At 38.2% G+C, this 144,179-nt stretch overlaps 2 long non-coding RNA genes across 4 annotated transcripts; one reads left to right on the top strand and one right to left on the bottom strand.

The window, feature by feature from the left end:
• Positions 1–25,428: 25,428 nt before the first annotated feature.
• On the bottom strand, positions 25,429–96,490 carry LOC134478097 (uncharacterized). 2 transcript variants are annotated; one of them, XR_010050489.1, is made up of 4 exons: positions 95,782–96,490; positions 90,374–90,659; positions 34,302–34,427; positions 25,429–32,701 (listed from the first exon to the last, which is right to left on the bottom strand). It is a non-coding gene; the product is annotated as an uncharacterized LOC134478097 (long non-coding RNA). The 2 variants fall into 2 exon arrangements; XR_010050488.1 differs by lacking the exons at positions 25,429–32,701; positions 34,302–34,427 and adding an exon at positions 77,407–78,222.
• A 57-nt stretch (positions 96,491–96,547) lies between these two features.
• Positions 96,548–131,655, top strand: LOC106027794 (uncharacterized). Of its 2 annotated transcripts, none has more exons than XR_010050487.1 (4): positions 96,548–96,682; positions 103,439–103,526; positions 113,403–113,511; positions 129,914–131,655. It is a non-coding gene; the product is annotated as an uncharacterized LOC106027794 (long non-coding RNA). The 2 variants fall into 2 exon arrangements; XR_010050486.1 differs by lacking the exon at positions 129,914–131,655 and adding an exon at positions 114,822–123,401.
• Positions 131,656–144,179: the final 12,524 nt, after the last annotated feature.

Raw genomic sequence — 144,179 nt, 5'->3', positions numbered from 1 at the left:
TCAACATGGATACACATGTATCACTGTGGTATGGTGATTTTAATTCTTCAATAAGGAGATTAGCCTACAGTTTTATTTTTAGTTGGGTTCTTCTCTGGTTTTTGAATCAAAATAATATTTGTTTCCAGAAATGATTTTGGAAGTATTGCTTCCCTTTTTATTTCTTTAAAGAGTTTCATCATTAGTGGCATTAGTTCTTCTCTGAATTTCTTGTAGAACTTAATAGTGAATTCATCCAGGCCTACACTTTCGTTTGTGGGTATATTTTAAATTAGATTTTCAGTTTTACTGACTGATATCCTGTTATTTAGAATTTTTACATCTTCTAAATATAGAATTTTTACATTTTCTTGATTTAGGTTTGGCAATTCAATTGTGTTGAGGTATTTGTCCATTTTTTTTTCTGTTTTCTGTCTTATTAGAATATAGGTTCTCTATTAGACTATAGTGTGTTGATGATCTTCTAAATTTCTATAGAATTTGTTGTGATTTTCCACCTTTAATTCCTAACTGCTTGAATTTGTGTTCCTTTCTTTCCTTTTTTGATGAGGTTGGCTAATTGTTTGTCAATTTTATTTATTCTTTCAAAGTATCAACTTTTTGACTCATTTATTTTTTGTATCGCTTTCTTAGACTCAATTTCATTAATTTCTGCTCTGAACTTTATAATTGCTTCACTCATATGAGCTTTGGGTTTGATTTTTTCTTTTTCTAAAAGTCTGAATTTCAACATTAGGTTATTTGAATTCATTCTGTTTTTCTGAAGTGGGAGTTTATTACTATATATTTCCCTTGTAGGACTGCTTTCATTGCATCCCATAAAGTTTAGTATGTTTATCAGCATTATTGCTTAATTGTATATACTCTTTAATTTTCTCTGTCATTAATTGGTTGTTCAGAAGTCTGTTATTTAATTTCCATGTGTTTATGTAGGTTTTGTGATTTCTTTTGTTGTTGATTTCCAGTTTCATTATGCTATAACCAGATAGTATGAATGGCATTTCATTTCAATTTCTCTACATTTATTTAAACTTGTTTTGTGGGCTCTATTTTGGAGAACATCTCATTTGCAGCTGAGAAGAATGTGTATTCTGATGTTTTGGGGTACAACACTCTATAGCCATTCATCAAGTCCATTTGTTCACAGCTTTGGTTTGATTCTGATATTTCTGTGTTGATTTTTTTCTCTAGTTGATCTATTTGTGAGAGTGGGGCATTAAGGTCTCCCACTACAATTGTGTTAATGTTTATTTGCTTTTCTTGTTTGTTAGTATTTGTTTTATGTAGTTTCATATACCTGTGTTTGGTGCACATATATCTATAATTGCTATCTCTTCTTCTTGGAGATTTCCCTTATTAAGTACATAGAGATCTTTCTTGTATCCTTGATTGGTTTTGGCTTAAAGTTTACAGTTTTTGCAAATACAGTAGTTACCCCTGCTTTTTTCTGCGTATCTGTGGCATGTAGGTTGTTTTCCATCCTTTGACATTTAGTCTATGAATTTCTTTTTGGGTTGAATATGTTTTCTGTACACAGAATACTATTGGATCTTGTTTCTTGATCCATTCTGCCAGTCTGTTTCTTTTGATTGGTGAGTTAAGACCATTTACACTTACGGTTATCACAGATATGTATTGGTTTGTCTTTTATGTTGTTTTCCTGTTGTTGATTTTCTTCCTCCCCTATTTAACTACTTACCTTGCTCAGTGATTTCTTTCTATTGATGCTTATGTGTTTGTGATCTTCGTGATGTTTTTCTAATATATCCTTCAGAGCATTCTGTAAAACTTGATTGGTGGTCATGAATTTCTTCAGTTGTCCTTTGTCATGGAAGTATTTTATTTCTCCACTGATTTTGAAAGATAGTTTATGCAGGGTAGATCAATTTGGGTTGAAGATTGTTTTCTCTTAGGGTTTGAAATATCTCACTTCAGGCTCTCCTTCATTTGAGGGTTTTGTGTGAAGAATTCTGCTGTGATTCTGATAGACTTTCCTTTATAGGTGTTTGTTCTTTTTTCTAACTGCCTTTTCTATTTTTCCTGTGCTGAATATCTATGATTTTGATTATTATATGCCTTGGTGTAGAATTATTTTTGTCATGGCTATTTAGAGTTCTATAAGCTTCATTAATTTGTATGTCAAATCTTTTATCCATGTTTGCTATGTTTCCTGCCATTATTTCTGTGAAGAGGTTTTTAACGGCTTTTGCATTGTCTCCAACTTTCTCACTGACTCCAATCAATATTGTGTTGCTCTTCTTAGCTTCATCTTGTAGTTGTTAGACTGACTTTTCATGATCTCTTGCTATTTTTAAGATATCTTTCTTTTCCTGATTGCTAGTCACATTCCTGTTTCCTAAGTCTGATATTCTATCTTTGCCTTCATTCAATCTGTTGAGTAAATTTTCAGTGGAGTTTTTAATATCTTGGGTTTCTGTTTGGATATGTTCCATTGATTCCATTTCTTGTCTATGTTGGGCATTTGTGGTTTCCATCATTTTCCTAATATCTATTTTTTTATCTCTTATCCTTGAATGCTTTCATTTTGGTTGTCATTTCTTTTTGCACCTTAGGTATTATTTTTTTCTATAGCTTCTTCCATTTATTTTTTTTAAATTTCTGCTGCTATCATTTCAGAGGGTTCTAGGGGTTGACTTCTGATTTCCTGTACCTGTTTGCTCTGGACTTGTCCTGAACAGGCTGGATATTTGGGGTTGCATATTGCTTCTTCTTCTTGTCATCTTCCACTGCTTATTTTATTTTATTTCATTTTATGTGTTGATGCTTGTATATTTTTTAATATTAGATAGCTTTATCTCTGTTGTCACAGCTTTCCCAGGAGATATCTGTTCCCCAGGATATCTTTTAGACATAGGTGGTTCATGATCTCTGTGTCTATCCCAAGCCAATCTTTCCAATGTATTAAGAATCTGGAGTTGCCATCTATTTGACTCAAGACCTATTCCTTTGGTACTGTTTTATGGTGATGGTTGTGACCCTCACAGTGTTGTCAGGCAGAGGAGAAAAACTGATTATAAAAGATATGACATACTGCCAAAGTAGTCTAGTTAGACATAACAATAGACTCAAGTACAGCCTGGCTACTTACAGACCATGGTAACTATTAGCCGGATATCTTCAGCCATAGAAGCAAGTTCTACAGTTATATAATTCAGTTTACACCAGTAGCTTGTATGCAAAATTTTCCACCTTAGTAGAGTAATTTTATCCTGCTGTGTGTGTGGGGAGGGGGCCTAAAAGGGACACAGGGTAGGATAGAAAGGAGGCTGAGGTTAAATATTGCAGGAGCAAGGTTGGCATGCATAGGATGGTCGCCCAAGTTTTGGGTAATTTTAGGACACAAGAAGGAAGAATTGGAAGAGATAGCCTAAGAGTACTGAAGTGAATGTGGTAGAGAAGAGGCAGTGTTTACTCACATGAAAATATCATAAAATCAAGTGATATCATCGATGAAAATGAGGAGGAGGAGGAGTAGAATAAAACACAAAGAAAGCTTAGAGATCTAATGTGTGAACAAGAAAGAAAGGAAGGTAGAAAAGAGAAAGAAAAGAAAAAAGAGAAGAAAAGAAAAGAAGAAAAAAAGGAAAAATAACCACTCACATGAAGAAAAACAACAAACATACAGAAAGAAAAACAAAACAAGATAAAACACAACAGGGAGAAAAAGAGAAAAGAAAAGGGGGGAAAACCCAACAGCAATAGCAACAAAAAAACAAAACAAAACAAACAAATGGCAACAAAAACAAGCAAACAAACAAACAAAAACCTTAACTCAGTCAACTACCAAGAGGAAAATCCACCAGACAGAGAAAAATAATAGTGAGATTCCTCTAGTGTCTATGGTGCTGTGGTAGGTTCAAGTCTGATCCCAGAATGTGTACTCTAGCCAAGACTGCAGGTGGATTTGTGCAAGGCCTGGAGCTGATCTTTGTTTCTGAGCTCTGGGGAGAAGATTTACTTTTGTGACTGGAGTTCTCCCCAGCCATTTAAAAAAGAATAAAATAATAAAATATAAAAAAGAAAGAAAAGAGGGTGACCCTGCCCACCCATCTCTATCTAGCATGTCATTGTCCCCAAGCACAAGACTGGTTCACCCAAATTGCCACATGCTGGCTTGTGTTATTAATAAAAGTCTGTTTCAGACTTTTATGTGCCACTAGTCCTGTCTGTCCATTACGTTCAGTCTAGCCAGGGTCCTACTGTGTAACTGGCATTTCTGTTGGTTTCTGGTCCCTGTGTCCCATCAATGGAGGGAACAGGTGCCAGTCTTGGATTTGCTTCTGGTCAGTCACAGCAGCTTTGGGTCACTGGTGAATGGGGAAACAGGTATTTGACTCTCACCAAGGCATTTAAAAACACTTTAAAAAACTACAGTGAGAGGTGGGCAAGATGGCAGGATAGTAGAAATGGCCGTCCAGGGCCTGGGATTTAGCTCAGCAGCATAAGCACCTCCCTGGTAAGGGAGAGGTCATGAGTTCAATCTCCAGTGTCAAAAAAAAAAAAAAAAAAAAAAGACAAACAAACAAACAAAAATGGCTAATTACCTAAGTAACTGCAGCCATACAAACAGTATGTGGAAACAACATCTATAGCAAAAGGGCCTATGATAAATCACTAAGAGAGTACCAGGCTCCCAGCATCATTTTTATTAACTTAATAGCACAAAACTTAGAAACATGAGTAGATGGGATTAGAGAAGCAGACACAATTTGTCAGTCTTTGCTCAGTTAGCAACTATGCAGAAAAGGTAAGAAAAGAAAAAAGAAAACTACATATAATCCATGGTGGTAATTCTTCATTGTACTATTTCAACTAGTCATGTCTTTGAGTTTGGATTGTTAATGTTATCCTTAAGAATAAATGGAAAGGAGCCTGCATATTTCAGAGCCTAGTGATATTGGAATATTTGAAATGGGGAGAGTGACAGAGCAAAAGGGAAATGACCCTTAGGCATTGCCCTGTGTTTACTCTGAAGTTTTACTTAGAGGAGGAGAGTGGATGACCTGCTAGGAGGAGCGTGGGACCATAGCATTATGTGGCACACTAGAAATTATCCAATTTCAGTAAGACTTTAGACAAACTCATCATTGTGGCTCAAATGCAGAAGACAAAATTCTTAACATTAGGAGGTTAGGATCCCCATTTTGACAATGGTATCACCCTAATTTAGCTGACTTTGAGTCCTGATAGCTTGCAGGCCTAACATCAATTTTGTCACAAAGGTGAATTATTGTGGCTGTATAATGACCATGTTCATTCTTTAGAACACTTCTATTGATGAATTATTAATTCTGATTTTATGACTTTTATTATGAGTACTTAATATGAAAAATATCAAAATTAAAGTATTACATTTTAATATTTATTAACTGTAAAAAAGCATCAAAATTTTCATTATTGACCTCTTTTTGGTGTACAAACCTAAAAAATAACAAAAGAAAGAAATTCCTACACAAAGTACAATGAAAACACCAATAGAAAGCTACAAAAACAAATAATCTTTGTGTCAATTATCACACCTAAGGTAGTCTTCATACATGAAAATAACACATTCCATACGTACATATTGCTCACACTCATAGCATATGTATTTTACTTTCCTGCCCTTTTTCTAGGATGTACTTGACATCTTGCTAGTCTTGCTGTTTTGTAAGGAGGTTTTTATTATAATATACAACGTGCAGTTAGCAGGAACATAAGATATCAATAAGGTAAAGTATTAAATTCTTAATACATATTGCATATTGCACAGTTAGAATAGACATGAAATATTTTCACATCTGCTATGCACCTGTTTACAAAACTTAAAAGATAACATCAGAAATAAGTTCCTATATGAACTACAATGAAAATACCAATAGAGTTCTACAAAAAGTAATCTTACTTCAATTATCACACCCAAGGCAGCCTTCACACATCACAACTGAATGTTACACACACATATTTCACTTACACTGAAAGCACATGTTCTTAGCTTTCCTTTCCTATGTACCTGGCCATTCTTGGCAACTCATTTGTCTTGCTGTTCTGTCAGGATCATCCTCCTATATCATACAATAAGCATTTAGTGGGAAAATAAAATGCCAATTAAATATAATGCAAGGTATGTAATGGGTGCTTAGAATACATATCAACATTTTCACATCAGCTATTAACTTCCTTACAAAACCTAAAACATAGCATCAGAAATAAAAATCAATGTGAACTACAATGGAAATACAAAAGTCTACTACAGAAATAACCTTTAATTGTCATGCCCGAGGCAGTCTTCACACATGAAAATGACATGTTCCATACACAGGTATCACTTATGCTGAGAGCATTTTGTTTTGTTTTTCTGTTCTTTCCTATAGGGCACAGTTGACACCTTTTTGGTTTTCCTGTTGTTGTAGTATATCTTTGTGATGCTGCATCCACCGATTCAACTGTCAGCTCACCAATGTGCTCCTCAATTTTTTTGTGTAGCTGCCTAGGCAGAAACATTTTGTTTTTCTTCTACTGTAAATGATCTCTTATGAATTCCAGTTCCAATCCTCTAAGAAAATTTCTCCATGATATATTATTCTTCTCAGTTCTTTGTAAACTATCGAACTTCTTGTGCCACACATGTTTAGAACCAAGTAAAACACAACCATTGACTGACGCTTTGTGTTTTGAGTGATCATTTTTGCTGCATAACTCACCAATAACATCTACTCCACCTTTGGCTTTGTTGTAGAAAGTTACCATCTCAGAGTTCTGTTTTGTTGAGGTTTCCCTATCAATATTTCCATCACAGCGCAATGTTGACATCAGCAGAATCAGTTTCTTTTTCTTTGCCATATGTGAAGCCAATGTTGTATCTTTCTGAAATCCAAAGATTGTACTACATAACTCTCTGTTTTGAAATTGCAAAATTTCATTTGGAATTTCTGCTGTTCTTATTTATAGTTCATACACTGGTTAATTGATACTATGTTAGCAAATAATGAGCCAGTTGTTGAATGTCAGGTTCTGATTAGTTTGAGAGATGGGAAAAACAAGTCTGTTCACATCATTTGGTTTATAACTATATAAATAAGGACCTGGTAACTGAGTTCCAGGATAAATTTCTAAACTGAGAGCATAATAAGTCTTTGCATCTACAAAAGCATACATTTTATGCCATATTTTGAAGGTTTTAGGGGGCATACTGCCTAAAGCTACAGCAACCATGAAATGCTACAAGATTTTCATCAATAGTCATGTTTTTAAATAGTGTATAAATTGGTTGACAATTAGCCACAAATTTTTGAAACCATCAGCAGATGACACCCAGATTATCAATTCTTTTTCTTTCTTGGTGTTTGCTTTTGTCATCAAATATCAGATAATTCTGAAGGAAACCAAATTTCAGTGTCATTCTTATTCTACAAACCTCAAGTCCACACTCATTGCTTTTCCACTAGTCTTTTACATTCCTGTGATTACCATAAGAAAAGCCCTGCTAAGTACAGCAGATCTATGAACGCTTTCAGTTCAGCTAATCAGGTGTCATAATAAATACATTTTTCAGTATGACTATTGCTGCATACAGAATGTTTTATGTGTATTTCAGCATTTGTGTATTTCATAACATCTTGTAGCATTGCATCTGTTATAAACAATTTCTAACATTGAATGACAGTGTTGACATTCTGTCAAATACATTTCATCCCTGCCAAGATCCTTCCTATATTTTTGGGTCTTGTTCTAACACTGGATTGTTCCATTTGGTTGTGTAACCATTTTATACCATTTCTACTAGTCAAATAGGTATTCACATTGCTGTTTTCATCATCTGAATCAAGAAGTTCTGCATTCTGTATTTGTATCAGTTGATTCTTGCTCCATTTCACTGTTACAGGAACTTTGGCTCACATGGTCAATATCAAAGTCATTATTTTCTTCATCATTCATTCATGAATGATCAGATGATTCACTTTCAACCTCCTTCAGAACTTGCAAATCTGGTTTTTTAGGAGCCATTGTATTGAGCTGGGCTACTTTTACCAGAAAAATCAAAAGAAAACTTTTTTAAAAAACAAATCCTAAATGCTCAGAAATTTAGCAATGAGCATTTCAAGAATAAAACTCGCCTGTTGCTGCTTTGGATCTCCATTTACACACTTTTCCATTTGCTTGCCAAGTGAGTGAACACACAGATGGTTTTTTGCTTTCCCTAAGCACAGCTACTGTGAGTCATGCCCACATTCCACTTATCATAAAATACATGTTTACAAAACAGAAGAATGGTGTGGGTGGATTTTACCCTCTGCAATGATCAGGTAAACATATACAAAACCTGTTAAACCATAAGGAGGGTAAAAAATTTCAGTTTGACACTTTTATATACACCTTGCTGTTCATCATACCAAGTGGGTAAACATAAGATTGCTTCTTGTATCTCCCAGGCACAGATACTGAGACTACTGAGACACACAGATGGCTGCTATAATGATAACATGCAAATTTACAGTAGAAAAGAATGGGTTATTATAACCCAAAATTATGTCCCCTAGGAACCAAATACATAAAGAACATGTCATGCACACCTCAGAGGTCAGACATAATCACTGAGAAGATCAAGAAGAGGGTGGTTATGACCTTGGTTTACTTATCTGTAAACTGAGGGTAATGATGTTACTTGGCTTAGAAAGTTGCTATGTGAAATAAGTGAGTTTATGTACATAAGATGCTCAGAAGAGGAAAAGGAGTACATTGACTTTCATTCTTCATACTATTATCATCACATATTATCTTATAAGTATTTTGTCTTAATCAGAAAATATATTTCTCTAGTAAACTTCTTTTTTATAATTCCTTCCAAATCTAAGTAAACTCCAAAACTTAACATTCAGAACAATATTATGTATCTATTCAATTGTTTAGGTTCACACATTTGCCAAATAACAGATTGATACCTGTTTCTAAATTCATTAGCTAAATCTTTCCCAAAGCATACATTTGGAAATTATTAAAAGAAAGCATAGACTTTTTTCCTTCCTCTGGAACTATACATCTATTTTTTCATAGTTATTCAAACTTGGATATTAGGTATCTAGGAACATTTAAATCCAGTAGACAGGTCTTGGTCCTTCCTGTATAAACGGTATCAACTATGAGTAGCAAATACACTCACTGTAGATTCCCGGAGCGATCTCTGTGAGACAGTCATGAAAAGATGCTGTCCTGGTCCTGAATCTTTAACCACTCGGTTTCTAACCAGCCTTCATATGTTACAGATTTTTTTTTTTCACTTTTTATGATGTAATCAAGACCAGTGATCACAAACCCCATTTAGGTGTTTGAATAAAAGGGACAGAGATTTTAAGTCATATGTGACTGTCCAAGACCACATGTGTTGATTCAATAGTGAGGTTAGAATTGGTGCTGGCCCCACTGGAGGATCCTCTGAATCATGCCAGTCTGTGCTCTCTAAGCTTCTGTAAATCAAGATGCACTCTGAGATGGAGTGGGCACTGAGAAGTTCAAGTGCTGTCCTAAAACAAGGAGAGACCATAAGAACTATCCAGAAGCGACACAAGTCATCTACCCTTTTTTCAGAGTATACCACCACAAATTTTCAGAAGAATGGAAAAGTCAGGTAGAAGTATTGAAAGCAATCACATGGAAAGTACGAGGACATTCCTTTGTGTCTGACATATGTGTTTTCATTGTCAATGATTTTGTACTTGCCACTCATTCTGTTTCCTATTAGTAAATGGTAACCTCATATGGATGGCATTTTTCTTTGCTGCTGTTTGGAATGGTCAAGGTCACATTCCAGAAAAGGATCGTTGCCTTGCAAAGCATAGCATTCTTGAGGAGAGATAAAGGGAAAGTTAATATTTGAAGATGTGGTCAACTTCTTCAATTAACAAATTTGCCTATCTTCAACTGTTGCTGTAACTTTGTTCCTTTTCCCAGAAAAGTGTCAATGTGAAACAGGAATACACTGTCTCAGACCACTAAAAGAAAAGTAGTTTCATAGAATTCAATCTAGTTTTTCATGTTTTCCGTTTATATTCTAAGGATGTGTGGGTTTTATATACCATCTACTGAGTGTCTATTTTTAAAATGCAGTGTGACTTAGACACATCCTGGCATTCTTTCTCTTGACAATGCTGGCGAGCAAGGGAGACAGTGAGGAGGAATCAAGAAGGATGTCACTTGTGGCTCCTTGTCACTTGTGTTCAGGGAATCTCTGAATTTCAGAGCCAGATAGGAGGTTGAGAGGATATAATTCAACCTGCTCACTTCTGTATCCAACTGAGCAGTAAACTGCATAAGAGCCCTAACAGTTCTACAGCTCTGCTTGGATGTCTCTAACGAGAGGAAGCTGAATATTTCCAGGTTAGTACTAAAACCTGGATGGGCACAGTTTCACTGTTTTGAAAAAGTTATTTTCTTATGTTGACCCTGTTTGACTGTTTGTAACATTCCCTCCTTTGTTGTAGTTCTACCTTTAAGGTAATGTGGAATAAATCCCACATTTGAGTGAAGAGGATCGTAGCTTTGAAACCAGATGGCCCGAACCTGAGTTCCTCCACACTGGCCCCTGGAAGGAATTTAGAATTCTATCTGGCACTTTGGGAGGCATACAGTGCTAACTGATAGCAACATTATTTTTACTATTTCATCTCATGTATCAATTATTTTAAGAAAAGTAATGTTGTTTCAAGTGCTATATTGAGTACATTCTGAAGGTATTTTTAACACGTGCCATAACTGGTAAATAATATCTGCCAAGGGTAGAATAAGAAAAAATGTCATAAGTCATTTGTCACCTATGCCCCAACCCTTCCTCATGATTGTTCTTTAAATATCTAAATTAGGAACTTATCCCATCTCAGCATCCTCACCTCCAGAATAAAGCATCTGATACAAATATTGTAATCTATAAATTCTAGAATGTGCCAAAAGATGAATCTGGAAAGCATACCTGAAATAAGATTAAAGTCGTTGCAATGGAGTATGTCTTATCTTTTGAATTATTATCTCTAAATACCCATGTATGTCATAACTAATGGAAAATCTCTCCTAAAACATCATTCTTCACTTTCCACAACTTAATAATGAGGTCATTTTTCTCCTCGCTACATAAACATACAGACACCCCTACACTAATTTTGTTGTTGGGTTGTAGGATGTTATGTTATGGAGAGAACCTTAGGTGGTGGGTCAGGGAGTATCAGGACTGAATTATAAGCCCCATAAATTTACATGTTCAGGCCCTAACCCCAAGTATGACTGTATTTGGAGTCTCTGGGAGATAATTAAGGTTAAGCGGGTCTAAAGGGGGGCAGGGGCTCGTGCAATATGACTGGCACTTTTACAATAGAGACAGACAGCAAAGGGCACATGTGGTCAGTGATGAGGTTAGCATTTACTAGTCAAGGAGAGAGATTGCACCAGAAGCCAGCAGTCCTAACACCTCAATATAAGACATTTAGTCGCCATAACTGTAAGAAATAAATTTCTGTTCTTTAAGTCACTCCACTTGCAATGGTTTTCTATGGAAATTGTAGCAGATTAATACATATTACATGAATTTTGAACCTAATTTTGCTACCAATGAAAAATGTTGTCCTAAAGTCTTTTGCCACAACAAATGTCAATACTGAGAAGTGTGTTTCCCTTGAGAATAATTTTCACATGCCGCCCGTGGGCTCCTGTCTGGAGATGGATGTTCCTCTGGGGATGGCAGGAAAATAAGTGCTGTGGGGGACACTCTTATACCCCAATTGTGCTTCCGATGGAGGCTTCTTGACCCCAGAAACAGTTATCAAATACTCAAAGGCAAATATATCCTTGATCCTTGAATCTCCAACTTCAGTCTTTTTTGTAGTTACCACACCCCATCTCATTTTATTTCACGTAATTAAAGTAACAGATCTTATTCTCACCACAAAGACTCTGTTTATTCTTCCCCTACAAAAACCTTCTAAAGGAATCTATTTTTTAAAGGGGGGGATGTAAAAGAAGCAAAGACAGGTGCTTCTTTTCTAGGTATTTCAGAAACACTCCTTATTTAAAGTTTCTTCAAAATATTCCTGAGATTTGGGTGTATATTTGATTAAAAAGAACCTCAGAAGTATTCTGACCTTGATATTCAATCAATTCAGTGCCCTAGTATCTACTAAGCTTCTATCTGTAATAGTCATAATAATAATAATAATGTATTTGTACCCACTGAGGGTTAAAGAAATATTTAGGATAACTAAGTGCAATAATAATAGCTCCCTACTAGAAATATGATATTTATTTCTCTCCTAAGACACTTTAGCCCAGCGATATTACTGTCCATACACAATTACTGCCATCATTAAGTGTCCTTCCATCTGTGGACTTCTCTAGTTACAACCAGAATGTTAGTGTTGGAAGAAACCTTGCAAACTAAGCCTTTGGCTGTGTTATTGGTATAGGAAAGACCTTTCCTTTCCTTTCCTTTCCTTTCCTTTCCTTTCCTTTCCTTTCCTTTCCTTTCCTCTTCTCTCCTCTCCTCTCCTCCTTCTCCTTCTCCTTCTCCTTCTCCTTCTCCTTCTCCTTCTCCTTCTCCTTCTCCTTCTCCTTCTCCTTCTTCTTCTCTGTTTGTTTGTTTGGTGCAGGAAATTAAACTCAGAACCTTGCATTTGCCAGGCAGGTACTGTGTCACTTAGCTGTTTCCCCAGGCTATAGGAGAGATTTTTATCCACTCTGTCTTAATTTTTTTCCCAGTCCTAGAGTAAGAAAGGTCCTTCTCTTGCAACTGATAGGACTCAGCCACCCACAAAAGGCTGGCTCAAGTTAATATCAGGAGCGGATAGGTGTGCATAAGAAGGAACAAGATAGGATCCTTCATCTGTTAGCTTGGTCCTAAGTGACCCTTAGCTAGAGTTTGGATCTTTTATTTTAATTAGTCTCTACCCATTTGTTCTCATAAGCCAATTGATTAATGTCTCAGATTTTATGATTACTCAGACTAATTGAATTAACTAATTTATTAAAACATTTCCCCAAAGGAGCAAAAGTGATTTTCTTCAAAAATAAAAATTGATCTTATTAGAGCCAACTAATATTTAGAACAGAACTCAAGTCAAAGGACGCCTCTGGGTTTGGAACCTGATTGCTTCCTTAACTCCAAAATACCTCATCCAATCCCACTTCAACTAGACAGTCTTGTTGTTCTTCCTTATATTGTTCTTCTTTAAAATGATCAAAGTATTGTTACCAGCTTTTAGATTGGAAGATATACTCTCTTGCCATTGGACAGGCTATATTTAAGTGAACTAATGGGTCATCTACATTTGGGATTTCCACTTGTGATGCTCAACGAGTGATTCTGTTACTATGGAAGGAAAAATGCTACAGTTTTTGGGAGCATAGAGGTTGCTCTCTGGTATAGTGAGTATGACTTTGATAGTCAGAGCTCAAACTGATGACCACTTACACATTCTTTGTATGTATTGGGCCAGGTTATGGGGAGGGGGCAGAGCCAGGGGAATTGGTACATGAATCTACATGGAAATAAACTTGACTGCTGTGTTCTAATAAGAACACAGGCCCTGGCTAATAAAATAGAGAACTTCATTAACTTCCTCAGGGCAGGATTTAGTGAGCCAGCATCCGAAAGTCTGCCCCCACTCAGTACTGGTGATACATAAAACACTTTATCAGCTGAATTATTTAGCTGGACCATTAGCAGTAAAAAATAAAAGTTAAAAAAATTTAAAATGGAATAATGGAGGCATTGTTTCCTTATCTGACTCTCTTTGCAGGTATTTTGGCTACAATGATCTGTAGCATAGCCTAATTCTCAGAGTTAATGAAGCTTATACTTAGGACCTCTCTCTTGTAAAAGCCCTTTAAAAACCCTTACAGACCTTGAAAAACCTGTAGCAATGTGTTAACATAGCTGAATATTCGTATCAAATTTGACTCCAGTTCCCACTCTATTTTGCTTTTAAGGGGTTGAGGTAAGAATGGGGGGGGGGATTTCCAATGAGTTTTCAGTTGTGACTAAATTAATCTTTAAGTCTTTATTCTGATGCCTAGTTATGTATTTGCAATTTAATTTTTTTTTAATTTGGAAATCCACACAGTGAGACCCTGTCTCAAAAACAGAAAATAAAATATGTAAGTAAGTAAGTAAGCGAGTAAAATTTTGAAATCCCAAATTCTTTAGGCTCCATAAAACTTGAAGGCAGATATCCTTAGATTAGATTTAAGATTTTTGATAGTCACATAATTACATTGTTCTTAATCTCATTTCTTCTTTCCCTTCTATCCTGATATTCAACAACTTCTATATCTATGTAAATACATATTATATATCATATCTATTAAGTGTTAATATGTAAAGTACTTGGTTTTCCTTATTACCCATCATGGTCCAACACAATTCCAACCTAGAAAAGGGATAACAAATGGAGGGAATCCTGAGAAAATAGTGAGTGAAGGGAAGAGGAAGAAAAAAAGAGGATTGAGAATGCTGGTGAACTGATAAGTCCTCTCGTGTGTCCTAGCACTGGTGGAAGTGTCTCAGAAGCGAGAGTCCTCACACTTGGCAGGTCAGAGGAGAGCATGCATATCAGTTTTTGTGTGCTTTAAAAGCTGAAACAAAACATTACTAGGTTGGTAGAGAAGCTAAATGAGGTTGCTGTCAAAAGTGGAGGTGGGGAGTAAAGAAAAGGGAGGTGACAGGATGGCGAGCTGAAATGAATTAAGGAAAACACATGGTCATTCCAAAAGGAAACAGGGTTACAAAAAGAGATGGAAAAGCCAGTACTTCCAGGATGAGGCTTTCTGTGGGGCCCAACGGGAAGCTGGGGAGAGAGGTGAGGAAGCTGGAAGAATACGATGGAAGCCCAGGTTACCTGACAAGAGGAAAGAGGGCTGAGGGAAAAGCCAACTGTAGGGAACAAGAACAAGAGGTCACGTTTTTCTTGGCATTGAAATACTTTCAAATGAGTTATTTTTCAAAAGTTTCCAAGGAGGATCCTTACCAGTTTCCAACCTCCATTTGGGATTTGAAACCTACAGGAAACAAAGACCCTTCCCATGACCTCTTTTCTTCCTCTCTAAATTAAATTTGGATGCAGAGAGCTGGTTAGCAGAGGCTGGAGCCTTTTGCTGTGCCTGGAAGGGTGGCCTCCACCTCGTTCTGGGATAGGGTCTGGTTCTGCTCCCAATTAGCTGTTGTTTTGGCAAGTTGGAGATGTTTTGGTTTTTGGCAAGTTTTGTAAAGATCTGGCTTTCAAGTGCTTTCATCTGTAAAATAAAGTTTGGATTGAATCGTTGGTTCTTAACTTGGCAAGGGAGTGGGAAGGTGGTCTAAGATGCTTTTTGGAAAAGAACTGGAAGTTATAAAACTCCTGAGAAACATGCACATAAGCTTATTCACGTGTAATGTTGTATGCAATTCTGAGGATTCATGGATTCTGCAGTATACAGTTCTTCAAAGCAGTTTTCTTGCTCTAAGAAGAATTACCTTTCTTTACCCTTTTGAACTCAGGCATTGACCAATGGAAGGTACGCAGAACTGTGACACTTCTGGTTTGAAGAATGAAGTGCACTGCTCTCTTTTCCTTCTGCTCCTGGCAGTGGCTTTTGCCCCTGTCCCCAGCCCATCTTGGATTATCACGTAGCATAAGTAAGAAAAACACTTTTGTTAAGCCATTGAAGTCTGGGAGTTTCTTTGTGACCACAAAGTAATTAGCCCACCCTGAATGATACACTACCTTATGTCTATTCATAGCTTCTGGCACTTTCTGAGACTGAGGTTAACAATCCTGAGTCTACATACTTCTAAAGTCTTTTTAACTCTGAAAGTCTTTGAGTCTGTGAGCTAAAACTTAAAAATGCAGATATATATGAATGGTTTGAATTCCTGCCCCGATTCGCTAAGAATATTTGAGTGACATGTCTCACTTAGAGTCAAGTTATCAAACCCAGAAGTTAAATGAAAGTCTCACTAGGCCAGCTTCACAAGGCAGCAATGTGTCAAGGGATTGACTGGGGACTTCCAGGAAGTCTCCAGAAACACATCAAAGAGAAGGGATCATGCTAGTGCTTGTTGAACTATGAGGGCACCCTGATTATAGTCTCAGTTGCAGAAGAAGAAAAGAGAAATCAGGAAAACAAAGGACATATGTCTTAAAGCTTTAAATGACAAAAGAAGTCAAGAGGCAGGATGTCTGCACTTTGTTTCTAATTATAGAACAAAAAGTTTAAACAGAGATCTCTATTTGGAATTCATCTGCCAGTTAAAATTGTCTTCCAAGTTATTATCGGCAAGGAAATGGACAGCATTCAAATCTTTCCCAGTAATGGGCTTGCATTTAGAGATGTTTCACATGTGTTTAATTCATTGATCAATTTTACCTTGTCAAAACAGAGAATGGCCAGTCAAAAACAGGATGAAGCTCATTAGAGAGATGCACGAGATAGCACAATGGAAAGGAGAATAAACAGGCTGCCCAGAAATAAGGAAACAAGAGGCTATTCAGGAAGCAAGCGGAAATAGCAGAAAATGATACAGTGGTCATGGTATACACATAGCTAGTGGATGTTACTGCCTCGGTAAATGATACCAAACAGGAAAAAGAAAAGGTTATTCATTGCTGGGTGGTGGTATTCACAATGTAGGGCATAATTGAGTAGTCAGAAAAACAAAGGAATCTCCTTTCTCTATTCTACATGGCCTGAGATCTTCCCAGTTGAATATTTCTGAAGTCAGGTTGTGTCTAATTGACAGATTTAATATGGGATAATTTTCCCTGATCTCCATAGAAGTAATTGATTTGATGGGACAGTTTATGATTGAAAGTGTGTGTGTGTGTGTGTGCACGCGCGCGTGTGCGTGCGAGAGAGAGAGAGAGAGAGAGAGAGAGAGAGAGAGAGAGAGAGGGAGAGAGACAGAATACAAAAGTGGAGTCTAAATAATAAAGTGGTAAATGTATTACATACAACAGAAAATACAGACTTAAGTTTTTCAAATGCTATTTATTGACCACATTATACCTTCATATAACTCAAAAGATACAAAAGCAACATAATAAAAGCGTATTCCTCACTCTTGTCTCCCAACTGCTAGTTTTCCCATCAAAAAACTGTATTACCAGTTTCTTGAGTACTCTTCCAGAGATAGTTTGTATATTTACAACTCTGCTCTTATTTATTCAAATCTTAGACTATTGTTGATGTTTCTCTATATTGTTTTTCTGTTCCTGCAATTCATATATTTTAGAGATTATTCTCACGTAGTCTATCAATAGTTTCCAAATCTTTCATAGTTGAGTAGTATTCTGGTTTATATATGATTTATCTAATCCATTTCCCATAATATACACCTGGGCTGTTACAAGCGTCACACAGAGAATGTCATTGTATTCATACCATTTGGTAAGCACAAGGAGGAAAAACTTTGGGAATGCAATCACTGTGCCAAAGGCTATATGCATTACTATATTTGTAGATATTGCTTAGTTTTCCTTCAGATAAATGGTATTCTTTTTGATAATATATGAGAATATCTATTCTCCAAGTCCTTTTCCATATGATATATTATCATTTGTATATTGACTATTTTATTAGGAAAAACTGGGATCTTAATATATTTCAAGAGACTTTTCATTAAATATATTCATGTGGTGGACTGACAACTGGTGGTCAATTTATAACACCTGTCTGAACTCAATCAGCATGGTGCTGAGTGTAGATGGCCCACCTGAGAATTATTGCCAACAACATAAAAAGGAGAAATGGAGAGGAAGATGTGGTGTTGTTGGTTTTCCTGGAGGAGCTTGTGGAGCTTCTTTCCTTGGTTGTTCTCATTGTCAGAGGAGCTCGGGACCTTGCTGTTGCTGAGAATGGCTGAAATTCACTTTGGGGGAGCTCTGGTTCATATTTCGAGAATTGTTTCCCGACTCTGGAGGGGCGCCCCCTGGCTTCAGTGCAGATCCCTCAGCCTACTGGCACTTTGATCTTTGGGCCTTCCAGTGCAAATCTGTGAAACAGACTTGACTGAGTCATTGTTGTGGGCTCTAGGCCTCCAGTTGGACTTGCAGAGGCATTTTGTCACGGGCTCTAGGTCTTCATCCTGGACTCCTGCAGAACATTGCTATGGGATCCAGGTCTTTAGCTGGATTCTTTGGGTCTTTAGTGTGTAGACAGATTTCCTGTACTTTTTGTGTTTGACTGTTCGGGTGACTATTATAAAATAATTCTAAAAATTATGTGTCCTGTATTAAATTGTTTTCCTGGTATACCCTGACCATAACAATTTGGAAAAGTATATTGGTCATATGTATATAGTTCAATACCAACTGTCCACAATGAATGCAATCATTACATACTGCAAACATGTATAAATAAATATTTTTTGAAGAAAATAAGTAAAAAGAAAGAATTCTGAAATAAAATCTTCACAAATTAAGCACATTATATGACCCCAGTTCAAGACACAATATAAGACCTACAACCCGGAAGCTCTTTTTTATGTCTATTTAATTCATATAGCTTGTTTTCTCTTACCATAATGTTATGTGAAATAAATCAGATATACAAACTTAAATATTGAATGGTTTCTCTTATATGGAAAGCCTAAAATATAAATAAGGAGCAAAATAAAAGATAGATAATCAAAAGTAGGGAGATAAATCTTTCTCAAATGGTAAGGGAGACAAGAAATAAAGGGGAAGAAAGGGAACAGAAGAGATGAAATAAGAATTAAAATGGGTTATGTACACACAAGGAATGAAGATATGTACTGCAAATGTGTACTAATAAAATAATAAAATAATTTTAAATTGGCTTAAAAGTGTGAAGCATCTTTTCATGAATTCAAGAGTCATTTACATTTCTTTTTCTATGAATTATGTGTTTGTATATTTTTGCCTTCTCTTAGGTTAAGCTGTTGGTGTTTTTTCTTCTTGATTTTTAGAAGTTATTTTTAGCAATATGGGAATTTCAGTCTACTATAGGAAAGCTATGATTGTTATGGTGGAATTTATCAACTATGGCTGACCCCTCAAAGTGAATAGTCAGCCTCTGGAATTCTAGAAATCCAGTAATGAGTCAAACAGTTCAGTGATTGGTATAATGAGCCCAGAGTCTTCTGCTATAGGCCAGAACATGCACAACCAACTCCTGCAGTTTGTAAGACTGATCTTACTCTCCCCCACCTCCCTCCCTGTCAAAAGCTCCTGACAAGTGGGTTCTTCGGCCAAGTAGGTGATTTATCCTCAAGCATCAACCAAATGTTTTTTAGATCATCAGTAAATGATCTGACCTCGGTAAGGAAAAGGCCTTATGAATCAGAAATATCCCAAAAGATTCAAGGGCAACATTTGTGAAGAAGCCTCTCCCAGAAGAGAGCTGCCTCCTGGCTGATTTCTAGGGTATTCCCAGACCTCCTTCCCTGCTTTTTTGAAACCCCAGTATCACTTTCTGCCTGGAGGCTCTGGTTCACAAAGAGCCCCCTGAAGCACTTACACACTGGCAGGGGGTTTCCCTCCAAAACAAAAGCAAGCCGGAGTTTCAGGTTGTGTTTTGTTGCCTGCTCTCCTTCACTGGACAATAACCTCGCACCACATGCTTCCAGCAAACACTCATCACTGGATAAATCATGTGATTCTTTCTGTTTACTTAGAGGTACTGGCCTGGCAGGGGCCTCTGATTCAGCCCAGCATGTGCAAACCAATTTCAGAGCAGTTTTCAGCAGAAAGAGGAACTAACTGGTGGAGGCCACTGAAGGCAACTTATTCCTTTGGATAGAAGATCGGTCAGGAAGCTGAAGTTTAGCAGAGGTTAGGAAATTGCCCAAAGTGTGTTCTCCAGACTCCAGCCTCCTTTGTGGTTCCCACACAGTGGAGGAGCCATATAAGAAATTTCATCTCAAAAGTAATTTTAGGTTCATTTACTATTTCAGATTCTGGAATTAATAAAACACTTTTACCTTGTGCTTTGGCAAGGCCTCTGATTGAATTATTTTAAGTCTGATTTTCTTTTCTGTTTTTAAAAAAAGACTCTGATAATGTGCGGAAGGTGGGGGTTGCTTTTTTAGGGCATGAACTCCAGGTGCAGAGCAGTACATCTGAGTGTGCTCGTGAACTGCCTGTGTCAGAATCCCCTGGGCTGGCCGAGTGTGGACTAGCAGATTCTCCTCCTGGTCTATCCCAGTCCCAAGGAACTAGAATTGAAGAAAGTTATGCACCAAAGATGTGCTTTAAAAGGGAGCTGGGTGTTCTACAGGTGATGTTATATTTATTGGTTTTGACAATTATTCTTCTACAACACAGACACCACCCCCAAACCCTAGCCCCCAAACCCCTAGTACTGAGGATTGAGCTCAGAGCCTTGGCACTGAACTCCATACCTATCCTCCACCCCTTTAAAAAACAACACCAAAATTTTTTTTTAAACATTGAGACAAGGTCTTCGTAAATCACTAAGTTGCCCAAACTGGGATAAAACTTGCAGTCCCCCTGCCTCAGCCTCCCAGTGTTAGAAGGTTCTAATACCAGCTTAAAATGACAATTTTGATGAATTAGAAGGTTTTTTTTACTGAGCATTGAACGCTGTGCTACAACATGAAAATCTTTTGATCTGGAGAGGACAGAGTTTTCACTTTATTCCACTTTTTTTGGTCTGGTTAGCCTCCTTTGACCCACTTGCTGGATAGTTTTTTAATATAAACAGGCACTGCATTCAGTTTTGTTTTGGTTTTGAAGTTCTCGGCCATTTGAGAGTCCGAGGAGGGCAGATGTTCTGTGGAAGGAAGATGGCGCTGAAAATACACCAGCATAGCAGATCTGTGACCACGCAGAGCTGCAGTGGCGTAGGATGGGCAGAGGAAGTGCAGGAGTGAACTGAGTATTTTTCTGGGCAATTATTCAACCAAACCATTACTTCACATTTCCAGATGTCTAACTCTAAAGCCTGGTCTTCCCTTTGCCTCAGGATTCAGATTCTTACTTCTGAGGAATGAACTGGGAACAGAGATCCCAGTACAAGTCAGAAAAGCCTATCACTAAAGCCTGGGGGAGGGTCAGTCAGCATCAAAACATCAGCGCATCAAAAAATAAGGGCAATGCTGAGGGACCAGAGTCATTGAGGGGCAATCTTCTGCAGACCCGTGCCCAATGTTGGCACCAAATTGAAGTACTTTGGTACAGGGGCCATAATGGCTCAGACACTCCCAGTGGTGACCAGAGTCAACCAAAGACCAGAGGGTTCAAAGTCTCAAGTATTGTATAAAATAGGGTTCTCTCAGCTGGTAATGAAATACTAATACACACAGTCCTCAACAATGGGAATTCTCATCAGGCACATCAACAGACATGAGGATTGGTAACCTCAACCATAGTGGTGGCCCAGTGACTTCTTGGCATGTTGCTCTTGCCACGGTTATGGGAATAAGATGGCTGCTGCTGTCAGTCCAAACACATGCCTCACATGGATCTGTCCAGAGGCAGGATGGAACGAAGTTTTACTTCACATACCTTTGTTTTAATTAATAAGGAAGTCCTCTACCCCTCAGCCTAAGGTCTTAGAATCCCCTGTTACAATTCAATCCTATAGTTGGGAAACATGTTAGGTCTCCCATACTAAGTACAGCATAGATTAATCATTTGTCTAAATTTGGGGAAGGGCCCACCCTCCTTGAGTAGATTCCTCTCTTGCACTTGGGCACAATCAGGGATTTTATCAGCAAACAAAAGCAAAGTATAGTAACATCTGAGTAGTCCACAGAAGGTAGATGAGAATATTAAAGAAATCTTGCATTATCTCTGATAAAGAGTTCTTTTCTAGTGGCCAAGAATTTATGGTTTGCCCTGGAAAAATGCCCTGCTGAGATAGTCAAATTTAATTTGATTTTAGAGAAAAAAAAATGTGACATTTCTCATGTTAGTGGTTTTTTGGTTTTTGTTTTTTTGTACCGGGGATTAAACTGATGACCTTGTGGTTGCCAGGAAGGCACTTATGCCACTGAGCTAAATCACCAGCCCCACATGTGACTGTTTTATTTTGTTACTACCTGCGAGTAAATTCATACTTTCTTATGCTAAAGGTAGAAACCTGGTTTGCATCACAAAATATGGGATGTTCGATAAACTCCAGGCTGATCAAAAAGTCCTTCCTCTCCAACTCTTCAGTGACCTCCGTGCTCACCTTCATTCTGCTACAAGAAATGTGGGTTTGGCTCATCCACATACACTGGCATTTGCCAGTGATGGTTTCTATAATTTCTGAGTTTCTGAAACCTTCTATATGGATGTTTTCATTTTTTCTCCTGAAGCTCATAAAGCCAGGGAAGTCTTCAAAGGGCTCTGTGTATTCAGCAACTTTGATATGTTGTTTGTCTTTCAATCTATCTCACTCTGGGTCTTATCTCTTAGAAAGGGAGATTACTAACACAGACACTGGGCTGGAAACCACTTCAGTGACAGGTTTAAGAGTTTTAGCAAAATAAATAGAAGAGGCAAAAGTGTGTGCAAAACAGCAGGCTGCAGCTCAGCTGGGGAGACAGAGAGAGAGAGAGAGAGAGAGAGAGAGAGAGAGAGAGAGCTGAAGTCAAAACAAAGCAGAGAACTTCTTACCATACTGTAGAGATTGTGTGGGAGGGTGGTTGGGGTAGAGACAAGCATTGGTATTTCCTTCTTACCAAACATTTCTCTCCTTTTATAGAGACAACTGCTACCCTGACAAGGGGGCCACCATACCTGTTAATCTGGTTTATGATTCATGCCTTCAAAGAACCCCAGAAGTTCCTCTTCCTGTTTTCATACCCCAAAAAACCACACAAGTTATAAAATCACACCCTCGAGTTTCTCTTGATCTTGCTTTTTTAGGTCCACTTGAAATCTTTTCTTTGGATGTAGAAGAATCAGAACTGGCATAGTACATGTAAATTTTAAGCAACTTGAGACCAGGAGAAGTTTACTTATTTTTCTGTGTTCTTAGTATTTTCCAGGATAGTATTGGAAAACTATTGAATGTTTCATAGATGGTAATTACAGGATTGAAAGAATAAACAGAAGGAGAAAATTTCTGTCTCAAAAGATCAAGTTAGAATATCAGATCATGCCCAGGTATCCATTTAGAAGGAAATTTAGCTATTTGTCATTTGAAGAACAACCAAGTATAGCCTAGTTGTCAACAAAAGAGTTCAAAAACTGAAATCTTAGTTATTTCATTCCCAAAAAGATATGGCTGATTCATGTAGTACCTATCATCTCTACCAAAGTTCAGAAACCCAGAGTGAAATTTGAGTGACTTTGGGAATGAGAGGACAGAATGACTCCTTTAAGGAGAACCAGACTGGTTGTGATGTTTTGAAGGCTTTCACACAAAGCCTTGGCTCATGACCTTCCAAAAGGGTGCAGAGACCATAGGACCTATTGTTAGAAATTTAAAATATGAATCAGACAGAATTTGAACCCTGTTTCCTTGGCTCACCTGTATCCCTGTATTACTTTGTCACTGATATAGCAAAATACCTGTGGTCAGCTAATTTATAAAGAAGTTTCTTCAACTCACCTGTTGGAAGTTTAAGGAATGACACCAGATCAGCTCATTTTGGTGACAGTTTCCTGGCAGGAGGGTACCCTAATGTTAAGAATGTAAATGGGAGCTGGATCACTTTGCCAAACAGGAAGCCAGAGAGTGATTCAAGGGTCAGCCTCAGTCTTACAGTAACTCATTCTGGTTTTTTTGTTTTGTTTTGTCTTTTGTCTTTTTGAAACAGGATCTCTCTATGCGGTTCAGGTTGGCCGTGAGCTCACGTTGTAGCCTAGGCTGGTCTCGAACTTGCAATGATCCTCCTGCCTCAGTCTCCAGAGTACTGGTATTACAGGCGTGAGCCACCACGCTGGGCTCAGCAACTCATTCTTAAAAGAACCAGAGGTCTTACAAAAGCTATCAAATCCCTTGTAAGAACAGACCTTTTGTAATCTGAGTACTTTACATTAGGCCTTTTTTTTTTTTTTAAGGTTCCACCACTTCTCACATGTCCAAACTGAGGATCAAGCCCCCAAAACATGAATCCTTGGGGAACAAATCACATCCAAACTATAGCTGAATATATATTACTACTCTCCTTTCCTAAATCTTTGTTTCCTCATCAGTAAAAGGGGGCTGTACAAGGCATCTGTGAGAATTAACTGAGATAATATAAGCATTTAGCACAGTGCCTGACAGACCACTAGCTCTTATAAATGGAAGTTGTCAACATCATCATTATTGATATAGTTGCCCACATCAGAACTTTGTAGAAAAAAGAGATTTGACTTGGAATCATTTCGGATCCCCTTTTTCTGGGCAATGCGTCCTAAATCCATGAAAATTCATTTAGTTGGCCATTGACTTCAGTCTTCTCAGTTACTACAGATGTGAGCTGAGGTTGGGTCAGTCAGGGACAAACCTCTAAGAAAATGTTGTCACCCTGTGGCCTTGTCAGCTCTGCCAAATGACAGTGTTTCTCTTCCTTAATCTTATTTTCAAAGGGACACATAGAGGAACATTTGATTATAGTCATACTGTTTATCCTTTAACTACTAAACCCACCCACACTTACCAAGAAAAAAATGACAAATAATAAAAGGCATTATATTAAAAGATGGATTTTCCTGAAGTTGCCAAACCTACATTAGAGAGGCAGATAAATCAGAGCTTCAGTTCCCATTTGTAAAATAGAGAGACATAACACTGTTTATCTAACAAGGTGTTTATATACATATATATCTCCTACTAAAGAGATTAGGTACTCATTAAAATAGTATCTGGCCCCAGGATTCTAGTGGTTATTCTGTACCACCCAAGACATTCCCAAAGCATGCTAATAGTGGTACTCCATGTGCCTGGGGTGTGTTAGGCCATCCTCTGTGCCCATCCCATAGGTGAAGTAGCTCGACTTCTCAACAATCCTACAAAATAGGAAATGTTATCACCTTCCCCCACCCCACAGATGTGGAAAATGAGGCCCAGCAAGACTAGGTGCCTTATTTAAGAACTCACGACTGGTAAATGGCAGCAGGTGTTCGTCCCAGCCTGGCATTGTCAGAGCTCCTCCTGTGGGCCACTCTACCAGGGCTCCTCTGCTGGGAAACCATCCAGGGTTGAGGGAGAAGATAAACTCACCTTCTTCCCTTCCAGATTGCAGAGTGGCCTAAAAGTCAGACATCCTCAACACGTCTTAAATGAAGTCAGAAAAAGAGCCATGTCCATCCACAGGAATTTCTCACTGCTCCTACTGGGACAAAGTCTAAGAAAAATTGATAAAACTGTATACTATTTTATTAGTATACAGTATTTATTTTTTATTTTAAAGAGAAAAAACAATTAAAACAATGATACAGAATTTCATATGAAGATAATAGGAAATTAACAGTGATTAACACATTGTGTACTGTTACACTCAAAGTAATTGCACAGATTACAAGATGGAGGCATGCAAAAATAATATAAGCATGAACCATTCTTTTCAGTGAACTGAAATAAACTAGCAATATAATTATCTTAGCATATATATATATATATTCTCTTCCTTTCTCCTTTCTCCCATTCCAATTTGTTCTTTGAGCAGTTTTTTCCCCCTTTCACAATATCTATTGTAGGTTTTGGATCTTTTTTACTCTTACAGTTTCTTACATTATGGAGACGATACAATGTTGACACAAGTGAGTCTAATTTATTTCCCTTGTAAGAATGGTCTCCAGTTGCAGCCATTTACCTATAAAAAAATCTTCAGTTTATCCTTCTTTTTAGGTGAGTAGTACTCCATTGTATAAAAAGACAATGTCTTCTTATCCATTCAGTTGATGGACATTTTGGGTTGTTTCCACTGTTTAGCTATTACAAATTATACTACTATGAACAAGGGTACACATATACTTCTGTGGCATGTTTTTGATTCTTCCAGGAAAATACCCAGAAAGGGGATATCTGGATTGAATGAGACCTCCAATCCTAAGTTTTTGAGGAATCTCCACACTGATTTTCATAGAGGTTGTACCAGTCTGCACTCTCCAAACAGTGGAGAAGGGTTCCTTTCTCCGCACAGCTCTGTCATCATTTGTTGTTGACTGATTTCTTGATGATAGCCACTCCTTCTAGGGTGAAATGAAATTTCAGTGTTGAGCTTGAGGTTTTTTTGTTTTTTTGGTTTTGGTTTTGATTTTTTTTTTTCTTTTTTGGTTCCAGGGATCAAACTCACAACCTCACACTTGCCATAATAAAAAATAAAAAGAGTAATAAGATCCAAAATGTACAATATACATTGTAATAATGAAAGGGAAAGAAAGTGATAGAAAGGAAAGAACAACTGGGATGGGGAAAGGAGAAAAGGAAGAAAGTAAAAGATTATATGAGTAGGTACACACGTGCAACTGTATGTATGTATATGTGTGCAGATAGATAACTACACTACTAATTCTGTGTTAGCTCATCAAAAAGAATAGTTTGTGCTGTAATTGATTATTTTTGTACTAGATCTTGTAACTTGAACAACTACTTCTAAGATAACAATACTCAATATGTTAACTAGTGTTAATTTTCTACTTTTTAAAAAATTTCTGTCATTTCTTTTTTGCTTTTTAAAATAAAAAAATCTATTCAATAATGCTGTAAAAAAAAAGAAATCTCAGTGTCATTTTAATTTATATTTTCCTATCGATCAATGATGTTGAACATTTTTTCATGTATTTGTTTGCCCTTGGTATTTCTTCACCTGAGAAGAGTATATTCATCACAGATGCCCACTTTTGAATTGGGGTTTTGAATTTTGTGGGCCTGATATTTTTTCAGTTCTTTATATGTTCTAGATAAAAGTCCTGTATCTAGGGGACAGATGGCTAAAATTTTTTCACATTTTGTGGGTCTTCTTTTCACTCTAATGGTAATTTTTTTTCATGTGCAAAAGCTTTTTAATAAAATGAGATCCTATTTGTTGATCCTTTGAAATATTTCCCATGCATTTTGGTTTTTATTCATGAAGTCTCTGCCTAGGAGATTGTCTTTGAGATTTCTATTTTCAATTCTAATGGATTTAGTGTTTCTGTTTTAATATTTATATCCATTTTGACTTTAGTGCATGTGGTAGGTATGGATGTAATTTTAGTCTCCGTGGAAAGCTAGTTTTTCCAGCACAACTTATTAAAGAGGTTATCTTTCTTCTGGTGAAAATGTTGGCTCCTTTGTCAAAGATAAAGTGGCTGAGTTTGTTTGTAGTCATTTCTGCACTTTCTCATCTGTTTCACTGATCTTCAGGTCTGGTGTTTTTTTTTCCCAGTACCCTGCTGATTTTATCACAGTAGCTGTGTAGTATAATTTCAAACCAGAGATTGTAATGCCTCCTGTCTTGTCTTTGTTGCCCAAGATTGTCTTTGCTACCCTAGTCTCTTCTGTTTCCAAATGAATTTTAAGAATGTTTTCTCTAGAGCTATGAGGTATGCTAATGGAATTTTGATTGGAATTGCATTAAATCTTGTACAACAGTTTTGAGAATATGGCCATTTTCACAGTGTTGGTTCTTCCTATCCATGAGCAAGGGATACCTTTCCATTTTCTGATACCCTCTCTGATTCTATTTGATCTCTTTTTTCAGAGTACTGTAATCTTAAGTGTATAAATTTTTTACTTCCTTTGATTGATTCCTAAGTACTTCATTTTTTTGGATGTTACTGTGAAGGGTGTAGTTTCTCTAATTTCTCTCTCAGTGAATCTGCTGTTTGTGTACAGGAATGCTATTGATTTTTGAATGTTGACTTTCTATTCCACGATGCCACTGAATTTTGTTATTAATTCCAGAAGACTTCTGGTAGAGTTTTAGGGTCTTCTACGTAGCATATCATGTCACTGGAAAATAATGATAACTTAACTTCTTACTTTCCTATCCTAATCTTTTTATTTCTGTCTCTTGTCTAATTGCTCTGGTTAATGTTTCTAGAACTATATTAAATAGGAGTGGTGACGGTCGACATCCTTGTCTTGTTCTTACTTTCAGATTGAAAGCTTGCAGTATTCGTTCATTGAGTATCATATTGACAGTTGACTTGTCATAGATGGCTTTTGTCAAATTGAGGTAAAGTCCACTTCTTCCAATTTTCTGTAGGTTTTTTTTTTTTTATCATGAATGAGTATTGGACTTTATCAAAAGCCTTTTCTGCATCTATTGGGATCATCATGTGATTTTTGTCATTGACTCTGTTGATATGGTGTCTTACATTTGTAGACTTGTGTATGTTGAACCATCCCTGCATTCCTGGAATGAACCCCACTTGGTCATGATGCATAATCTTCTTGATGATTTAATACAAACTATTTGCTAGTATTTTATTGAGGACTTTTACATCTATGTTCACTAGGGAGGTTGGCCTATAGTTCTCTTTTTCATTTGGCTCTTTTTCTGGTTTTGGTATCAGGACACTATTTGTCTCCAGGAATAACTCCAGGAATGAGTTAGGGACACTTGCTTCTCTTTCAGCTTCATTGAAGAGGCTGAGGAGCGCTGGCATTAACTGTTCTCTAAATTTCTTGTAGAATTCAGCAGGGAATTTATCAGGATCTGAGCTTATTTTGTTAGCAAGTTTTTAATTACATTTTCAATTTCATTAACTATTATTAAGTTATTCAAAAATTTTATGTTTTCTTGATTCTCTTTTGGTAATTCATAAATTTGCAGGAATTTATGTCCGTGTCTTCTGTTTTCCATCCTATGCAAGTAAAGATTTTTGATCTTCTGAATTTCCGCAATATTGCTAATGACTTCACCTTTTTTATTCCTTATTTCATGAATTTGAGTTGTTTCTTTCCTTTTTTTTTGTTTTTTGTTTTTTGTTTTTTGTTTTTTGATAATGTTGGCTAGGGGTTTACCGACTGTGTTGATTCTTTCAAAGAACCAGCTCTTTGATTCACTAACTCTTTATATGGTTTTCTTAGTCTCAAATGTGTTATTTTCAACTCTAATCTTTATAATTTTCTCCCCTGTATCAACTTTGGGATTGACCTTCTCTTCTTTTTCCAGAAGTTTGAGGTGTATCATTAGATTGTTTATTTGTACTTGTTCTGTTTTCCTGATGTGAGAATTCAGTGCCATCAATTTCCCTCTTAGGACTGCTTTCATTGTGTCACAGGTTCTAGTGGGTTATAGTTTCATTTTCATTTGACTGTAGATAATGTTTAGTTTCTTCTATAATTTCACATGTGATGCACTGGTTGTTCAGGAAAGTGTTACTTAATTTCCATGCATTTAAAGAGATTTTTGTGGTGTCTTCTGTCATTAATTTTCAGTTTCATTGCATGATGGTCAGATAATACGCATGAGATAATTTCAATTCCTTTGCATTATTTAAGCACGTTTTATGGCCTAGTATATAGTCTATTTTAGAAAATGTCATGTGTGCAACTGAAAAGAATTTGTGATCTAATGTTGTTGGATAGAACATCCTATAAACATCTACTAAGTCCATTTGTTCACAGTTCTGTTTGGTTCAGTTCTGTTACTTCTTTGATGACTTTTAGTCTAGTTCATCTATCTCTTTGTGACCATGGGATATTAAGATTCCCCATTACAATTATGTTATTGCTTATTTGGTTTTTCATGTCTGTTAATATTTGCTTTTCAGAGTTAAGTGCTCCCATATTTCATGCATATATATTTATGATTGTTATCTCTTCTTGTCGTCATCCCCTCAGCACAAGTATGTAGTGACCTTCTTTATCTCTTTTGGTCATTCTTGGTTTGAAGTTTATATTGTCTGCAAACAGAATAGCTACCTTGCTTTTTCCTGGTTCCTGTCACATATGGTATTGTTTTCCATCATTTAACTTTTAGTCTATGAGGTTCATTTAGAGTTAAACGTGTTTCTTGTATATTTCATATTGTGGGATCTAGTTTCTTGATCCATTCAGTTAGTCTGCTTCTTTTGATTGATGAATTAAGGGCATTTACATTGATGGTTATAACTCATACCATAGTTGCTTATCTTTGTCATGTTATTTTCCTACTGTGAGTTTCCTATATTTCCTATCTGATTAACTGCTTGCCCTGCTTAAAGGTTTCTTTCTATTGTTGTTCTTGAAATGGTGCTCATCTCTATTTCTGTCTAGAATATCTTTCTATACCCTTTGTGGCATTGGTCATGAATTCTTTCAGTTATTCTTTGTCATTAAAGTATCTTATTTATCCATTAATCTTGAAAGATAGTGTTACAGGGTACATCAATCTGCATTGGAAGCTGTTTCCTTTCAGGACTTGAAATATTTCAATTCAAGCTCTTCTTTATTTGAGGGTTTGTGTTGAGAAGTCTGCCATGATTCTGATAGACTTTCCTTTTTAAGTGATCAGTTTCTTTTCTCTAACAGTTTTCAATGTTGTATTGAATGTCTGAGACTTTGATTATTTTATGTTTGGGTGCAGATTTATTTTGGTTATGGGTAAGTGGAGTTATGCATGTCTATCAGTTTATTTTCCCATGCTTGGGAAATTTTCTGTTATTGCTTCTGCAAATAGTTTTTTATATCATTTATGTTGACTCTTGCTTTTTCATTGACATAAATTATTCTTATATCATTTTCTTTGTGTCATCTTATATCTATTGGATTATTATTCCCTGATCTTTTGTCATCTTCAAGCAATCTTTCCTTTCATCATCAACAGCCATGATCCTGTCTTCAAGGTCTGAAAGTCTGTCTTCAGTTTTGTTGAATGAGTTTTGTTAATTTTTAATGCAATTTTTTATTTCCTGGATATTTGTTTGAATCCATTTCATGCATTCTTTTTCTTTCTTATACTGATTATTCAGCTTCTATGTACTTCCTATCATCATCTATTTTTTATCTATATTTAATCTAGATTTGTTGAGCAAGTCCTTCATAAATGTTGTTGATTCTCTTCTTACCTGAGAGATTATTTCTGACCTAATTTCCTTTATGTCCTCATGGATTTGTTTCTTTACTTCAGTTGCTATCATTTCAGAAATTTCAGATGTGTGCTTCTAGTTTCTTCTATATTGATATCTCCTGTACTTGTTCTGGTTGAGCTAGAGGTCTGAGATTGATTGCATTTTGCTTTTTTGTCTTGTCATTTTCAATTTCAAAAAACTTTTTATTTGGTTTTCTAAACCTGATCCTTGTACATTTTTGTAGTAGGTAGCTAACTCACTAGCATCAAGGCCTCTCTAGGAGAAGTCTGTTCTTCAGGGATATCTTGTGTGTGTAAATTCTTGATTTTTGTCTGGCCCAAGGTCCTACCTTCCCAATTAATTAAAAGTAGGACATTGGTATCTTTTTGGCTCAGTTCCCAGTCCTTTGATGTGGGGTTGTGGTGAAGTTATTACACAACAGCTTCCCAGTATTGTTACAGAAGGGAGAAAGACTGATTATAACATATATGAAATCCTAGCTAAAGTAGTAAAATTGGCAATAATCATAGCATCAAGCACAGTTTAGAAACTGACAAACTGTGCTAACTCTTGATTTTATATGTTAGCCCATAGGAGCAAAGTCTACAGTCATATAACAGCACCAATCCTAAATTAGGAGTTTACATGCAGTGTCTCCCCTTGGTAGAGTGGGTTTACCTTGCGGTGGGGAAGTTTATGGAAGATGGTATATACAACAAATATACCTGGGAAGGAAGTAGAAGCAAGCCTGGAGGACAAATGGTGGACACACAGGGTTTGGGAAACTAGAGAAGGTGGAAGAAAAGAAAGAATGAAGGAGTATTCGAGGGATTATCTGAATTGGTCTCTGAGTCTGAGGGATGGGATTTGTTTTCTGTGGCCGGGGTTCTCCCCAGATATTTAGAAAAGAGAGAAAAAAGGAAAATGGAAGAAAGAAATAAAAAAGACAAGAGAGAAAACAAAGAAAAAAGAAAATTGAGAAAAAAGGGTCAGTAACCAAGTGTTGGTTTCTTCTTTTGCTGGTTGCTGGTCCCCACCAATAATATTTTAAAAACCTCTGTTAAAAAAATTTTTTGAGACAATATTTCACAGTGTGATCCTGTGAGATCTCAAACCTGTGCTCCTTTTGCCTCAGCCTTCCTGGTACACTCAGAATTACAGGTATGAGCTCACCACATCTGATTTTAAAGGTTCTTTTGGAAAGAAGGATCCACTGCAAAAGTCAGAAGTCTAGGATTTCATGATAACAGCCTCAGTTTCAACCTGGGGACACTGTGGCTTAGTGGAAAGTCTCAACCTCCTAACTTTAGAGTCGAACTCATATTCTGGCCTGGGCAGATTTTGACCATGTTTCTTTGAACCTTAGTATCCTCATCTGTGAAAAGAGATTAGTTAGTAAAACTTATACCTACAGTTGTTCCAAGAATTAAATGAGATAATGCCTAGAAGCCTCTTGCACAAACCAGAAATACTGTTCGTTGCTGGTAAAAGAACTTCACACTCTCCACTTCAGCCATCTTGCAGAGAGAAAACTCCTACACCAAATATTCTCTTAAATACTTGAATCCTTTGGGCCATCTCTCTCCAAAACTGGTGACCAATCAATTCAGAAATCAGGCCTGGCAGCCACCAGCTCCTCTAACAGTGCCTTTCATCAGTTTCATCAGTAGACATGAAAGTGCCCCAGCAGAACAGATCTCTGTAAATGGAACTAGAAGACTGGCTAGAGTTTATGTTCTGTACAAACCGTAAGCTAGGAATGTGACCATCTCCTTGCCACTTGCAGCTCACTTTCTCATCTGTAAAGTGGGAAAGAGAAAATATTAGAGTAAATGTCACTGACGACGCATGCACATATTCTCAGACTAGTAGTCTTTTCCCTTCGTGCCTCCAGGATCCCCAGTTCCCAGCTGGAGAGCTTTGTGACTCTGGTATGGTGTTACTAGATTTTCTGGGGAATGAGGAGGGAGGAAGAGAAAATAATACTCTAAGATGAGTCTCCCAGTCCCCAGTGAACTAACCAATAAAACAAAATCATGAATCAATCTCCCTCTCAAGAAAAAGAAAAATATCTCTTCTGGGCTTCCTGCAGCAGCAAAGTAAAAGTCTTTCATTTCAGAGCCAAAGTTATTTGTACAGTCTTGATGTCTTTTCACCCAGAGTGCATCTCACAGACAATAGCAAAAGCAAAGGAAAGACGAGCTATTGTTTTGTTGTATTTATATCTTGATGGAGGAAACAGCATGAAAATATTATTGAGGAAACTCAGTAACTCTCATCCAGGGTATGTGTACAGCTCTGGTGCCAAAGGCAGCAAGGACAGATGTCGGAGGACATGGTCCCCCTGGAAGAGCAAACAGAGAGCTTGCTGGAATTACACAAGGGAAGGTAAAGAGCCCAGGAAGAACCTCTCAGGGTCCTGCCCAGCGAGCCTCTATCCAGCCCTTGAAACTTCTCCCTGGGCATTAACACAAACACCACTGCCTGAGAGGCTGTGGAATTTTGGATGCAGTAGTAATATCTCTTTTCTCAGTTTTTTCATCTTTGGAATGGGAAAAATAATGGTTAACTCACAGGATGTGATAAGAATTAACAGTTTCATACATGCAAACTACATAGATAGGCATAATTTTTCAAGTACATATAAATCACATAAAACGTGATATAAGTACTCACTCTAAGCTAATAGTCTCATTATCCATAAGTCCAGGGAAGAAAAACTATGATCTTAGGCTGTATTCATAATTGCCCACTGTCATCTTAGGGAGCCTATGAGGTTGAATTTTTGTTGGCTCTGTTACTGAACACACTTCCACATAGATCCTGATTCCATAATTGAGCAGCCCCAACTCTCCGTAAGGCTGAACATTCAATGGGTCAGGTGAGTCAAGGATGATTGGTGAGGACTATGGTCCTGCTCTGGGTAATCTGTGGATACTGTGTTGTCCTGGCCTATGGGACGTTTTAAGCCTCATAATTATTGTCATTATTTTTGTCTTCATAAGTTGTCCTTATTGCCAATGTCATCACTGTGGACAGCTAGTCAGAAGAAAAGTGGATATTTGTCATTTTTATAACTCTAAGTCTTCTTCATCCAGTCATAAAATACCAAAAGATGACCAGTACAGTAATAATCTTCAGCAAACTGATTTTAAGGGATGTAGAGATTTTTTTTAGTTGACATGAGATTCACAAACCTTTTTAATGGCTGGATAATATTCCAATGTATGAATTTACTGCCATTGTTTATCTATTTTTCTACCAGTAGACACCTACACTTTTCCCCCATATTTTGGCTACTGTGAGTGTTGGTGCACTGGTATCTGAATATTTTCAATTCATTAGAGCAGTACCACAAAGTCATGTATTAGATCTATGTTTAGCATTTTGAAAACCCACCACAGTCTTCTCCGTAGCAGTTGTACCACTTCACACTTAATAGAAGAATTTTGATGTTGGAAAGTAGACCTGGTAGATGAAATTTTGCCCTTTGTAACTCGGATTGGCAGGTGGGGTGCAGGGACTCTGGGGGAAAGAAAGACAGTAGATTAGAGATTCTTAATTCTTTAGTTGCAGGAAGGCAAGAACTCTGCCTTTTGCAAAGCACATTCTACTAAACTAGGGAAGAAGTACAAAGAGGGGAGAGATCTATGAATGACTTAATGTAATCAAGTCCAAATTGTAGGCCATTCCATAAGTGATTACATATAGATAGTTTTTAATCTTTATCGCTTTCTTAAAAGAAAAGAGTGGTATTCTTCTACATTTAATTGTGGCAATAATAGTCCACAAGTATTTGTTGCCTGTTCTACCATAGTCAGCTGGAAGGGAAGCATGGGTCGGACTCCCCTTGGGGGTTCACAGACAGTTCAGGCACTCGAGAAGCACCCGCCTTAAAGCCAGCCCAGTGGGCAGGAACATTACTGGAGGAGCTTCAGCAATGTAACTCTGAAGAAAAGCACAGGGGCCAGGGCTGAGGAGGTACCCTGCCTGCCTGCCTGCCTGCCAGGGAGAACAGAGTGTCAGCAAGACAGAGCAAGCCCTGAGGAGTCAGGGGCAGGGTCTGCCATTCTGTACAAGGCATTGATCGAGGTGGCTCTCGGGATCCAGCTATGATTTTGAGGTCCTTCAGGATTTATGTGCTGGAAACAATTTCTAAACTCCTAAATTAATGGTGTTTGAAGATGAAACATTTTAGAGGAGATTTCATCATAAGGGATCTGCCCTTATCAGTCAAGATTGATCCATCATGGACTAAATAGATTAGCAGTTTATTGAGGTAGTAGCTTTGTCACAAAAATGAACTCTCTTTTGCCTGCTATGGCCCTCTTCCCCTTATGATGCCCTCTACCCTTTCAAGACTCTGCTGAGTCCCTAACAAGAAGAAGGCCTTCACCAGGTGTGGTCCCTTGACCTTGGACCTTCCCGCCTTCAGAACTGTGAACTGAATAAACCTCTATTTTTATAAATTATCTAATCTGTTATATTTACTTATAGTAACAACAAAATAGACTAAGATGCCCAGAACTCATTCTTCTTATGTGTTGTCCCACGGAGTGTGGTGATAGCCAGAGTGGAAAAATATAGTCAGGACAAGCAAAAAGAGCCTTTTTGAACTGGTTCCTACCAAGGCTTTTTGAACAGGTGTTTGTATAATTCTTGACTTGACACAGATGTCTTTGAGAAACATATTGGCATCCAGAGAATATTGTAAAACCTGTAACATGGCAAATATAGCCTTCCTCCTTTGAAGATAGTCACAAAAGTTCATGTTCCTTGCTATGTTGTCCAGAACTATAATGAGAATAATTGCATCTGAGACGTAGTAGCAATCTGTTTCTCAGAAGGAGCTACTTCTCATTTCTTTGAAACACTGCAGCGAAGTAGGAAGATATGGAAATGTCCCCATAGGGCTTGGTGGGTCCGAAAGCCCTTAAAATAGTCTTTTTAGCCAAAAGTAACTATTGCTGGCTGCCCTCACCCTTCTGGGCTGTGCACTCCCAGATGTGGGAGATCTCCTGCGCATTTGAAGGACTCCCAGGCCCAGGCTGGGGGATCTTTAAGATTAACTCCAAAGCTGTTCCTGGTAGATGAGGAAGTTCCTGCTAGTTTTACTCCAGAGTGCTAAGGAACTTAAGTCTCCTGACCACTACAAAACATCAGAGGCCTCCTTCCTGCAGTTTCTTTGTTCCCAGGTATCAGTGTCTGCTCTGTCTCTTGAAATAGAACCAGATGCATAGAAGTCATTTCAGAGGCAGAGTGCCATCAGGGTGAAACAGTTCACCCTGCTTCCCAAGGCACGACTCTGCAGCTAAATTCGAAAAAATTTCTTCCCAGCTTGAGCCTACAGGGCTGACTGTTGATAAGGGCAGTACATTAAGAGAAATTTGGAGATGCAAATTTTGGGCCCAGGATTCTGCCTACATGCAAGAGCTTTCCTCTCCTATGGGTTCCCTGGGCAGAAGTTAGTGAGTTGACGAGAGTTAGGGTCTCTGCTGAGCAGGACAGTCAGACTCTGACCTGCCCGCCCTCCTTCCCTGTGGGAGCTGCACAGGCTCTGGACCGGCCTGACCGTGGCTCCCTGCTGACCACACCCCGCCCGCAGGGCCCGCAGGCAGCCGGAGCTCTTTCCCCTCCCGCAGTGTGGCCCAGTGTTTTCGCTCTCCTGGCCCTCTACCCCTTCCTTCCCTTTATAGGCGTCTCTCCCAAGGCTCTCAGGACTGCAAAGGAGCAATGCAGGGAGTGCAAAAGTGAAAGCACGCCAGCTGTCAGGAGCAGCAGGGCCAGCGCTTCCTGGGAACCCCGGGCACCCGAGCACCCCCGGTGACCTCCGGCCTCCTCCCTCGTTGCCTTTTTTTATACATAACAAGCCAAGAAGATGAGAGAAACAGACACGGAGAGAGAGAGCCCCGTAAAGTTCCCTGTGGCTAGGAAAGTCCGGAAGACAAGAACCCCCTGGCTGTTCCAGGGCCACCCTGGCGAGGGGCGGACGAAGGGTCTCTGCGCCTCAAACCCAAGCCAAGGTCTGAGCGCTCAGTGGGTGACACAAACGTCTGTGCTGCTTTTTGCTTTTGACCGAAGGCCGCAAGAGGTGACGGCGCCAACGCTGTGCCGGGCACTGCCCGCCGGCCCTGCCAGGCGATGCCCGCAGTGGGGCGCGGGCCTCAGTGTGCCCCCGCCAGAGGACGTGCGGGGCGCGGGGACGCCGTCACCTGCTCGCGGCCGGCCCACCCGCCGGCGCTCCCTCCCGCTCTGGCCCGCTTGTCTGCGGATCAGCCATCAGCGGCTGTCCCTGACTCCCAGCCGGCTGCGGGCGGCGCCGAGAGCCGGGTAAACAGGCCGTTCACTGTGCGGCCGCCGGGGTCCAGGTCCCTTAGCAGGCGGGAAAGATCCGCCCTGTGGCCGGCTCCGGCGTCGTTTCTTCCTCTTCGCAAATAGAGCCATTTACACTTTTTTCTCCCCGGTTGCGAAGGGAATATTGAGAAAGCAATTCATGTACTTAGGCCGCCTGCAGTACGAGGCAGGGACCTGGGGTGGAAGGGGCGGATCTGCCCACAGGATGGTGGCCCTGGGGTTGCTGCCACAGCAGGGGCCTTGGTGCGCAGTGCTTCCGCTCTCTGGTCCCCAGCGCATCAGCTGCGCGCATCAAGATTGCTAATCTGTTGGTTTCTCCGTTTACTGTCAAGGGTTGATTTTGTTTTGCAGTTTTTAACTGCCCTATAGACAAACCCCAAGGAGGGAAAACACCAGTGGAAACTAGTCATTTGAAGAAAACTACAAGGAAGTGTTGCAATTTTGAGAACAGCCAGTGCTGCTGGTGTTGATAATGCCTTTTCGGTGGGTTTTTTTGTTTTGTTTTGTTTTGTTTTTCTGCAGCAGCAGCCGCATGACTCAGGAGGGCTTGGGGTTTCCTGGCACTGGACTTACTAGATAGTAATCAGTGAGGGAGGGTGGGTTTATGGATCTGTGCTCAGAGGGGGACACATGCTTGGCTGAATGTTTTCCTATTACCATCTGGAAATGCTTAATAGTTTTGTGTTTTTTTTAAAGGACCATACATCTGCATTTTTCGCTGAGCTCCACAAATTACTACTACATAATTTGTAATTTGTGGTAAGATTCATATTCGTTTGAATAATGATCTGAATAGGTTCCTATTTGAGATAATCGCCTGTGGTTAGTTGCTGGAGTGCTGAAGGTGATTCTCTTAATTTTCAACTATATCTACCATAGTTGTTCTGATCAATTAATATTCTACAAACTAAACTAGGCCCCCAGGTACTTAAAATGTACACTCATCAAAGATCTAGTGATTTGCATAACAAGGTTCTCATTTGTACAACTGTTGCTTCTCTTTCCTTTTCTACCCTAAAATGCTTAGCTTGCAGATCTGGAAGGTGAAGAGGATTAAAATGGGCACACCCTGGCAAAACTCTCACAGTTGGAGGGAAATGTGTTGTTTAGTACTTGGAGCCCTTGTTAGAGTGCTGTATGCCTTCAAAATTCTAGGTTGAAGCCATAAACCCCAGTGTGACTGTATTTGGAAGTGGGCCTTCGAAAAATGATTAGATTTGGATGCAGTCATGAGAGTGGGTTCCCATGATGGAAGTGTCCTTAAGAGGGGAAGAGAAACCAGAACTCTCTGTCTCTCCATCATGGGAAGACACAGCTAAAAGGCATGTGAAAGCCAGGAATCAGACCCGAACCAGGAAACAAATCTGCTGACACCCTGATCTTGGACTTCCAGCTTCCAGGACTGTAAGAAATCAAAGTCTGTAGGTTAAGCCGCTCCGTCTATGATATTTTGGTGTAGCAGCCCAAGCTAAGTGCCTAAACAACTGTGGGAAACTAATCTGAGACAGGAGAGGGAGGGTGGAATACTTCATAATAAACAAGTACAATGACATTTCGCTAGAAATAGTTTGTATAAGAAACAATTGTTCTAGTTTAACACAAAAAAGGTCCCTTCCACAGTTCTCTTTTACCTGCTTCTTTGCTCATTGAATTTTGACTTCATTTACTCAAAAAAGGTAATGTAACACAGGTAGTAGTAGTGACATTGTGATACGATAATTAGCCACCTTTCCCTTACTGGGATGAAATACCTCATTTATACTACTTAAAGGAAAACTGGTTTACTTTGTTTCACACTTTCAGAGGTTTCAGTCCATGGTTAACTGGCTCTAAGGAAGAAACATCATGATGGAAAGGTGAGGCAGAGGAAAGCTGCCTACCTGTTAGCAGCCAGGAAATAGGAAGAGAGCCAGAGAGAGGGAGGTACTAGGGACAGGACAAAGGCTTCAAAGGCACGCTCTCTTTTCCCATCTATCATTGTCTATGGACTTATAATGGGTTAATGCACTGATGAGGTTAGCACCTTATGGTTCAGTCACTGCTTGAGGCCCCTCTCCTGAACACGGCTGCATCAGAAATCGAGCCTTTCAATGTATGAGTCTTCAGGGAGCACTTCATATGTAAACCATAACAAGCAACATGAGGTAATTCCTTGCTAAAGACAGAGTTCAGAATACTAGGAATATAAACAAGTAAAGGGAACAGGGGAATGTTATAGGTGCTGAAGTATAAATAATAATAAATATATATGTAATTAAAAATAAATAATACAGAAGAATATTTTAGTGCCACAAAAAGATTAATAGAATCAATCTTGTTTGCTTATTATTTATGAATTTCCTAGATACACTACTTTTCTTCATGAACTTTATTATTGTTGTTGTTAATAGATAGCGTTTATTATGTGGCATGTTTGGATTTAATGTGGCACGTGCATTTTCCTCAGTTGAGAGTCACCATATGATTGATTTGGTCCACTTAGAAACTTCATTGTAGCAGCCGTGATGGTACATGGCTGTAAACCTAGCACCCTGAGACACTGAGTCCAGAAGACTGTATGTTCAGGCTCACACTGGACAATTTAGCAAGACTCTATCTCAAAATAAAAAAGCACTGGGAATGTGGCTCAGGGCAAAGGGCCTGGGTTCAATCCCTAGTGCCACACACACACACACACACACACACACACACACACACACACATTCCGTAATATACCGGGGGAAAAAAACTAAGAGAAGAATATGAAATGCTTAAGGACATGTAGAACCAAGGCCATCAGGATTTGATCAATCTAGTCTTCTTCAAAGTTCATCAATTCAAGATTACACTGAGTCTAACACTCTCTCTTACATGACAGCTTCCCATTTCCCAGATCACACTAGGAAAAAGAGAATGGCTTTTTCTGTCTCACTATTTGTACGTGCTTACTTGCTAAAGCAACTCAAGGCTCCCAGCACCCCAAGTGTTTCCTAGAAGATGAAGGTAAATCTCTAGCATGTGTGTGTTGGCAAGGCAGGGGGTGGGCACAGCAGCTTTCTACAGCCTTGTTTGGGATGGATTTTCCAGGCATTCAAATGCTTCTGGTTACCAGCAAATTTCACTCCTTTTAGAAGAGCTTATACCCCGCACCTGCTCCTAGGTAGTCAGATTTAGTCTTCTTTTGTTCACAAATGTTGAATTCTCAGGGACCCCTCTGGTTTGGTGAGCACTAAAGGCTCTAAATACTACTGACCAGTTGGGCTTGAGGCCTTGGAGAATCTTTCAAAACTTTACATACCACATTGCAGCAGGAAGAGTATGGCAGAAGGTGGTCATTTAGGGCTAGCTTGGGGGAGGGCTTAAGAAGTGGCTGGATATAAGTTCATATAGGCCAATGAGGGCTAGAAACAGAATCCAGGATTTCTAGCACTTCTTGGGACACTTTCCTTCTGAAGGGAGCAGCTTCTTTGGCTCCTGAAGCTAGATTGGTTTACTAACAAAGAAAAGTTGGCATTTTCTTATTCTTTTTTCTCTGTGAGAATCTAAAGCTAGAATCCTTAAGTGTGTGCTAAATGTTTGCACAAGGTAAGGGCTGAAAGCACTTGAGAGACAGCAGATGCAGGAAAGACCTTCTAATCTTCTACCTGAAAATAGGAGCTAAGGACTCCCATGTGAAAGATGCCCTCCCTGTCCCATGCGAAAAGAAACATTCTTTGATGAGGCATCATAGCCAAGCGAATGCCTACAACAGACCTTGTTAAAATAATTCTTAATTTCCTTTAGCCTTCTACATATTGTTTAGTTATTGGTCACTTTTGTTTCTTTCACATAATATAAAAAACATGTAAGATCTGCCATTTGGGTCTTCATTTCCTTACACAGGCTCCCACATCATGCAAAACATACCAAATGTGTGCGCTTTTGTCCCATTAATCTATCTTATATCAATTTAATTCTCAGGCCGAGAGAGACTCTAAAAGGATAGAAATAGAGCTTTCCCATTCATGCGCTGTAACTATCCTCAAGGGCTTCCCACAAGTTGGCTGTGCATCCTATGAAGAGAGGTTCTCCAGTTTCTACGAAGTAGGAACAGGAGCTCTGCTCTGTTCTCAGATCATGGGAAGGTCTGCTTAGGTGACACAGTAGGGAGCTGCTCCTGCATCACAGGAGTATGTGGTCTGAGGAGCCCTTACCTCCCTAGCTTCCCCTGGATTATGGCCCTCACGGAGTGACTCTCAGCATTGCTCATTGGACATGCACCAACAGCAGGTATGAAGGTGAGAGATTCCAGAAAGGGCCCACCTAAGAAGATCTACTACACTGAGCCCAAGGAGGATACTCTCAACTGAGTCCCTGATCTTACAATCTTTAGTGATGCAAGACATATATTTGATGGACTGACAACTTTTGTTACTATTGTAGACTAGAAGTCCATAGCTAAGAGACACCTAGATATTGTATGATATATCTAACGACCTTAGTGATATACAACTCTTAAAACTTAGGGAAAATTGTAATTTGCGATGGCTGGGATATGCCATTCCTGAAGGATTAACTTTCCTCTCATGACTAAATGTTGAATTGCTCCCTTGACGGAACTCAGCAATACACACAGAGTGAAATCATTATTATAATAATCATTGTTCTTTGACCTTAAAAAGAAAGAAATTTGACACATGCTATAACATAAAAGAAGCTTACAGACATTATGTTAACTGAAATAAGCCAGACACAAAACAAATACTTAATGATTCTGTTTTTAGGAGATGCCTATAATAGTCAAATTCATAAGACAGAAAGTAGAATGGTAGCTGCTGGGGGAGCAGAGGGGCAAATTGTTGTTTTATTTAGTATAGAATTTCAGTTTTGCTAGATTTCATCTAGCAAATGATAGAGATTATTGTCCAAAAATGTTACTATACTTAATATTATTGAATTGTACACTGATAAGAAGATAGGCTGACGATGTAGCTCAGTGGTAGAGCATATGCTTAGCATGCACAAGGCCCTGGGTGTAATACCTAGGACCAAAAAAATAGTAGTTAAGATGGCAGAACTTGTAAGTTTGTTATATATATTTTAATATAACTATAAAACAAACAAAAGAAGTAACACCCATGGGTAATAAGCAGTTCACTAAAGATCTTTTTTAAGCCAAAACAATATTACTGGCACAGAGCAATGAAGTAATGCTTTTTGTCTTTCTTTATGTGGAGAATGGCAAATATAGATTTTGTTAGTTTTCTCAAATGTTGATTTATCATTCTGAGTTTTAGAAATTGCTCTGGAGGTTGGTTGTAGAACAGTGTGAGTGTACTGAACATTACTGAATGATGGAAAATTTTGCATTATGTCTATTTTACTAAAGAGAAAAAGAGATGGAGAGAGAGAGAAAAAAGAGAGAAACAGAGAGAGAAGAGAGAGAGAGACAGAGAGGGAGGAAGAGAGAGAGAGAGAGAGAGAGAGAGAGAGAGAGAGAGAGAGAGAGAGAGATCCTGTGTAAACTCAGAAGTTCCAGAAATCCAAAGTCACAGAGAAACCTGCCAAAGTGTTTTTCACTTACATGTCTTTTGGGAATAAATAGTGTAAAATTTTTCAAGTGCCTACCCTTACACATTTTCCCTGTGTTTCTCCTAACCTCTGGAAATAGAGGAATTGTATTGTCTGAACTGTTAATCCAAATGCATGTTAAGCAACTAAGTCTTTTCTTCCACCCTACCCTAGATTACATGATAAAGAATATTTGCAACTTCAGTGATTCCCATGGAAGATCAGTAGTTGTGTTTTGGTATTCACCACTGTGGAAGAAGCAGTTAGTGTTCAGCCACATCTCTGATCCCTCCCTTCTTAGATTCCCCAGTAGATTTTTCTCAAACCCTGTGGACTTGGGCGTGCCATTAGATTAGTGCTCATCAGAGTGAATGTCTCTTCCTGTGGGCCCTTTTGCACGTGCTCTCCTGGTCTTCTGCTGGTCAAATGGATAGATTCCAAAGAAATAAAAGAAGATACAGCTAGAAAAAGGAGCAAGCCTGGATCCCTAAATGATTGCATGGAATAGAGACTATTCCATGGGAATGGAATGGAATGGAATGGAATAGAATGGAATGTTGTGTTGAGATGCCAGAATTTTGAACTCGTTAAGCAGTTAGCCTACTCTAACACAAATGTGAAAGGGATTTCAGAAGACAGGATCTATATTGATGCACCTATAAGCTAAGAGAAGGTCCAGCAGGCAAGGGAAATGGAAATTACATGTCTAATGACTTCCAAGTGATTTGTGTTGTTCATTAATCTGTGGCAAATATGTTTAGATAAACACATACAATTAGAGTTCAACAAATAACTCAAGGTAAAGGGACTTTGTTGAGGTTTGAACCAGACTTTCAATGCCTCATTTGGAGCCAATGCAACAGACGCAGGAAAAATCAAAGTTAAAGATATTTTAGGGGAAACAGATGAATTTGAAGAGGAGAGATTCAGGATTTCCCTTCAGAGTTCCTATTCCTGCAGGTATTAAAGATTTGAAAGTATTATTATTGTGATGATGATGATGATGATGACGACGATGACCACCACCACCATCATGACAATGATGAGGACAATGACCATGGCAATGATGAGGTGATGATCAGTGCTGACACAGGGTAAAACTCTTAGGAGCTCTTAGGAGTTCTCCTGTCTCCATCTAGCTCTTCTTCCTTTCCCTTCCCAGCCTTGGGCCTAATTTGTTGTCATGGACAGTGTCTGTGTCAGATACTGGATTCCTGCCTACTAACTTCAGCTCTGCTGCCTAGGTGTGCTCAGTAGCCCAGGAAAAATGATCTGCCTGCTCTGACTCAGAGGCAAGTCTTCACTCTTGGCTTCTATATGGATCTTTGACCATGGTCCTATCAATTTCCTGTGCCCTTTATACAATGTTTCTTGAAGCTCTAAAAGTCTTAGGTTTTCTTATTCAGAGTTTAGTAGGCTGCTTTTTTATGACTCTTCAGTGAACTTATATTCATTTAAAATAAAACCTGAATCACGATGACCATACGCCTGCATGATCTGGTCACTGATCATCTTATGTTAACACTTTGATTTGCCTCTTATCCTTATTCATCACAGCTACTCTGATTTTTCAACTCCTGAAAGATGCTTCTTCACAAGGCTTTTCAATCTGCTGTTTCCTGTGTCTGGAAACACTATCCGCTCAGCTCTTGCCATGCTTCTTACATGTCCACATAGAAGCTAACTCTCCAAAGCACCTCTCTGACCCATCCGTTTAAAGGGGGCCTTTGATTACTAGTGTCTTTTTAGCCTCTCCTGCAACCATTTCAGTAACAGGAAGCCTTGTCCAAGTGCTGCCTAGTAGCATGGCCTCAGATGTTTCTGAGGCTTTCCATTTCTGCTTCAGGATTTCTCTGGCTCTGCAGTAGGAACTTTGCCTGTATAGCTTGGAAATGTGAAGAAACTAACAACCTACGATCAATGGGAGCTAGAGGACCAATGTTCATCTCTTTCATTCCTTGGGGAAACAGTTCTGATCTGTATTCTACTTGGGTTTTTGGTGTCCTAGCAAGATTATCCTTATTGCCCACAGCAGTGGTCAACTTGACAGTGCATCTGTTTCAATTTTTCTCCTTGTTTTGTTTTCCTTCCCCTAGTTTTCACTCCTCTTTCCTGGGATCATTTCCTAAAATAAATGACCTCCATATAATCCCTTGCCAAGATTTCCATAAGAACTCAAATTAAGAGTCTCCTTCCCTTATTTAATAAGAACCCCACTTCTCTGTTAGCCCTTATGGCATTTTACATTAATTCTATTGATTTCTGCAATTTTTTTTATCTGTCTTGATTAGAATCTAAACGTCAGAGAGCAGGAGCCTCATCGAGTTTTAACTTGTCTTTCAGTTCCTAGTAGGTAATTCCTGGTATAGATACACTACCACTAAATATACATTAATGAATGAATCACAAAATGCCACATTCTATTTTAAAAATTAGATTTGTATTCTGGTCATTAAGAGGGAATATGCCGTCCTGGTTAAGAGCATTTCTTCTGGAGCCTGACTTTCTCAAATCCATTCATGATGGCCACATAAGCAGCTCAGTAGCCTTGAACTGATTGCCAGGCTATGCTGGACACTTATTTATCCATCTGCAAAGTGGGGTTGATAATGTACCTGACACTCAGGACTGTTACAATGCTTAAATAAACTACACAAAGTACTCGGGACAGTGCCTGGCACATGGTAACCGCTAACAACTAACTTACTCTCTCTTACTTTTTGTCTTAGTTACTTTTTACTCGTTACTGACACAAAATACCTGATGCCCAAAGTTAGGGAAGGAAAGGTTTATTTCTTGCAGTTCTTGGAGGTTTCAGTCCATACTCAGTTGGCTCCAAGGCAGCATGACACCGTGGGGCAGCCACTCATGGTTGCTGCAAACAGCAAGGTACAAACTGGAAAGACAGAGAGACACACCTTCTTCCCACCCTTACATCATATCCTGGCTCCACCCCCAGGCAGGTGTAGCACTCATACCACCAATCCAAGTGCTAGACAATGCACCAATCACAAATGCATAATTGCATGAGGCTTGGGGGCCGCTGACATAAACCATGACACTTTCTATCTTTGTCTTCCTTCCTTCCTTTCTTTCTTCCTTCCTTCCATTCTTTCTTTCTTTCTTTCTTTCTTTCTTTCTTTCTCTCTCTCTCTCTCTCTCTCTCTTTCTTTCTTTCTTTCTTTCTTTCTTTCCATCCCTTCCCCTTTTTGTAATCATTTAACTAAAATTCAGACTTGCATAGATATGATATCCATTTCATATCTTCCACACCTGTCAGTCCTTTAGCTATATTTTCCAAGTGTACATGGGTTGAGTATCAGCCAAATGCTACATAGTTAAGAAGCAAATGACTTGGTTGCATTTGTGGTGCTTTAAATATTCCATTTGGCCTGAGACGTGCACCCTTCTGCCCTCTATCTTCCCCTGTCAGGAACAAGGAAACAAGGCTTTTCTTTTCCATGTAAAAGGAACTCATGCCCCATCAATATTGGCTTTCTGTGGGCAACTCTGATAAGGGAATTTGTGTCTACTTTGGAGCTAAAAAATATTCATACCACAGTGACAGCAAGCTCCTTGCCTCCAGAGATACACCAAGAAAGAAAGAAACATTCTTCTGCTTTGCTTTACAAGCTAACCTTCAAATGACTTTGAGAAACATTTCTCAACTCCATTTAACTCTTAAGAGGAAGAAAACCAAAGTTGAGTTTTTTCATGTTAAGCTTCAATACAGACAAAGACACTGTGTATCAGCATGTGGGAGGCAGAGATGTTGATGCCTGGATGTTATTCTTGGGCTGTGCAAGGGCGGCAAGGCTGGAATTTTGTCATTGTTACTTGAGCCTCCTCTTTTGCAAAGAATTGCTCACCCCACTCCTCTCATGACTTCCCTCTTCACTTTCCCTTCTGACTAATCTCTACCTGCATTAGAGCCAAGACAGGTGGCCTGGCCTTGCGGAGCAGGTTTGAGAGTAAGGTAAGTGTCTGGGTGCATGAGTACGAAACAGGGTGATGAAGCCTGAGAGGTTTTAGGATTTTCCTTCTAATCCAGAGGTGTCGTACATTAGGATAAAGTAAGCATAGCTTATGAGGGAACCAAGTGCTGTGCAGTACTGAAGACCAGACAGCTAGATCGTGGCCTGGAGTCTGTCTCAGACTGGCTATGCAATCTCTCTCTTCTTTCAGCTTTTGTTTCTTGGAGATAGAACAAGTGTGTTTCTAATTAGTTTTCATTTGATATAAAAAGCTGGTGACTTTGCTTGAGTTTTTAGGCTTTTGTTGTATATAACTTAGACCTGCCCACATCTCACCAGCAAGTGATCCCTGACCCTACAAAAGGCATCAATGAAATCTTATGGGAGCTTTTGCAATTGACTTCTAAATTTTAGTGCCATTATTTTATGTGCCTATTAAATTAATATTTAATTCAACAATGCTTTTTTTTTTATCTTTGAAGAACACATTGGACTTAACCTGGATACAACCAAACCTCTGCAACATGGATGGATGAGTTTTATAAAGATACTAAGATTTCCTGAAATTTTACATGTATATGTGCACATATACATGTAAATGTGTATGTGGGGTACTAATGTGTATATGGCATTAGGTTTAAAGTACATAATGCTTTTTCAAAAGTCCCTTCAAGCTATTTCATATGAGTGTATGATGATTTTGTTATGCTCTATTTATCTCCACTACTTTCTTGCCTCATTGCCATTCCTGTCCATATTGGTTGCACAAAGCAAAATTTTAAGAACACCTCCAGATATTTTTAAGTGAGGCCAATAAACAGCTTTAGCTGACACCTCCAGCGTGGCACAGTGATACAAGCCAACACAAACAGGGTGTGGGAGGTTTGCTGACAGTTTTGGGCACTGGGAGTTCAGGACTGGTTTGGTGAGGCAGACTTGAAATCAAGCAGTGACTTGCAGAGGAGCCACAAAGGACACAATCATGTTGCCTCTTGTACAAGATCCTTCCACAAGGAAAGGTAATTCTAGAAGAATCTGCGTCCTCTTTTGATCAAAGCAAGGAAAGAAACTTACATGACACAGTGAGCTGAGGCCCACTGATCCTGACTTTGTACATTTGCTGAAAGTCTGTATGCTCTAGAAACACTGGATTCTCCTGTGTAGTGTTTGGGGCTGTACCTGAAACTCCAACATTATTCTGTATATTCATTAGGATCCAGATTGGACCCTGAAATGATGAGATTTCCAAGAACAGTGGAGTGGCTTAAATAAAAATACTTTGCTGGTACCTTATCAGGTTGGGGACCCTGCTCATATAAAATACTTGCTTCCATCAATGTTTTCTGTCATCTTTAAAATGAAGCTGTTATGTACCCATAACATAAACTTTAAAAACCTACAGACAAAGCACTAGGAATAGTTACCTACACCATGTTAAGAACTCAACAGCAGATGTTATTGATGCTCTGGCCATTTCTTGTACTGCAGGTGGCTTTGAACTACAAGAATTTTTTCCCTTAGGCTTTCCCTGGCCTCCTGGTGGTGTGCTTTGCTTGCAGGGTTGGGCACAAACGCTAGCAAATGGCTAGATAGCAAGCAGCTAGCAACCAATGTGAGAGCTGATATTGCAGCATTTTAGCTTTCTCATTCCTTGGGTGAGACACTTCAAGCCATGTTATTCATCAGTCCATAGGGTGACTGAACCCCAATCACTCACATTAGTAACAAGCTCAGTGACCTATCCCATACTGCTTCTTTGTCATCCGTGTCTTATTTTTCCTATTTGCCTGGTCTCCCTGGGACTACTGCCTAAATTAAGTTAGATTACTACTTGAATTCAAGATCTGCTTCAGGGAAACCCAAACTGTCTTGATTACCTTTTTCTCATTGCTGTAACAAATACCCAGCACCTAAAACGAAGGACGGAAAGGCTTATCCAGCTCACTTGTGGAGGTTTCAGTCTGTAATCAGTTGGCTCCAAGTCAGGGTGGCTTGGCACTTGGGCAACTCTTCAAGGCAGCAGCCGGAATAAAAAGAAACAAGGTTCTTCTCTCTTATACTGTACACAGGCCACCCTCCTCTCCCTTAGGGTGGTGTAGCACTCACAAAATTTCTCTGCCCTCCTTTGCACAGGGTGAGGCTATTTACAAAGTTAAGAACCTTGGCTCCCTGCTGAGTCTCTCAGTTAAACTTCTAAAGTTCTCAAGTTGACACAGTGTATCAACCATAACACAAACTAAGATGCTCTTGCTCTTGCTATGCATTTCTGTCTGATCACAATCACCTTAACATATATTCTGAAAGATCCAAACAGCCTTTACCTTCCCTTCCTCTGCCCCGCTCCGCACTTCTTTTCTCACTTTCCACAGTAACATGCATATGCTCCAGGATGAATTAGCTGCAGACTTCTTCACTCTTTATATCCAGCAAATCCCACCATAAATATTCTGATGTATATGAAGGCCCATGAAATCCAGGCCACAAAAGCATGATATATTGTAGCAAAGAATACAGTTGTCTTTGGAGCTTGCCCATTTCCTTTGGCTTGTTCTGATACCTTTTGGGGCCGGCACAGGTGGCATATTGCTCATATTTGTGCCTGATTTCTGACTGCATATTAAAAGATAGAGTGTAAGATCTAGGTGCACAGCTCTTTTCTGTTGTGATAGTATTCTCTTTCTGTTTCCTCGTTCAACAGGGAAAAAACAGAAACATTTTTCATAAAGTCAGGAAATAGCTTCACTATGACTTTGAAAACCAGAAAAAATTACCTTAAAATAGCAGGCTCATTGGATGAGGAGAGATGTGTGGGATGAATTTTCAACTGTGTGATTAACAATAGTTCTCTGTGGCCACACCCTGCAATTTTTACACACGGAAAAAAACAAGTTGGCAAAATAAAGCCAGTGTTGCCTTCTTTAAGATGCACTGTCATTTCTCTGTTGCAGGTGTGCAAGACTCAACAAGAAGGAGGTATTCCTCCATTGGCAGAATTCCAGTGTGCACCGACTTCAGCCACTTCCATCGATGGCTAAACAATAGCAGTTCAAATTCCAGTCACCATGTACAGGAACTCTGAATAGCTGCCCAAAGTATGCATTTTGATGCTAGTTCTTTAGGACTCAAATCACATTAGTTCGTAACTGATCACGTTGCTTCTTTCAAAATCTCTCGGAGGTGGATCACTGTGCCTCTATTATTCAGTTTACACACTGATAGAAAAGTATGGCCATCTTCAAGGGAGAACTCATGGAATGTTTTGGGAAAAGGATAATCAGTAGAGTGAAGCAGGCATCAAAATGTAAAAGCCTGAAGCAACAGAATCAAACATGAGAACACAGGAAGTGAAATTCAAGTTGAGCATAAGCAAAGTGAAGAAGATTCAGCCCAGTATAGGAAGGATGGTAGTTATTCTAGACTCTACCTGAGCAATCAAACGAGTTGAATAAGGGTAAACTTACTGGCATAAGTAAGGAAGAGAAGAAAGTAGGCCAATGCCATAGCAGAAGGGATATCAGCCAAATAATAAGAATAACAATAGTAATAATAATAATAACACTCAAAGATACTTCATGGTATTGAAAATGCAAAAGACAAAATGCCAAAATTGAATCCAGACTTAGAAGGATAACTAACATTCATAGAGGCATAGAGGAGATATTTGCTCAGTATTGTAAGTTATATGAAAAAAAGCAGAGTTCTGTATATTTAAATTATTTCTCATATATATTATGATGTTCTGACATCTTAAAAACCTTCCTGGATCAGAAGAGATTGTCTCTCCTGGAGTTTGCTGGTCCTGATAGAAAGACTCGATGAGGAGCATGCTTCTGATATGGAAACTACCAAGTTCAGAGCCAGGGCTCTTCCCCATGGCCCCTGAATCCCGGAGGCAATATTCCTCTGCCTTAGTCATCCCAGGGTCATTCCAGGCAAGCATGACCCCATAGCATAAAACCACTGAAATTATTCAAACCAGCCAACCTGAAGTTTTCACCCTTCCTGCCCTCCTGTGCTTCAGAAACCACAATAAAGGTGATGCCTTAAACCTTACTCTGATTCTGTCCTCTTCTTCCTGATCCCTCTGAGGCTTCCTCATGTGCTTGTGCCTCTGGTCGCCAGGACCTGTGACCCCAACATGGTATGTTTTCTTGAGCTTCCCTGTGTCCTCTTGTACACATGTCTGAACATCACATAAAAGGACAGAAAGTGCACACTGCTCAAACAGGGAATACCTGCTAATTTTTGATATTATTTCCAGTCTGCTGAAGTATAGTATGATAGATATTTGCTTTACCAATTTTACAATATATAACTATGAAGATTGTTAACACTTTGACAGTTTCTAATAATTTTTTTCCTAGAGATTATTTTGTGAGGTTTCTGCCTGCACAGTCATCTTCATGGCCCTGCAGTACTATGCTAAGCGAAGACTGTACTTTGAAGTTTTTCTCATTTCAAAGAGGACGATGAAACATGTAGGCTCTGGACCTGGGCTGCCTGCATTCACATTCTTACTCTTGCACCAAATTGCATGCTGTCTTCTCTCATCAAGTAAACCAATCCAAAGCTCAGGTTTTTGTTTTTGTTTTTATTTTCTTTTTTTAATCTGAACAACAACAACAACAACAAAACAATAATACTTAACACATAGTGCTCTGAAGGTACTAGGTTAATAGGCTTCAGGAAATATGTCTGCCATTCAAGAAGCATTCCATAAATAAGCTCCATTAAAGTGGCGCTATTATCTTTCTTTTTCATTGTAATGTCCTTTCATTTAGAACAAAGCCTGACACATGCAGTGGTTGCTCAGTAAATATTTGCTACACAAAAGGGTGAGTAGTCATATTCAGTATATGTCAGGGATGTGATTTTTTCCCCCTTTTCTCACTTTTTGAGAAAGTGAGAAACCTTTATAGAGTTTAAGGAAATCATGGGACCTGTTTTACAGAGAAGTCATGCACTGTCACTTCTGTCTTGTTTGTGCCTGCCCATTTGGTTTAGGTGACTGTGTCTTTCAGTGAGATTAACCTTTTAAATATAAAGAATGAACCTACAAATCTATAGGGAAACCCAAGATATCAAAAATGAGAAAAGGACAATTAATTTCCCTCCAAAATATAGCACCCAGTTGTGCTGGGTCCATTCATGTTCCCTAGTATAATTTTTCCTACCCTTAAAGATTATTTATATTCTTTCCCTTATGCAAAAAGGATGTACAAACATCTGGAACTCACTGAACTACCAGGTAATCATCCTCTTTTACCTCCATGCACAAAAACAAAATCTGCACATCTTTTTCTCTTGTCAATCTGTCTACTGTTAATTAGTTCCAGCAAAATTTCAGGAGAGTGGAAGCTTTCTTTCAGCCTCTCATTATTTCATCTCTAATTCTCAAAAAATTTTGCATGCTAGATTGTATTATGCCCATTTTGTGGAGAAAAAAAATGAGATTCAGAGATCCAGGTAACTTTTTTGAAGTACCTGCTAGTCATGATGAGCTATTTGACAGTTAAACCTGCATTTTTCTGCCAAATTATTATTCTGCTTGCTGGTTTGAGTCTTAAGTTTTTAGGTATGACACAATGAAGGATTTTCTACATTTTTCTAAGTTTCTATGTTTTGAAATATTTAGTAGCATTGATTAATAATAAGCAGGGCTAATGAAAGCTGCAAATTTATTGATAGTTTATATTCCTCTTCATTTTATTAAGGATGCATGTCAAAATTAAAGTGAGATAGCAAGTAACATATCAAAAACTTTTAAGTTAAAAAAGAAAGAGTACTTAAATTTTAACTGTTCCTAATGTTTAAGTCAAAGAATTTACCTAAGTCAACGAATTTACTTACTTTGGTTAATTATTAATTGTCATTAATGCTTTACATATTAGAATGTTGGACATTTTTAATAAAATGAATACCATCTTCACAGATGTTAATATCTTCTCAGTTAAGGAACAGGGAAAGTCATTGTTTTGCACAGTTGATATGGAAAACCAGCACACATCCAAGATTCTCTGGGAAAGGAAGAGGAAGGCCCTCATATCAGATGTTTTGGAAAGGTAAATGTGGAATGAGCTGGAAGTTCTAGATGGGAACTTTCCAAAAGCACTTTTATTGATTCTTACTGAATATTCATGAAGTTGAAGCTTTCCGGCTCTAATTGCCCAAACTCCCAGGCTGGCACATTGCAGTCAATGGTTTTCTGGTTATTTTCCTGAGGGTTTGGTAGGAATGTTTTTGCTGCATTTGGCTCTGTGTGTGTGTGTGTGTGTGTGTGTGTGTGTGTGTGTGTGTGTGTTAAAAGCAGTGACAGACCTGGGTGTGTGGGGAGTGCTGCCCTCAGGGTTGTTTGCTCTGGATTCTGTCCAGAATGCCAGGCTCCTCCTGGATGACTTTTCCTTACAAAAGCAACAGCCCCCGCTCCTCTGCGGGGATTGTTCCATTCACTACTCACCCTGCTGGTTTATTTGGGTTTTGACCTCAGGGTGATCTGGAAGCCCCCAGAAAAACTAAGTGATTCGACCCTTTTGCTCTTTCTGCACCAAAGAAAGCCTCATAAGTAGCTTGTAAAGAAGCAGGGAGAACTGTTTGGCTGGGGCAGCTGTATCCTGCCTGCCTTTCCCACAAAGTTCAAGAGGTTATTTGGTCAGCGACTCCCTCCTGCCACCTGCTTGGCAAGACTGCTGCCACCCAGAGAGTTTAAAGGCAGGCACCTTCCAGCCATCCTTGGAAAGTTTCTAAAATGAAGACACACACACACACACACACACACACACACACACACACGCATACACACAAAGAGGAAGAAGGAGTGTGCCAATGAGCCAAAACGTGAAGCATACTGTTAGCCCCATTTACATGGCACACTTGGAGTCCTGTGTTATTTACTAGATGGGAGTTATTAGCCCAACCCAGGGCTGAGGGTGCTTCAGACTGACCTTCTGGAAACACAGTTTGGGGCCCCTTCTCTCTCAGCTGTCATAATATTCACCACAATGTGAATTCCACCACTATCTTTCAGCCTGAGAGGAAGTTTGACTTGGCCGATTTAAACTTACAGTGGAAAAAGAAAAGCTTTTTCTCTTGTTCTTCTGGGTAGGCTGCAGTTTTGAATTAGATATTATAATCACCTACACTTATTTATATGTGGAAAATGCAGTCTCACGTATTGACTACAATTTTTGGCAGACTTTATCAAAATCCCAAATGATCTGGAAGATGATTGTAAATTACTTCCAGGCCTACCTTATTTATTTTCTTACTATACTCTTTCCCTGTGTATAATGCTTGGCCTTATATCAAGAATATGGCCAAGTAACACGTTTTAAAACTTGCTTAAAAGGACATTTTTAGATAGAGCAGAGAGAGAATTCTTTTTCCAATGGGAAAGGGACTCAGAGAGGGAGGGAGGAGGAAGAAGAGGGAAAGAGGATGAAAAAAGAAATTAAAATGTGTTCTGCACACATACCAACTTCACACAAGAAATGTAAACATTTTGTACTGCACACATATACTAATAAAAATAAATAACTTTAAAAAATAAAAGTATACTTAAAATTTTTAAAAAGAGAAAAAATATTTTTAGAGAAGCTAGAAAGGCAATATACAATAATAAAAGGAATGAATGCATTCAAGAATGGCAATGTTTGCAAATTTTTTCTTAGAGGGCCAGATAGCATGGTTTTAGGTTTCTGTGCCATTAGGTTTTGGTCACAACTATTCAGCATTGCCATTGTAATGCAAAAGGAGCCATAGACAATACCTGAAAGAATAGATGAGGTTGTCCTCCAATCAAAACTTTGTTTACAAAAACAGGCAGCTCTTACTGTGATTTGAGCAACTATTTCCAAGATGATAATATGTAATCTATTAACAGGTGATTTCTTACTGTTATGCTTTTTTTTGTAGTTCTGTATTATATGTAACCTTACACTGAAAAAAAAAAAAAAAAAAACAGGCAGCTCTTCCTAGGCCTATAGATTGCAGCCCTTGTATTGTAGTTCACTTGATACATGTATCTGGCAGGTTGCTTTCAGATGAAAAGTAAAGACAAACTGAAAGAAATCCAGAAAACTAAAAGAAAGATCTCAGATAATCTTTCCCTAAGGTTGTATTCATTACTGGTAGAAGTAAAGATGGTCTGTATTTTTCTTTTGCATACGGGGACCCTCCTGAGCTACAATTCATAAAGTTGCACAGAGCTCTTCTGGGGAAGGGCTCAAGCTCTACTTATGTCTCCGGTGCCTTCCAAAGAGAAGAGTATTTTGATGCCTGATCAACAGCAGATTCCATTCCTGACACATAGTAAGGTCTCCATGAACTTTCATACGGACAAATGAGAGAAATACAGTGATACCTTAGCTGTTGAAAGGCTCCAAGCTCAAATTTCCCACTACTCAAAGAGCAAAGTTGAAAAAAAGAGTCTACGTGGTGTTTGTAATTTTGCTCAATATCAAATAAAAAATCTGACCTGAAAAATCCTGAATGGGCCCAGAGTGAGTCATGCAGCATGTCTTGCCTGGACACAAAGGGATGACAATTCAGTGTAAGCACTGGCAGCCCGACAGTGTGTAGCATGTGTGTTAGTGTGCTAAAATATTCATCATTGTGCTTTGTGTGTGTGTGCTCTATTTGCGTAAAATATTGCAACCATGGCTTCAAAGAAAGTTAGTGATAGCAGCAGTAAAGTGAAGAGAAAAACTGTAAAAGTAAAGAAAGATATCATTGTGAAGTGTGTTAAAGTCCTGAAAAAAAATTATAAGTATATTTTGAGACTTAAAACCCATTATTTGGTTTTTTGCTTTTTCTTCTGGGAAGAATATGTTCAGCTCTCAAACTTCTAGGTGTTCAAACATGAATTTGGAAGGAACTGAGTTGGACAACCTAAGTATCCCTGTGATGGAAGGACCAATGGAAGACCAAAATACAGCAAGAAAAGAGGGAGGAGATAGATGAGTGTATACGAGATGTTAGCACCTGATGTGTCAAAGTGCTGAAGTGACCCAGTATGACTGGAACTTATAACTAATCTGTGCATGTATATGATACTTTAAAAAGTAAATTAATCATTCAATTTGGCTCCCTCCTAGGAGGACATTTTCAGTAGTTCCTCACAGGTGCGCAGGGAAAAGGTCGGTGTGGAAGTCTGAGAAAAGGGCTTTGTGAATTATGAAACAGAATACAAATGGTGAGTAAGCTTCCACAAGCAAAGGCAGGTCTCCCATAGCAGTCCCAGGAGGTGCTCTTTTTCCTTCTTTTTGTCATTTGAGTTCTTAAAATTGCCCTCAGCTTAGACCAAATCAAACTCAAATGGTCTGTGATTAAAATTTCCACTCTGAAAATCTGAGCAACATGAAAATCATAGGAACTGGACCATCTGGAGATAATTTAAAAGGCAAGTAACACTTGCCTTTTAAATGCGTTCTGACTTCCCAAATAGTCCTCTATCCTGTCATTGGGAGCACAGCCAAGGCACAAATCACTGACATGGTCCAGGGATACTGAAGTTGCTGGCAGGAGCTTCTTATCTCCAATTCTTCTAAGAATTTTGGGTGCTTCATTGAAACATTTGTTCTTCTAATGTAAATGCAAGCTAAAAGTTACCATCCATTTTCAGGTTGGGAAAGACTTTTCTGGATTTTGATTTGTGATTTACTCTGCTTTTACTTTGTCCACTGCTAAAATAATTGAAACATAAATCAAATAATAAATAGAACCTGAAAAATTCATGTACAGGATAATGTTTGAGGGTACTAAAATATTACTAAACTCCTTTTTGACCAAATCCCATTGACATGATAGGGAACCATTAATATCATCTCTCATCTAAGAAAACCCTAGGCAGTGAATGTGTCTCCAAAGGGTCAGCCTCAGCACTGCCAAATGGTATAATGTGGCTGTGTGAGGCAAAGAGCACTGTGGGACCAAGGTAGGCAAAACCATGTGGAGCTGATGGGCTTAGGTGATCACCCCTGCTGCCAGTCCTCTGTGGAGTTGCCCTGTTGATAGTACTGAGCTGGAATGGGTCAAGTCTCACATGTATCCTCACCCCTGAGGTATGGGCATGTCTCACCAGACTGCACTATTGCTCAGGGAATAGCAAAGTTTAAAGATCATCCAGTGCAAAGGAAAGCCCAGCAATCTGTGATCTCTGTTTCACAGCAGGTTTCTACCTGCCAGTCGTGTGCCCATATTGAGGTGCTTGTGCACACAGCCCTTCCCCACCGTGGCATCTCTTGGGGTATCTGAGCTGGAGTGTATCCACATTGCTTTTTATGGACCTACTGATGTCAAATGATATAATCAACTGGTCTTGGAGAGATTCATATTGAGCCAACTGCATAAGAAATAAGAAATTTGAGGGATGAAGTACAAATTTGTTCATTTGGGAAACATACAGCACAACACAGAGGTGTGCTATTTAAAGTATAATGGTATGGCATCTCTGTGGGGCTGGAACACATGCCTGCTTCTTTCTGAAGGGCATAGTTTGGGCTGAAAAGTGCATAAAAGGTAGCTTCATAAAGGGACTTTGCTCTGTTCTTCCTGGGTACCGTGAAGTGAATCTTTTTTTTTCTGCTGCCTCCACATCTACCTTTTTTCTCCCCTAACATTTTTTAGCATCAACTTTCTAACTTGGGTAAGGAAATTTCCTTGGGATTCGCATCAGCATTTCTAGAAGGAAATTTTATGACACTTATTTCATATCATAGACTATCATAGTTTGGGAAAGTCCAGTAATCTCCTAATATAGACAAAGAAAGTTAGATACAATAAGTGATCTCTACTGGGTGCATCTGCTTCAGGGAGCTGACAAAGTGGCCACCTGCTCGGGCTGGGGTCTTCTCTCCCCAGGTGAGTCACATCAACATCTTATTGAGTACAGGCCATTAACATTTTAAAATTTGACAAACAGGTAAATTATTTCTTTGAACAAAGGAAAAAAGCCCTTCTGGACTGAGTTTGCAGCAAGAAATATCTGCACTTCTTCCTTAGATACACCCGCAGGTGCCTGAGCTATGAGGAAACCCCCTTGATGAGGGAAGAAGGCTCTTCAGAGCCTGTGGTCCAGATTCCAAAGGGAAAGAGAAAAATTTGAGAACAGCCATGACAATCTTGACACAGGTCCCACACTGCTTGAGTGAATGCAGTTGCCCAAAGTATTCCAGGGCCTCAGTGTGAGGGTCCCAGGATCTTCTGAACTATGGTAGCCTGGTTGAGATTTAGTTCTGAGTCATGTGTGCTTGGGACAGACAGAGCTGCTCCCTAACCTCCCCACATGTTGGTATACTAGGAAGCGGGTGGGACAAGGGCCACCAGAGCGAACAAATACTAGAGTTTGATTCTAGGTAGCAAACTGTGATATTGTTTCTGCAGGGCCTTGTGATATCACTCCTGTGTTTTTCAAGAGCAACAGATCTGAGGAATGAAAAGAGGTGGCTCAGGGACAGAATCAGAGTCAGAGTGAGACAGATCTAATCAGTGAGTTTTAACAGTGAAAAGAAGAGAAAGCCCAGTGATGGGTGCCCATTGCCATAAAACCCTCACAGCACATGCTGAAGGGAGGACAAGTGAGGCTAACTGGCACACTATGTTCCAGAGGAGCTGGACAACCCCTTATGGGTGATAGCACCAGATCTCCAAAGGGACCTGTGATGCTAAGGAAGGACAGCCAGCCACACCCACCAGCACAGAACAGCAAGATGGCCAGCTGCTGGCACAGAGATGACCCAGGGTACTGAGAGAAAAAAAAAGGGACATTTGCAGAATTGCAGTCCAGTGAGTTTGTGACAAGAGACTGAGCACTTAAGCCCTCTGGATTATATCCTCTCAAGCTGTTGTATAGGATGCCTAGAGGTGGGACAAAGTATGGAACAGGGGTAAAAGGTGGGGTCCTGAGACACTGGGCGCAAGATAGACCAGGAGAGGTGTCACCCACCCATAGGAGGTCTATGGAGAAGCATGGTCCTCCAAATATTTAGGGTGTTGCTAAGGTAGGGGAGGCCCAACAATATCATTTCAAAGAAAACTCAGGCACATATTACTAGAAATACAAATAAGTCTTTTGGAGACTTCTTACCTTCCTAGGTATTGCTATGAATAATAAAGATCAGGAGACTGGGGAAGATGGCAGAATAGTAAGCAGCAGAATAAACAGCCTCTCTGGGAGAACCAGTCCAAGTGCTGGAATATAGCATTCTGGAGAAGACAAGAAGGAAAGAAGTGGGTCCCCTCAACCCAGGAAGAACCTCGAGTGAGAACTGAAGCCCACAGAGAGAATGAAAAAAAAGAAAGAAAAACTTAAACAGAAGAAGGTGGCAGCTGGCAGAACTTTCACCCGGAGCCAGGACCACTGTACAAGAAGAGCTGTTGGAACGTGGGGACACAAAGTCACAGTGAAGCTGGTGACTGGCAAACCCAAAGGCCTCTCAAGGGAGATGCAGTGTCAGAGGAGAGCAGCGGACTGGAGAACTGCACTGGCTGGCGGTGAGTGTGGGGGACTCAGTCCTTGCATGGGAGTGGATGATTGGCCAGGGCCATTTTGGAGTTGGGCAGGATAAGCCCATAGCCTGAACCACCGCTGACTTCATTCAGCCACTCCTAGCTTGGAGCTGACTGGTGGAAACTGCTTGGACTGAGTCCTGCCTCTGTGCACAATCCAACAGCCACCACCCAGGTTTCCCTAAAGCTATCCCCAACCAGCTCTGCCCACCTGGTGCATACTAACGTGGTGAGGGTTAATCAGCTCAGGAGGGAGGTGACATCCTGTCTTGCCCCTACTTGCATTCCAGTAGTCACCAGCAGGCTGGGAAAAGCAACAAACAGTCCCACACCAGTGCACCCAATGGTCACCATCAGATATCCCGAGCTGGCATGCTTCAGAGAAATTATAACCAAAACACGAAGTGCTGGGGACTCCACTACCCACTTACCCAGAAGAAACCAGGAACATGACAAGAAGAAGAAGCAAAAGGCAGTCTCTGGCCTCCAACCCAAGCAGTACTGGTCTAGGAGATATAAACAAGGAAGAGATTCGAAGTCACATACCTAAAGTTTCTAAAGCAACAGCAGTTGAAACAAAGAAGCAACTTCATGAGGCTATAAAAGAACTTAGAACAGAAATATTATCTTAGGTAAAAAAAAGAATTGAGAAACATAATAAAAGAATTGCTAAGCACCTCTAAAAAAAACACAGATGGAAGAATAGAGAAGCGTGGAAAAAGGAGGGAAACCTTTAATGAAGAATATAAAAAAGGGGGGCTGGGGATTTAGCTCAGCGGCATAAGCACCTGCCTTGCAAGCAGGCAGTCATGAGTTCGATCCCCGGTACCGATAAAAAGATAAAAAAAAAAAAAAGAACATAAATAAGATTTAAAATACATGAAACAGATTCAAAGAGATTACCAGGAAATTAAAAACTCCATTGAAAGCTGGCAAAACTGCTTGAAAGAAACTAAGGATAGACTATCAGACCTTGAAGACAGGTTTTCAGCCTGTGATTGCAAAAGAAAAGATCTCTTAAAAATAATAAGGAACCAGAAAGTAACAAAACAAAGGCTAGAAGATGACAAGAAGAACTATAACTTAAGAGTAAAAAATGTGAGTGAAGAAGCAGGTGTAAACACATGAAATACAAAAGCTATTTACAGAAATAATTAAAGAAAATTTCCCAATCATAGGGAAAGGAAATAATATTCAGGTAAGTGAGGCATACAGAACTCCAGCCAGCTATAACCAAAATAGATCTATATCCAGACATGTAATAATAAAGATCCCAGAAATTCAACACAAGAACAGAATATTAAAAGCTGTCAGAGAAAAGAAACAGATCACCTATAAAGGAAAGCCATCAGAATCATGACAGACTTCTCAACACAAGCAATCAAATCAAGAAGAGCTTGGAGAGAAGTATTCCAAGTCTTGAAAGAAATAATCTCCAAACCAGATTGATGTACCCTGAAAAACTATCTTTCAAAATTAATGGAGAAATAAGATGCTTCCATGACAAAGAGGACCTGGGAGAGTTCATGACCACCAAACCAACCCTACAAAAAATACTGAAGGACATTCTAGAGAGAGAGAAAAAAGACCATGGTTTCAGGAAGAGCAGCAAAGGAGGCTCACTGAATGGGGAAGACAGTGGAGTGAAGGGGGAAAGTTGACAACCAATGGAAGAAAAATAGCATGGCAGAACTGAGGCAGAGAAGGTTGCCATAATCACTAATACAGGTGGCTTTGATTCACCAATAAAAAGAAACACAGGCAGAGTGGATCAGGAGATAGGGCCCATCAAGATGCTTTACATAAGAAATACGTTTAACCCAAAATGAAATTTATAGACTGAAAGTCAAAGACAAGAAAACAATGCTCTATGTAACAGAGAGTCAGAAAAAAAGTGGAGGTGACTTGCCAATCAGCTGCAGATTGGTTAGAAAGCCACAACACTTTTATACAATGGAAAACTTCTCAGCTATAAAGAAGGAAAACCTTGAAGCTCTTGTAGGCAAATGGATACAACTCGAGATCATGTTCAGGGGTAAAAAGGTTCAGAATCACTTAGGTGAATAGCAGGTTGCCTCTCTAACATAAAAACTGAAGGAGTTAGTGGGACCAGAAATGTACAGTGCATCCTGTGAAAGGGGAGGAATTGTCTAAAAAGACAAGACAGTGGCCATTGTTAATCTATTATCATAATTTGAAACCCATATTGTTTTCATTGTTCTGTTTAGTTTGGCTTCTTTAATCTGTTTTAGTTTGTCTACTTGTATTAGATTTGATGGCATGGACAGCTATTCCAAATATAGCAGGATATATTATGGTAATAATTTTTGATTTCCTATTAGCTTGATTTGAAACACTGTATTGCTTTCACTGTTTTTTTTTTTGACTGATTTTATTCTATTCTGTTATGTTAGTATCAAATATGATGGTATAGGTAACTACTTTGAAAACAGTAAGATACACTATGATACCAATTCTGGTTTGACTATTATATTCTTTTGAAGTCCTATAATGTCTCCAATATTTTGTTTTTATTGGTTTTGTTCTGTACTGTTTTCCTCAATTTTATTATGCTTGATGATATGGGCAATTCTTTTGAAGATAACAAGAGGTATTATGGTAGCCATTATTGATCTCCTTATATTTTGTTTTTAAGTCATGTACCATGTTGATTCTTTTGTTTTGATTGACTCTATTTTGTTTTGTCTCATTTGGTTTTATTCTCTTCAAAATAAAAAAAATTTAAAAATTAAAAAAAAAGAAATACAAAGGTCACCATTACTTTAGCTAGACTGTTTATATATCAAACCAGTTTGCCCCGTAGGTTTTCCTTTGGAGTTATTAATTCAATAGCCTGAATATATTATCTTACGTGGCCCTATATATCTTACCAGGAGAAAAGAAGACATGAAAATCTAAATGAGCGCACCTCCCTTCAGTATTTTGAATTGCAAAATAAAAGACATCAGCCAGTGAGGTACTGTGACCATGGGAGGAACAGGTGTGAGCAATAATCTCTGTGCACTTCTGGCTGACATGGTAACCAGCAAGAAAATGCAGGAGCTTGGGACACAAGAAGAGAGTAGATAGATCACAAACATCATTTTTAAGGGTAAATAGACTCTTTATTTTAAGTAACTGGGAACACTTGAAAGTAATGTAATGTTCCTGGGAGCTGCTTTGCATGTACAACAGGAGAGCTGAAGCAGGTAGTCCCTGGAAATCCTTTCCTGCTAACACCTGTGGCTTGGGGAGCCCTGGTAGTTCACACAGAGATCCCTCCTCCCAGATTTAATGATAACAACTCTGTGTTATGTCACTAGAAAATAAAATGCCCCTTCCTATCATAAAGAGTGTTTCCAATTAGAAAAACTCAGAGGATGGATCCTTTTGTAACCAGGTGAGAGTTCTCACCATGAAGTATTAAGTTTCCCCATTATTCCCATGTCCACCATGAGTTCAATTCTCAGAGTGGTTCTGCCTGATATCATTCAAAAGCAGATGCCACATCAAGCAGTAGACTTGGTACCAGACATTTGAGTGCATAGGTCCTCAGTCTCTTTGGGAAACCAACATCCATTTATTTATTCATTCCTTCATTTGAGCACCCACCATGACTAAGGCCCTGCGTGGAGCACTGTGACAATTACTCTTTTAGCCTTGCTTAATGGGTTGCATTCATAATCCTCTAACTTAAAAATAATCAGACTGCAACCTATGGGTCAAATGTGACCCTCTATTTATCTATGGCCTCACAAAGTAAGAATAGTTTTTAAGTGGTTAAGAAAGAAATTACGAGAAGAATATTTGTTGCGCATTGAGGTGATTAATCTTGACTGTCAACTTGATTGGCTTGAGAGATGCCTAAGAAATGAGTAAAGCACACTGCTGGGTGTGTCTGGGTGGGCCCCAGGGTATAGCCTTGGGAACTAAGTGTGGCCCCTGGCCCCTTCCTCCCTGGCTCTTCCCCATGCTCTGCTTCTTGGCCACCGTAAGTTGCACAACTTTCTCCTACCATCTTTTGCCATGATATTTCTGTCTTGGAGCCAGTGACTCCATGCTGAGACCTCTGAAATCATGAGGAAAATAAGCTTTTCCTTCTATAACCTGTGTGTGCCAGGCATTTTTCTCAGTGATGAAAAGCTGACTAATATATACCTGATTCATATTTGGTTTTCTGTAGCTCAAGTTGTATTAAAATGCAGCTGCAATCGGAAGAATTCTAAAGTGACTCCAGCAATAATCACCCTTAAGTAATCTCCTTTCCTTGAATGTGGGCAAAACCTGTGACTAGAGTAGGGAATCACTCCCAGGATTTCTGTTATATGGAAAAATATATTTTTGTGGCTGTAATTAAAGTTACTAGTTAATTGCCAGGTTTTTAATAAGGGAAATTATTTAAGTGGGCTTAACCCAATGATATGCACGTTTTAGAAGTTGGTATTTCATCCCTTTGGTAGCTGAAGTTAGCTATGCTCCAGCTCCAGTTCACCTTATGAACTGTTGATCAGGGCCTGAGATAGGACTTTGGGGCTTCAGGGTGGCCCCACTGACAGGCAACAAGGAAACCAGGACTTCAGTTCTACCACCAGGAGAACTAGGCATTTTCGACAACCTGTGGAAGCTTGACAGTGGATTCTTTCCTAAGGCCTCCAGGCAAGGCCTCATCCATCTAACATCAACATGGCAGCCCTGTGAGACCCTAAGTGAAGAACTCAGCCAAGTCCACCTGAATTTCAGACTCAACTAGAAATAGTGATGATTTTTATGTGGCAACAAGACGCTGATACAACTCTATGCACTCATGCACATGTGATCTGTATTGCTTCCTCTCCTCCTGCTGAGTAGAGTAGAATATTTGCAACAGAGACCTTACTGCTTCCAAAGCCTAAAGTATTTACTTTCTGGCTTTTCACAGAATAAGTTTGCTAACTTATGCACTAACCATAAATGTAACCTCATGTTAACTGTATTTAGTGAGAGTTTTGTCCCTGACACAAAGCTCCCAAGAAATGCGGGGCACTCAACAAACATTTCTTTTGTTGAGTTGAATCAGCCCAAAGAATTAGAAGGCACAAGGCTGTATTAGAGGTCAATTCTGTCTTCTAATATTTTGAAAGTTGAAGAGAAAGAGGGAGAGTATTTTAATACTCTTGACAGCGAGAAAAAAGGCCAAGGATTATGGATGCATTTTGGAGGTTATTGTTTTCTATTCTATGAATTTAAATCAGAGTTGAGTTTTGTCTAATGAATTTGTATTAAATTAATAATAAATTTAAAAATTAATAATAATCACATTATTATTTAAATATGCAGTGCTATATTACATGACACTCGGTATAGTAGCTGACAGAAAACAGTATATGTAAATCATTGCTTTGCATCAGAATTTGAATTTGCTGCACGGTTCTTGACTTTGCCTGCCTTTGTGATGCCCCTCCTGCATTCACAGGGGATGAGTTCAGATACTCCAGCACTCATTAACGTTATTTGTCTAGAAGAATAATGTTCAGCCATGTTAGAGTTATTCTGCTATCACTCCTGCACAGCCACACGTGCATGTATACACACATGACTTGAAAGATTTGGCCTGGCCTACATTCGGTTTTAACAAGCTAAAATTCATATGACTCTGAGGATTAAAAGAAGGAATGAAAGAGAATATATTTGTGTTTTGGGACAGTTAAAATAAATGATTGCAAGTGACTTAAAAAGCAAGATTCAAAATGTACAATAGATTTTGTAAACTGGGAAGAAACTGTGCAAAAGAAAAGACAAACTGTGATAGGGAAAAGGGGAAAGAAAGAAAGGGAAAAAGAAAAAATACATTTATACACAAGACAATTAAAATAGCTTACAGCTAGTTTTTTTTAATTTATTCAATAGAAAGGTTTTAGTTAATATTGTGTAGACAAAATAACATCTCTGTCTCTTGTATTCTGAATAACTTGTACAAAGACAAGCAATGCATAATGCATTAATTATTGTAAGTCTCCTACTAACCTGTTTTGAAACTCTGTTTTATTATGATTTTAATTTTTCCCCATTAAAAAAAAATATTTGCTCCTTCACAGCAATGGAGATGAGAAGCCAGCAGTCAAGGTGTCAGCAGAGATGGTTTCTTGGGGAGACTGTAAGGAGAAACCACTCTCTGCCTTACTCCCAGAATCTGCTGGTTCTGGAGCCCCTCGATATTCCTTGGCATGGATCTGAATGCCTCTAGTCTCTGCCTCTGTCATCACATGGCTTCCCTTCTGTGTACCTCTGCCACTGTCTTATAAGGATACCTATCTCTGGATTTAAAGATCTGTTTGCTAAATAAGGTCACATTCAGAAACATTGGGGTTTAAGACTTGAACACATCTTTTTGGAACCACAAGTTAACCTATTTATTGAAGGTTTTTGGCAGGTTCTTGGAGCTGATTGGTAAAACTTTTTCTCAGTCCCCTAAGTAGCAATTGACTTTATTTTAATTTTTATTTCTTTTGAGATAGGATCTTGCTATGTACCTCAGGCAGGCCTCAAAGTCATAGTTTTCCTGCCTCAGCCTCCCAAGTTCTGGGGTGATAGGTATGTACCCCGGCGCTAAATAGCAACTGAAATCAACAAATCTATTGTAGGAAGGATTTTTTTTAATCTCCTGGGGCTGAATGGATATTCAGCTCACCTCCCACCTGCCTCTGTTATCCTGTGATTATAGATTGGACAAACACTCCATGGCAAAGCATGTGATCTGATCCAAAACTTTCACCATTGTCTTACATGGGGACCCTCATCTTGTCTTGCCTTCTTTACCTATCTGGACAAAATCCAAGGTAAAACAACATTAGGACATGTGTCAAAAGTGACAGCAGTAATTCTCAAGCATTAGGTGCAGGCTAGAACCCTGTTGATACTTTCTTTAACTGGGAAACTATTTGTGCTGTCTAGCAGAAAAATGTGGGTCTCTGTGGAAACAAGTCTATGCCACTTTTTGTCCATATGGCCTTGGGAAAATCTAATGCTGTGATCTGGTTTCGCTCCCTGTAAAGAAGACATAACAATGCCTTGCTACCTTACCAGGCTGTTGTGTGAATTTGCTGACACCCGTAAACCTCCCTGAAAATGAAGAGGCTTACATAAGTGCCTGGTATTATTCACACAGCAGACGTTTTCCCCTGAGAATAAAGTAATAAATGGTACCATTGTGCAGCTAGTGGAACATGTTCAACAGTTTCCCTTCACAACTACTAGATCAAGTTGTGGGTGGCTGTATGGACTTTCTGTGCTCATGCCAAGCTGCATCCCAAACAGCCAGTACAAGGGACTGTCTTAGAATGAAAAGCTGTACTATAAGAGATGGCCAAGTCATGGCCTTCTATTACACAGGAGTGTCACGTATAGCCAACTACTTGACTTCACGTGCACTTTTTCCTTATAGCAGAAAAAACAATGGTAGAACGGCAAGCACATAGATTTCTAACGTGGCAGCATTTGAGGATTAGCTATTCTTTTACAGCACACCGACAAACTTTCTAAGACTGAGGATGCTCATCATTGTGAAGGATTATAATTCTTTCCCTCTTCCCATCTTTCTCTTTCTCTTCTTAGGTTGGGGGAAGCCAGAGTTCTAAACCAGACAGCCTTCAGGTTAAAGAACTATCCTCTGTCAATACAGTTCACTTAGAAGGGAAGGAATAATCTAGACAGAATGCTACTGGTGGTCATAGGAGCCAGGAAAAGATTTTCTTCCCATCATTACAAGCCCTGGAAATACTCCAGGATGTGATGCAGGAAACATCATTTCTCTCTTCTAGTCACATCTGGAACTCCAAGTCTTTGGGTGTCACATCTGCCAGACCTTTTAACCAAATAAGATTGACTACCAAAAATACCAGTTTTCTTTTTGAAGATAATCACAAGTGAGTACAGCCATTTGGAGATTATACAGGGGATCTAAAGAGATGAAGATTACTCTCTCTTTACTGGTAAATATTCTTATAGTAACAAGTAGAAGTTAAATTACAAAGCATGGAATTTTTGAACTGCAGGTGATTTATCTAGGTATTCAACTATTTAAGTAGCTTCTTAATTTTCATGGTCAAGCTAACATCTTTTCTTTCCTTTTTTTCATAACAATAATGAGTTAAAAAAACTTTTAAAAAGTTAATGAACTTAGAACAACAAAAGTAGAAAAAGATCTGTCTAGGACTTTCAAGAGTGAATGTGGGATAAATTTTAGATTTTATTACAAAAGGTGTAGAGAAGTATTGTGAAACCCAAAGGATACTGTGGCTTCCTTTGGGCCTCTCCAATCCCTGGTGCATTTTGTTTTCAGAGAATCATTCATTTGCATGTGCATTAAGTTAATGCCCACTCACTGTGTACCTGTGACAGGTAACAGGAGAACCATGTCCTGAGACTCCATAAGGCTCCCTCCTACTTCAAATGAGCTGCAGTCATTTCCCAGAGGATATGGTGCAGAGATGGCTGATAGGCAGAGAAGAACTCCAGGTCTCACTTCTGTATCTGGGGACAGCAGACACAGAACTGGAGGACTCTGAGAGAATGCTTCTGCATCACTGGGCCCATCTGCAGGCAATTGAGCAGCTGCCAGTTTCTCCACCAATGAGCAGTCTGTAGGACAAAAGGCCGGGCAGTGCTGACCTGAGCTGGTCAAGTTCATAGGCTCAGGAAGAAGCTAATTGCCTGGTACCTCAGAGATGCAGTTATTGGAACACTATTGTGCAGTGGTCTTCCTGTAAGCTTTAAAGGGCAGCCACAATTGTCTTGCATGTACTCCTTGAACCTCAGACCACAGCCTTCCTGCACTGGTCTTCCAGTGACCAGGAAAATGCAGGATGAGGTGTGGAGAGATGATCTGAGAGAGGACTGTACATTTCCAACACTGATGCCAGATTTGAGTTCTTCCTTTGACAGTTTCACAGTAGACCCCAAATATACCCCTTGCTTCTTCCCAAGTTTTCTCAGGGCTGCGACATGCTCAGATTCATGTACACTTTCCCAGCTTCTCTAACTGCTGGTGGTAGTCTATGGCATAAACTGAGCAATGAGATGTGAACAGAAGATAGCTTGGAACTTGGGGAGAATGTTTTCTGTTTCTGTGATTTAAAAAAGGGGCCTATGTGTCTGGAATCCCTCTTCTTCATTTTTGTTGTGTTTTGCCTTGGAAATGGATATGGATATGATAACTAGAAATCAGCAGCTATTATGTAACCATAAGGCAAGAAAAACGAAGACAAAACTAAGACTGAAAGAAAGATGGAGCAGAAATATCCCCATCATTCATTTATTCAATTAATATTATTGAGGTCTACAATGCGGTAGGCACTATTCTAGTTGCTAGAAACACAACAGTAAAAAAGAGAACACACACAACTGCCTGCCTCTCTAAAGTTTACATTTTTGTTTACAGGAGAGAAAAATACCTTATGATAAGCAAACCTCAGAATGTGTCACATAGTGATATGCACTATGGTAAAAAGAAAAGCTGGCATTCCTTTGAGTGGGACCCTGAATGCTAATGAGGACTTTGGCTAGTCCTCTGAGAAAGGTAAACAAATTGTGGAGCACTTCATTGGAAGGTTAGAGGAGAGGTTGCAAGGATCTGACAAATTTAGCAAGATCACTCTGGCTCATGTGTTCAGAATAGATTGAAAACAGAAAGATCTGGGCCCCCAAATGCCATCAGTGAATGACTAAGATTTGCTTCCAGAAGTCTTCATATCTATGGAAAATAGCTCCTTAGCTTTTCAAGCCACCCTTAGATATTCTATTCCTCATAGCCAAACTCATTCCTAACTAATCCAAATAGCAGTTATTATCATTTATAAAGTAATTACTAGGTGCCAGCTGTTGTGCTAGGTCCTTGGGATACAAAAATTAAAACATTGAAGTGAATTCCAGGGGCCTTCTTACACCTTATCTGGAAGAATGAAGACAAATCAATGTACTAAACAATATTGTCAGGAGAATGAGGTAGATAAAGGAGTGATTGTGTCAAGCTGAGTGAAGGGGTTAGGGAAGGTTTCACGGGAGCTGGTTAGTGCTGTTCAGGTGAACAACTCAGAAGACTACTGAGGAAGAAAGAATGATACAATACAATCTGCGGGTGCAGTACAGAACACAGAGTGTACCTGAATAGGCAGCCCCTATTCAGAGAGTGTGGCAGGGCTAGTGAATGGGATTGGGGGTAGGCCAGAAATGTGGGCTGGGGGAGAGACTCTGAAAGACCTGCTGAAGAAAGTGAGTATGCTGTGGAGAGCAGGAAGCAGAGAAGTGATCACTGGCATCCATTAAAGGCAGTTCATGGAGGATGGAGGCCAGCAGCAAGCCCTGTACAAGAGTCAAGGGACAGTCAGGATGGAGAGGAAGCAGTGTAACTGATAGTCAGAACAGGGTGAAGGAGGCAGTATGCGGGCCAGTCCAGGCACACTGAATGCACTCGTGTATGACCAGCCAGGGTCTACTCTGAACATAAAAGTCACTCTAGGCGGCAACAGACAAAATGTTATGGATCATGTTAGAGCATGGAGGTAGTCTGCTGAGGTAAGTGGAAGATTCCAGAGAGCCTTGTGAAGGTAACAAGATAACTCTGTACACCTGACCCACGCACCATGATATTAACTCTCATGGGTGACAGGACAACATACAATAGATACGGTACATTTCTCAAAATCTCACTGCGGTCCTACAAAGGAAGTATTACAAACTTACAGCGCAGAGAGGTAAGGTAACAGCTTACAAGGCAGAGTGTGATGTGTATCCTCGGCTGCAGGACAAATTTTGTGTGCTGTTTCCTTTGAACTGCCCTTTATAACCCTTATAATCCATTTTCCTGTCTAGACCCAGGACTGTGCATTTTATCCACTAACACCGAACTGCATAAAGGTGGATCACTTGCATAATGTTTTTATGTGCCTTAAAAAACTCTTCAAAGCAGATTTTACCCAGTTTCCATGAAGTGATCTGGGATCTCAAGTTGCCAAAAGAGTAAAGAGTACATGTTACTAAAATTCAAAAAGCAAATTTCTTATGCTCATCAACTATACTTTACAATACAAAATAATTCAGATGACAGAGAATGGAATCAGACAGGGTCACGCCAACTCACTAGCCCTTAGGAAGTATAGAAATTAAGAAATAATATTCAATAAATGCAGTTGGTTGGGGTACGGGAATGACTGTTGGGTGTGATGGAAGGAGAAGTTCAAACTTTGTCTCTTACCCTGCGCTATGTCTCTTTGTAGTCTATGGAGCACCTGTTGTTGCTGGAGTGTGGCTTTTGTTGCTGGGAAAACAGAATGACGGGAAATGCACAAGTAAACTGAAGTCACCGTCCTTCTTAGAATCTCCAGGTGAAGCACCCTAGAGGGTCAGTTATCAGTGCCCTAAAAGATTACAGCAATATCAGGTGTCTTAGGGCAACTGCTTAGGATCACGGAGGTTACTAACTGGGTCCCAGAGATCACCTTGTCCAAGTCGATAATGAAATTAAAGACCCTAAAGGGGTCTGTGAATTGCCAGAGGTCACAAGTGGCTTGTATTGGAGCCACTGTGCCAGGAGTCTGTTTACATTCTTGGTACTTTTACTCAAGAACTGAGAGGAAATAAACTCATTTTATTTAAACTGGGGAGAAAACAAACAATTTTTTTTTTTTAAACAGGGTCTCGCTATGCAGTTCAGGCTGGCCTTGAGCTCACTTTGTAGTCAAGGCTGGTATTGAATTTGCAACAATCCTCCTGCCTCAGTCTCCTGAGTGCTTGGATTACAGGCCTGCATCACCACCCACAGCTAACAAACAAAATCTGAAGGCTGTCATTTGGAAAAGGCGTGATCTTGGAGGATGTGATATATACCCAGTCCTGAATTCCAGATTTTTAAAAATAATAATAAAGGGTACAAAACAACCTGAATTTCTCTCATTAGGAGGTTAAGTATCATTGATGGTGGCCACACAATTAATTATCAAACAGTAGCTAACAAAATGAGCTATCTCTGGGCGAGACTGATATAGATACACAACAAGTGAGTTAACTAAGGTATAAATTAATACTATATGTTTCCACAACAGTTTTTTAAGTCTCAGATCAATGGGAATTAATGTAAAGTAATTTATTTTTCCCTCGATAGTTATAAAAATACTATTCTTTGTATTGGCCCAAACCACTGAATAGTTTTTCCACATTTTACTGTTTTCCCACAATTTAAATCCAATTTTTCCAATGTAAAATCAAAACCAAGTACAATATGTTATAATTTCCCATGACCCAATGGTGAGAACATATACTTTAGGTTCCATAAATAAAATATATCTACAAAATACTTTTATTTAAAACTACCTTTTATTTATAAAGATAGGACATGGAACATCCATTTGGCCTTCCCAACAGAAGGCTGTTTTGAAGCCAGGAGTTGTGTCTGCTTCTTGATCTGTTTATTTGTCTGGGATTTTTTTCCCCATGTGTTTCTACTGTGACAGAAGGAAAAGCCCTTTTGAGGTCAGTTCCTCGAAGCTCAGCCTGCAGCCTGTTCCTTATCCATGTTTCTGTGAGCATTCTATATCTTTAAGTAAATCTCTTCCTTTAACAGTATCGAGAGTGGATTCTGTTAAATGCAAAGTAGCACTGTCCCCACTACGGACACTTTCTCACATAGTCACATTCTACCTTACCATACTTAGCATCACCTCGGGCGAGCCTCATCATTATAATTCACTTTAGTCTAGTTGACTTCCTATTCACGTCCTATTTAAATCTTATGTGCAGTAATCCATCCATGTGAGGCAGGCAGCCAGTCAAGGAGGAGACATTCATAATCCCCTTTTTACTCATTTTAAAAGTTGTATTGGTACATTTTAGATATACACAATAGTATTCATCATAGAGAGTTTGTACCTGTACATGACATATCTTGGTTCTTCTTTTTTCTCCAGTCCCTTCCCCTCCCTTCAACTCCTCTTCCTCTCTTTACTTATAAAAGGTTATTTCCATTTTTTCATGCTATTCTCTTTTTTATCTTGTCTTTTCTCTCCCCCCTTCTCATTTGAATATATTCCTCCAATTTCCCAACATCTGCTATATATCTTGGTTCTTATTTACCCTTTTGATTTCTCACAACAGAGAAATAATGTGATATTTAAACATATGTGTCTGATTTCTTTCACTTAAAAGTGTGGTCTCAGGGTGTATCCATTTAATTAGAAATGTCTCAAGCTTATCCTTCTTTATGCTGGAGTTGTACTCCATTGTATTAAAAAGCCCTATATATTCTCTATTCATTGATTGATGGGCATTTGAGTAGTTTCCAAGATTTAGCTATTATAAACCATGCCAGTATAAAAATGCTTGTGCATATAGCACTATTGTGTGTGCTTTTAATTCTTTCAAGATACCAATAAAAGGAATAGTTGGATCAAATAGAACCTCTAGTTTTAGTTTTTCTGAGGAATTTCCATACTGATTTTCAAAGTGGTTGCACCAGTCCACACTCCAACCAAGAGTGAAGAAGGGTTCCTTTTTCCCTGCAGCCCCTCCAGCATTTGTTATTGCTTGATTTCCTGATAACAGCCATTCTTTCTGGAGTTCGATGGAATATCCATGTTCTTTTAATTTTCATCTCTCAAATTACCAGTGATATTAAACATTTTTTTCATAAATTTATTTGTTGTTTCTACATCTTCATCTGAGAAGTTTGTATTCATTTCAAATGCCCATTTTTGGATTGGGCTTTTAAATTTGAGGGATCTGATTTTTTTGTAACTTTATTTCTGATATTTTCACCATTTCCAATGATTCTCTAAGTGCCCACCATCCTCTTGGTTAGTTGAAGAAATACACTGATGGAGGCCCTGCCTGAATGAGAATGGAAGAGTATTGCATTGTTGTATGGGATCCAGACATAGTCCCCCAGCACAAACACTTCATGCCAAGTAACTTTGCATTCTTTTGTGTTCTTTTTCATCCTGTTCTTACAGACCAGGAAAGTGAACATAAGCTGATGGCTGGAGCAGAAGGTCCCACGTTTCAGCCTCTTGAAAAGGCTGAAGCAAAATGTTTTGTGATCTTTAAAATACAAAATATCCTTTGCTCTCAACTGTGAAACAGGAAATACCTTAGCACATGTCTATTCACATACAAAGAAGGGGGAACAACACATAGGGATTTACACATGTATATTCTTTTCTGGATGGATGCTCTAGAAACTAGTGGGAGGGACTCTCTACAGGGACACTGAAACGGGAGAAAAAATGGTGGAAAGACATAGCGGGGATTTTTCTGTTTTTGAAGTCTCTTTCTCTGCTTGGGTAGTCCCTGGTTTTCTCCCTTTTTTTCCTCTCCTCATCTTCCTCTACCTCCTCTTCACCTTTCTTTTTCTCTTTCTCTCTCCTTTTCTTCCTGTCCCCACATTTTCTCTCTCTCCTTTTTTTTTCTCATACTAGGAAGTGAACCCAGGACTTTTGCACTGAGCTACATCCCCAACTCTTTCAATGTTAAGTTTTCATTAAGTCACTAAGTTACTCAGACTGGGCTTGACGTTGAGATCCTCTTGCTCAGTCTTCACAAAACTGAGGGCTAACTTTTTAACTTTTTATTGGAGACACACACAGCCTGCCTTCCACCCCAGAAACTCAACACTGAAGCTGTTCACTCTTGCTTTACTTTTATAGCTGTAATAGAGGAATTTGATCCCGGCTCAGCCAGTCAGATCCACCACTCTGTACTACAAAGAGAGGAATGATGATGCAGAGGTACAAAAATGACTGAGAAAGTCATTTAATTGTAGGTAGCAACAACTGGAGTGGGAAGAACCAGTAGAGGAGTCCAGGATGGTGCTTGGTGGTTGTTGATCAGCAACTGACACATTGCAAGACTAACAGGGGTGGGAGGTGAGCATGGCCACGGGTCTAGCTGCTGCTATCATCCTTGTTCTCCAGTGTTCCTTTCAGTACTGGGAGGTTTCTGGTAAGCTTCTGATACAAGCATTTAAATGATACATTTCATTTTAAGTGCTGTTTCAGTCACAACCTTCACATTGTGAAGGATGTGCTTTCATTTTCAATATGCTTTCATTTTAAATTCAGGATGTTTTCCAACTTTCCTGTGTTCTCCTACTTGACTCTGGTTATTTAGATCACATTTAATATCCAAAATTTGGGGAAATTTGAAAGTTTTTCTGTTATTGAATTTTTCTTTAATTTCACTGTAATCAGAAAACATACTTTGAAGATTTAAATTTTTTTTGAACTTTTCTGAGGTACAACTCTTGAGTGAGGTATTCTATGAATATCAAGTAGGTCAAGTCAGTTGACAGTGTTTTGATCATCTTTATCCTTAATAAAGAATCCAACTATAAATTTATCTATTTCTTCTTAAGTTCTCTTTATATATTTCATGTATTTGAAGTCATTTTATTAGATGCACACACATTGATGATTACTGCGTTTTCTTTATGAATTAAGCTCTTTATTATAACACAATATCCACCCATCCTCGGTAGTAACTCCTTGGTCTCAAGTCTACTTTGTCTAATATTAGAATAAAGCCTCTGGCTTTCTTTTTTTTTCCTTTTTAAATATTTATTTATTTTTGGTACCAAGAATCAAACACGTCACTGTACATTTGCCAAGCAGGCTCTGTGCCACTGAGCTATATCCCTAACCCCTTCTTTTTCATTTTTATGAGGTTTGATTACAGTTTATTTCTCTCTTTGTTCTATGTCTTTTGATTTAAAGTAAGTTTCTTATAGGTAACATATAGTTGACACTTTTAATCCAATCTGAGGTCTGTATTCTTAATTATATTCTTAGACCGTTTATATTAATGTAATTTAATATATTTGGATTAAAATTTACTGTCTTTTTATACACTTAGCTTATAAGTGATTCTGCTTGAGTCTGACTTTGAATATTGTTCATCACAGGCATTTATTGCTTATTTAGACTGAAGGTTTGTGCCCTTGCCATCCTGCTGTCCCGTTCAAATCCCCTCTTCCTCTCTCCCTCCCTGTCTGTCTCTCTCCAGGAAAAAATGAACACTCAGTTCCAAGTAAGAAAGGAGACCCTCATCAGTAATTCATCTGGACATTTCCCAGTCCGTAGAAATAAATTTCTATTATTTTTAAACTTCCATTCTGTGATGTTTTATTATGATGTCCCAAACTAATTAAAATAGAGTTTGGTAGCAAGAAGTGAGGAGCTGCTGTGACAATACCTTAAAATGTGGAAGCAGCTTTGGGAGCATGTAAAGGTAAAAACTAGGAATTTTGAAATACATGCTAAAAATTAGCATTAAAGACAATTCTGGTGACCAGAAAGAAAAGGAGATATCTAAAAAGTTCCTTCTTTCCATAAATGATAAATAAATAATCATGACAGTGTGCTGGCAGAATTATGAATGTTAAAGGTCATACTAGTGAAGACTCAGACTGAAATTCATGATATTGGACAGTGGACAAAAGAATGATTCATAATACATTAGCAAAGAACTTGGCTAAACGTTGTTGTAGGGTTTCATGGTAGGTAAATCCTTTGAGCAATGAAATTTGTTATTTAACTCAGACAAAATATTGAAGGAAAGTCTCTGTTCTTCCTGAATTTTTACAGAAAATGAAGAAAGAAAATAACTGAAAAGGATTGTTAAACGAAAGTAAAAGGAGTTTAAATATTTAGAAAAGTCTCAATCTATTCATATTATAAAAGAATGAGAAAACTTTCTTTGAAGGAAACAGAAGAGAGTGTGGTCAAAAACCATTTGAAGAGATTAGTCTGTGTGAACCACCAACCTAACTAAGCCACGTCAGCAGAAAGACTACCAACTGAATCTGAAGGGGATGCAATGGGAGGCAAAGAAAGAGGTGGTTACCCTTCCTAGACACTGCAGGATCAGATCATAGAATTATTCAAATGCAGACATCACTATTCTTTGAGAAAGAAGGGAGATCCAGATCCTCCCAGTTTTAAAAGAGGACATTACGTTGTCACCTTAATTTTGATAAACCAGAAGGCAGCCACCCAGAGCCTTGTGGATAGAGTATTACTTGAAATAGCCGAAGGGGAAACCTCCACAGGGAGCGAGGTGGGGGGTGTGCTCTGCTCCAAGCAAAATATCAGTCCAAAAAGGATGAGTTTTGAGCCGTAAAATTAAATGTATTTGCCTTGCTACTATTTGAACTTGCTTGAGACTATTACACTTTTTTTCCCCTAACTTCTCCCTTTTAAACAGGAAATGTCTACCTTTTCCTCATTATTTTATTTTGGAAGCACATAACTTACCTACCTTCACAGTATCACAGCAGGATAATAATTTTGTTTCAGAACAAATGGTATCTTGAACTTCAACCACAGGTGATTTAGATGAGACTTGCGAAGTGATACCATAAATTAAGACTTCTGAAGCTATTGAAACAGATGACTATTTTGCATATGAGAAGGACATGACCTGTGAAGAAACACTAGGAGTAGAATATTATGAGCTGAAACTTTTGGTCACTCCAAAATTCCTATGTTGAAGCTCTAACCTACAATGTGAAGGTATTTTAGGTGAGGCAGAATTTAAAATTGGGGGTGTAACTTTGCTTCCTCAGCAGCAATGAGTATATCAGCACCTTGATCTTGGACTTTCTGACCTTCAGAATTGTGAGAAATAAATGTGGTATTTAAGCCACTCTATCTGTGGTATATAGCTATGATAGCACAGCTAAGCAAGTTAACTAGTTTTTATTGATTCTTTACATAAGCAAGTATGCTTTTTAATCTATAGATTTAAAAAAACATATGTACAATGATTTTTATCACAGCAATATTTCTAAAAGTGAAAAATTAAAAATAATACAGATTTCCCTTTTTAGGGAAATAATTAAATAAGTTACTATACTTCCTTTCTATCAAAGGCTACACTTTCCCTAAAAACAAATGAGAAAAACTATAGCTAATGATATGAAAAATATGTCTAATATTCTTAAATGAGAAAAGCTAGTTTTGTTATAATACGAACAGTGTGGTACAATCTAGATATTAAACAAAAAATCCTGCCAAATAAACATATCCTTTCCTACATGTAAAAATACATATGTGTGTGTGTGTGTGTGTGTGTGTGTGTGTGCATGCTTAGGAAAAATCTGGAAAGATACACAGCACATGTATAGTAAGGATACACAGATAAATAATAAAGATACTCAATAAGGAACTACATGCTATCAGGGGAACAAGCAAAGAGAAGGTTTGCTTCATCTATGCTACTTTATTTTCACTAATGAGAATCTATTACTTGTGTAATTTTAAAAAACATTATTATAAGGAATTGTGATTAGATTATGGCTTGAAAGATAAAAAAATAGCTAATAGTATTTTTCTCTTTAAGGCTGATGTTTTACTCAATTTATTAGCAATGGGAGACTTAGGGAACCAGATAAACCATTTCTGCCTTTTGTCCTACAATAGCAACAACAAAAAGCACAGCGAGTGTCCTGGGAGTACACCGTGTGTCTGGGGTGTGCCCTAACGTGTTCAGTTATGCTCATTCATGCTGAGACATTACTTTTTGCCTATAAAAGGAGGAATTACAACATCAGGCCTGAATTGTTCTCATTTCCAAACAGCTACAAAATGTCAACACAAGACTGTCAATCTCTGTTCTCACCTCTCTCACAAACACTCCCTGGAACCAAGGCCAGACATAGAAAACAGATATAGGCAGGCTCTGTTTTGACAACACTGGAAACGCCTGTGATTAGGAGGTTGGACAGCGTAAAAATGATTAATATGTTTCTAAAAGAACAGGGAGTACACCTCCAAAAAGAGATAATTGAATGGGCGTCTCAGCTGGTTTCACTGTCTCCTACCCAAACAAAGCCACACATCTCACACAGGTTTCTTCTAAGCAGCTCCTGACTGTTTGCTAGCATTTTTATCATGGCAAGGTAGGTGGGTTGAACGATTCTTGGAGGGTGGGCAGAAAGGCTAAAGGATGGCAAAAAAAAGAAAGTAAGAAAGAATCCTTATTCCATCATAAGATAAATAGTCTTTAAGCAATCAATACAATGGATGTTGGTATCTTTTAAAATCAACAGACAACCATTCTCCAAATTTATCAGCATTTCATGGGACATGGCAGTTGCCAGTTAAATTGCTAGTTCTTAATTTATTGAACAGGAAATTTTTATTTAGCTTACCACACATGAATTCAAGTTGTATTTCAGTAACTTTATATGACTGGGTATTTTCCAAGTCATTATCTTTTTCTTAGAAATATAGTTTCACTTGTGAACTAAAACTCAAAATATCTAGGGCTCAAAATCATTAAGAGTTTATTGGATCATTGAACAGAACTGTTTGCAGTATCATTGTTGGAATGTCCACTCTACAAGCTTTAATTTTGTGACTGGAACAATTATTTCTAAGATGGCAATATGTAATCCATTAACTAGTGATTTCCTACTGCGCATTTTTTTCTTCTGTAAATCTGTATAACTTGTACCCCTTCACTGTTTTTTTTTCTTTCTTTTCTTTTCTTCTTAAATAAAAATTAAAAAAAAAAAAAAAAGAGTTGGCTCAGCCATTCTGAGCTACGGAGTTCTTGATTAGTGAGTAGTCTTCAGCCACAGACAGGTTTGTAACTGGCTCTATGTCCCAAAGCTCTGGGCCCCATCTCTACTTCAAAATTTTAAGCATAGTATTTCTTCTTTGATCTGTTTGATATTGAGCTTTTTGAAGAGAAGCTTAATTTTAAAAAAGAAAATTATTCAACACTTTTGTTTTCAGCATATATTTACTGAACTCCAACTATGTAATGGGCATATTTTGGGCAGGACGCTGCAGCAAAGAATAATGATGCCACTTGCCATTACGGAGCTAACATTTTACCATTCTACTGGATCAGATGATCTTTAAGGCTCCTTTCCAGATCCAGCATTCTACACTTATAAGACATCATAAAGCAGATGTCCTTAGGCACACCCAGAGAACTTTTTGTCCTTACAGTTAACTGTCTAGCTATAACTGCACAGGACAAATAAACCAGAAGAATTTAAGAGTGTCGTGTTTTGTTGGTGAATTGATGAAATCAACATTTTGGCTCTGTCAGTGAGTTAAATTAAATTAGTTAACTATTATGTGTCTGTCCTGGTCTATTTTTGTTGCTGTAACAGAATGGCTGGGACTGGGAAACAAGGAGAACAGAGATATATTTACTATAGTTCTGGAGTCGAAGAAATCCCAAGTCAAGGGGCTCACATCTGGTGAGAGACCTCTTTCTCTGTCATTCCATGGCAAAATGCAAAAAGGCGTGAGAGCACACATGAGAAAAAGTACAAACTCAAAGCCTCAAGCCATTAATCCGTCCAGGAGGGTGGGGGATCCTTCATGAATTAAACACTTCCCATTAGGCATTATCTCTCAACATGGTTGCACTGGACATCAAGTTTCTAACATAAACTTTTGGGGGCATATGTTCAAACAGTAGCAGTGCCTCGACCTCTTAATCCGTAAGACAGGAGTAATAGTAGTAGTAATCTCCTAAGTGTGTGGTTAAGATAAAGATACATGCACACAAAGCTGAAAGCTATGTCTAGAATTCTGGAAACTCTATTTGGTGTTATTAGTTATTATAATGTATTCATCTGTCCTTATATGAAGATAAGATGAATTCGAAAAGGCCTTTAAAAGTAGCCTAATATAGTTGAGAATTCATCATAAAGCAACATTAATTTGAACCTTATCAATCACTGCCAGCCATAACATGATGCCCAGTTGAACCCAAAGTTAAGGTTCAAATGTTTCATATGAATATACCATAATACTCACTATAAGGCAGACAATAAGCAAATACTTATTAAATCAGTGAACCCATTTTAACGACGTTTAAAGCCCATAGGTAACGTTGGGTGATGTTTAGAGTAATTATTGCCAAGATGCACCCTTTTTCTAAATTTTATTTTCAATTACAAACAATAATCTAACAAATACCTACATATCACTATTGAAATTACACAACTGCTACCTCAACAGTTTGCCTAGTTAGGTGCAAATAGTTCTTTAAGAAACACAATTATTTAGAGGCAATTAAAACATCATTCTTGGGGTCAGGGATTTAGCTCAACAGCACAAGCACATGTCTGGCAAGCACTAGGTCAAAAATGAGTTTGATCCCTGGTACCAAAAACGAAAACAAAAGTCTCTTTCTTATTTCTTCCTTTTTTCTAAGGTGATTTTTTTGAAGTAGATGTATATCATGTTTACAAAAGTTTTCAGGTATATAAATAACCCATTCGACTGTTTTATGTATACCTATTGCTCCTTAGTGAACATTGAAACTGTTAATTTTTTACTGTCACAACAGAGCTGTAATAATAAATATCCATGTCTGTGTCTCCTTGTGGTCAGATACCAAAGATAACATAAATATCTTGATCATTATTAAATGCCATCAAGTTTCTCTCCACCGTGGTGGTTTCAACATGTGCTGCAACTCATAATGCATAAGTGTGCTTATTTTCCCATGCTTTTTCAATTTTTGGTGCTGGTTGCAATTCTCTGATTATTTTGGGCTGGAGCATCGTCTATGTTGGTTACAACTATTGCCTCTCCTGTGGAATGGTAATATCCTTTTTCAATGAGATTCACTACATTTTTCTTATTAACTTACAAGATTTATCCTTATGTGGTGTACAAGTATCTTCCTTCTAAACTATTTTCTTCTATCTCTGTTTATGGTAGATTTTTTTCCCATAGGATTTTTTTTTTTTTTTTTTTTTTTTTTTTTTATCGGTACCGGGGATCGAACTCACGACCGCCTGCTTGCAAGGCAGGTGCTTATACCGCTGAGCTAAATCCCCAGCTCCTCCCATAGGATTTTAATAAAGCTCTACTTTATTACTGTTTTCCTTTATTTATGGTTTTTGTATAACATATAAGAAAGTTTCCTCGAGCTAATGTCATAATCATATTTTTCTATGCTTTCTTTTTAAAGTTTGTTCTTCATGTTTAGATCCTAATGTATCTGAAATTTAATTTGAGTAGGGAGTGATATAGGGGTCTAATTTTACCTTTTGTATTCTGCTCACTAGTATTTTATTTTCTTTTGGTTTGCATTTTTTAATATCCTCAGTAACCAAATAATAATAACAATATTAAGTTATAAATGAAGTTCTTAGGTTCTGATGTTGCTGTTTGTTCGATGCATAATTTTATTTATTGTAGGATTGTTTGTAATTTTAGATTGTAAATTCTTGGCAGGACTTTATTTGTATATCTTGTACATCTTGTAGACTTAGTTGAAATTTTTATTTTTACTTTTAGGAGGTAACTCTGGTGAACCATAATCCCAAAATCAATCTGTAATAAAATATCTCAGTCCAAGTTTCCAAGATCACATAGATATAAAAAGAGTCAACTTTAAACTCATGAAATGAAAATTTGTAAATACAAATTATCAGGAAAATATTTGTCTCTACTGAGAATTCTAGAAGACAGACAAATGGTCTTGTAGTGGAAGGTGGGACTTTTTTTCCCTAGTTTATTCCTCCACTGAAATGCAATGCCTTGGAGTTCTAAGCTTATGCAAGGGTCTTGAGTTCCACTATTCTTGGCCATAGCAAAGTTCTTCACCCCACTGTTTCTACATGGACATTAACATTAATGCTCCAAAATTACTTTTACCCAAAAGCCTTCATCTGAGTTGCCCTTCACGTACACACACACACACACACACACACACACACACACACACACACATAGCCAAAGAACCTAAAAATCTTCCACATTTTCTGGCTTGTTTTTCTGTTCCTTTTATCTGACACATAAAGGCTTCCCTTTTTTTCGTATAGATTATCTGGATTCAGATAATCCAAACAATTTGCCAAATTCAATTTAACTTTCCTTCATATGTGTGTGTGTGTGTGTGTGTGTGTGTGTGTGTGTGTGTGTGTAGGTAACCTGTAAGATCAAATTCCCCTACCCACACTTGGTATCCTACAGTTTGCTGAAGATGTCACACTTTTCAAATACTTCAGTCTTGAGTGCTTCTGCGGTAAGCCTTGTGACTACTTTGGGGTGTAGTAGAAGGCCAGAAATCAAGTAGGATGGTGAGCACATTTGTCTCTGAGAACTTCTAAGTTCATTCTGCTCTATCTGTAGGAACATTTAGGACATAGTTGTGGCCAGTTACCTTCCTTCCAAACTTTTTCAAATGATTCAGTTAGTGTACAGAGAAAATTTCTTGAAATTAGACCAGTGAGGAAACCTGAGCTGGCTCAAGGTTGGCTGGCACGGTGATCCTGGGACTTTTGTGTTATCATAGGCTTAAAAATGAACATAGCCAATTCCGATTTTTAGCTTCCAGTTTTTCCTACTGGCTGCACTGTCATAAAATAGAAGGGAATGAACCCTAATCACTGGAGACCATTTTACTCAAATGTTTCTCATATCTTATTTTTATTAAGGGTATATAGAAACTCTTCACTTAGATCAAGCTGGACTCAGCAGTTGGAAAGATCAGGAAGCTCGTGCCAGATGGAGTGCCTACTAATTCCCAAATCATAAGGTCTGAATTATTGAGGTTTTGCAACAATCTCTGAATGGGTTAAGCTGACCTGAAAGTTCCCATGACTTGTGATCTTGTGCATTCGTCATTCATACTAACTTTGTGGTCAGCAGTAGAATTAAAGATCATTAGCCTCTGGACCTGAGATTTTGTTTGCTTCACTAAATCAGATTTTACTGAGCCACATATGTTATTCATCTTCTTAAACTTAGAAACACGGGGCCCTTTCTGCTCTCTTGCTTTGCTCTCCAGCTTTGCTTTGATCTGTGCGGAAGCCTCTCGCAGCCCTCAGAGCCTAATCAGGAGGGAAGAATCTACCATTTTATTATTTGCTTTCATGAGACCAGATAGATCTAACTGTGAATCTTTAGTAAAACTCAAAGAAGGGGAAGCCACTGTTTCTTGAGTTCTAATTAGCCATAATCAGGGTTTTTCACATATAGTTGTGAAGTTCCATTCAGCCTTCCCAAGTCAAAACTATATTATTAGATATATCCATCCTCCTTCCCAGGGAGGCCCAGAGTCACGAGCTCTCTTTATTTTCCTCCAGAAAACTTGCTAGGATCGAACTCATGACTTCATACTTGCCAGTCAGGTGTTTATGCCACTGAGCTAAATCCCCAGTAGTGACATCACCTCATACTTACCGTTTTGAGGTGTGTCATGTGTATGTATGTGTTTGTGATTTTCTTTTTTTTTTTTTTTCTGTCTTTTTTGAGACAAGGTGTCACTATGCAGTTCAGACTGACCCTGAACTCACTTTGTAGTCCAGCTGGCCTTTAATTCACATCAGTTCTCCTGCCTCAGCCTCCAGAGTGCTGGGATTAAAGGCATGAGCCACCACATCTGGCAAGCTCATTCTTACTGAATGGAATATCTCACTTTTGGTGTTGGATGAAGGCAGCAGAACCTTCAGTTTGGTAGACTGAAGCAAGTCATAATGGAGCTGCCACCCTGCAATTCACCTAACCACCAGCCTTCATGATGCTTCCCTCATCTTATAAAAGAGGAAACAAGTCCAGAGGCACCATGTCTCACCTTATCTTACCTTAGATTTGAGAAAACTAACTACGGAAGAACTTTATTGGCCCTGTCCATGGCAAATGGAGAAGAATTAATCAATTGTGCTTGCCTTGTAAAAATCAGTTGGCTTACTCTGAGAAATAGAAAAAAGATAGGCACATTCATAAACGTAGGAGCTATTTTTCTGAACAATTTAAAAATTACATTATGAGTCTCAAAGAAAAAGAGAAAAGTGACTAATTAAAATTGCATCTCTTAGAATTAGTGGCCATGAGAATTTCTTTGGACATAAAGATGTTGCTATGAGATCACTTGCATATCATGATAAAGATAATAACATAAAGGCACATAAGGAGAGAAGCCAAGTAGTATATGGGGTCATTTAAAAGGAAGGCAAAGCAAGCATCTTTAAAAATGTCTTACTTGGTAATCAAGTTTATTCAAATGTACAATATTGATATCAAGTTCTCTAGTACGGATTAATTGTATGGTCTGATATTTTAGCTGAAAATGAAGTCCTAAGATGCAAAACTAGTGCAACCATTGCATTTCCTAATTGTATTCAGAGATCTGTTGTTTTTTATAATTGACTCCTGAGTGGTTTATTTTTCTTGAATCGGCCCTTGTCCAGAAACTGCATTCAACACTGCTTTTAGCGCAACTGTACTATATGAGGGAACAAAATCTTAAAGGGAAGGAATGGCCGCATCTCACTGAGCTATGCTGGAGACAAAGGAGAAGGATTTTAGGTACCAGTGGCCTTTTTACTTGCTCTCAAAGAAGTATCCTCAGCACCTATCCACCACTATCCTCTAGGTTGCTATTAGATTTGCTCATGTACAAGTCCATCATTATGGGCTTACAGGAAAAAAACATACTCTAGGGAGTTTCAAAAGAAAATGATTTATTCTGCCACTCTCAGCCACGCACATGTACACCTTGGAATGCGGACTTGTCTTTGGCTATGTGGCTCACTAAGACTCTTCACTTGGATTCACATGAAGGGAACACATAACCCAGAGAAAAGGTAACCACTTTATCTATCTCTAAACAGCTTGGTCCTGATCCTGAGACCTCATTCGAACCAACAATAAATTTAAATGAATTTAATAAGGAAATAGTGAATAGGAGTGAATAGGAGACTATGCTTTAATTCATCTATTGCCATGCTTGTGTAGCAGCAGGGGGCGGGGGGATCCTTTTTACTCAACCTGATGACTAATGAAAATGATTGCTCTATTCCATTATAAATTAAATGGGGTTGAGTTCTTAGAGTGACAGCAAAGTGACAGTTGCCCTTTCAGACCCTGGTTTTTAAGTGTTTTGCTGGTTTTCAGAGATGTCAGAGAGACAATTAGCAAAGGGAAGCCTTTTTACTCTAATAATGTCAAGCCTAGTGAGAGGAGGTAGAAATATTCATGGGCCTTTAGGGGGAAAGTGCATGTCAAATCATGACAGAAAGAAACCTCTGTAGGTGTGCCTTCACAGTGCCAAAGGCTCTCAGCTCTGTAGAAGGTGCCCTTGATGACTACTTCACTGGAGTAGCTTCTTTGGGTACAGAGTGGTACAAGTGGGCTTTGACATACAAAGGGCATCTGGTGGATATTCTAAATCAAGGAGTCTGGTGTGCTGTGTTAAGCCTTCACCAACTAGCAATACTTTACAAATCAGTTATTTGAATTGATACTTATCAGTTCCACTTATGAAATGTCTCACCATTTCAAATGCTCGTGCTTTGACACAGTGAACACACTCATCAAGGGTATCTTGACCCCTATCATCAGGAGCTCTAGGACTTGCCTCATGGCCACAGAATTAGAGTATTGAAGGGCTGGGAGGAATTTAACAATCTTTGGTTTAAATAAGAATTTTATAGATGAAAAAACAAGGCCTAGCATGACAAAATGACTTTCTTAAGGGTGCTAGTAACTAGACACTGCTAGTTACCAGTGTCAGAACTATCTGTCTTCATCCTCAGCTTGTTCTGGATTCCCCACCCTGAAGTGTTCAGAGATGGAAAGTGTCCTGGTGAGGGAAAAGTCTTTCAGGAGAAGGTCAGATTCTCGCCTCACTACCACCACAGTTCTGTCCTCTTGTAATGCCTCAAGCTTATTGACTTTAAACCACACATATCAAGAAACCTAAGAAAGTTAAGCAAAGTTCTGGGCAGGAAAAAAAAAAAAACTTGAATATGCCATAAATCCAGAAGTTATATCTCTGTGATGCAGTATTACAAAATGTTCTTTGTGACTATTAAGCAAATGGAAAGAATGTTTTATTGTTATTATTATTATTATTATTACTATTATTTGGTACCGGGGATCGAACTCATGGCTGCACGCTTGCAAGGCAGGCGCTTATGCTGCTGAGCTAAATCCTCAGCCTTATTCCTTTTTAATAACAAATCCCTCTCTCTTGCCTGGTGCCTGTCTAGATATTATTAAAACACTAATCTCAAATATATTTCAGGTAATGTGAACTTCTGAGTATACAGGAAAATGTAGAGACCTCGCAAACACTTCTACTGCAGAAGTTAAAATATAGGAACTCTTAGAAACACTTTTAGCATTGGTTTGGAATACAGATTTTTGGTGAAATTTCTGTTTTTCATCATGTCTGTCTCCATGTTAATTTACAAATGTGAGGATTTTATGTGTTTTCAGCTTTTAAAAAATGCATTAAGAGTCATTGGGGACCTTAGGCAGTATGGTTTATGTTCCAGTAAAAGGCAGATAAGACTTCTTTAATTAGAGCCAGAGATCAGGCAAGGAAAAAAGAGCTGCAGGACCCTGGACAAGGAAGGGGTTCAGTCCTCTGTGCCTTCTATGATCCCCCTGCCCTCTCACCTTCCACGTCTTAAAGGAAGAAGAGGAAGTGTGCGATTGTTTATCAGGCTGGCTACTGAGGGAGGGCAATGATGTATAGAAATAAAATCACTTAAAAATGCTGTTAAGCAATTTTCACAAACAAATATCCTTGTGTCCAAAAACTTGACATTTTGGTCCACATAAAGACAGACCAGCAGCCAGTCAAGTAAAGTGATGTAAGTTGAATTAGATCTTCTTTTTTACAGGTTACATTTACATTACAGGTTTACAGGTTTACATTATTTCCAACCATCTCCCGACATTAGCTCTGGAGTTCTCATGCGTACTTGCCCATCCCCACTGCATTATTCCTGTTTCTAAGGAAGCCTTCCCTGAAGCTTTCTCTGCTTTGCAGGTAAGTGTTGATTTTCCTTCTCCCTGTGCTTTTGGCCCAGTTGATCCCCGCTCAGCTTAATTCCTCTTGCCCATTCATCTCCCCTACTGGATGTTCTCTTAGCTAACACAAACTCACCATCATCACCCCTCACTATAACTATTGGCTGCTGTTGTTTTATTTCTCCAAGGTCTTCCCTCTTTTTGAAGTCATCATTGCTTCCTCCTTTGGGGGACCTATGCATCGCCCACTCTGTGGGGTTTCTCAGACACACATTCCAAGAATCCCACTTACTGAACTTTCTCAGTGGCTTCCTCTACATGGGAGAGCAACTCTAGCAGGGGACTGTGTCTATAGGACTCGCTACTGCCCAGTGTGTCTACCTCACTGCCTGGTTTATGGTGGGAACTCAAGGAATGCTTGAAGGACATGAACAGTCAAAACTCAGAGCAGCCTTACTAGTCAAAGATAAAAAAAAATTCATTATTCAGATAATTGAGGCAAGATTTCACTTTTGCACAGAAAATTCTCATCCAGATATGCCAAATCTTTTCTCTTTATGTATTTCTATTTCCCTGCAATGATTAGATCAGGATGAGGCTTTTACAGTTGAAACCCTTTGTAAACCAAAATGTCCAGGAGTTAGCTGGGCTGCAGACACTGAGTTGAGTTTCCTGAGAGACAAAAGGAGATGCCAGGAAGTGAGGGCTGCAGACAAAATAGAAGAGTTAGGGCAGAGGAAGTGGTGGTAACAATCTTGTAGGGCTCTGAAACCTAGGTCTTCCTTAGGAAGTGCTAACTGGAACACTCAGGCTGCTGTGGGAAAACATCTCTGCATCCTTCTGAGTTGGCTACTTTTTTACACAGTTCTGCATTTCTCATTTGGTCACCAGAATGCAAAAAAGCTTATCTTGTCTCCATTGTTTCCCGACCCTTTGGAAGTGCTATGATAGCAGGATGAGTCTCTCCAATCCCCTAATTTATTTCCACACTTGAATGCCCAACTGAATCTTTGCATGAAACATTCACACCACTGAGATGGTGACTCAATCATCCATGAATCTTTTTAAAAACAAAAACCAAGTCAAAGACAGAATTGTAAAAAACACAACAAAACAAAACCTATAGATAACTTATCCTTATATGATTCTTTTAGCTGGCTCAGAGTTGACTCAGCTAAAATGTGAATCACCTTGGTGTCTCCAAAGTTCATTTTAGTACCCATTTCTCCTTCTAATTCTGCCCACCTTTCTTCGAGTCCCTGTAACCTTCATACTAGCTCCAATTCTCTCTTAAATGATGGAGAGCAAATGTGTTGTGTCTCTGGAATACTTGTAATTTATCAAGGGACAAATCCTTCAACCAAAGACGTGAATCCAGAAGTGGGGAATTTAGACACTAGGAAGGACTCTTCTGGGGCAAGAACCAATCCTAGAGCACATAAAATCCTCATATTCGTGGCTACCAATTGGTCTATTCTTGAGCCAGTCTTCTTTGCAGGATGTTCCTATGTGTGATTTTATCATTTCTAGGTGAGATAGTTCCTTAAGCATCCTTCCCAAGCCAAGGAGACAAAATCTAACAGTGTAGAAAGTAGTATTATTTCCCACAGTAATACTTCCTGGGTTTTCATATTTTACATTAAACTTTGTTGGGAATGTTGTTGAGGGCAGAGATTATACCCTATTTTTAATTTCCCAATATCAAGCACAGTGTCCACATATAGCAAGTGCTCAGTAGATGTTTAATGAATTGAAATGAAATGACTCTAATCACACATCATTATCAGTACATTTTGTTGTTTGGCATAAAACACAATTGTATGCTCTAGGAATCTGTACAAATAAATCAGGCTGGTTGGGTTCTGCATTAATTTGTATGATTTTAAATGCAGCAGAATATGTAGAACAACTTAGGAAGATTATTTTCCTCATCACAGGAAGAAGTCCAGAGGTAGTTCAGAGACCTGGTGGAGATTTCAAGGATCCAGGCTCTTTCCCTTACTCTATCACATTCTGACTGATAACAGCTCATTAAGATCTGAGCTTGTGATTTTTACAATGCATTCGTTATTCTATTTTAGATTTAATAGGTAAGTGTATGCATGGAGGAACTCCACTGATACCAAAAGTAAAATTCCCCAATGTGTTCTAAAAGAGCAAAAAAGCCTAATTTAAAGTTAGATAAGTTATAATTTGTTGGGGTAGCTGGGTGTATAGATGAAAGAAAATTGGCAATGAGTTGGCAAACTCTAGTGCAAATAGAGGGGTCATTATATTATTCTATTTTTCCAATAAATAAAAACATAAATGAAAAGAATTTTTATTTGTATTTTTTTTGTTTGTTTTGGTTTGGTTTTGGTTTTTTTGAGACAGTGTCTTGCTTTGTAGTTTAGGTTGCTATTATCTCACTGCATAGTCTCAGACTCTCTATTCTGGTTCTGCCTCAGCCTCCTGAGTGCTGAGATTACAGATGTGTACTACCACAACCAGCTCTAGGATTTTAAAAAAACACTAATGATAATAAAAATACAAAATGAGTTGAATGTCACGCAAATTTCCATGTTGCCAAATAATCGCTTTCAATATAAAACATACAATATTATGAAAAAGCAAAAGAAAATTGAGATCTCTGGATATATGTAAAATTTCCCCACAATTTCCATTTATTTTATAGTTATAGGAACATGAATATTAATAGGTTCAATGGGATTTTTAGTAATCAGGAATGTATTAATTGTTAAAATGTGATAATTAGCAACACTGACTTATATAAAGAAATACCTGGTGGCAGAAGAAGAATGTGGGAATCCACTACCTTTTTCGTTTGCTTGGATGTGAAGGGGATTTAGGAGTTCAAGCTTCAATGACTGGTTTTGGCTTTGACACAAGATCTGTGAAGCCATTAAGGAAAAACCTGCCATTTTATTAGTTCTGTGTAGCAAAGTAAAGAAAATAGAACATGATTCTTTCCAAGCATGTAACAAAAGAGCTTGACCTGGATACTGGAAACTGAAACAATTGCCAGTAGAAAATGATAACTAATGTCAGGGTTATGCAGATATGGGTAGGAGGAAAAACAGGGAGGATATTGCAGGGAGATAAACAGCACATGCAAAAGTCCTGTGGTGAGAGGAAGCAGAGGGTTTAATCTAGAAACCACCTAAGTACTGGTTGGCTGTAGGCCCTGGATTGAGGAAAGAGAAGCAAGAGATGAGGCTACACAGATCAGGTCATGCAGGACCATGTCTTGCAAAGCAGAGGAGCAAAGTGACGGGAAGTGGGGTGTTTTCTTAGAGAAAGTTCATCAGGCCTAGCCCAAGAAAAAAGAAAACAGTAAGAGACTTACCATGAAGATGTTTGGCCAATGGATTCTTAGAGTTGTTCTAAGCCTGAATCCTGTTCTGAGTTGGTGTCTGTGTACTGTGCATCACCACAACAGTGGAGATCACTTTGAGGAAGGCTAGAGCCGCCAGGGATGGCAGATGATAGAATGGCTGGGGCGATTGAGAGCAGGAGCTGCCGCGATGACTGGAAAGTGACAGCCACAATCTCCTCCTCTGTGGAGCTCACGTGTAACTTGGAGGTGACTGTGTTCAGGGGTCAATGCAGAATAGAGGCCTGGGTTTGTTCACCTGGTTTTTGAGAAAAAGAACAACAGCATAAGGGAGAACAAGAGGAATTATTGAGAAATAGTCTTGTTTCTTTGATTTTATAACTAAGTTTTATAACACATATTTGCTACGCAGTGCAGTGTACAGTGCAGTGTGCAGAGTTATTTCCTCTCAGCTGTGGAAAGCCTTTGTTTTTATCTCCGTAAGACCCATCTGTGAGGCTTCCACAGGAGAGGAACTGCTGGTGAGAAAGACGTGATGATTGTGGAGTAATTATTCTGAGCCAGAGGAAGAGGTTAATTCGCCCTTTGGGAGTGGGCCTTCCCAAGTAGGGCATGAGCATCTGGCCCTGTGTGCACATTAGTTATACAACATTTCCAGAGAGACCTGGCAGCTGATGCCCCACAGAGGACAAAAAAATGCAGACTCAGAGAATGTTGGCACTGGTGGAACCTTGGGGCCTTGGGATCACTGAGGACAACCTGCTCCCCAGAAAGCTGAGGATGGTAAAGTCAAGAGAGCTTTGTGCCTAAGTGAAGGTCACAGGCAGTCATAACAGAGCAGAGAGCAGAACCCTAGTTCCGTAAGTCTCCATCTCTGCCCTTTCTGTCAATCACAGCTTAAGCCAGGGAATTATGCAAGGCCTAGCAAGTTCTCTCACAGCATATACCACCTTCTTCCCAGAGCCTTGTAAACCGGGGAGCTTCTGGGTTTTCATTTATTCTCCTAAATTATATAACAAGAAAGCTGAAGGACTGAACAAACCTACGAAAGCCAGAATGACAACAACAAATAGAAGGAAAATTAGAGCGAATCAAAGTTGCCGTAAACTAATGTGGGCTACAAATAAAAAGAAAGCACCATTTTAGCTTTTCTTTGGCTCATTTTTTCTTATTTCATTTGATGTTATAACATTTGCTTGGTTATTTGCATTTTTGTAACATGTCCTAAATCTTTAATGACACCAGGTTGAACAGGAAAAAATACAATAGCAAAATCTCTCTGTGGACAATGTGATAGCATAGAATACAGTTCCTATATGCATGGAGGTTAAGAATAGGCACCACAGACATCATTTCTGGGGTTGAAGACAGATGCTGGGGGACTTAGTTTACTTCCTGTGCTTCACTCAATCTTTCATTTATTTTTCTTTTGTTTTCTAGTTATATGGCACAATCTCCTTTCAAACACATTTTCCAGACAAGTCCAGTTTAAATTTTTATCGAACTCTCTCTGTATCTCTCTGTATATATGCATTTAAATACATACTGCATTCTTTAAAAAATATGGAACCAGGAGAGTATGGTGATGTGCACACCTGTAATTCCAACACTCAGGGAGGCCAAAGCAGTAGGATCATAAATTCAAGCCCAGCCTGGGCAACTTATTGATTAGCAAGAATGTGTCTCAAAAGAAAAAATTAAAAAGAATTTGGAATGTTCTCATTGTAAAGATGTTAGCTTCAGTCCTCAATACACACACACACATACACAACCACACATGCACATACATATACATACACAAAAATTTGTTGAAACCGGTTTAATAGTGGACAAATAAATGAGCAGAATGGAATGAGAAGAAATAGATGTCTGAGATGGGGTGAGTGAGGCAAGCACACAGAGACCGTGTACAGGATATCAACGAGCCTGATTTATGTAACCAATACTAATACAAATCAATAGGGAAACAAAGGTGTTTAACAGGATGTTAGGAAATCTAGGTCAAAAAAAAATAGGAATCCTGCTTTATACCAACATAGAGGAAGAGTCTGGATGGGTTAAATACCTAAATGTCAAGGTAAAACCATGTAGCTAGTTAAAAAAGAAAAAGAAGAAGAAGAAGAAGAAGAAAAAGAAGAAGAAGAAGAAGAAGAAGAAGAAGAAGAAGAAGAAGAAGAAGAACAAGAAGAACAAGAACAAGAAGAACAAGAAGAAGAGGAAGAAGAAGACTCTTATGGAGTGGAAGTGGGAAGGGCATTCCAAGAAGACCTAAAATCACCTTCTTAGGTAAAAGAAAGAATTACCATCATCAACAAGACTTAATTAACAAAAGGATTTTCTGAAGTATATACAAAGATTCCTGCAAGTTAATAAGAAAAAGAGAAAAACTTCAAGACAGAAACAAGCAAGATATAAAAAGGCAAGTCAAAGAAAAGGAAATATAAAGGGTGATTGTACATGAAAATATGAGAAAATTAATAGTAATCAGAAATGCATATTAAAGCAGCAATGATACAGTGATTTATTCCTGTCATATTCATAGTTACAAAATTAAACATTTTACAATGACATAGGAGGAGGCAGCAGGTGGGAAAGAAATTCTTTCGTGCCCACTGGTGATAAAGTAATCAGCGTGGATATTCTACAGTGACTGAAGCTAGTCCATAATGTGCAAGTCTTTGATTTGTGCTGGGAAAGCATCCTTGAGAAATTCTCCCAAAGTCCGGAAGAGTATAAGCATCCACGTGTATCCCGATTGTGACTGTGGCAGTGGGGAATTGGGAGCAAATTAAGAGTCCACAATTAGGGAAATTGGGGAGCAAAGTAATGATGAAACATGAATCATGATGTCATTAAATAAATGCTATTAGGAACAACAAGAAAAAGCACTTTTTATAGCACAATACAATTATGTAAAGTACAAATACATACATACAAAAAATAGCAAGTAATTTACAAGAAAACACATCATTTCAAACATAGATATCAAAAGTATTCAAGTGTATTGTAACATGGGAGAGATAATACGAGTAAAGATAAAGAGCTTCATGGAATATATTTGACAATAAAGTCACTTCAGTCATAGCATAAGTGATGATGGTAATATGCCATAAAATAAAGTTAGTGACTTAATCAGCTCTGTATCTGAGGACCAAATCAAATACAGAAAATTAAACTGATAAAAAAAATCTTAAATTTTCCCCTAATTCAAAGAACTAGATTAAAAAGTAAATATTTGGTCTTGGGTTCATTGCGGGCCTCCCTTTTTCTCTTTAGTCATTTGCTTTCTTACCATTAACAATTTGGAAAAAGTTCTGAGCTATCTTTCAATACCTTCACTCCCAAACGTAACCCGGGTCCAATGGACCCAACTCTTACCTTTCTACTGTAAATTTGTACTTTAGTGTTATATTAACCAGCTGTTTGTCTCAGTGCCTTTCCCTGAGGAATACAGGAAGCAATCTATGCATTTACTCACTTGGTATGATGAACGGTAAGGAGTGTGCATGTGTACAAAAGTGTCAAAACAGAATTTGGATACATCTTTATGCTCAGTCTAACTGGTTTTGCAAATAGTTAACTGAGCATCACAGAAACACCTGCACTGCCATTCAGTGTTGAAAATTGTTAAAAGCTGAAATGTTATAAGATTCTTTGAAATACACAAAGGCTGAAATGCAAGTAAAATGTTCTGTAGCACCAATAACCATATTCAAAAATGCATTCATTTTGACACCTCACTAACTGAATTGAAAGCAGTCATAGGTTTGCTGTACTTAGCACAGATTTCTCATGATGACTACAGGAATGTAAGAGACTTATAGAAAAGTAATGGATCAAAATATGGCATAAAATTTTATGTTCTTGTAGGTGTGAAGACTTGTTATTCTTTCAATTTAGCCAGGAGGTCCTTATTCATATAGTTGCAAACCAAACTGTGTTAAGAACAGACTTTCTGTTCCCATTTTACAAACTAGTCAAAATGTGGCATTCAACAGCTAGTCGCCAACTGATGTTACATTTGCTAAGGAAGCACAAGTTGACCAAGAACAAAGCAGAGACTCCAAATGAAGTGTTGCAGTTTCAAAACAGAGAACTGTATAGCACAACCTTTGAATTTCAGAAAGATATAACATTTACCTCATATATGGCAAAGAAAAGCAAATTGGTCTGCTGGTGTCAACATTTCACCATAATGGAAACATTGATAGGGAAACAAAGAGGAGAAAGAAGAGAAAGGAAAAAGAATATACCCTTCAATGTTCACAAAACAGAACACTGAGATGGTAACTTTCAACAACAAAACCAAACATGGGGTAGATGTTGTTGATGAGTTACGCAGCAGCTATGATGTCACTCAAAACACAAAGCATTGGCCAATGATGATGTTTTACTTGGCCCTAAACATGTGTGGCATAAGTAGTTTGATAGTTTACAAAGAATTAACAGGTGAAAAATATCACAGAGAAATTTTCTTAGAAAATTGGGACTGAAGTCATTTACAACAGAGGAAAAACAAAATATTTTGCCCAGGAACTACAGAAAAAAAATTGTGGAGCATAGTGGTGAACTGACAGTTGAACAGGCAGGTGCAGCATCACAAAGAATTACTATGACAGGAAAACCAAAAAAGATGTCAACGGTTCTGTACAAGAAAGTACAGGAAGACAAAATATATGCGCTATCAGTGTAAGTGACACTTGTGTATGAAACATAAAGTTGCCTTGAGTGTGACAGTTGAAGCAAAGCCTATTTCTGTAGTAGACTTTTGTTTGTGTTTACATTGTAGTTCACATAGGCTTTTATTTTTGATGTTATCTTTTAGATTTTATAAGGAAGTAAACAGTTGATGTTGACAATTTTGATGCTTCTTATAAACACTCAATAAATATTTAAAATTCAATTTTTTGGTATTAAGTACTCATAGTTTAATATAATAAAATTCAAAACATAATAATTTATCAATATAAATAGTCTAAAGAATAAATATGGACACCTTGATGACAAAGTTAGTCTTCTGCTTCAAGGGCCAAAAAAGTGTCCTTTACTACAGTGGGACACATGACTGTCTGAAATAAAGTTGACATTTTAAGAGCCCCTTAGGCGTGGGATTAAGTTCTGCCTAATGAGGGATGAGCAGAAATGATGTCTCACTCTCAAACATGCACTTGGACAGACAGGTTAGAAACCTTCTTTCCTCTTCTGTATTGCTAGGTGGCACATTAGGCAAAAGTTGGCAAATTCTTCTGTCCATCGGCAAGAATTTGGTAACATTAAATGGAAGCGAAAACATTAATGAAAACTGCCATGTACTACAATAAACCAAATGAAACTGAAATTTTTACAGATCAAAAATGACCAACATTTAGTTTGACAAAATACTGAGAAAAACAACTTAAACAGAGAAAAGACTTACTTACTTAGGCTTTCAGTCCCAGGTCACTTGGCTCCACTGTTTTTTGGCCTGTGATGAGGGAGAGCGTCACGGCATAGATGGTGAGGAAGAGATATCTACCTCATGGTGGCCAGAAAGGGAGGAAGAGGAGAAAGAAGAGAGAGGAAAAAGAATATACCCTTCAATGTTCTGCATCCGGGGAACTGTTTCCTCCATCAGGGCCCACATACTAATGTTTCCACTACATCCTAATAGCAAATGAGGTAAGAACGTTCACAGTTCAGTCACAGTCCAATACAGTCCAAAGTCCATACCTGTAAGGCATGAACTTTCAGGGACATCCTAGATCCAAAGCATAACATCAGTCATTTCCTATGGGTCAGTCTAATAAGCTGAGTACTTATTAAGCATTCAAGTATTCCCTTTCTTTCCTTTCCTAGTAAAAAGAGTCCCTAGTCTGAGAGCTTCTTGACAACATGAACTCTTCTTTGTTTAACTTTTTTGGAATTCTTCTGAAATCCTTTTTTAGAGTGCACACTAAATACATAAGCAATAATTCCCTGAGAAATGTGCTGTCTTGCTATGGGCTGCTTGTAAAGCAGATCCTGGAACAGGATTCTAACACATGTAGTTGCTTGGAGGGAAAATAAATGTTAATGGCAGGAGGAAGTGAGATGAGGAAGGCAAAGCAGCCAATGAAGGATGCTCCCACTGTGGACAAGGAGGGCTCAGCCCGCTGGGAGTGTGGGGAGCGGCTGCACAGCAGCTGGGGCTTGCTCCGCCTGGGGGCAAGGGAATCGTCACTGCAGATTGCTGCCACCGGTGCCCAGCAGTTCTTCAGTGCTTCCAGCCTGCTTTGGGCAGAATGGGTTCCAGCCCTCTAAGGAAGTCTCCAGTGGAAGAGATTCAAACACTCACATTTGCAGGTCAGTAAAAAGCGTCCCACTAGTAAGGCCTGAGAAGGCATGAATGGGGTTTCCACAGTGAACACTGCAGGATAATTGATGGTTTGGCTAAGTCACAGTTGACAAATCATAGCATGCCTTGGTTTTTCTTCCTCTTTTCTCTTCTCTCTTCTCTTCTCCTCTTCTTTTCTCTTTTATTTTCTCTTGAGTGAATAAACGAATGATCTAAAAGGTATCTAGTAAAGAAAAAGTATTGCATTCCACACCCCATCCTAGTCATTAAAAACAAACAAGAACAAAAGGCATTCTTGCTCTTATATGTGTTCTTCGTGGACCTCTGTGAGACAGTTTCAAGGATATATAAACAGGAGCAGAATTTACCCAGCTGTGTAACTTCTGTAAGTTCTGGTATGTATACATTCTGTAACTTTAAAAATGAACTTCCGAAAATACTAAAGAAGACAAATATACCTAATATCAAAAATATCATAAATATGGTTATGTTGAGGTCACAGAAAGTAAAACCAAAACTCACAGATTAAAAAAAGAAGAAGAAGAAAGAAAACAAAGAGGGCTCAGAGTGGGTGAGCTCTGCAGAGGCCGAACAGAAGCAGAATCAGTTCTGCCTGGTGCTTCTGCAGCCTGTGCCTGGGAGCTGATCCAAAGGCACAAAGTCACAATTCCTGTTTGGGCACTAATTCCCGTGAAACCTTAAGCAGGTCAGTTCCTTCCAGTCAGCAAAGACTGACACAGGCCTCTCCTTAAGAGCACCAAGAAATAAAGTTTATAAAGCATCTTGAAACAAAAGTTCTTATTGCAATTTGCAAAAAGGGAGGCACTCAGCAAAAGAGGCCACAGGCTCAGCTGGGATCGAAAAGGTCAGCATATGCCAGCTTGTGCGATGAACTAATTACACCCTCTACAACCCTCACCAGAAGCCAAATTCAGATTTCTGTCTCTCCACACTATGTTTAGAAACTACCATTGCATACAAAAGTCTAAGTTTCTTTCTGTTGAGAAATGAAAATGCAGCACCCCTTTGAGTCTGTGTAGGTGCATGTGCATTTGTACATAGGTGTGCACATGTGCATGTGTGTGTAAAAACTATAACGTATGTCAACATGTTGCACTTTAATAAAATGTCTTGGGTTTTATCTACTTAATCATACTTAAGGCAGCAGATGGCATTTTATTTGACCTTGATGATAGTTAACACAATAAAACATACTAGTGATTATAACTCTACATACAATCCTCTTACCAGAAACATCACTCTCTTTTGAGTTTACGTGAGAGTTCAGTGTTTTCTGGGAAATGTGCCTTCATGCTTTTCTTGTTCTGTAACTCCACAGCCTGGCTTGCTATTTTATTTTGTCTGTCCCAGAAACATTTAATGGACTCCTTGAGATTTCTCTTTTTTACTTTTATTTTTCTACTGAATTGTTACATTCTGGGATTCCTAGCTCATTATTGTTCTCAGGATAGACTTCTGGGACTTTCTTCTCCAGGTAAAATCTGCATCACCCTTTTATCTCTGCATGTGGAGAGTCTTGCCAAAGCTATTCTCTAGAGAGAAGGAATTTAAATCATGTGCAATCTGTTCCAAGGGGCATATTCCGTGTCTTGCCAGTGGAACAATTTATCTTCTTTAGCCTTGGATAAAACTGAACCAAAGACAATCTGGTTTTATTCAAGTTATTCACCAAGGGAAACATTTATTATGGCTGTTATAGCTCTGCATTATTGAGAAAAGGACATTAATGTTCATGTGCCTATGGACCTAATCTTTCTACAAGCTTCCAGAGGGAGCTCACCAAGTATAAAAGCACCAATTACATGTGAGTGGTTTATAACATTTAACTATCCCTAAAAGAAAGTTAGTTATGAAAAACTTTCAAATAAAGATTTCTATCAGTTGATATTGTTGTCTCAGTGGAAGAATAGCCTACTATGTGATAAACTGAACTTTCATAATGTGACTATCACTTTAAAAAATCCTTCTCTTTGACACAGTAGCAAAACTAATTTATTTGCTCAGCAGATATACTGAGTTTGTTACTTTGTGTTAAATGCACAGAAGTAGACATGCTACAAATTGACCAAGTAAAAATTATAGAGCTGAAAACTACAGTGTAGAAATAAAGTATTCATTCAGTGTGTTTAACTCTATGACTAAATACACAAAAGAAATGAATTTGAAGAAAGTCAGTAGAAATTATGCAATTTACCATGAAGTGAAAAAAAAAAGACTGAATAAAACCACTAAATAGAATGTCCTAGATGTATGAGACATTATCAAGTGGTCTAATATACATGAGATTGGTGTCAAAGAAGGGTAGGAGAGAATATGAAAAATAAATAGTGTTTTCAGAGATAATAGCTAAGCTATGTCCCAGTTAAGGAAAGACATTTATCCACAAATCAAAATTCTAGGATAAATCCCCAATTCATAGGGGAAAGCACTGCATATTATTTGGATCCTGGCTACCAGTATTACCTCATTTTCTTAAGATCTTTCTCAAGCTACTCATCTTTGAGTCTTTTTCCAGCTTTTGCCCTAGTAGTTGCTTCTGAATATTTATATTTCAGTTAGAATACCAAATTCTCAGAGAGATCTTGTCTGATTAGTAGCCTAAAATCACCAGCTCTAGTCTTCATTTTTATCTCTTTAACTACTCTACTTGGTTGTCTTGAATTTTTTCCAAAGCATATATCATTACTTGAATTTATCATAATTTGTTTTCTGATTTCACTACTTCTTCACTGACTAGAATATAAAATCTCTGAAAGAGGGAATTTATTTTTCATTTAGTAGTGTGTATCCTCCATGCTTACAAAAGTATTTGCACATGGTGGGGGTCATTGTGTGTGTGTGTGTGTGTGTGTACAGACACTAAAGGGCCCCTTTGAGATTCTGAATTGCTTTGCTTACATTTTCTCATATAAGTTACTCTTCTAAGTTCATCTGTACTTCTTCGTTCTGCTTCTTAAATGGAAGGCTAAAGAAGTGCAGTATTTTCACAATGTTTTCAGCCACAGAATATACTATTGTTTCATTCACTCAGATGTCCATCAAAATCAAGCAGAAGAGGAAAAAGAAAGCTGGCAAAAATGAGTGATTAATATCTTTTCAATTTGTTCCTTGAACTTATTCAGATTCTCTCAGATCTGGAACTATCTTTTTCATGGTTTTTTCCAATTTTTCCTTATTGGTCACTTTTTTACTCAATGCTGACATGGGGTCAAAAAAGGAAAAGTGAGCATCTTAAGTAAAATTGATATACAGGTTGTGAATAGATCATTTAATGTTTGTAAGTATTTTATTTTTACTAATTCTATTCCTATGGCATCCATTTGAAAAGACAAATGGTCCAATTTAAAAATCTTTTTATTGAAGTTAGAAAAAGATTAAGAGAGGCTAGATGACTGTTCCAAGCTTTTATAGGAAAATGTCTAAGTTTAAGTATCTAGTTATTTCTTATATTTTTCTGCCAATATTTATCCCACATTTTGGGTATCTTAAGTTACCACTCAAGGAGGTTTCCATAGATATTTAGGAGAACTAAAGATCAGAATATTGAAGTTTTCTAATGAGCAAAAGCAAGTGGCCATTAATAATCTTACCACGAGGTCAGAACTCGGGACTGAACTCTTTAGAGATCTGCAGAGCCTCTTCTAATATGGATGCCTTAATGGCTTGTTGTCTTGCTTTCTTCCAGGGGCCAAAATGCCAGACAGTTGTTCTTGCTATTTATGTTCTGCTCATGAGAATATAATAGTGTTTTTAACTACCAAACTTGCAATTGGAATAAACACTATAAGTGAAAATAAATTTCAAGTCTTCTGGGAAGGGTACTTTTGAAGAAGATACATTAATGAAGTACATACTTCAGAAGACACTTTATTGGCTTTGTTTAAATCTGTCTGGATATTTCTGAAACCTTAATCATTATGAAACTATTGTCCCTCCACGAAGTTCTTTCAGTTCTCTATTTTTGCTCCAGCTAACAACTTTGTATCTTTACTAAACTTCTTATTTTATAAAAGAAAACAAAATCTCCTCTTCTGTGGCTTCAAGGAGTGATGTGGCTAGGTAGCATGGCATTGTCCCTGTGTCTAAGTCCTCTAAACTCAGCCTGACACTTATGCAAGACACGTAGCCAAGTGCTTTAGCTAATAACAGTGCTGGGCAAGGAGAAGAGAGAGTAGAAAGAACCCCAAGTATAGATCAGGAGGGAGTAACTTACATATGCGTACGTGGGAGCATGGGATTGAAAATCGCTCACTGAAATCTGCTTCTGTGCCTGGCCCTGGGATACATTTTGAGGAAGATCCACTTAAACCATCCAAACCCTACAAGTGAGTTTTTAACATCAGTGTTCACAAAAGTCCTTTGCAGGCTATAAAAATGCTGTGCAAATATTTAGGCATTAAAAGTACTGTAATGAAAGGAAAACAACCTTTTATTCTCAATACTTTTATTCTCTTTCTTTCAATCAGAAATTTATTTTCTGATCTTTTTTTCCTCATCCTATTGAGGTAGGATTTCAGCCTTCTATGATCCCATGAGGCTACACTCAAGGAGAAGGTGGCCTGACAGTCCTGAAGCTTGGCAAAACACTTCTGGCACAAAATAGACACTGAAATATTCTTCGTTAAGGAATGAAGAAAGTATATTTGAGTAATAAGCTGAGTGAAGGACGTAGAAAGTCTGAATACAGCAAGAGACTTTCCTTGAGGGTGAATATGCACAGCATAAATATTCTGCTATCTTGGGCCCATAACCTCATGGGATCAAGCTAGGCCTACCCTAATTGGTTTAAATGTGTTATATAATGAGGAGAAACTTCCTGGCACAGAGCAGGAGACTGCTAATCCTTCAGGACTGCTAAAAAACAATTTTTTCACCTGCTTTTATTTTAGGGAAAATACTTCTATGTTTTTCCTCTTATCTTACATTTTCTTTGTGAGTGAGAAGTCTTAGCTGGTTAACTCAATATGCTTTCTCTTCTGTATAAGGCTATGGAGGCATCCCATGTGGAGATATTTAGTTAGTTCAGTAGTAAATCTAAATAAACAGCATCCTATTTTAACAACAGAGTGGTAAGTAGAGCAACAAAACCTTGAAGTAATAATACTGAGAGGCCTCAAGAAAAGTGAGGTTTACTATCAATAGCTACAGTTGTAGAGACAGATCCTTCTTTCTATGCAGTTATAATTATTCTATTCACAAATAGAATAATTATAATAATTTCTGAGCATAAATATTAGACATATGGAAATTAGATAAATAAGAATATAGTTGTTAAGAAATGGTGAAATTCCAGGTGATTTAGGGATTGAGTCTGAGAAAATAATCAACAACAAAGAAAGGACAGATTGATACACCAGCAAGAAAGCACAATCTGGGAAACAGTGCCATGCACAGGCCACTGCTGAACTGGAACAGACAGACCCTGGCCCCTTCCCATACATGGGCTGGGTTGGCAAACAAGAAATACCACACACACACACACAGACACCATGAACAAGCAGATTATCTGGAGAATCACAGGCTGTGACGATAGCTATGGAGGTGAAATGCAATTGGATGCCTGTGACGCTTTGGTATTTTGCTAACATGGCAGGGCTAGGACCAGTGGTCTGTTCATAGGTTCAGAGGCTAATGGTATGCAGTGTGACATCTAGGGGGATCTCTTTCTGAGGGTTGCAGCTATTGTTGATTCCTATGGTTTTGTTTTGAAGTCCTATATCATTTCCATTGTTTTGTTGAGTTGAGTTTTATTCTTTTTTGTTTTGTTTGATTATGTCAAATCTGATGGCAGGAGCAGCCATTTCAAAAATAAGAAGATATATTATGGTAGTCATTTTGGATTTACTACTGGCTTGTTTTGAAGTCCTTTATTGCATTCACTGTTTTGTTTTTATTGTTTCTATTCTATTCTGTTCTTTTTTATTTTTACCATGTCTGAAGTTATCTGCAGGTATTTTAAAGATATCAAAAGGCATTATGGTAACTATTGATGATTTCATAATGTTTTGAAATCCTGTATCTCTTACATTGGTTTGTTTTTATTGGTTTTATTCTGTTTTATCCTCTTTAAAATAAAAAAAGAAGCAAAGAAAGAAAGAAAGATAAAATCACTTAAAAATATGAATAGGTTACATGCTCTGGGAAAAGGTTTAACATATGTTTTCAGATTTTAAAGGCCTCCAAAGCTAGTATTAATGGGGCAGAGTAAGTTAATAGTGAAAAGACAAATTCTGGCCTTGAGTTGAAATCTCTACGCTCTGGGATTAGAGCCTTCTGGAAAGTCCATAGACCTCTGTTTCTGAAATGGTGCAAACAAAGTCCTAGAAAGATATTCCTAAGAAGTAGCCAATAACTGGCCACCAGATAAGAAGCCGGGCCAAGATCCAGACCAGTGTTATAACTATGCAATCCACTGCTCTGTGAACTTAACTAGGGGTGGAAAGGTTAAAGACAACACTTGAAAGAACTCTCTGTAGAGAGGCAACCCTTCTAGGCTATGACATTAAGATGTCATGACCAAGCTACTGCTTCCCTCTTCACTGACTGTAAGTTCCAGCAATCTCAGAGCCTTGCTCTTCTCCTTGGTAAATGGGGATGATGGTTACACATTCTGCCTCAGTTTTGTTGATTATATTGTGTCAGCAACCTATGACATGGTGAATGCTCAGCAAAGACCAGATATTTAATATTTATGCAGCTGTTGCCAAATTATTAAATTAATAACTGACATTTCTTTTCTTTAGGTTGGGGAAAATGAGCTTTGATAGCAGGAGAATAAATCAAAGTGTCACAGTGACTGGAGAGCATCAAAAGGTCTCCAGCATGTTGGAGGTAAAGGTCCCAGTGAAGCAGCCATGGGGAAAAAGTAATTGAACTTTTTTCCCTGAGGAACTACTTCTGACCAGAGGAATCACTGTAAAGGGCCATGCCAGAGATGAAATTTCTCATCTCAGAGGTAGAAATGACTGCAAACCCTCATACTTTCATTTCTTGAAAAGATAAGTGAGAAATCTCTCACGAGCAGAACATATGTAAGTAGGAAACCCAAGAGAGTCTTAAGAATATAGAAACTATAGAATTACAAAATAAACCAAGGTAACTATTTTTAAAGGGATGCTTAGAGAAATTCAACATAGAATACAAACTTTTTATCTGCTCGATTAACATCATTCAAAGACAGAAACAATCTTCAGTAATGTGTTCTTTTCTACAGCTTTGGGTTCAAACTCTTTATGTGATATTAAGAACATCATTATTCAAATTTACTGTGCCTCTAGAAACTCCTTTCTATGTCTTATCTTGATGTTTAAAGTGAGTTTTCCTATTCAGATCTAACATTTTCCTACCTCTGAGCATTGGTTTGTGATCTTCATCTGCATACACGTAAGTCAACATTGTGCTCATCCTGACATTTCTAACTCACATGCCATTTTGTTCCCAAGTGCAGTCTGTGCCTCTAGTTGAAGAAATCTTTGACTGTGCTGTGCTCTCCCTTCCCACTTCCTGTATCATTTTCATGCAAACCATTTTCTCTGTTAAGTTATAATTATTTGACTAATAATTATTTGAATGTATAGTGCAGCTCTGCTCCTGAATGGTAAGCTCTGAACTCAAGGTTCACTGCTGATATATTTTTAATCCATTTCAGTGAATACATATTTAATGCCCCGTCTGTGCCAAGCACTCAGCTGGTGTTCTGCCTCTGTCACAAGATCCATCACTTTCTGGGACATGGTTGCTAATGAGCAAATAGGATGATTAACTAGTTTCAGCCTATTCCTTTTGCACTTTTGGTGTTTATCTTCCAAATATCCTTATGAGAAATCAATTCCATTTAAAAATATTTAAATCACACACACACACACACACACTCAGGTACTATTGTATCATATCTCCCCAAATAAGAGAATCCACCCTATAGTTTATATGGTTATACAACAAATACTATGAAGATCTGCTAAAATAGAAATCAAACTCTAATCATATCAAAATATGTACTTATGTCCTTTTATAAAGGGATGTTATTTGGTTATTGAGTCTCCAACTAAATTGTAAGATCTTTTGGGATGGAGACTATCTTAGTAGTTTATATCCAATGTCTTCTATGTAGAAGGAATTTGATAATCCTCATTTGTATGTGTGGCAAATTTAAATTTGTATTATGTACTAGTGTTATACTATAAAAGATATGCCATGCTCTATAAGGAAAGAATAACTAGAAACAGGAAAATATTTTCTAAGCCTTGCTCGGTTCAAATGTCTCATAGATCTCTCAAACCAACTGGAATTAATCTATCAACTGATTTTATGTTATTTTTAGGAAAAACCTTAACTCAAATGTTCAGAATCCTCACAAAATATCGGCAGATAACAAAATACTGTTCTACCTTAAACACTGTGAAAATTAGTTGGTTAGGCCTCATCAAGGGAAAAATGACTTTTGCCCCTATTTTTCCCTTTAAGTCTCAATTTTCCATTGCTAATTACAAAAAAAAAAAAAAAGATAGTGCTTTGAAAATAGCAGCTGAAATGAATTATAAGTCCTTGTAGAGCAGGGAGAAGGGAAAAATCTTTCCCCAAGGACATATATTTTTTAAACAGTTCCTCTTTCTGTTTGAAATGCTTTTTGACTTGAAGGCTTGCAAGTATTTCACAATTGCACGGGCACAAGGCAAGACCAACTCTGCAGAACAGAACAGTTCTTGCCAATTAGAAATATACGTGGTTCTGTTGTCTGCTGCTAACGATATTTAAAATTTGCTGAGTGGTTTAAAAAGTGTCAGTTCCTCTTGGTTACTACCCCTTAATGGTCCAGTACATGTATAAAATACATTGCATAAAATTATAGATGCTAATTGACATACTTTCAGGTCCTTAGTATTACCAAAGTACATTGCAATGTATTTATTAATTGATAAATTAGATCTATTATACCATCAGGATTCTAAGATTTGCCAAAGTAAAGTTTTCAAATAGTTAAAATCTTAACTCTTATACAAATATACAGTAAGCATGTGTCAAAGATTTATTAAATTTACCAATGAAAAGACCAGCAAAATGACAAAACTGGCCCAAAGCAATGTATGAAAAATGAATATATGTATGTTTATATGTATACATATTTATCATCATCAGTTTTTTACTTTTTTACTTTTTTGAAATTTTATTTATAATGTAGTAAAAATACAACAGAACAATGTAAAACAAAGCCAATTGAGACAATGTAGTGATGTTGGTACGAACTTCAAAGCAGGATACTGGTACAGTAGTAATGGGTACTGTGGTATATCTCATTATCTTCACAGTAGTTGTCCAGTCAATTAGATATAGCAAAATCAAACCAATAACAGACCATTGTAAAACTAATTGAAGGAGAATATTGAATAGAGCATAACAATCATTACAAAACATAACAGTGAAAATAATCTTTGCCTTCAAACAGAATATAGAAGGAAATCCCTCATATTTGCTATATTGCATATGATCATCCTCCAAAGAGATGCTCAGAACCCTGTCTCCACTTGGGGACAGAGGGGAGGGGAGATATTTGATTCTTAGCCTGCCCACCAGTAGGCTCACAGGAACAGCTGACTGGTTCTCCTCCCGGCTGGCACCAGGGGCTCTTACCAAGAGGGTGGGCAAATTGCCTTCTTGTGCAGCCACCTAAGTCTCAACATGTCATCATCAGTGTTTTAAAAACCCTGAAATAAGATTGTAAATTTAGACATCAAACACATTACAGTAATATCGGGGAATTAAACCATAACCACTGAGGCTATCTTTTTCTCTTTATTTGGATAGAAATCAGTTTCAATGTAACACTTTTCTTCAGCATATTATCTAACTTTACAAAGCCTATTCCCTAATTAGTAAGACAATGTTACCTTTCCCTAGACTCTCAGATGACTCTTAAGCATATTTTTTTTTAAAAAAAATACAGCAGTCACATGCAGTATATATACCTGTAAACCAGCACTTGGGAGGCTGAAGGAAGAGGATCACTGAGAGTTTGAGGCCAATTTATGCTTCATAGTGGGTTCCTTATCAGCCTGGGTCACATAGCAAGACCTTGTCTCAAACAAACAAAAAGTATAATAATCTTTTTTCTTCATTTTCATGATTTGGATCATATTTTTTAGTGACTCTCAGAGAACATGCACAAAGTTCAGAATTCTCCATTTTTATAGGGAATTCCTATTTTTAAAATTTATTTGGCTTAGCTGGTATTTGTGCTTTCATAATATAGGTCTAGGATAAGGACAATAAAAATAGAAAAGCTTTGCTGAGTGTTCCCTTGCTTTCTAGTAGCTGTCTCTATATGGATATTAATAGTTAACATCAGTCCATGCAGAATTAAATGAGAAACCAACCCCAGCACCTTCACAGCACTCTGCTCTCAAGGGTCTCCTTACATGGTTGGAACCAGAGAAGTTCCAGCCCCTGCAGGCTCTCTTCTCTGTCCAGCGTGTCTCCTACCACTAGTTCTGACCATGCCACTCCCTGTACCCAGGCAGCTCAGCCTGCTGCCTCTGAATCACCTGGCTGTGTGTTTTGGCCATTTTGAACCTCCTTTTGATTTTACAGCTGCATCAGGACTGTAATATAAGTAGTAAAGATCAATACAACCAACAGGAACCAACACTTACTGATTTGATATTTTTCAAATACTTTCTGTGCACAACATCCAGTGATAGATCTCTTGTCTCTTTATTTTTCAGTTCACAACTGGGCCTGGCTTGATTGACACAGATATAATCACAAGAAATTAAACCCATATACTCTGATAACTCTTTCATTATTTATCACTGAGATAAGTATACTGGATCCCTTTGAACTAGAAATCATATATAGGCCTCTTCCCAAGGAGTTTAAGATAAGACTTGGGGTGGGGAGCGAAAAAACCAGAAAGGCACGCTGTTGTTTATGCCAGTTCTAAAGTATATCCATATAACTCAGGCTGGTGAAAAAGATTTGGAACGTAAGTTATGGCCACAGGTTATGGTCAGCTGGGACCCACTAAATTTCAGGATTCTTGAAGGAAGAGCTGTATTTTAGGCCTCTTCATATTTTCAACCATGCCCAGCAATCCTTGGAGGGGAGCAAGTTCCCACCTGAAGGTCAGTTTCTGCTCACTGCCAAGGAGAACAAGGCACTACCCATGAGAAAGCAAACAGATCAGGACAGGAGCTCTGAAGAAAGAAGTCCCTTCTGCCACTATAATACAAAATAATAATAATAATAATGTAAAATAAAATGCAAGTCTGAATTCTTTATTTTTCCTATCAATTCAAAAAAATATCTTCTGTTTCTCTAAAGATAAGAGGGCAACCTTGCAGCAGAAGATTTTTAGGAATAATTTCTTTTCCTTTTTGTAAATTGAGCTATGAGTTAACAATGTAATCATAGAGTTAAAGAATTCACACATACACTGAGGGGCAAAGGGGAGGAACTGAGAGCACTGTATTTCCACCTATCTGTGTTTCTAGCCCTTCTGGTGGCAACCAGCTGCCTAGAGGAAAGAACTTGGAGTGTGTAAGACTGTTCCCTCATCCCTGGACAGTATCACATGGGGCTGGAGGGGGCAGGCAGGAGGTGGAAGAACTTGCTGTATTTTTAAGCCCTGCACTTCTCATCTGATCCAGCTCTTTGGCAAAGAGGACGACCTTGCAGTCCCTCCACTCAGTACAAAGCTTCCTTAGATTAGTGCCCAAACTAATTTTTATGACATGTCATTCCAGTAAGGGCACTGCTGCATTTCACAGATGGGCTTCCCCCAGATAGCGACTGTTGATTGGCCGAGTTGAGATCTGGCTGGATTAGGGAAATTTAAGCTGACAGCTGGTCTTTTTGCATGAGAGCATAAAGCCCCTGTTGTTGGAGGAAGCAGTGGGGGCTGGTCAGACCCCATGGCCAAGTAGGAGGGCTAGCTCTTAGTAGTGGCCAACATTTTCCAAGCTAAGATGACTTTTTAAAAACAAGGATTGTGCAAGTACAGTTGTACTGTACATGCCCAGATGATCTCAGGCTTTGCCAAAAAGGTCAGAGAACACAAGAAAATACTCTTGGAGCATGGCGTGGGAATGCAGAAACAACTCAAGAAGCCTCCCTTAGGTGGAAATGACAGAAGTCCTAGTCAACATGGAACTTAGCTTATCCAGAGCAGTGAGTCACCTAAATCTCACCTAAAAGATTACTTCTCATTATCATTCTGTATTTAGTGTAAGGATTTAAAAGACTCATTTGCCAGGAAAGCCCTGAATGTGTTTGGAAATAAAATTATTAATGAAAGCGTGTATGTATGCACATGTTTGTGTGCCTCATTATGCTAAGAGCTTAATGTGCCTTAAATCTCCCAATCGCATGCATATCCTCTGAAAAGTATACTGCTATTTTCCTTGTTATATGGAGGCAGAAACCATGGCTTAGAGATATTAGATAATATGAACTATTCCAGAAGCCTGACCAGCATTAATATTAGTGTTTTCCAAATTATAGGCCACGTTCCATTAATGATTATAAAATTCATTTAGTGAGTCACCGCTGGACTTTGATTGAATAGGAGAAAATCATAGTGTTCTAGATATAGTAAGAATAAGAATTGTTTAATCATTCTTTCAGTTACATACTGTGCATTGTGGGTTGAAATATAAAGTAAGTAAATATAGGTTATTTTTGTCTATTTTTTAACTTTTGTAAGTGAAATGATATATATTCTTTTGTGTCGATCTTATTTTACATAACATTATCTCTGAGAGAATAATCAATATTCTTGTAGGTTATTCATTCTTACTGTTGTGCTATATATGTATATAATGCACATACTACATATTGTGTGACCACATAGTGTCCTGCAGATAACATTTGGGTTGCTTCCACTTTCTTACTACTAAAAATAGTGCCTCTATGAACATTCTGGTATATGTCTTTAGGCAAACAAAGGCACATATGTTCATTTGGTTTATATATATATAATATATGTATTAATGTAGACCTAGAAGTGCTGGGTCATTGGGTATGCGGGTTCACCATTTGTAAACCTTTCCAGGTTTATTTTCAAAGTCATAATACATTAATTTAATTGTTTTTCTTCTTGGGAAATCTAGTGTAAGAAGTGCAAAATACCTTGACCTAAGATATCTGTAGGAAAATGTCTTCTGAAAGATACAAATATAGCAATGTTTATTGACAGCCCTGCTCCCACATCCTTCTCTTTCCTTTCTCATCTTCCCTCTGCACTACTGAGCCCAACTGTGAAAGTGGGGTGGGTGGGACTGCAATTTCTGAAACAATGTCAGAGAAGAGGAATGTGTGCCTGGCAGGTGTGTAGTAGTGATCTACCCATAAAGAAGGGTCCCATTTTGTGCAGCTGAACCCCTGTGATTCATAGCTGGAGCCAGTCAATTCTAGGTATGCAGGACACTGAACATGGGGGCGGACTGATCTCCAGGTCACTGCTACCCTCCTGTCCTCTGAAGTCCACCTTGTTTATTAGAGCATTCTCTGCCTCATAGCTCTTTTCTTCAGAAGAAAGACCTCAGGGAATAGGGACATCCAACCTAGAATTTGTCCAGAAAGTGAACCATGAATGAGTTTATCCTTATCAAAAAGGTAATGAAATGAAAGAGAAACTGAGCCTGCAGCCCCCAACAAAGGGCTGACTCAGAAAGAACAGGCAAAGAAAACACATGCCACTCACAGCGCCAGCAAGGGCTCTCTGCCTTTTATGTGCTGGACAGTGCTAAAGATACCTCGCATTGTTCTCTGCCCACAACACTCTTCTGCTGGTGCAGAGCTGTTCCACAACATGCCTGCTGCAGATCTTGCCCATGCCTCTCCCTGAAACAGATCTTGCCCATGCCTCTCCCTGAAACAGCCAGAAGGATGGGGGAAGGGTACCTAGGCACACTGCACAGCCACATCCCAAGACCTCTATTGTCCCAAAGGCTTGGAGCACTCTCACTCTGGCTCTCGGGGGAGTCACAGAGAGCTTAAGGAGGACACACAAGATCCGGCTCTCTCAGGTCTCCGAGAAACTACACTGTAATCCCCTTCCCCACGATGGTTCCCACCTTCAGAACCAATGCAAGGGAGAAGTAAGACTACCTGATAAGAGATATCACTTGTGGCACAGCCTAGACATTGAGAATGTAGACTCAAGACGGGCAGACACCAGCCGCACAGGGCCACCTGGAACGTGGTTCACCCAAACTGAGATGCGCTATAAGTGCAAAATACACAGAATGCTTTAAAGATTTAGTTTTTAAAATGCAGTGCAAAATATTTTATTAATGATTTTGTATTATTACATGTTCAAGTGATAGTATTTGGGATATATTTAGCTAAAATATATTATTAAAAGTTAATTACATCAATTTAAATTTACTTTCCTGTTAGCATGCTTATTAAAAAATTTAAGGTTATGTATGTATCTTATACTGTAATCCTTTGGGCTAATGCTGCTCTAGATTGGACTGCCTATTTGCTCACAAGTCCATTGATTGTTCTTGGAGCAAATTTAGCTTTTTGAGGACTCAGTTTTTCTGTACTCTGACAAAAAGCATTAAAAATTTTTTCATAAAGAGCCAGAGACAATGTTAATAATAGTAATATCTAGCATTTAGGGAATATTTATATTGTGTTAGACAAAGTTTTTCTACACTGTATCTATGTGAACATATTTATTCCTAACAAATAATACCTGAAGAATACATTATCCCTATTTTACAAAGGAGAAAACTGAGCATAGCCAGCCCAACATAGGGTAAGTCAATAATTCGCACTCCTTAGACACTTGCAAGATTAATGTTTACAAATCAGGAATGTCTGTCTTTTGAAATGGATCCTAGACATGGACCAAAGTCATACTGTCCTTTTATAACAAGCTATATCCATACTCTTTTGATGAAATCAGATCGTGCTCTATTTTCTTCAACCAAGAGTATGCTTGGAAGAATTTGCTCTATGGTGCCAATTAGGCCACAGATCAACGGTGGTTGTAGGAATACCCCTCCTTTGCTAGTCAAAAAGATCAGTACCAATGTTTTTTAAGGTCTCAAAGCACTAAGGTCTCTCTTTTAAGGATCATGATTATGAAAATAGGTACACATACTAAGATAGAAGTTGAATCCATCTGGAACCTGCAAATTTTTAATCTAAATCATATGTAATAGTGTGTTATTCCCTCCTCCTCCCCCACTGTTTGTAAGACTCCTGCTTTGGGCTACAATGGTGCCTGTTGTTCTCAACTCACTGAAAAACAAGTTCTGATCTTTTCCTTTTAAAGTATTCTGTTTCCGAATGCTTAGGGGGTTTTTTGTTTTGTTTTCTTTTGTTTTTTGTTTCTGTTTTTGAGAAAAAAAAATGTCCTGGTGCTATGAATTGGAGACAGCATTTCTCCCCCCGTTAATGGCATTTTATTTAGTCTCTAGATGTGTAAATGAATAATGAGTCCCTGGGGGAAAAGATAGTATTAAAGAGAAAATAAATTCCATGGGTGACATATACAGAATTTTTAAAAATGATTATGAACTCCTACTTTCAGCTAATAGTAGGGAGGGTTTTGTTGAAGGATAAGGACACTGAATTGAATTACATAAGTTGTAAAAAAAGAAATGCATTTCCATAATTCACTTTGAATTACAGATGTTTGATTTCTGTGTTCCATTGTTCTGGTTTCAAGGAAAAATTCTAAATTATAAGGAGAATGATTCTGTGAAGAAGGCAGAGTTTTTTTCTGTGAGATTCATAAAGCCTACATGTTGCTTTTTTCCACACTCAGCATTACAAATCACCTCTGTGATCCTGGTAAAATATCTCTGGAGACTTATTTAGCTACAAGCGTGGCTAATTAACACAGCCAGAGAATGTGGTAGCTTCCCCAGGTTCCTGAGCCCTTTAATCCAGAGCAGTAGCCTCACTTGATGTCCTCAAGGCTATTAAGTACTTATTAGATACTGAATTATTTTAGATGTAGACCAAAAGGCAAAGCAAGGCAAAGGAATACTGAATTGAAGAACATTGTTAGTAAACCTTCAAAAATTCAAATATGTACAACTCAAAAATGTCAGTCATGTAAGGTTATGAAGGAGGCAAAGGAAAATCTAATGAAAAATGAAGGCAGACCTTTAGCATGACTTAATTCATGGTACAGGTAAAGCTATGACGAAAATCACCTATTCAGGTCCCATTTCTATAGAATATACCATAACTGTGCCATTATGCTTATTAATCCTTTCGTGCCACATTAATCTAACTTCATTTTATTATGCTAGATCTAGAAGTCTTGCTTCTACAAAAATATTATAATGATAGTACATGTGAGTCCTAGGTCATATCGTGGTAAAATTATATGTGACACATACTATTCATCTGCAAATGTAAAATACAGAAACACTATTCCTGTTGGCTGTGTTTCAAAAATCAGAGTGCCATGGTTTTAATAAAACATTGCAATTTGTAATATCTCAGCTGACAAAATAGGAACTCCTGTCATTGTTGGATTTTGTAGGTGATGGAACAGACATACTCACAGGGGCTGATATACATCTACAATATTCTCCAAAGTGCAGTTTCCAGTTCTGCAATTGTTCATGTCTGTCCTCTTTGATAACACAGCAAGCAAGATTATCAAATTTAAGATGGCACAGTTGGGAGGAATAATGACCAGAATAACAAAATCGAGGTTTTTTGTTTTGTTTTATCTTTTAGGGGAATAGTGGAAGATTTCTAAGAACTATTTTTAACAAATATAAGTGCCACAATATTTTGAAGTCACCTTCTCAAGCACATTGATGATAATCTGCTTGGCATCAGCAATGTGAGTAGGATCTGTGCATTTGTGTTTTGGTTGAGAACAAGTCCAATGTACATCAAAGCATGGTATAGCTGAACTACTATCAGAACTCCAGTGCTGTGACAAGATTTGCTCTTACTTTTTAAATGACCTCCAGGATGGGGGCTTCCTTTGGGCCACCAAAAATTACGTTATGGTCAAAAGAATGATATATATGGAATAAAGAAGTGGAGCAGGAAGGACTTTTGAGTTGGCATGAGTTATCTTCAGTAGCCCAAAGAAAGGACACTGAGTTGCAAAGACAATCTTGGGACCCATCTCAGAGCCTCTGGTGCTTTCTAGAAGCCAAGTAAAAGGAACACAGCAGGTTCCTAAAACACATCCTTTGTGATGCCTGTCACACAGCAGGGCTCCACACTGTTACACATTTTTTTTTTTCAGTACTGGGGATTGAGCCTAGAGCCTTCACACTGAGCTATACCTCTCTCTCTCTCTCTCTCTCTCTCTCTTTTAATCTTTTTATCGGTATCGGGGATCGAACTCACGACTGCCTGCTTGCAAGGCAGGCGCTTATGCTGCTGAGCTAAATCCCCATCTCATACCTACTTCTTTTTAAAAAATTTCACCCAGGTGATAAGGTGCCCAGGCTAGGCTCAAACTTGAGATCCACCTGCCTCAGTCTCCCAAAGAGCTGAGATTAATGGTATCCTTTTCATATCCCTGCATTCCCCTAAAACCACTCTCATTCAACTACTTTAAGCCCTTTATATGAAGCATTTCAATGAAAAAATATTTTTATTAACTATAATTTTTGGAATAAATACTGTTTTACATTTGGAAAAATATGCTTTTCAGATTATTTGGCTATGAAAAACAGTATGTGGGAATCTTAAAAATGAGAAAATCTATGTATAAATTTCTTTCAAAGATAGTGCATTTTTTAAATGGCTATACTTAATTAAGTAAACACTTCTGGTACGCTTGTGTTTTCAGGGTCGAGACATAGATAAATTATATATTATATATCTGTGTAAATACTGTTATGTAAATATATAGTATATCTTATATTTTCACAATGCTTTACAAAGCTCGGTCAGGTTCAAGGCATAGCCTCTGTCAGCATCTGTGCCATAAGTAACCACTTGGGACTTGCCAAATCAGTTAAAACACATTCCTTTATCAAATAAAAGACCAAAAATGTTCCCATTTGTTTCTCTGCTTAGAGCTTGAGGGAGACGGTGGGAAGGGGAGAGGAGGACCAGCAGCTGTCCTCATATTTCTGTGGATCTGAATTGCCAAGGAAAAATACATCCTAACTTGGTTTTTAATTGTAGGTGTCATTGTCCCTAGTGCTGTCCAGGCGACGTTGCCGTGTTAACCGCAGGAAGTGTATGGGGATCAGAGAAGCAAGCTCCCAGTTCAGCATTTTTCAAGAGAGGGTTCCAAGCACCCTGGAAAGGAGCCTCCTAGGCCTGGATCTTGGGAAGGGTGCCTTTTGCAGGTCTTTTTGCAAAAAGGCAACAGATTAAGCAGTGGATCAAAATATAAGTGAAAGACTTGTCTACCAAGTTAAAAAGCAAAAAAGATCTGAACTGAAATAAAAATAGCTCCAACCCAGAGATCAAGAGGACTATTTTGTTCAAGGAAAGAATAGAAGTGGTCCGCTTACACTCCGCCAAGCCACTAGCTTCAAGTGCATCATTGTGCCAACAGCAGAGGGTATGAAAGGCTTCATTATTAAGAAGTTAATGCTTGACAGCAGCCGACTCCACCACAGCAAAATTACTCGCCTCAGAAAGACTGCCTCCTATGAGTCTTGGGTTAATTACTCAAATCTCCAAATTATCCTTTGGGGAACAAAATGAAGCATGCGGAATCAAAAGCAGATCTGTAGCGGAGATTATGAAAAAGGCGAGTTTCTTTCCATTAAAAACAAATGATTATTTCTATTGGAGGAACCACAAGAAGAAAAGGAGGAGGGGGCACCTGACCATGTACCAAGCAGGCCCTAAATGGCTGGCAGCTCAACAGCCCCAGGAAAAAACAAATTCTGCCCATATAAATACTCATAGGCGGTGTTGCCTAAATTCCCAAACAAGTTACCCCCAACTCAAATTGCTTAAGAATGGGAGGTTAAAATGGAGACACCCTAAGTCTTGTCAGACTATTTTCTCTAGTTTCTATTTTCTAAATTATCTGCACTAAATCAGACCCCTGAGAGTCAAATACTCTCTTCATATATACAGATATTTATTTCTTAATCTTACTTCTCATTTTAGGGAGCAAATTTTTTAAATAGTCTTGGTTGAGAATCACCACCATCACCTGATTGTCAGAGGCTCTCAAAACTTTCTGAGATGTTTCTGAGATGATTCTTAGGAGGCAGCAGGCTTCACAAATTATTAAAACAAAATTGACTTAAAATTTGGTATTTTCTTTAGAATGATAATTTAAATTTTTATTTTTATCCATTTGTTTCCTCCTATCTTTGGTGATTTGCATGGTTTAACAATTCTTTTGGAAGAAGGTCTCAAGTGTTTTAAGTCAGTATTTCTCACACAAGAGTGTATGAACTTACTCTCAACAATAGGAGAAACTTTTATTTCTTTTTAAAAAGCCTTATAGTTCACAAGTTTTTGAAATTGAATTACAATTAACATATTTCACAACCAGCCCAGCCTCAGTCTCGCTAACACACATCTGCTAACCCTGAAGCAAGTTAATTAAGTTCATTGGTGAAGGACTTTGTGTCATCAAAACTCTCAGAATCAGACAAATAAACATCTTCTTAGTCTTAGGTTGAATAAACTACACTTAACGTTATGACATAATTCCTGTCACATAGGACAGGATGAATTAAGTGATAAATTAATATCATTTAATTTTTGTATTGTTGCTTGGATGCTGTTGCCTCCCAGTCTTAATTCTCTCTTGCAAGAAAGGCCTGGGTACCTAGACAGCAGCTGAGAGAAATCTGATGCACTGGGCTTACTAGATGCTAAGAACAATTTTAACCTCCTATCAAGTTTTCCCAGGTACATCCACTTTACTGTGAAACCATTACCACCACCTAATGTGATCTTCCAAGTATAATTTTTAGATAGGGTAGTATCAGAACCTCCTGTGACTAAATCACTAAAATTGACCTAGGTAATATATGCCATTGTCATTTAAGTTCCTTCAGTTTGGATCTGACTGATCTGATAGCTAAAATTAGTGCAGCTAGTCATAGGAGAGTGAATCACCCATCTTTCTATTACTATTTTTCTCTCTGACTCTGTAGGTGCAAAATAGGACGCAGTCTCTAAACTCTATCAATAAAATTCTCACCAAAATGGAATTAAATCAGGAGACACCAATTTTCCTAGAGTAGTCTGAGTCTTTGTGTACCAGAAAATAGCAATTTAAAACTCTAGCATCTCTTAAAGATTTAAGAATATTTCTATGGTGCAAATATATATGTTCTCCCAAAATTTATATGTCAAAATCTAATACTCAGAAGTCTTCAGTCTCCTGGTTTCTGGTCATAGCATTAAGAAGTGGGTATTCAAGATGTGGTCATGTTAGCGGCTGTGCCCTCAGGAGTAAGATAATGTAAAGAACCCTGAGAAAGGCTCCTGGTCCCTTCCATCATGAGAGATTTCAGCAACAAGGCACCATCCTGCAATAGAGAGATACATATTCTGCTGCTGCCTGGTTCTTAGACTTCCCAGCCTCTAGGGCTGTGAACAATACATTTCTGCAATATATCAATTGACCAATCTAAGTCTACATTGTTATTGCAGCACAAATGGACTAATAAATATCATGTTTGTTCAAATAAGCAAAATAATTATTATTATCAGAGTAATAACACTAGAGTTCCAAGATATTGTACAAAATCTTAAGGAACTTTCTCAACGGTAAATTCCTAAGAAACTTTTCAGAGAAATCAGAAAATAAGAGTTGCATCCTTAATACTTGAAGGATTTTTCTTTTGTGGTCAACTATTATATTCCACCATAGACTTCTTTTTCTTCCCCATGAATCTATAACTTGATGAAACTTTCAATAATCAAATAATAATAGTTCTTCCTGGGTTACTTTATGAGCTTTAGATTTTATAAAGCACATGCATACTCTTTATCTCATAGCCTGATAAGAGTCTAATAGTAGTAAGATACCATGACTGATTATGGTTCAGGACCAAAGTGATATTACTCATGAATTCAACCAAGTCAGTGAAATGATAATTCTGACTTGTGCTAGACAGAATATGGATAACTGAAACAGGCTTTAAAATTGCAGTTGAACTGTGGCTTGATTCCTTGCAGACTATAAGATATTTAGAGATACTCTAACAAAAAGTCTTCCAAGGTCAAATATGTTTGAAAAATGCTCCTTCATGCTTGAAGATTTGCAATGGATATTAGCCTACTTATTTAATGACTCTTCAACAAAGTAAGCTATGTCTGGCCCAAGAGTTCTCAGCACTATCTGAGTATGAAATTTTTTCCTTACTTTGAAAGCCCTGAAATCCTCTAAGGTTAACCGAATGAACACCAAGCAAGAAGTCATGTGGAAGTAAAATCTAGTGTGTTCTTGTAAGACTTTACTCAAGCACAGAAGCGGACTTAGAATGACAGAAGGTTGTGGGCAGTGTGTTACAGTATGGATGCCAACTGGTCCTGAAAGGCTCATGTTTACACACTTGATCTGAAAGGTCATGCTAAGAGGAGACAGTGGAACACTGGACCCTAATTGAAAGTTCTTAAATCATTTGAGGTATTCCCTGAAATGGAATTGTGGGGCCCCAGCCTCGTTTCCTTCTTTTGTTTTTGCTGTGCTCTGCATTCCTGCCATGGTGTGTAGGCCAGGCCCAAAGCAGCAAGGAGCACTGACCATAGATTGGAATCACCAAAACTGTGAGCCCAAATTAACCTTTTCTCTTTATAAATTAACTATCTCAGACATTTTTTATAATGGTGCAAAGCTGACTAACACAAGATGGTTACAGAACCAAGAGATGTTATGACCCCCGAAACTCACCCTTCTCTCTCTTCTACAGTTAAGTCTGTTGAAATAAACTCAGAGTTGCATTTTTCTCAGATTAAGGAAATTGGTAGAGCCAAAATAAGCAAAACTCCAAAGGTAAATGCAAAAAAAATCTATGAGTCCACTGGTGCTCTGTACCTAAAGCAAGAATTCCACTTAATCACTTCTGTAAGTAGGTGTTTGAAACTACTTTATCTTCCCCGGAGTGTAAGAAACAGTTTTGCTAACTGCATATTCAGGAGATGTAATTTATAAGCTATTTCAGAAGTCATGAACAGATTATACCCAGAGGAAGGTACAGTGTTTTAAGTGCAAAGAAATTCCACTCTTAAGTGAAAGGAAAAAGCAGATAATGAGAGCCTTAGAGTCTATTAACAAAATGCATTAAGTGCATGAGGACCGCAGGTGATGGCTAATGTCTATCTAAGCACTGACGTTTTAATATTTGAGCTAGTTAGGTTCTTTCTCATGTCACTCCCCCACAATTGACCTTGACTTTGTTGTTGACCTAACCTGAACCTTGCATTCTTTTGCTAAGTCAAAGGACTTAGCAATAGGGATTTATAAAGGAAAGACAAGCCTCTGAATGCCTCTGATACTGGTGGCAGTATGATTACTTTCCTGTTGGGAATTTTGAATCTGAAACAAACCTACATGGCAGGTAATTTGCAAATCTATAGAGCAATTTGTGTGCAAAGCACAGAGGGCAAATGGTAGACATGGAACCAGCTCACAGTATTCAAAAAGTCAAACTGTTAATACAAATTTACCTGGATAAATCTGAAAATACATCGAACATATAATGGTAGGATATTAATCCCTTTAGACATAAACAATTTAGAGAGGAGTGAGAAAGTAAAGAAGCGTGGAAAATGTACTCCTAACACATTTCTAGAAAGTATGAAAGACATTTAGATTTATAAAAGGTAATGAATTAATGGACATGCTAATGACAACATAGTCCAAAGGTCAAATAGTTGCAAACAAAATGAGTCCTTTCAGTCCTATGAATGCAGGATGGCTACTTTTATTTCAGCAAAGACAAAAGCAATTAAATTTTGCCTCTTTGAAAACAGAAGGTCACATTTGAATACACAGTATAATAATGTTAGCCATATGAAAGTAGCTGAGAGATTTGTAGTGAAATTCACAGTTCTGTTAGACACTGTGTATTTTGATGACAGGTGTCTCCTTGTTTTCTTTTTAGTAACTGTTTTCATATGTAGGAAGGCCAGAATACCACACGGTGATCAATTACCACCCCTTAAAAATCAGTGAAGTAGATGACCTCTCTAATTTTTGCAAGAAAGTCTTTCTTCTCTAAATTATTTCCTCTCATTCTCTGACTAATGTTTTTAATTCTACAAGTAGAAATCACCTTGGTGTACGGCACTGATTCTTATGAAAAAGTAAATAGGACATCTATTGCTGTCTATTAAAACTTTTATTCAAAAAATAAGTTAATGTACTACAGTAATTAGATTCAGTTACTAAGTCTCAGGAGAATGATGGCAAGATCTCTTCCTAAAATCAGGTGTTTTGGGAGGGAACAAAGTGATCCTGGGCACAGTGAATGCTAAGCAGCTCCCAGAACTAGGAGGGGACATTTAAGACCGGCATTCCTAGTTAATAGCATTTTTTCAGTAATGCTTATGAAAAATATTCTTTGTCCACTCCTTTTAAAAGTTAACTCTAAAAAAGACTCTGGGGTATGTTTTTGTTTTTAGAGCTGTCATTCTCAAACTTCTCAAAGAGAAGCAGTATTCTTTTCTAAGAAACTCTTTAGATTCCCATTAATATAACTTCCTACCTGAGGCTTTCTGTTCTTCTTCAACACTGCTATTCATTCAACAAACTTTAAAGGATAGTAAGTCACTACTGCAATTTTCTCCCCAAAGCATGGACGATGATGGAGAGAAAAATTCATAGCAATGCACTGTGACCTTTATAGTTCCAATACATAGTTTTCTCTTAAAATCATCATTTTTAAGTTTTGAATTTTTATTAATTTTTTGCATGAGAATTGCACTAGGTTAATTAAATACTTGCAACTTAAACAAAAGTATGGAGATTTTCTCAGAACCCTGTGAACTTTTCGTGTTTATTGCCAAATCAGCCAAAAGCAAATAAACATCATTCTAAGGAATTTATTTTGAGATTTAATTGTATACAGACTTGCACATAATCTCAACTTCACAATGAGTTGTCCCATGAACAAGGTTTATGAAAACAAGTTTTGGAAGACTAAGAGAACCTTCTTGCCTTCTAGGTGGATCCAGTTCCCTCTGGAAGGGTGTCACACACTTCAGTTCTTCATGTGAGATGCAAGGCAGGCTGAGACCAGGACACCCATGAGTACTCTTGCTGAGGTTCCTGGGCTATAACTCATTTAACAAATGTGGTTTCCATTTATGGAACTGCTTAGCAACTGTGCTGCATTTTTTTTTTTTATTTTTAAAGTGCCAACAATTACAGGATTGAGCACTAGTAAATTTGAGTTCTACTTGATTGAACAAACTAGGGCCTAGGTAATTGCATAACCAAAACCATTCACTGGACCAGAGCTAAAACAATTTGCCACAGCTCTAAGGGACCCAGCATCAATAAAATTCAAAGCCACACAATTTGCCACCCAGACTTTGGTCAGTGTCCAGCAAAGAGCCCTGGTGCCTGAAGTGCTCTGGCTGGTGAACAGCAAAAACACCAAGATACCTTGTGACTAAGTAAAACTAACCGGCAAATAGAGAATCATTTCAATGATATTTGAAAACCAATTGCTGAATATCCTGAATCACCAGAGATCATCTGGTAAAACTTAACTCCTAGAGAGAGAAAATTTATGGTGCTTTTAAGAGTCGTGTTATTTTTAAAAATTTATTAGTAATATAATTTTACAGATCTTATTTTTCTGTTTCTCGTGGGACAAGATTTCTTTAACTGTCCTTTGGAATGTATTTGGGTATAAGCTGATGGAAAAGGGAGGAAAAGAATAAAGGAGGTGTAGGAGAACATAAGGAAGAGAAAGAAAACAGGGAGGAGAAATAAAGGGCAGAAGGAAGAGAGCAACAGCAACAGCAGTTATGGCAGATGAGGAAAAGTGTAACATGTCCCCAGAGTGTCCCTACAGTCCCAGCCCACTGACACTGGGATAGGGATGTGGCAGTGTTTTATTTGGGCTCTTCCATTTGTTAGGCCTGCACAAACATTAGAGGGAGGAATCCAAAGGTGGAATACTCTCTAAAACTTAAGAGTACTGTATAATTTCTCAGAGGTTTGTGGGAGCCACGGGTAGTAATTGGGATATTCTAATACTAACAAGAGAAGAGAGTGATTTGGCAGATATAGAATTTGATCTTTTGACTCTTCCTCAGTGAAGACGCAGGTGAATCTCTAGGCGATTTGCTCCCTATATTTTCAAGGACTTTCTCATAAATTTCATATTCAGGCTTATGTTAGTGAACAGTCTCTGACATTTTGAGTCCTTAAAAAAATGCTCTTCAGGATGATATTTCTGCTAAATCACTAATGCATATTAGAAAAAAACTTCCCTAAAGACATCCCGAGTGGCAAGGAGGTGTAAAACATGGCTCTGCAGTCTCTTTTCTTGCTCTAATTTTTCTCATTTCCTGGTTTCAGACATTTATCTTTCCTTCTCTCTGCTTAACTGAATCACTCTATTTATTCACTTGGCAACAAACATATTGAGTACCAATAGTTACTGGCTGGAATTTTTTCTTGTTTTGATATGTAAAGATGATGACAGTTATTGTTGCATCAAGAGCTAACATTTATTTTAAAATGAGTTTTAGTTTTAAGAGTAGTTTTTGACTTACAACAAAGTTGATTGGAAGACTTAGAAATTGTACTTGTATCCCTAGCCTCAGATAAACCCTTCCCCCATCAAAAGCTGGCACATTTGTATAATCAGTGAGGCTGAATTGCTATATCATTTCCTTCAAAGTGCATAGTTGACATTCAGGTTCACTCCTGGTATGCTCTGGCTTACCCTTATAGTGTAGTATGCTTTATAGGTTTTGACATGTATCAGTTGTTGTATCAAACAACATAGATGATTTACTGTTCTATAATCCTCTATACTGTTCTATAATCCTCTACATTTTCCCTCTCTCCAGCTCCTAGCAACCAATTATTTTTTATGGGCTTCATGGTTTTGCCTTTCCCAGAATGTTATATTTGAAAACATACAATATGTAGCCTTTTCTGATTGAATTCTTTCATCTTGTAATACCTATTTGTTTCCTTCGCCTTAACAGCTCACTTGCTTTTAGTACTGTCTAATATTCCGTTGTCTGGGTATGGCATGGTGTTTTGATCTATTCAAAGAAGGACACATTGGTTTGTGTCTTTTCAAGCTTTGAAAATTGTGAATAAAGTAGCTTTAAATATCCATGTTCAGCTTTTGTGTGGATATGTTTTCAGTACATTTGAGTAAATACTAAGGAGGATGATTCAGGGATCCTAGTTTACTTTGCCAAACTTTCAAAGTGACTCTACAAACTGGGCAGAGAGTTCCCATTGTTCCACACCCTCACCCTTTTTTGGTGTTGTCAGTGCTCTGAATTTTGGCTGTACTATTAGGTATTTAGTGGTACCTCATTGTTGCATTAATGTTAAGTTCCCTAGTGGCTACATAACAGTGAAAATAATTTCATGTGCTTACTTGCCATTTGTATATTATCTTTGGTAAACTTTCTTTCCAGATCATTTACCTATTTTAAAACCAGATTATTTATTCTATTATTGTTGAGTTTTAAGAATTATACATTTAATTTTATCGACAAATTTATCTTTTATTTTTTAATTTTAATTTTCATCAGTACATGTTTGCAACACGTAATGATTATATTACTTGTAAAGAGCTGGTAAGTGTATATAACACATCTTAATTTTTCTTTATTTCTTTTTGTATTTTAGAAAATAGTTGTATGTCAAGTATTTTTGAAGATATTTTCTCCCAAGCTGTGGATTGTCTTTTCATTCTTTTGATGTCTCTTGGAGAGTAAAAGTTTTTAATTTTAGTAAAGTCCAGCTCATCAATTGTGATCTTACTTCGCTTCTGGGTCTAGGAAGACTTAAACATTGTTGGTTTATCAGTGTGCTGAGCTTTTTTCTTGCTAGAGTGGAGTGATCAATCCTGAGCTACTCAGAAGCCAGATCAGAAGCTGAAAATATCATTTTTTTTCTCCAACCTGGATGATAAAAACGTATTTTCAAGATGTCTACCTAATAAGCAGTTTCAGGTAACAAAAGAGAGAAACTAAGTGGCCAGTATAACCAGTAAACTATAACACTTCACTCATTGTGTTTCAAATAAATGAGTTTCCAGGAAAAAAAGGAAACACCAGGGTGCCATTTTATACAATGCCTTTAATTGTAGTTTGTTATTAGAGATTAAACTATTATGGAGCCATTAGCTACACTGCCAAATTTAGTCAAAACACTGAAGTGAACTTTTTCTCTGACTCAGAAGTACTTGTTTTTGTAACTAAAAAAGAGAATCTCAATTGTGACTAAAAAAGAGGAAGAAATCAACCACTGAATTTCTCATATATCTAAGCAAACTTCAAATAACTTTTAATATTATAAGACATATGCATTGGTTGGCACGATTTCCTTGTATCTACGTATTTTAAAGCCAAGAACTCTGAGTTGTAATGACAGAAAATGGAGGCATCTATCTTTGGGGTGGACAGCAAGGCCCTTCTTGCCTTGCCTTGAAGTCTGGTTCATAGCTCGTCCTTTGACTGTAACAAATTTTTATGGTTCAGGTATTCATTCATTCAATGTAGTTTGAAAAACTACATTTCTTACAATGAAAATCTGTTTCCCTTCCCTGTCTTCTTTTTTTCCGCATGTATTCTTATGTTGTAGTACAGGAAGAATAATAGCCAGGGCTACCCTATGGAAGCTCTGTTGTATATCTAAGCTTTGCAAATATTAAACTGGTGATACATTCTCTAGACATCTTCCACATGCTAAGGTTAGCGTTCCACAAACACTCATCTGCAAAGACTTGGGGTCGCTAGTATTTCCCAAAAGGAGCTTCTTGGTGGCTTATTTATTTTTTAATTAAGATAAACTTCTTATAACATAAAATTCATCATTTTAATCATTTTAAGGTATATCTCTCAGTTGTTTTGGTGTATTTGCAACATTGTGCAAAGCATCACCTCTATCAATTTCCAGTGCATTTTCCTCACCACTTAAAAAGATTCCATATTCCTTCTGGCAATCAGTGCTTATACTCATTTTACGTTGGCTCCTGAAACCTATTAATCTGCTTTCTATCTTTATATACTTACTAGTCCTGGATAGCTCATATAAATGGAATTACATAATATCAGGAATTTGGGGTCTCAGTTTTAGTTTTTATGATATTTTCAAGGTATATCCATGTTGTAGCATGTTTCAGTCCTTCATTCCTTTTTATGGAGTTATGATATTCCTTTGTATGGATCTACCAACTTTTGTTTATCCATTTGTCAGGTAACAGACATATGACTATTTAGAGCTTTTAGCTATTGTAGGGAGTGCTGTTATGAACATTCATATGAATTTCTTAAGCATCTGCTTTCAACTCTATTGTATGTATATACCTAGAAGTAAAATGGTAATTCTGTCCTGAATTTTTAATACATTTCCAAATTGCTTCCCAGGGTGGCAGTGCCATTGGACACTTCTACCAGTAATGTATGAGGGATCTGTTTCTCATCTGTTTTCCGTTGCTAACAAAATATTCAAGGTTAGACATTTTATTTTTCAAAACAGGTTTATTTGGCTCACGGTTCCTGAAAGGCCAGAAGAATAGTCCTGGCATTTACTCCATTTCCGATAAGGGGCCCAGGCTTCATCAACTCATGATGTGAATATGGGTAGTGTGAAAGTGCACAAGTGTGGAATAGAGCAGGGGTTGGAGGTGCCAGACTAGCGTTATATGTTCTCAGCCCATTCCCTTAAGAACTAATGCATTCCCACAAGACCAAGAACTTACTCTCAAGAAAAGGCATTAATCCTAGGCCCAAGGCCTAATCCAAAGGCCTAATCAGCTCTCAAAGATCTATCACCTCTCAAGACCATTACACTGGGTCCAAGGTTCAGCATGTGTTTTCTCACCTTAAAGACTTGGTCGCTAGGGTGGTGCTAGGGTGATGAAGTGGTAGAATCTTTAAGAGAGGCCTAGTGGGAGGTTTTCAGGTCAGAGTGAGTGTGCTCCCGAGAGAGATCTGAGACCTTAGCCTCTTCCTCTTCCTATATTTTGCCTCCTAGCAATAAGATGAGTTGTTTTGCTCTGCCATGGATTCCTGCCCATTCCATTCTGCCCCATTCAGGTTCAAAGCAGATTGATCATGAACTAAAACCTCCAAAACCATGAGCCAATGCAAGTCTTTTATTTTTATAAGTTGATTCCTTCAAACATTTTGTTATAGTAACAGGAATCTACAGTAAGAGGAAAATCATCCTAGATCCTAGAAGATATGAAGTGGTATCCTATAGAACTTAGTTCTATGTTTTCCCAGTGACTAACAATGTCAAACATTATTAATGTGGTTATTGGTTTTTTGTATACCTTCCTTGAAGAGAAATCTGTTTAATCTTTTGCTCATTTTTTTAAACTGAGTTGTTGGTATTTTGTTGTTGTTGAGGTGTAAGAGTTCTTTATATATTCTGGTTCTAGACTTGTTTTAAATATATAATTTAAAAACAGTGTCTCTAGTTGTGTGGGTTGTCCTTTCACTTTCTTAGTAGTATCTTTTGATATTCTTATGTGAAGTTTACAGAGCTGAACCTCAGTGAAATTTGAAATTGTGTCTGATTCTCTGTCCCCTCCTGCCTATCCTGCTCCATTTATTATCATTTACTTTAGGTTTCTTCTTCTCCCTCCCTATGGTATACTGTTCAAGCACTAGGAAAAGTGCTTTCTCTTGCACTCATTCACAAAGATGAACTCGTTAAATGACTATAAGAGCTAATGACTTACCATCCTAACAATGGTATCAGTATTAAGGTATTAGTTGAAAAAGAGCTAAAAATAATATATGAAAATTCAAGTATAGATTAGCATAGTAACTGGAAGCAGGGGTGTCCTTTTATTGCCCTTGAAAGTATGTAAATTTAACTATTATATTTAAAATAAAGATTCTAGTTCTGACTCTAAGATTTTTTTAAAAACCATTAATATCCTCTGTGAATCTTCCTATTAATCCTCTGAGCCCTGTGTGGGGCAGGCACCGCACCCACCCACATTAGTGATACACTTGCAATGCACTCTGTTCTTAAATGGTTTGGAGCTGAAATATTTTTGGAAAGTGAACTCATTCTTTGAAACTTGCCTGCAGGAATCCCAAGATTACCTGCAAGCTATCATTTGTATGATGGATCAGATTCTCAAATCAGATCATCCCCGGGTTGAAATGAATCCACGGTATCTTAGCCTTCCATGCCCACACAAGCACCCCTTCGGATCTTCTTGACCACTCCTTGACTATGATTCTTAGCATCGCTGACACTGTTGACAGCTCTTGCACGAAAACAAAGATCTCAATTAACCTAATCAGCCTGCTATGGGGCTGACAGGTATGCTGTGCTGTCACCAGGCATTCATGATGTACAATTGGCCATGAATAGAGCTCTTTTTCAGCTGCTCTGGCGGGGCCACCTGCTGTCTGTGTCCTATTTCCTGCCAGTCAGTTCTGTGACCTTCAGCAGCTAAAGCCAAATGCTTAGAGAACTGAAAATTTCGTGCCAGGAGCTCAGACTCTGTAGGTTTGTTTGCCACTGTAGAGAATCTAGATTCTCCAGAATTTCAGAGAGAAATGTTAGCTTTACCTAGAGATATTAGGGAAGGACTCTGCTTGCACAGAAGTGGTAAAAGAGGGTCAAGGTCAATCTTTCCCTTTCTAGTCCTATGCAAGTAGAATTTGGTCAGTAAATTTCTCAAAGTAACAAACATTTAAAAATTTCTCACTCTGTTTATAATGAAAGAAGAGATAAAACCAAGCAAAAAAGATAAATCTTAAAATTAAAAATCAGATAAACAGCGACGAATAATTTGAAATTTATAGTTTTCTAAAGTGCCATTCAACAAAAGGCAGAAGATTTATACAATCTACAGAGAAACCAGAGTATTAAAGTGCCATTCAAAATAATGTGAAAATTATGAAACGAATAAGGATAAACCTGAAAAAGGACTTGTGAGATAAACCTGCAAAACATTGCTGATAGTAACTAAATATGTTCAACATAAGTGGAAAAATATATTGTGTTTAAGAGTCAAAGACTCCATGTTATTAAAATAGCATCTCTTCCTAAAGTGACCTATAGATTCAATCTGGTATCAATCAGAGTCCCAGAAGAAACTGACAGATTAACTTTAAGATTTGTATCAAAGTTCAAAAGACCTAGAATAACCAAAACAACTTTGAAAGAGAACAAAGTTAAAGAACTAATCCTACCTATTTTAAGACTTGCAAAACTGCAATAATTTTAAAGATTATGTGACAATGTCATAAAATAGATGACTAGAACAAAATAGAAAGTCTAGAATAGACTCACACATATATGGATAAAACCAACTTTTGAGAAAGGTATCAAAGGCAGTTCAGTAGAGAAATAATACATTTTTTCCCCAAGAAAATGTGCTGGTATAATTGGATATTTGTATGTAAATACATGAACTTTGTAGTTTATATTTTACACAAAATACAAAAATTATCTCGAATAGGTAATAGACCCAAAGGTATAACTACATATAAGTACAAAAATGGGGAAATGTTTGGGAAAAATCTTTATGATCCTGGGTTAGGTAAATATCCCTTAGATATGACACCAGAAGTATGATCCACAGAAGAAAAAAGTTTCTGTTTTGAACTTTATAGCAATTAAAACTTCTGCTCTGTATATGTACACTGTTAAAAGAATATAGACACACCGTAGACCAGGTGAAAAGTATTTGAAATCATATCATATGCCCTATATCTGATTAAAGACATAGACCAAAAATATAAAAACTTAAACTGAATGAGGAAATAACTCCTTTTCAAATCTGCACAAGAGATTTGAAAACATTATGAAATTCAAAACATTTAAACAGGAGACCATTATCATAGTCAATGATGTGAAAGACCACATTTCCACTCAGCTCTTTGGAATCATTGTCTCAAAGAGCTACAACAGGAATGCTAACAGCAAGTAGCTCTGATTTTGAGTTTCCACGCAACTTATTGTTTCAGGGAAAAGTCCTCAACTTTCCCAAAGAAAATAGAAAGATAGCAATAAGCATATGGAAAGATACTCCACATCTCTAGTCCCTGAGGAAGTGCTAATTAAAGTCACAATCAGATGTTACTGTGTACCTACTAGAATAGCTAATATTAATCAGACTGGCCACACTAACGTTTGTAACAATGTGGGAAAATGAAGCTTGTTTGTGCTATTGATTAAAATGCAATTTTTATAACCATTTTAGGATAAAGAAATTGGTAATTTCTTAAAGAGTTAACCATATGCTAACAGATACTTACATACTCATTCCTAGCAGCACTCTTCACAATAGCTATGAGCAAGTGGGCGGATAACAAACTGTAGTAAAAATGTAAGGTTTTATTTCTTGGCTCTTAATTCTAATTGTAAGTCTGTCCTTGTGCCACTGTCGCACTGTCTGTATTGCTGTAGCTTTGTTGTGATTTTTCAAATTGAGAAGTGTGTATCTTCCACCTTTGATCTTCTTTTCCAGGCTGTTTGCCTAGTTTTGAGATTGCATTAAATCTATGTAACATATCACCAGAGGAAGAAATCCAACAGTTTCTTCCAGAAATCCCCCTCAACACTGTATGTACTTTTACATTTAATGCCTTTACTAAGACAAATAAAAATGACAAGAATTTTGGACTTAACTTTCCTAAACTAACTTTTATCTATCTAATTTGGTATGATTTATCTCCATTACTTTCATACCTCACTGCAAATCTAGTTTTAACTGTTAGTCACTTTTGAGTGTCCACTAGAGTCCACTCTCATTACTACAGGTCAGAGAAGAACATGTTATCATGCTCCCATGAATTCCATTATCAAAGTTTCTTCTTCAGAACTGAGGATCTGGATTTGAGGTCTCTAAAAATAAGGAAAATCTGAGAAGAGTTCTAGCAAATCCAGCTATAGTCCTAAAGAGCACTAAAAACAGCTGAAGGCCATGAAATTGATGTGCGCTAACCCTTGTGCCTTGCACAAATTGGTTCTGTTTCAAGAGATGCCTTTTGTGATTTGGGGCCTTAAAAATCATTGGCTGTAAAAGGAAATGTCAAGGCAAGGAAAACTAAACCAATAGAGACATCCTATATAAATTTTTCGATCTTTATCTTTCATATGCTCACAGAATCTCTACTATGTGTCTGTTCTTTGTCTGGAGAGCCCACAAGGAAAGCAGTGGAGCAGGAGACTGGATCACCAGAGAGGTGAGTCAGAAGAAAAGATTGGACAGAGATGCAAGGACAGAAGATTGGACCTTGTGAAGCAAATCTCCATCCTGCCTCTACCATGCTGGACTCCAATCCAAGCCAAGAAACAGTTTTGCAGAAATGGAAGGGCTTGTTGTTGGTTGGAGATAATAAAAAATAGAAGATTCAAGAATGCTAATGTACAAAGAGTAGGAATAAAGTCCAAAATGTTTTAGGAGAGTCATTATCATAGTCAGTGTCAAGAAAGAGCACACCCACACTCAGCCTTTTGGTACCAGCTGCAGCAGGAATACTAACAAGCAGCTCTGACTTTGGGACACTTCCCATCCAACCCATTGTTTACCTAAAGGTCATCACTCTTCCCCCACCCAAAACTGCACCATCATTTACTTATTCTTCCTGTTAGCCTTAAGGAAGGAACTGCAAGGATGTAGCCTAACAACTTCATTTGGAGAAGATATAGTCAGAGTCCTCTGAAATACAGGGTTCTAGCGTTCCCTGAAGTAGATTGCCAGGCTCTATGGTCCCACCTCAGCACCATCTGCAGATCCTATACTAATTTTAAGCAGCATAATATCTCTACTCCAGACCAGTGACCTGTGGGCAAAACTCAGCAGCTGATTACAGTGCCAGTCCTCCTGCCCAGACAGTTTGCCTTGTATGACTCCCATTTACACAATGAATATGTGAGCATTAGCCTCTCAGCATTTTACGTTGTAAAGTGACTTGCACACATTGTGTTCTATGATACCAGTAAGGTACTGGGATTGGTATTTAGTGCATTTAAGCTACTCCCTGATTGCTCCAATGGCTCTGATTTACAACCAATGCTTCTGACTAAGGTCTACTTTCCATTCAAAACTTAGACACCTTAAGTCTCTAACTTTCAGGATCTTACTCATATCTTTCTTCTTTATTATATATACTTTTCTCATCATATGGTGCCTACAAGTGCATTATAGAAGCAAAAATCAGATCATAGCAAATTACACTTCTTTGAGACATATGTCCTTGAGATCAATAAGCCTCGGTTATGATCACATGACTTCCCTGAGTAAACAGCATGGATTTAAAAATACTTATAAAATCTAGATAGATTGACAGTGGTACTTGCCATGGACCTTCAGGATAATGAATCTTAAATATCAATTGGGACTTCTTATAGAGGGAGGGTAGTGGGAATGAAGAATACTACCCATGCCAATATGGTTAAGACACAAAAAAGAGGTTGAAGTAGATTTGTTTCTAAATGTAACATTGCACAACTCTACTATGTGTCTGTTCTTTCAAGTACAAATTGCAGACTGTAACTAGGATGTGGTAGCTAGTAATGCTACTTCCAAGAAATATCAGGTTTAAGAAGTAAGCAGCAAATGTAGCTGAGAAGATAATACGGATAAGGAATGAAGGAAGAAGAGCATATAATGCTTTATCTCCTCTGTGTCTGTATGCTAGAAAGGATATGCTGTGCTTCATTTCCTTACACTTGTCAACAAATGTTTCTAAGAGCCTTACACATGTTGGACTCTGTTCTAAGAACTGAGAATACAGAAAAGAAAATCAAACAAAAATCTCTCCTCTCCTTAGTGAAAGTCTAATTGGGGGATGTAAAAAATAAACACAACAGATGATGGAAGTAATGCAGAAATAATAAGACAGAGATGGAGGTATTTGGGTCATTACCATGCTAAAGTAGGTTTGTCAGGTAAGCCTGGCGGGAAGGTGACAGTTAAGAAAATAAATCCCCAAGGGAGATGAGAGAGTGAATTGTGAGAGCATTTGAGATGAAGTGTTCAGGCAGGAAAAAGTGCTGTGGCTGCGAGACAGGAGCTTAACGCTACGAGGATCAGCCAGAAGAACATGCACTGCAAACAAGGGATTTTCTCACAGTCGAAAAGGCAGAAACCAGGAAGAAGCAGTGTATGCAGAATCTTCAACTCTTTGGCAGGTGTTTGGCTTCTCCCCATTCCAGTGGAAAACACTGTAGGGTTTTAAGTGGAGGAGTGACACGGTGTGGCTTACATTTCAACAGAATCACTCTGGCTTCTATTGATTACAGGGCCTGGGACAGACAGTCTACAAAAATTTGTTATAACAGGTCGAGATAAGACACCAATATACCACATTTACTCACTGATGTCTCTCAAAGCCCTAGAGAAATTAACTGAAGGAAATGTGCTATCAAATATAACTGGCACTGTAGCACTATAAAGGGTTTATAGATAATAAAAGAAATACGTTTCATGCTTCTCTGGGTCGATACAGATTGAGTTTACAGTTTTTGAGCGTGAACTTGCTCAAGTATCTATACCTTGGGGACTCTCAGAAAGATTGCTCTTGAATTTCATTTTCATTTTTACTTTATGAGTTTTCAGACACAAAGCTATTTTCCAGGGATACAATGATAGAAATGTCATATAAAATGTGTTCTTCCTGAACACCTACCTGATTGGGTGACAAAAATAAACTGGAAATGAAATATCATGCTAACAAAAATACAGGATTCAAAAGTCAGGTCCTTTAAGACTCTCGGGAAATGTGAAGCTTTATTACGTTTTTTGCATCTTTCAATGAGTAGTGGCTACAACACAGTCATCATTTTCACACTTAGGACCTTTAAACAGGGCAGTGTTCTTGGTGTAATTATGTCTGGGGCCCAGTTTGGTGCTCACAGTTCCATTCCCTCAGTTCAACACACTACTAATTTATCTTCAGCTTTTCTCCTTGCTTTCAATTAGTAGACCAAGGAGAATTAATAAAGGAGGCAATATATAGACTTTGCTTCTGAGTTAAAGCAGCTTCGTGGTCTTTTCAAAAGATTTTTTTTCACCTACACTATATTTCTGTTTCACTCTTTGGCTGGTGACAAAAATAATACTTTTCAGGGTATGTTTTTTTCTAGGACTTATGGCAGTCACGATGGAAAGAAAAATGAGAATGACCTTAAATCCTCACTTACATTATATTTCTATTTCAACTACTTATGGTATCAGAGAATAGAGAAAAAAGAGAAGAAAGTTGTAAAAATAATGTAAATTTGGCGTAGAGTTTCCAATGTAAACATCTTTTGAATTTCTTCTAGCCTTTGAAATGAATTATTTGAAAAAATCACTCTCAACAAATTTTTGTTTGTCTAGGCCATGTAAAAGAGATTTTCAAAGTGAGGCCTAAATTGGAAGCCATAGATAAACTTTAGAATTGTTCAGTGTTACTCAGAAAGCTGCTGGTGTCATCTCTTCGAACACATATAATCAAATATATATTATAGTTTATATATGTATATATAGAGATGTAGGTATGTTTTTTTAAATCTCACCTTTATACATATCCATAACCAATCATCCACTTCTTACCAGTTGCCTTGAAGCAAAAATGGAATATTAATAGACCTCCTTTTAATGGAAAATATTTACAAAATAACTTTGCTTTGTAAAAACAGACTTTTATTTATTAAATATCTCAGTACCCATGTGAAATAAGTGCAGTGCTGGGAATTTAGAACCAAATGACTACGACATGATTCTCACCTTGAAAGCTGTCATCTGAATTGTGTCTTGGAGGGCAGGTAGTAGCTCACCAGGAAGGAAGGAAAGGGAGCATTCCAGATAGAGAAATGTCGTTTTCAATGGCAGAGAAATGGGAAATGCCCCTAGAAGCTCCAGGAGTGAGGAAAGCTTCAGAGTAAATGGAGCACACGACTCACGTAGAAAATGTAGATGTTAAATCTAAGATAATGAATAAACAGTTTGCAAAGTAAAGTATTTGACAGACAGGGTATGGCCTGGGTTCAAACCCGGAGGCCTCCATCAGCTGGCTACTTTCTCTCTGTACACATCATCTCCTTGTCTACAAAATGAAGTGATAATACTTCAGGATTGCTAATAGTAGCTCCCGGTATGGTGTGCCAAGTTAAGGAACTGAGAGTTTACCCTGAGAGACCAGGACAGGCGATGATAAAATGGCACCCGGGGAGACCGATTCCTGGGGATGTTTCTCAGGTGTATTTGCCATACTTGTCAAGAAATCGGACTAGAGTGAAAGAAGAAAGGAGCAGGAAGTGTTTTAGTCAGTTTTCTGTCACTGTAGCAAATACTTGAAATAATAAGCATATAAAAAGAAAAGATTTGTTAGGGAGGCATCAGTCCCTTGTTCCTTGGCTCCGTTGCTTTTACACCTGTAGTGGGGCAGCACATTACTGCCAGAGCACATTGCAGACTGTTCCCAACAAGTGAGCAAAGGAGAGAGATAAAAGAGAAGCAGACCACGGTCCCCCAGTTCTCTTCAAGAGCACACCACCAATGGCCTAAAACCTCCCATTAGGAACCAAATCTTATAGTTTACACCACCTTCCAGTAGTGCCAAGCAGGTGACTAAGCCTTTAACACACGGTCCTTTGAGAGACATTTCAAATCCAAACTATAGCAGGAAGGAAAAGGTCAAGCACAGCAATTATATTTCTAGTTTGAAAAAAAACTAAATGGTATTGCCAATAATCAAGATCAGAATAAAAGTGATTTATTCGGGCTGTATCATGTTCAGGTTTCTACAAGAGAGCCAAGCAGATCACTATTAGGCAGTCAGTAATAAGAGAATGGAGTTTTGGAAACAACAAATATGATAGATTGAGAATCTATTATACGGCCATTGAAGTCAAAGACAGTATATGAAGAATACATGTGTCCGCTTTCATGTGTTAATATTTTAAAGTGGCTAATTCTTTGTTTGGCACGATGTGCTCTGTATTTTAGGATATTTAGCCAGTATTCTTCATCTCTACTCATTTAATGCTTATGAGATTTTCACCTTTAGTTGAAACAATTAGGAAGGTCTCCAGCTGCATCTGGGAGGAATCATGTCACCTGGAGAACCACGAGTATAAAGTGGGGAGGAAACAGAAGGAAACAGGAGGAGTTATACACGCTGCAAACCTGAGTTTCCAAATCCAATAATTGCAAACAATTATATCAACAGTACAGACATTGTCATGAAAGATATTTAAAGCAGTCAAGTGCTAAGTAAATGATACTAAAAACTCTGATCCACAGTTTAAAAATCTATGTATGAAACTGATGAAATGACTGGATTTTGGAGATTTCTCATTATGGAGGGCTTCATATAACTTCACATACGGAGATGATCACAAAACACATTCATCTATCCCTTCAACAGTAACTCCTCACACCACAGGCAAACTCTCAGTGTCAGATGACCAAGGGGAGAGAGAGCCCACACTATTTTTGCACATGGATTCACTGGCTGTTTCACTGGATGAAGTGCCTCAATTCTCACTTATATTCTGTTTCTCTGGGGGGGAGAAGGGCATTCATCTTCTTCTAGCTCCGAAAGTAGAAAACTAAATTCAATGACAAATAGGTTCATTATTGTCCATGAATCTTGATTGTCACAGTCACTGAAAATGAGTCCTGAGGTATCATATATTTTGGTGTTACTTGGAAACATTATTAGAAAGCAAACAAAAACAAAGTCTGAACCCTGGGGTCTGCAATCAGTAACTCTGCTACACTCTTCTGCACTAGGCCCTTTATCACATATGGTTGAGTTATATCTCTAAGGAGGTTCCTGAACACCGACTAGCTCCTGTAAATCAAGTGAACTTGCTTTATAAAATGATATAATCTCTATCTAGAAGTCATTCCCCACAGCCTTTGCCTTTGGAAGTAATCCACGAGTGAAACTGAAGCATGCTCTGCTTATTTTGTCTTTTACTTCTCTTGGCTGACTAGGTTTTGTTGGTTGGTTGTCCCTCCCCTCATCTCTTTATTTTTCTCCCTCTTCTCCACAGTCAAATAATCTTAGAAAGCAAAGATTTACTTTAAAAAATAGAAAAAGAGAAAGAAAAGCAAAGATTTGACTCCTGGGACCAAGAGTCAGTCACTGGCCATTCAGCCAACAGCATCTGTTCTCCAGCTAGGGTTGTAGGGGACTGACTGACTGCAAGTGTCTCTGCTTGCTGAACCTGCAAAATTCCCACCTCCAAGTCCACCAGCTTCTAATGGAAAATTCCTGGGTACAGAGGGTCAGCCGGCAGGCATGCTCCCTTGGGCACAAGGGCCTTGGTGTTCAGCCAACCACTATCATTAAAAGTACAGGCTTTTATGTTACGTTTTGTTAAGTTCACATTTCGGGCAGCTCTTGATTATAATAGTGATTATTTTTTTCTCCAAGGCCAGGCCTCCACCCTCACATCTTTGGTGGAATGTGTTAATAATTTGCTCTAGGGAGATGAAAGCCTCTTTGATACAAGTAGAATAAACACATGGAACACTACTCAAAGGTCTCATTTCTACAGTAGGAGCCCAGTTTTTGGACTGAGTCGCTTTTCCACTATAGTATCCTTTCTTTGCCAATAAGGAGGCTTCCTTCTTGTTCAATTGAGGAAAATGCAGCAGCAAATCTGTAGTTGGCAGCCAACAAGGGCCATTGCTAACTGTTGTAAATACTTTACTCCAGAACCAGATCTGAAACATGATGTCCTTCTAGATGCAAGTACTTTGTGTGTCTGGAGGGTCTTTCTAGGAGCCAATTAAGACATCATGAAACCATAGCATACTAGAGTAGAATAATACCACAGCATCCAGGCTCTTTATTTTTCACATGAGTTTACGGAAGCTCAAGTTTGTTTGAATTTTCTGAGGTACACAGGTCTTCCCAAACTCAGTGTAACCTTTCCCCAAGTGCCTGTGCTGCCATATCATCCTGCTCTCAAACACTGATAACATTCAAAGATACCCATTCTGAGGAATTCTTTAACCCTTTCTTTCCACTACTTCGGGGAAACTTCTTCCCACCAAACTCAGCATTGTTCCAGAAGTCCTTGGGCTCTCTAGAATCCCCCTTCAAACTCCATATCTATAATGTCGGAGCACTGAGACCCCCCAGTGGACTCTTATCCCATGATCTAAAAAACCTCCATCCTGAGCCGGGCCTGGTGGCTCACGCCTGTAATCCCAACACTTGGGAGGCTGAGGCAGGAGGATCGTTGCGACTTCAAGACCAGTCTGAGCTCAAGGCCTGCCCAAAATGCATAGAGATCTGTCTCAAAAAAAGAAAAAAAAAAAAAACCTCCATCCTACCCTCCAAGCTCTTCCCTGAAGGACTCCTAGCAGATAATGATTGTCAGAGTCCTCAAAATTTATAGACATTTATTTGGACATGCCAAAACCAGCCTAGAAAATACATACTCATGGATATAGTTTGAATTTCTTGGTTGCTTCTGAATTTGAGTTTCTTTCGAAGTTCATTTATTGGTAAACAACTCAAAAAATTGATTTGCAAAACAATTCATGGTCTAATAAGAGCATTTTAGTTATGATGTTCAATAGTCAATGTCCAGGAAATACTATCAGCTAAACATAATATTGTGATGTTATTTCACTTTCCTCTGGTACCATCTCAAATTACAAAAAAGAAATCAAAACTATTGTCAGTTTCTCAGGAATACTGTGAATATAAACAATGGATATTAATGTACTTGTTTGAAGTAAATGAGTGAAGAATCTACATATTTACAGTTCTATATTTTTCATTTTATACTTTTATGAATCACTAAAAATGATTAAATTTTCCTATCTACAAAGGCTAGCCCATTAATAGTAGATTTCTACTAATTTGTACTTTTTCTTTTCTGTCAACACAAATTCATATAATTTCTCTATTTAATCATGATGAATTTTCTTTGTTTAATTTGCATTTCTCTCTGTGTGCCCTGCCCCCTTCTCTGTTGAAGCACCCAAATATGTGTTTTCAGCTCTGTGATCCAAAGATCGTATTATTTATTTTCCAAAACCTGAAACATGACAGTAATATTCTTTTCATCCCTATTTTGTAGCTTTGATCTTCATTATCTTAACATTCAAAACACATAGACTATTTTTGTTATCTACAAAAGCCTAAAACATGTTTTGGCTCAGACCTGAAAAGAGTTCATTTCTTCAGTGCCTCTGTCAGACTTCTTTGTAGCAATTTGTCTAGGTGTCTCAAGGCCACATTCCTCAGAAAGTTTCCTCCCTCCCCCTCTCCACCTCCCTCCTCATTCCCTTTCCTCTCTCTCATATACTCAGTCCTTTCTAGAACATACAGTTTGAGAATTATTTGAGAAAAATCTCACCTAATAGCCACTTGTCTATTTCCTAGAGGTTAGGAATTTCATCTCAAAGACAGAATTTAATTTGTGTTTTCAATCTGACAGATTCCTTTCCAAAACTGAACTCTCCCTGAGAAAAACCAGTACTACTTCTCATCTATTGGGAATTAGTGGAATCTTTCCCCTTAATACTTAGAAGTCGTGACAGTTTGAAACTTCTGGCAACTTTTTACTGAGATCAGTTCCTTGGTCATTTATGTTCAACAAAATGTTCATGTTCTTGAATTCTTCCCTAAAATCATACCCTCACTGTGTCCCTTTTGGGCGTGAGTGTCCTTTGTCAGTTACCCCATAAAGTGACGATTCATAACTTGCTTTCTGAGAAAGTGTCATCAAGTATGGATTTGGCTGTCCAAATCATCAAAAGAACACACACAAAGAGGAAAGAGTAGCTTCTCTCAGTCAACTGTGAAGTCTCCACTCAGATACTGAAAAACCAGTCATTTTTTATATTTCATCTCTGTTGCTAGCTGTCTTCTCCTAGCTACTAAGCAAATTGGATCCTGTTTTCTAAATACATTTCGGTGAACACTGAGTAACAAATTTGCATTAACTAGTGAGTACTTTTCCACAGAAACAGAGAAATTATGTCCTAAAACTTCCAAGAAACCTGCATGAATGTTTTCTTGCTATTTTAAGACAAAGCACTTTGTAAAATGTCAACCACGTTGATCATCTGGGATTTAAACAGTCTACCCAGCACTGTTGCTGTCACTCTCTAAATGTCTTGTCACTTCCCTATGTCCTGCCCTTCTCTCACTTCTCTGACTGGGTAAATATGGGAAAAGAAATATGATGATTCTAAGAAATGTTCTTTTGTGTTTGTATCATTGCTTTTCACCCAAGGATCCTTAAAGGCACAAAGCCAGGAGCCCAGTGACACTAGTATCAGCTTGCTGGCTTGTTAACTCATGGACCGATAACAGAGTTCGTTTTCCACCTAGTCCATTGCAGCAGTTAAATGATTAATCAGAGACCAGAGAGGGAGTACACCATAACAGAATTCAGTTGGTTTCACAAAAGGCTCTGTCTACAGAGTTATCTCCAGGCATTATCCCCTGTAACATATCACATAAATAGCTGTTGATACTCATTTTTAGCTGATCACTGACTGGGACTTTCCACAACAAGGAAATGGCAACACAACCCACATTCCTTTGGGCTATACTTTCTTTTGAATCAAATAAACTTTAGGACTAGCCCTTTGAGAGAGGCAAAAAGCCTGCATCACTCAATATACATTTGGTACCTGCACAGGGACTTCTATTTGGAAAAATGAAGTGTTAGTGACATACACTAGCAATGTCAACTAGAAAGAAAAGATACACATGCATGAAAATCATCATTCCAGGAATTATACAATTAAACACCAAAACTAGTGATTTCTCATAGGTGCTATAAGATTTCCAAGAACAAGAAATGAATGGGAACTGAAGAACTTTGGGGAAACTCACTGAAAGTGGACCAAAATCTTGAGATTTAAAGAAAGACTCAGACCCCTACAGAGAGCACAAAACAAGACAGGCATGCTAGCCTGAACATGCTAGCCAGGAAGTGCTACTGTTCATAGCATGCTTCTAATTGAAGTTAAACAAAATGTTAATAACTTGGGTTGAGAAAAAAAAAAAGCCCATAAAACTGAGATTTGAAAGCAAAAACCTCTGCCTTGCAAGAGAAAAAGCTAGCTGTCAGACTTTCACTGGAAACACCCAGTACACAGAATCCAGGCGTTTTTCAGAATATTTTGAAGTACTCTACTGTTCCCTGTGTAAATGATTTGGCTAAATAAGAAGACAGTTGGTGACATTTGCTTTCTCTTTGCTGGGTCACATATATTAGGAATAGATTATCAAATTTGAATTTCTGAAAATAGTCTGAGAGAAAAGCCTTATTAAAATATTGGAAGACCTTTGTTAATAAGCAGGTAGTGTCCAATGACATTTTTTAAAATGTGAAACTTTATATTTGGTGATGGATAAAAATGAGGAGGTAAAGAGATATGCTCAGTATATTAGATCAAAAAGGTAAAACAATACTGTGCAACCCGGTAGCCTACCATTCACATGCGCCTTTGGGTAACACTTGGTTATTCCTAAGGACAAATTTTCAGCCTTTCAGAAGACTTACTTATGCCTTTCCATCCCACTCACTTAGCCTCCCTCTCTTCTTTCTGCCCTAAGGTGATAAGTGGGAAAAGGAAGAGAAGGAAGGGGTGGCTGGGGATAATGGATTATATCAACTTGTGATAGAAAAGATGAGAGTGTCTGGTGGGGCTGGGCAGGGGTGGGGATCCTCAGCTGCTCTGGCCCCTGGTTTCTGGGGGTGGCCCCAGATGCTCACAGGCATTCCTTACCATACAAAAACCTCAGCGCCCTGCCTCCCCAGGTGATCCTAAGAACTAGAGAGATAGTTTCTCTCTGGTGTCCTCGAAGGCAAGTAGCAAACATAGCCTTTTCTGTCTGGGTAGTGTGAGACTTCTCTACCTGTGAGAATTTGCCCTTAGTTTCTGGAAGAAGAAATTTAAATTTTTTTTCTTGAAAGTTCTCTCTTAAAACAATAGCCTTATAAATAGATCCTGCTTTGAACACCAGATGCTGAACGTAATCTGGATTTTTATAATTAGAAACTCTAGTTATTCTGTCCAACTCATTCTATTTCCCTGCTTCTCTACCCCACCCTCATACAGATAGTTGCATACTCCATGTGTGCAGACTTACGCTAATGAAGGAGGAAAGTGAGTAAACGGCATGTTCATATTCTCAAAATTTTTAGATGATACATTAAGAAGAATGTTAGCAAACTTTCCTAAATTAATCAACCCAACCTTAATAAGATTTCTGAGATTATGTGGAAGATTGGTCTCCATAGTCATCCAAAACACTTAAGTGTTTGTTTTCTGTAATATAAAAGCAACATAGGAAACTATGCAGACCATTTGGAAAGAATGTGTTCTTTCTACAGAATGGGCCCTTTCCTTTCCAGATTTAACATTTTCTTCTTGGCCCTTATTTGTGTTCTAAAATACCTTTAATATTAGCAACACAATAGCCACCAAGACCTATTTTTGGAAAGAACCCCACCACCCTATATTCCAAGACTCTTTACTCTATTTGACCAAAAATGTCTAATCTATTCTATTTACTCTGTTTGTGGACTATAATAAACATCTATTCATAGCCCTTTTGTAATTGCTAGTGAACAGAAGACATAATCCATAGAAAACATGAATTATTCCTGAATGACTCTGAGTTACTTGGGTCCCAGAATAAAATGAAGATTGGTTTTAGCAAACTCCATGGACTGAATGCTGCTGTCTGAAAATTCATGTGTTGAATCTCTAATTCCCACTGTCACTATATTTGGAGGCAAAGCTTTAAAAGGAGGTAACTGAAGATAGTCATAAGGGTAAAATCTGAATCCAGTTTTTGGTGTTATATTTAAAAAAAAAAGCCAGGCATATTGGCACACAGCATAATTCCAGCACTCAAGAGGCTGAGGCAGGAGGCTCACTGTGAGTTTTAAGCCAGCCCGAGCTACAAAGTAAGAGCCTGTCTCAAAAAAAGAAAAAGAAAGAAAGAAAGGAAGGAAGAGAAGAGAAGAGAAGAGAAGAGAAGAGAAGAGAAGAGAAGAGAAGAGAAGAGAAGAGAAGAGAAGAGAAGAGAAGAGAAGAGAAAAGTCAGAGACAGAGAAAAGCCATATGAGGGTTACTGTGGCAGTCTGTAAGCCATGAAAAGACATCTCAGAAACCAAACTGGCTGGCACTGTGATCTTGGACCTTAAAGCTTCCAGAATTGTAAAAACATAAATTTCTGTTACTTAAGTTTATTATGGAAGCCCAAACTATCTACTACACCAACCAAGATGAATAGCAACACTTCTGTGTAAGGAAGTTTTACTAAGCATCATCTTCACAATGATCTTTCACGTCTAAGTGGAGATATGTGTGTGGGGTGTGCGTGTGTGTGTGCATGTGTGCTCAGAGTCTCCCTTCTTCTTCCTTGTTGATAACTTGAAGAAATGACACCAAAATAAAAAAGGTTAAATAAACATTTTTTTGTAAGGATCATAAGATAGGGGATTTTTCTTTTTCATCAAATGCTTGATAACATCATTTTAGGGAGGCTTTTGATGTTACTTTCTCATACTTTGGACCACATAAAAGTGTGTGAGTCATGGAAATGACCGAGACAGGAAACAGAGTGAGTCACACTGCCCATTTGGATTTCAACCCTGATGCTCCCTGGAATTAACACCTTTAGGGGTCCATCCTGCCCTATGCTACCTACTGCCAGAAAATGTGAGTCAGGAGAAGTTAGAAACATCAAGCCCTCAAGGAGTTGCCCTGTAACTCTTTCAGAAATATTTTTTGCTATCAGTTTAGAGGTTTCATGTCCACCTTCCATCCCTTGAAATGCCCGATGCACCCTCCATCCCAACTAATCCCTCCTTAAATGTGGATGCACTTTTCAAAGACTTCTAACTGTGGTGATTTCCTCCCCAACCAAGCAGACTTTGAATTTGTGCATATTTTCAACACATAAATCTCTGTTCCCTTTACTGTTTTATTGCTCTGTTGGAATCTATCCAGCTATGGTCTCCTGGTATCAAAGTGCTGAGTTAAGCCTACACTTCTGAACTCAGTGTCTGGGAGGTAAAGGGAGAATTGCCCACTTTGCCAGGAGTTTTTGAGCCTTTTTTGCATTCAAACAGTCAGTAAAGCATATTTAAAATCCAGGCCTGCCCTGTTTCCTTGCAATGGGTTTCTATGTGCCTTCCGTCTTTGTTATCTCAAAACGGATTTGGGTGTCTGGAGACCTTGAATCCAGATTCCCACATCCCCAGTTACTTAGTTTGTGGACCTTGGATAACTTGGATAACTAATGTATCAGAGCTACAGTCGCCCCATCTCGACAAGAAAATTATAACTACCATTACTACCATTTTCTAGCGTTAACCAGTTGTAAAGATTTACAGCTGGATAAGCTAAGCAGGAGAGTTCTGTCAGTCTTCAGTGGACCTCTCTCAGTCCATATCAGCTAATGACTTCTTTTTCTCCAGGGACAATCCTTCTGCCCAACACTCAAGGTGATTTTCTGAAAAATTTCCACTCATTTCTCTCACAGAAAATGTCTATATTTTTGTCTCCATGTGTACCCTGATTGCAATTTCACAGCTGTTCAATTCTGAATCCCCTGAAAACTACATTAGCAGTTTACCCCCATCTACATCCATAACAATCAAAAATAACATTAGTCTTTCTATTGGTCTGTTTTACAAATGTATACAAAACTTTTCTCCACAGGATTTATATAACTTGTACAGAAATCTAAATATGTGAACTGAAAAATGAAAGAAAAGCTACCATTGTCAGTGGGATTTTTAGCAGACCCTGAAGTGATTTTTTGAAATAACATTTCGAGAGTTCTTTTTCAGTTACGATACAAGCAAACAAATATGATAAAGCATTATAATGCTATACTTTCATCCTGAAGGCTTTAATTGCCCTTAGGTGTACATATATTTATAGTTCACCTTTCTAAGATGTGAAGAAGTTTGTAAAAAATGTAATTATAAGTCCGGTCATCTATTTCTTCCTTTTAGAATGATGCAAATTCTAAGATACAAATCTTAGAATAGAAGATAAAATTCTTAGAATAGAACATACAAATCTTTAAGACTATACTATGAGTATTTACAAGACAAGTTCCCCAAAGAAGCAAAGCAATTGTGTCATTCAAAATCCACTCAAAACTCCCTTTTCAATATAACTCGATTTTCCAACTGTCAATTGTGGAACAGTTCCAGGCACAACTAAAAGAGTCAAAGAACTATGCTGAGGTCTATCTTTATTTCAGATGATTTTTTAGTATCTAGGTCAAGTTCACCCTACTGAAGACCTCAGTGTAGCTAATATCAGACAGCAGTGAAGCAGCTCACCTTCCCATTAACTGTTGGGTTAGGACCCTTCTGCTTGCTTAACGACTACTTTTCTGTGAAGAATTCTTTGTCCATTCAAAGAA

Source organism: Cavia porcellus, unplaced genomic scaffold (assembly GCF_034190915.1).
Source record: "Cavia porcellus strain 051 isolate PalLab524CR breed Dunkin Hartley unplaced genomic scaffold, mCavPor4.1 scaffold_11, whole genome shotgun sequence".
NCBI lineage: Eukaryota > Metazoa > Chordata > Mammalia > Rodentia > Caviidae > Cavia > Cavia porcellus.
The sequence above is the reverse complement of the archived record's forward strand: the minus strand, read 5'-3'. Positions and strand labels throughout refer to the sequence as shown.